Genomic DNA, 112,003 nt, shown 5'->3' on the forward strand with positions numbered 1-112,003 from the left:
TTATTGAAACAAGGAAGAGAAACAAAGCTCTGGGCATTACTCAACAAGAACAGAGACTGAGCTATGGTTTTTCACTAGAAACACAGCAATGGTTAGTGGTATCTTTGTCTACTGCACACATCAGACAGAGAGCCAAACTCTTCCAGCTCCTTTTACGCAGAAGACTTGATGAGCTGGGAGAGGACAGCAGCAGGACTGTCCACACAATCAGAGAGAGAGAGAGAGAGAGAGAGAGAAAAAAAAAACACACACAGCGGTCCAAGGTCCTGAGATCCTGTCCACAAACAGGATTGGTGACAAAGGAAATCCCTGGCAAATTCCAACATGCCCTGCAAAACAGGCCCAACATTGTGCTGAGAAAGCGGACGCAGCTCTTGCTTTTGTATAAATTCAACATGAAGCAACATAATGAACTTATTCTCCCATTTCTAGCTGAGTATAGAACTCTGGTTCAATGTTACAAAATAAGAAATTGTGAAGCAAAAGTACACACTAAATATCTGCAAAACGTTCAACAGTTAAGAACTCTTCAATTTCATTTAATAAATGCTTGTGTCAAACACAAATGCAGGTCTTCTTAGAGATCTTAAAATTAAATCCCTTTTTAGCAAAATGTTAATGTTACTTATAATTTAGAGTCTTACTGGAAACTATGTCAATGTTCTCAACATTGCTACCTAGCAATGGTCTAAAAAAATACTAAATATGAACAAAACTATACCAAAAGAGACCTTTGATATGTCAGTAGAAAGAGAGAAGAAAACCCAATTTACATCCCGTGGAAGAGACACAGACAAATCTGTGTTTTGGATTGTGTCTCGTTATGTTTGCATATGAAGGAAACCAGCTCAGACAAATATCTACAACAGTAAAAACGGCCTAAATATCTAGATTAAAGGAAATACATAACCTAGTTTAACTCTATATTCAGAATTTTTAAAGGAAATCATTTCATTGTCTAAATACATTGTTGCCTTTCACTACATTACAGTGCAAAGCAGTGTTCCAGCTGAATCAAAATGCCATTATTTCCTCACATTCAACTATTGGTTTCAGACAGCTCATGGAAACAAATATCTCTGACTCATAAGGCAACTGGGCAAATATATCATTCAGAAGCTGCACTCAGACCGAACATGACGTGAAGTAGAAAGATATTCATTCAGGAGAAATCAATGCTGTGCAAGTTCACTCAAACAAGCTCAGTTCAGTTCACATGAGTTAGAACTGAATGAAATTACATCCATATTTCACTACATAGTTAAAAAAAAAAAAAAAAAAAAACGATACAGGCCGCATCATCATTTGCCAGTTAGAGTTCAAATTATGTTATGCAGCTTGTGCAGACTTGGCGTTCCTAGGTTACGTCTGTTTAATTCTCACTTGCTCCATTTGCTCATTTTGATTTGACACAATTTCAAGTGTAGCTCATTTTTCACATATTTTCATGCTTTAGTTGACAGGCTGATCATAGCACAGCCTCTTTCATAGCAGGCATTCAACTTTCATAAAATCTGCATTTTGGTTCTATCTCCCCCCCCCCCAAAAAAATTTTTTTTTCCATTTGTGAAAAAGTGTTTGTCACCTTCTAGACGTCTTGTTTTTACTTTTTTTTTTCTCAAGTAAATCTTTCAGATCGTCTAATGTTTATATCAAACAAACATAGCCCAAATTCAAAATGCGGTTTTTATAGGATTATATTTAAGGAGGAAAAGGTATTCAAGCCAACTTGGCCCTAGGTGAAGATATTATTGCCCCATTTTATATCAGAAGTTAATGTAATCAAATTGGAACATGTTTTAGAAAACTAACCTGTTGTATTAGCAACTGCCAGGTCTACAGTTTCATAACATTACTTGAATTTCACATACCTGACAGCCTTATGTTGACTAAAGGATCTCAAATTGCAGCACATCATCCCAATGTTTATAAAAAAATAAGCTTAAGAACAGATCAGGTTGGTGACAGCTTTCCCTCTGGAAATACATTGGGACTCCAGTTATGCACCATGAGAGCCATAATCTATAAGCGGAGAAGACACGGAACAGTACTGAACCTTCCCAGGAGAGGGCGACCTACCAAAATTCCCCTGTGGTAACCAATCCAGAAGATCACAAGCCACACTTGCCTCTCTTCAGGTTATTTTTGGGGAAATATTCTTTGTTGGATGTATCTGGTGTAAATCCAGTAATATTTTCATGAAACATGATGATTGTAGTGTGGTGATCTGCAGTGATGTGTTGGTTATGAGAAAAAAGGTTTATTTTCCCTACTATTTTATTTGGTGAAGCTGCATTTGAACTGTGGTAGTGTGTCTTCAAGAAGCAGGAAAGGAGGGGCATGCAAGATATACCAGAGCAGGTGAGAGTAAGCGGTGAGAAAGAGAGAGGAAAAAAATGAGAGAAGATGGCAAAAATAAAAAAGAAAAAAAAACAGAACAAAAATAGTATGCATTTTAGTTAATTTAAAGGTGAAAGAAAGTGTCCGATGTTAAAATCTCTCATTAAACAAGTTCAACAAACAACCCGCACAAATAAAAATTTTTTTTTTTACTTTAACACTAAAATTTAACACTTGTACCATTAAGTTTATACATGTTTTGTATTAGTAAAACTTATGCTACATTATTTTTAGTAATAAATTAATTTAAACAATATCAAATTTTACAGAGTCAAAAGAGCTCACGCTCCCACCGCTTATCTTTCTGCTTCAGGAGAACCTGATGATCTCACACTAACTGAGTGCAGAGCAGGGGCTTATAATGGCGGCTGCAGCAGCAGCACAGGTGAGAGTCATCATCAATCAGCAGCCAGCAGGAGCGGGAAGAGCAGAGGCACAGGTGAGATCAATGAGCTAATCAGCAGGTAAGGAAGAGGCTGTGAGCAGTAGATGCAGGAAACCGGGAAGTTATGACAAAAAAAATCCATGGTAAGGTAAGTATAAGGTAATTTTATTTATGTAGCACATTTTCAGCAGCAAGACAATTCAAAGTGCCATGATTACATTTACTAAAGGAAACAAACCTTTTCAAACCCACCTGGTCCTTTTTAAAATCATTAATTAACTTTAAATGATCACACTTTTTAGAAAGATTACTTTAAGTAGATTCAACAAATCACTTCAATATAACTTGTTTCACAACAGGCTAATTATTACATAGTAAAACATCAAACCCAATGTTAAAGAACTCGTACAAGAACTTATAGGAAACAAAGTCAGTGACGTCTATCCATCCGCAAAGGGTTATAAATTGATTTCTAAGTACTCTGGTTAACCATAAAGAGCCATTGTATGCAAATGGAGATAACATGAGGGTGAGAGTGAGAGTGGTCTACCAAACTTTTTCAAGCTGCTCCAATTGGTGACTAATCCAGAAAGTCACAAAAGACCACAGAACAGGACCTAATGCACTCCTGGCCTTGACTCTGTTAAGTGTCCATAGTCTAAACATTACAGAGATTGGACAAAGTTGGACTGTATGGAAGATTTCCAAGGGAAAAACCTTAAAATACAGAGATGGCAAAAGCTGAACTTTCTTCAAAGTGTGGGTCCTGTTAGATCCCCCTGTAACACCAGGAAGCACATTTCTGCTGGAAGCAAACGACATTTATATTTGAATCAGTAGTACTGTGTCTATATGTGGATGGAAATAAAGATGCAAAAAAAAAAGGAAACCAACAGCTAATAAAACTGAGAGTGAGAACTGCAGAAGAAGCAACAACTGTCAGCTGAACAAGCTAATATTAAGGATGTTCCTCTTTATTAGTAAGTCAGTCTCATGTAACTACAAATTGAGTACAATTCAATGTTGACCCAATACCGTATGAATGCTAAATATATATATATATATTTTTTCCATCAGGACTTTTTATTTTTAAGAAAATCATCTCTCTTATAGTAAGTCCAGTTATCACTGAGATCATCACTGTAAAGACTGAGACATAACTTTTACTTCTGCTTTCTCAGGGTTAAGAAGCCACAGTTTACCATTTTAGCTTCAAACCACAGTGTGTAAAACTAGAATAACCTCCACAGCTAAGCGTACCAGAGTGCTATCTCAGTCACTCTAAAATTTACATGGCTTCTTATCTATTCAAGCTGCCACTGAGTTGCCCTGGTCTTGCAACGAGATGCGTACGGCGTCCTTTGCATCATTTTTGCCCTTGCTCAAGCATTTCAACTGACCAATAATGGATGCCAGTGTTGAGAGAATAAGAAGGATGTTAACATCTTCTAAAAGTAGCATCTACCAGTACAAAAGATGTTGGTAGAACTCTCTTTGATACAACCTCTTTGTAAGATACAGCAAAGTAAATGTAAACACAGAAATAATTTTACTTCCTTGTACACGTGTGGCCCTCTCGAGGCAAATTGGATATGTTATTTTATGGAGGAATATATATAAACAATGTCGACTGTAAGGATTGATTTCACAAGCTTTATCTTGTGAAAAAAAACATTGGAAATGCATTTTTACTTCTGAATTTGTTATTTTATCTGTACTTTTTTTCTTTAGAATTCATCAATCAATGATTGAGACTGTTAAGTGATTGGTTTCTTTTCCTCTCATCCCTTTAACTCTGGTTCCCACAGGTAGGTTATCTGGTTTATCCACGGGTTTTCCACAATGGCAGACAGGGAAGTTAGCAGACATGTTGTTCCAAACAACCTTTTGTAAATAAAATGTAAGTAAGTAAGCAGATGACAAAACAATGTCTGGGAAAGATAACATCTCTTCAGTGAAAAACCTAGTCATAACTGCCCACTTTAGCCCACTACTCTTCCAACCACCAGTCATTACCTTTGATGGGTTTGAGTCCAGCTGATGGTCAGACGTTTTGTGGTGTTTTCTGGAACATTTTCTCAGCTGATTTTCCTACAAGTGTCCTCCTGAGAAAAAGGAGCGATAGGACTGCTCCAAAAAAAACAAGTTCTAAATGTATGGATAGTATAAAGAGTGTCATAAGTGAATATTGATTTAAAAATGTGTTCGTTGTCATAACCACCACTAAAGTCAAATCTTGGTAAGCTCTTTCAATTGACTAATCATACAAGAGCACAAATCATTTCTGCACACACCAAGCTTTGTTGAGAACTGTAGCAACAGATTTTTTTATTGCAAATAAATATCAGACACAACTTGATTATTAAAATGATATTTATTTATAACTCTGGAGGTAATTCACCTTTTGCATTCAGATTCTCCATCACACACATAATAATAGGGGTGGGCTTATAATTTATACAGGGGGTGGGAAAAACCCATTACAGTTTGGTTTTAGCAAACATTGCAACAACCTCAAACGCTCTCCATTCTCAGCCCCTCAAACATCCCCCAGCTGCACCACACTGACACACAGCTGTACTTTCTCTCCCAGCCTACTGAGAGCAAACTTTTTTTCTTTTTTTTTTTTTTTAGAGCTTCACACATCATAGTGTTAAAACACTAATGGAAATACACTGACTGCAAAGCCTCCGTCTGGTTAGCCAGTAGTCTAAAGTGTCAAACCGTCCTGTGAGGGGAAGTGGAAAGCAATGGTCATTGTTGTGGGCAAAAAGTCATCATATTGCCAGACCGCTGATGAGTTGGGTTTTAAATTTGAGATGAATTTGGTGCTATTTTTTTTTTTATGTAAAAAAAATTGCCCATTAGGGCACACTTTTTAGTTTTCAATGAATTGAGTTTTTCCTCGCTCTTATGTCCCATGAGTGTGAGAGCTTACAGAAATCAAACACCAACAAACAACATTAGGTGACACAAAAGCAATTGTAGCTTTGTGCATCTATAATTTGCCCTGATATAAAACTCATGATTAGAGAACTGCAACCATTACACTGTGACTGTCCTTAGGTTGAATCCATGATCATTTCACAGTTAAAAGTATCAATTTTCAAGGTTTTCATTGGCAACAAAACTTGTTAAGTCAAATGTGCTGCGATAGATGATACAATTTTACCAAAATGTGGCACGCTGCAAAGCCGATGGGTAGTTAAACTTAAACAGCAGGGAAGAAAATGGGATACCATTATTGTTTCAATAGTGGGATTAGTTTGATTAATTTTCCAGCTTCTTTTTTAAAGTAGTTTGTTTTTGCTGCCAGTTCTTTCCATCCAGATAGGCCATGCTGGTCTTTGTCCATATATTGCTGGGGTTAGCACAGAGTTTCTTCCCTTTTGTAGTGGTAAATCTTTTAAAAGTAAAAGACAAAATACTTGTTTAAATAAAGTGCAATGATAAAAGTATGCCAAACTATAATCAGTAATTTCTTAACTTACACCACTGAAGGTACAGAACATAATGATGGATCATTTTGCTCATGGTAACTCCTCAGCAACGTTCGATGAACCTTAGTTTTGATGTTTTTCAGACAGCATTTAGAGATGCCTCCTGGAAAATTGAAATAGAGTAATTGTATATCAAACAAAATTAAAACCTGAGTTATTTTTATTTAAGATGGAAATGTTGATCTTACCTTGAGCTGAAAAAGTTGGCAGCATCAAAGTTACCAGTAAGAACAGGATGGTGAGACTCATCATGGAGAGAAAAGATGCTCAAGGACGGTCCTTTACTTGCGCACTGTTTAAGATGACCGATTCGGCTTAATCGTATCCATATGGTGTGCAATTGAAATTCTTTGCACCACAAATATATTGTTGGAAAGAGGAAGCATGAAGCCACCTCTCGTCAACACTTTACAGCCAGATCCTCCTCCCACCGCTTTTCGTTTCCCCCCCAAATAATTTAACACTAATGACAAATACCGTCGAGATATTTACAATACTTTTTGAGAGGTATATACACTTTTGATACATTTTTTTCATGGTTTTGCGAGAGACTTTAATGTATTGTCAGTGTAGGTAGATGTTCAAACCTCTGAGGTTAAGACCTCAAAGCTTTGTTAGACAACAGCACATATCCATCCATCCATTATATAAAGATTTGGATTAAAGGAAAATTAGAACGGTTCAGACCAAACACCAATGGAGAATCTGTGGTTTTGCACTCTGTCAGATTGATCTGTTTGGCGGAAAGAATAGGCACATAATAAACACTTGAGGTTTTTATTAGTAAAAAAACCCTTAAAACTATAAATCTTTTTTCTGCTGGAACATGCTTTCCAAATATCCTCATGAGATTTTACTATAATGTAGATGCATGATGTGGAGAAAACAGTTTGCAACATTGTTGTAGATTATTGCTCTTCACATTCGTCCAAGATTGAGTCCAAAAAGCTAATAATGGGACCAAAAAAGTGATGAAGCACTTACTAAACATAGATTTACAATCAAACATTCATGCATTTTTATTTCACTGCTACTTAAACAAAAATGATATTAGCATGACTTAGCAGTGTCTTACAGCTTTACAAGAAAATGAGATTTATTCCAGGCCATCACCTGATGCACCACTTATCGTAAACATTCTCATGGCCATTTGGTCGTCGCCTACGCAGTTTTTCTTTCGCTTCCTTCTCATAGCTCCTCTTCCATTAGCGAAAGTCCTTGATCCTCCAAATATGGTTCAACATTGATCTTGTCCTCTAGCAACAACTTATTGTCGCATCCCAGCATATGCAGAGAGAGGGAAAAAAAGTTTTTAATAGAGAAAGAATGATTGGTGCTTGTTTTCAGGCTGCAATTTGTTTATAGATGAGTGGATGTTCAAGATTACATTTCCAATTTGTTTTTTGGGTGTTTTTGATAGAACAAGGTGCAAACATACAGTTTGTGCAAATATAAAAAAGTGTACTGAGACAGTATGCCGGGGCTAGTTTTACTTAAAATGCTTTTAGTTTTTTTTAAGTGCTTGTTTTACAAGATATGCTGATGAACAAAAAGTCCTTGTAATTTACTTAACAGTCACAAGCAGACAGACTTTTTTTTATATAAATGCATATAAAAGTGTGTATTGCTACCCACAGTGGGACTTTGTAAGGCTAATCCTAAATCAAACCCCTAATTTTCCAAAGCCTTAAACCCAATAAGTTGGTCTACAGCATTATGACTGGACTTTGCTCCCCAATGGCCTTCAAAAATGTTGTTTACTTAAGTTTCTAAACAGAATGGGTAAGTGAGTACGCACCGCAGTTGTTGTTCTGTTCCAGTGAATTTCGCATGGTTTGTGGTTGCATTCATTTGTGAAAGTGAGAAAGTGTCAACTATTCTCAGTGTTCAGTTTTCTTTTAAACTGATGCTATGACTTATTAATATGTTACTTTAAGCAACAATGAAAAAAATAAGCAAATTAAAATAACTTATGAGATCAAGACAAGAAAAAGTCATAATACATCTCAAAATAGCATTGCCTGGTCAACAGCAGTTTTGTTACATGACAGCCACAAACTTTTATCATGTAGTGGAATTTTATTTGATGGTGGTTCTGCCTGTTAAAAAATGAAACAATATGTATATGTATGCGTGGTGTGTTATACACTTTGATTCTGGTGAAATAAAATCCAGTGTAAGAAATTTGCTTTCAATGTCACATAATTAGAAAGTAGTGTCCACCTGACTGAAATATAATTTTATGGGAGAGTGGCAAGAAGAAACCACTCTTCTTGCCACGGGACTGCTGGCAAACAGCAGTCCCATCTGCTGTTTGCCACCAGCCATGAAAGGAACACGGCAAGATGTGCAGGAAGGTTCCCTGAGTGCGGTGGAAAACACTGCTCATCACCGCAAACACGGCACCTGCCTCTTGGGGGCAGTATGGTACCCTTCGTGTCATACTGTGAGGGTGCTTTCTTCAGCAAGGACAGGGAAGCTGGTCAAAATTGATAGGGAGATGGCTTGAGGGAAATAAAAAAAATATGTGGCATATAGTGGATTTATTTAGATATAAGCATATTTAAAGTTTAAAATTTGGGATTTTATTCAATACTTGGAATCTGAGGGTCACTGAGGATCTTCATCCAACCTGACAGAATCCAGACTATTTTGCAAAGAATGGGATTTGATTGAAAAACATGACATTTTTGGACTAAGTCCAAAAACATGTCAATTGGTCTCTAAATTCCCATTAGGAGTGAGTGTTTGTCCTGTTTGTGTTGCCAGGCAACTAGCTAGCAACCTGTGCAGGGTTTAACCAACATAAGGTCGTCTAAAAAGACAACCTCAAGATGGCATCTTAATCGTGTGACTGACTTTACTGAATCAAAAATGGATCTGGCATCACGTCGTATCAATGAATTAGGAACGCTGTGTTTGTGTCACCATCAGCTATTTGACTACTGTGCATGTTTGTGTGGGTTTATGGTGAGATGGTTAGAAACCATGTGCCTAAATGCAGCAAAGGGCATGTAGCTTCAACCGCCAAAAAAACAGCTGTGACTCATAATCTTTCTTTAGCATCATAGACCACTTACATTGCATTTCTATGTTTTACAGTGCTTCCAATGCATACAACACAGGCAACACTCAATTAAGAGGGGCTTTTTGTATTTCTGTTACTTCTGTCGCCCCCCCATCATTATGCATTCCTGTAAGGCCAGCTGTGTTATAACTGCCTCTGATTATTACTGAAAAAAGTCACATGTGAGGGTTTATGCTGGGTTCCAGCTTATTTCCTTTCCAGCTTGTTTTCTAGAGAAATAGGTCTAATAATCCCACCTCCTTCACACAAATAGATGTCAAACATGACAGTTCCAGTAATGTAATGGATCAGTGACAATGACCCAAATGCCACTTTAGTAATGGTAACTTTTTAAAATGTATTAAATGGGTGCAATGCATGTCCTAAATTAACTCCATATTTTCAACAGTGTTCTCCTCCTCTTAAAGGCATAAAGATCTAAGAAATTCAATGACATTAAATTACTTTTAAACCAAACTTTTACTTTGATGAACAGTTGTGTTTTTTTAAAATTGCTCACCTTAGCTAAGTGTCATTATATCAAATATCTTCTGCAGTTCTGGCTTCCAGCACTTTATTTTCTACTTCAGTGAAAGCAGTTCATCCACCACCATTAAGATCTGATGGTTATCAGAAAATCTCTTCCCTGACTCAAAAATCTGAGCTAGTGCTGCTGCTCTTATCTCACATTGGTGTAATTATTAAACATGTTGTGGTGAGTAACAATAAAGACGAGAAAAGATGAAGAGTGGGTGCTGAGATTGAGTAGGCACCGGTTTTATTCAGATTTGAATCTTAACATCACAAAGAAAGTTATACTTTTTGATATAACAAGCTTGAATCAGTTAGAAAAATAATATTTATTTACATTTTTACATTAGTTATAAAAATATTAAATAAACTCAAACAAAAGTCACAACAGATTTTTAATTTTTATAAAGCTGAGGTACGTTCTAAAGTCTAAATTTGATTAAACTCAAACAGCTTAAGATGACAGATTGAGGGCTTGTGTCTCAATTAGAAGCATCAGTGTCAGTGACGTTCCTTTCTTCCATTTTTTAAGGATAACTGTTTTTGCGCAAATGCTTTTCCGTCCAGAAAGGCCATGCTGGTTTTTGTCCACGCATTGAAGGGGCTGGCACAGATTCTTTTACTCATGACTGTTGTGAATCTGTTTGGGGGAAAAAACAGAGACCATATAAGAATCAAAAGACATAAAGATTTATGTAGTAGAAATAATAATGAATATCACTGAAAAAAAAAAAACATACGTAAAATAATTCAAGTCAGGAGTAGATTTTTCTGACTTACACAATTGCTTGTAGTCTGCATGATGATTTATCTTCTTGGTAGTAGCTCGTCAGCAATTCTCGATGAATTTTTGTGCCGGTGAATTTCAGACAGCAGTGTGAGATTCCACCTTAATAAAGGCAAAACAGGCAAGAGTAAACTACGATGGCCACACAGCATTAAAAATACACAGAAATCGGGTTGAAAGCAATGAAACTTGCTTGAAGTCTGCATTTTGCTTACCTTGGGCTGAGGCTGTCGGCACCATCGCGGCTACCAATACAAGCAAGATGAGGGGGATACTCGTCATGGTGCTCTCTCCAGCAAAGACTGATGTGATGTGAAGTCTGTGCCTGGAGCCGTTTTAAAGACCACCAACTTTTTTTGCATTCATTTAAACCTCTTGCAGTGCACGGTTTCCGCACCCACAGACACACACACACAGTTGGAAAGTACAAGTAATGCTTCCTCCCACAAAGCTCACCGGCGCCGTCCTCGCCCCTCCACTCTCCTCACCAGTGGTCTGGAGGTGTCGAAACGTTTTCCACCGTTGTACATCTTTCTTTATTCTATTTTTAAGTCAAGTTACTTTATGAAAATGACACCTATAATAGAGATGTATATAAATAATGCAATTTAAGCTAACATCTTACAGCAGTTGCCAAATATTTACAGTAATTACTAAGCATGTAAGGTAACATTTCACAGTAACGGCTTATTTTTCATTTTAATCATTGTCTTTTGTTGTAAAATTTCCAAGTCTTCTAGAAATCTTGTTGTGTTGCTATCGTGACTGTAAGTTGATATTGGTCGATCTCAAAAGAAAGCACTCTGGAAATCTGTTTTAAAATAAAGTCTGGGAAAGCTTATAGATGGCCACACTCAAAATCAAACAGAAAAGAAAATGTTCATTGACTTTGTACACTACTCTACTGAGTTTTTCACTTTCTAACATGGAAGTTTCCTGTTCGGTTTTGAGGTAACTGTTCGCTTTGTGCTACTGCTGCTGCTGCTCTACTCACTTCTGCAACCACACATGATGCAGACACATCAAACTTGCCTTCCCTTTTTGATCTCATGGCATTTACAAGCACATGGGGCGTTTAAAAGCCGTGCTCAGTTAATCTGTTCCACCGAAACCCACATGGTTTTGGTCATCGATCCATTTGTGCGTGCAGTTATGACATCATGAACTTTTGAACTCACGAACGATAAGCATTTGACCACTTTGTTCGATACACCAATCGCTGGTGAAAACAAATAGAAAATCTATCAATGTCATGGCAGCAATTTAATGGATATTGGAATCGAGATGTAGTGAAGACGGCTTGCTAAAGTCCAAACGGAGGATCGGCGTGGGGAAGAAAAGGCATGTAGGGCCCTTGAATGTGAATGATTGCTGGTTCCACACAGGCTAATCTTAGTATTTATAAAAAAAAACATCTAAACTTGCTGAAGTTTTCACACTCAACTATCTGTAAACTTTGGGTTTAAGGAGAATAGTCTGAGAAGGAATGGTTTTTCAGTGCCTTGTAGAAGCCAAAGGAGAATGGGCATACTGGTTTGAAGTTGGGATAAAGCAGCAGAGAACACACCACACACTTCTGTCAGCTCAGAACAGGAAATTGAGGCCACAGTTCACAAAGGCTTACCAAAGTTGAATGACAGATTGGCAAAACGTTTTGTGGTTTCATGAGTCTTGGTTTCATCTGCTAAATTTAAATGGTTTGCTCACAATTCCATGTTGAACGCAACATAAAATCACAAATCCGTCTTGCCCACTTCAGCTGCGAGTCAGATAATTTGATTTGTAGCATCTTTCAATTAATTTGTAGGTAACCATGTGTTAATAGTTGTGAAACTGATCTGCCCATTTCTTGAACATTATAAAAATTCAATGACCACCTGGCACAGACAGAAAATCACCCACAGAAAACAGCTTGGTTCATGATCGCCATTACAAAATCTTTGAAGGGGGGGATTATTGTGTAAAGTGTTTTGAGTTTTATATATTATATAAATCGCATTTATATAATGTGATTCGCTCATCAAAAACATACCAGGAGCATTGCTTGGATTCTGAGGAATCATTGAATCTCCGTCATTGAATTCGTCGTTTGGGAGAGCTCTCGCCAAACGTTTAGCACCGTGACAGTTTTAGTAGAAAACACCAACAGTACTCGAGTCAAAGCGCTCCCTACCTACTCTTAAACAGTTTAGAGCCTATGTAGCTTTTTTAATCATACTACAAATCTGTAGCGTATTCTGCACGCCTCAATATAGAATGGATATTTACGTTTTTAAGAGTCATAATTCAGCTGGTTTGTCTCTGTTCACCTCTCAGTCACATCATGACATGGGATGAAACGCTAATCCACAGTTGCCGAACATTTTACACTGTGACCTCGTAGTATAATCTCAAGAAAAGACAGTAGCTGCCCTTCAGTCTGGTGTCGCAAGAAGATCATTTGTCGTCTTGTGTCTAATTTGAGAATTATATTGATCAACAGAATCCAATGTCGCTCTGAATGTATTTGAACAGCCAGGAGGGAGTTGGAAATGCAGGAGCTCTGCCAAACGATATTTCACATTGTTGTTGAAATGACCCATGTTCACTCCCAAAGTGGTGTTAAACAAAACACCACTTTGATTCAAGCAGCTCTGCAGATATGCTGGATTGTTTTGAATAATCTGAATAACAAAATGCTCCATGTAAGTAGTTTAATGATTTTTGGATTATCCTGGGATCATGACATGAAAGTGCCTTCAGCCTGTGACCATTGGGTCAGCGTCAGGATTCTTTCTGCAATTATCTACTTTATTTTAATCCTCGGGAATCGGAATGTAGTCGAGGACTAAAATCCCAGCCCAGAAAGCGAAAGTAAATCTAACCAATTACAGAGGTATTCTTACAAACAAATTACTTATTTGTCTAAATAATACCTACATTATTTAGACAAAAAAGAATCTGTAATTTTTTTAGCTTCAGATTGCTCGACGCGTAGATAATGGTTGGCTGCAATTGCACATGACACATAGCCACAGAGAATATATGAGACAATTGTATCTTTTACTCCTGCACAGGCAAAAATAAAATAAAAAATAAAGTTCTGCTTAAAGTCTAAGATGACATTAAGTCTGCAAAGCTTCTGTTGGAGTTATCTCTTCGTCTGTGAAAACGTCTGCTGCTGTCATTTCCTGGCTTTTAAATAACATTGCAAGTGGGAATCTTTGTACGGGTCCATTACATTTAATTGATTCTGTCCTTTCCCACCTCAGTGACAGTTTATTATTAATGCATGACTTAGTAATAACAACAGGCGCTCTCTTTTCCTGCCACAAACTGCTGAGGTCTGCAGTGCAATTATTCACTTTAAGATTGCCTCATACTGGAGTAAATTTTTATCCCATTTGGCAGAAAGTCGGATCCCATAAAGATAATGATAAGAAAGAAGTCATTAGTCGACAGCAATCTGCTTGAAATTGTAAATTTGGCAATCATGAAATGGCCTTTCTTTTTGTTTCACTTGGTTTAGGAATTTTTTTAAAACAACTGTATTTCATATCAATAGTAAATATGAGGGAGCAGTATATATTTTTTTCTAAATGTATTTTTATTTTGGTAAACATCACTTCATTTAAGTCATTTCTCCTTTCCACGAGGCCTTCAAGAACCTCATATCCGCTACAATACACAGTTATTCAATAATTCCTCTTTCATAACTGCTGGGCATTGCATCCAAATGAAAGCATAATCTCGTGTCATGTGCTCTTTCTTCACTTCTCTTTTTTTTAACATTAGTTTCTGTTCATAATGTGGCTTTGTTAAAAAAAATTTATTTCCTAATACAAACGGTTTAGTAATATGAGTAATCTTCTCCAAGTGCATTTTGCTGCAAGTCAAAATTAATTTATGGAGAACTTAAAGAGGCAACAGAGGAATCTGGTTAGCCATAAGCGTCCTTTCTGGGATGTAAAGGGGTAACTTTTCAGTAAGACAAAGATGTGCCAGCAGCACAACATTTAAAAACAAACATATTTTCAGTCCTTTTCAGGTCATATCTAAGTTTTTCACAGATAAGTTGTGACAAATTCAACGAGGGCCCAGAAGAGAATGACACCCCAGCTTATTTTGTCCAATCAGCCTTAGAGATCCTATTCAATCAGTCAAATAAACCTTGACTGAAGCCGTGACTGGGAAGGTCGATCTGGACATTGTTGATGTAGCACTGAAAGCCAATGACCACCATGCGATGGACAGGCGACCTGTCCAGGGTGACAGCATCTCTCGGCTGTTGACCAATAGAGATGGGCACCAGCACCCCTGGTGACCCCAATAGCAATAACCATGTAAAGATGATGGATGGATGGTTGCAAATAAAGTTATAAAATGTTGTTACTCCCTGAGAAGGTTTTTCTCAAAGCCTGTAACTTTGGTGGAAAAACTGAGGTTTTCGTAGATAACAAAAAGAGAAAACAACTCAATAAAATGTTTATTTCTACAATCACAGTTACACCATTAATACAGTATTCTAGAATAAAATTTCTGACCCTAGAATCTTATATTAAATAGAATCCATCTGGTGGTCAATCCATAGGTCAGCTTTGGATTTACAGCGTGGGCCGTGTCTGGCCTAGGAGAATATTGTAAAACACGTCAATTAGCCACCCCTCCATTCAGAAACTGAAAAAATAACAGAAATTGTAATATGCTAAAAATAAACTTTTCCTTTTTTTGTGAAAAGATTCCGGAACCTTCCCAGCGGCCACCAAGAAATCGACAGACAAGATTAAATAAGGTTGAGTGACTGGAAGTGGAAGTGGGGAAATTTTCTGTTGTCACATCTTTTTTTAAGCAAATTTTAAATGAATCTCCTTTCATTACAAAGAGTCTCCACATTATAAAAAAAAAAAAGAATCAGCAGGTAAATTACTACCTGGTACATCTTCTATTTTCACAAGAGTGAGTGTTGTTTAAAGTTGAGATGAAACCTCTGTGTTAAGTAGTCTCCTATAATTCATTACACAAAACCCATAAATATATTTCACAATGATCAGGATTGAATTCCAGACCAGACAAAAGCAAGTTGCTCATTGCATATTCCTCTGTTAAAACAGATCTTTTCAAAACAAAGATTACACAAAAAAACATTTGAGGTTAAAAAAAAGGAAAGATAGATGGATGGCTGTATTAGAAACCAAAGTCTTGTCTTGTTCAATTTCAGAGACCCGAGAAAGCTGACTAATGGATGAGGCAGGAACAAATGACCAAATATGGACGGATGATGCTCGGAAAGCCGTGGTTTGTGGTCAGAGGTCTTCCTTCCCCCTTTTTTTTCCTCTTATGATGACCATGACTTTCAGCGACAGAATAGAGAAGTAATACAGTGACCAAAATGTGATGTTTCCCATAAAGTATTGATGAAATAAGAAATGATGAACATTTTGAAAGATATGATAGAGCTGATGGAAAAGACCACACGGGTACAGGCCTGCCTGTTGTCCTGGCGAGATTGTTGAAAATCAAAGATATGAGCTCATTAATAGTGTGAAAAAATTTTTTCCAAGCACTGTTAGAGGAAATCACTCAATCAGGTTTATTTGTATATTGTGCACAATACAGAGAGCTTGCAAGATAATCAATAATGAAGACGTCCCTAAGTCATAAGCTTCTCCATTGATTAATAAAAACGGTAGAAATTATTTTTGACATTGTTTTCATTAAAATGTACCTAAAACTCTGACTTTTTTTTTTTCTTGCTGACTCCTTTCTCAGTATGTCACCTTTTCAGAAAGATATTTCCCTCATGTCTAACGAAAACCTAACTTCTTTATTGAAGGAAGAAATTTAATGCAAAATCTGTCAGAGGTATGCGTAATGTTGGAATTGTCTATCTGTATATCAGTACCTGTATTTTAAATAGTTTAGAAGTTCAACAAGGTAAAAGCACACACGACAGTGTCAAACGGGGTCAACTTCATTACCAAACAATAAGAAAGGGAAATGGATGTCTCCAGGAGAATCCGGCGCATCACTTCCTTCTGCCCGGACGCGCCCTTGTGATGCTCACTGTTCATCCGTTCAGTTTGGTTCCATTTCCCCATTTCGTGCAATAAAACCCAGAGGCTGGTCGTTAGGATTCAACAACAAACCTCAGGTCCGCATTTCAGTGACTGCAAAGAATCTCCAGGAGCCCCTCACGCAGCGACCATGCAGATGTGCATCAGAGGACTGACTTGTCTGGCCTTTCTGGCTGGAGTGATACTGGTAGCATCTGCTTCGGGTAAGTTTTCCGTCCAAAAAAATATTCCTTCTATGTCTAAACAATATGCATAACGTAAATGCCACGCTCTTTAAAAATAAATGTAAATGGCAATTTATGACTTTTCTTTTTTTCTCATTTTGTTATATGAAACAGAAATCAAGATTTCAAAGTGCTGCACTCAGGTCAGTGACCAGAGCATCACTGCTCCCATCATTGGCTACAGGATCCAGAGGAAGAACCTGCCCTGTGTCCGTGCAGTCATGTAAGAAATCGTTTCTGTTCCATTCACTTTAGTCAGTTTTATTCATACAACGAAAAATCTCCGAAAAATGTCGCATCAAGACAATTGACAGAAAATAACCATCCAATCAAAACGCACAAAAAGAAGGTCACATTCAATCTAATCACATAGTCAGGGTTGAAAGACATTCCAGTTCGATTCCAGTTATAAAACACAGCAGTCGATTTCAGTTCACTATTAAAAATAAGAATTTCATAGGTTCTATTCAAAATCTTTGTTTCATTCAAGATGTTATGCAGGACAAATTTGATGTATTTTAACTGAATGATATTTTCCTAATAGATTTGAGACATCAGAAGGAGAAGTCTGCAGCCACTGGAAACAGGACTGGGTGTTTGAGAAGATCAAGGAGCTCGAGTGAGTAGACCCTCATTCTCTCTGTCAGTTTTTCCATAAAGAAGTTTTTGCAAATGACTTTATTGAGAGGCGGTGTGCTGTGCTGTCTGGTATTTTAACAATGGTCTGTTGATTGTGTGCCTCACAGGCAGATTCGCAGAGCAAAAAAGACAACTCCTGCCACCATCACCACCACCAGCAGCAGCAGCACCATGAGCACCACTACGTCCTAGAAGCCTATATAGTCCAACTTCATTAATTTAAGATAACTAAAAATTCCAGGGTGTATTTTTGTTTTATATTTAATATTTATTACCAGCTGTATTTATTCTTCAGTTTCATCACTGCTGCTTGTATCACTAAATCCATCCGTTATGTGCAATGCAGAGTAAAACACATGAGGCACTGTTTAGTTCACAAGAAGAAATAAAAGAAACACTTGTCATCCGTCCAAGTATGTCGACTGTCAAGTTCTGTTGTTTTTCTGCATTTTTCTCAAGCTGATCCGAGTCATTAGTAAAACATTGACAGAGGTACCAACATTTTCAAGCTCCAGCTAATAGGGACAAAGAAAGTGTGTCATTCGACCATGATGGGTGTGTGTTGAACTTTAAAAGTCAAGAGACTGCTGCTGCAAGACACTAAACCTGTCTGTATTTACAGTCAGATCAATAAGTTAATGATTTAAAACAACGGAAAGTGTGACAAACCGTGCTGGATACTGAACTAAGTTTGTCTTGCCATCATGCACTGAAAAGAGGAACATAACGGAGATTTTAAAACAAGATATATTGATTGGTCACAGTTAAAAGAACTGCAGCAAAGAGCTCCATCTAGAGGTCACAAAGTCTCCATAAAATTCAAGAGACGCTGTCGACATACCGACCAGCTGTTTGGGAGGGATGCCAGAAAAACAAAAACAAAAAAATTTTTCTTTACAACATGTTTAAGTCAAATGAGACTAAGAAGAAGTTCCATCTCCATTTGGCTCAAGTCAATGGGTAAATAAGTGGAAAGATATGTCATGTCCACAATTAACTCAGCTGTGGGCCTGTTTCTGTTTAAAGTCTCATAAAGAGAATAAAAAGAGAAAATTATTCAAAGACATTTTTACACTTCTTCATCACTGATGACAGCAATGTACAGATTGTCCCTCTGATCTTATTATATTATATTATATTATATTATATTATATTATATTATATTATATTATATTGCCCGAGCTTCATTTACTTCACAGTCATCTTCTCTCTGAATACCATGGTAACTTGCATAAAACTTTAGAGTTTGTGTATTTTACTTTGTTGGCTCTAGTAAAAGCAATCAGGCTGTTAGTAAACTTTATTCACACACTTAGTGTTTCAGGGTTTGACTGGTTAGCAGTTACTGGGTTATAGCATCCCTGTGTCATTTGAGATGTTGTAGCTTATGATGTAGTTTCCATGCTTTTTTTTTTTTTTTGCATGGTAAACTGAATGAAAAGTTCAAATATCCAGTCTTCATTACTATCATATCTTCACTATATTTGTACATGTGCATGGTTTATTGTGTGATGTGTTTCATCATTTAAAATAGTTTAAATATGAAATTCTGACAACAGTATCAAAGTAAATTTTCCCTTAAGCATGGATTTCTTTTTCATTCCTAATTTCCAAATGATTGTAACTACTAAGGCAGTCAAAGAAAAAGAAAAATTATAATCTTGTGGGATGTTTTGGCAGCAGCATATTGTGTGAAAGAATTAGTCTGCCATCTAGTGGCTACTCAACACAGACTACCAGAAGAGCTCTGCTGTGTCACCTTGTCAGTCTGGGACACCAACCCCCTTTGGGTGTTGAGCTGAAATAGAAACTACCTTCTTCTCAGTCCTGTCATGCATTTGCAGCAGCTCAGAGGTCAGACACTGAGGAGTTTGCAGACACCTTCAGCAGACATGCTGGCAGCTTTCTTTTTTGGGTAACCCAGACAGTCATGATGCCTTTAAAATATTAACCATCTGGAGCAGCAGCAGTTTCTGTATTTCAGATGACACAGCCACCTGTCACTAATGCTGTTTATCCTTTTGAAAAAGAAGAATGACTTTGTACGCAAATTACTACATTAATATTATTATTGTTGTTTAAAATATTTTTTTATGTTATTTTAGCTTCACATTCATGTAACAGGTAATATTCTGTAAATATAGTAGAACTATTAAAAATAAATTCCCCTCCATGTCAGTTAAAACCAAAGTAAAAAAAAAAATCTAAACTAATAACTCCATGAATTGTATTGCGAGTAATAAATTGAAATGACACAAGAAATAATGAAATTATAAATTATAATAACACATAAAGAGGATGAGGCAAAAAAAAAAAAACATGAAAAGGCAACGATGCCCCCTCTGTCTGTAGGGAACTGGGGTTACTGGGTCTTTGTGGGGAGTCTCTGATGTCTGCTGAGTCCTTCATCATCCACTAGGTGGCGCCAAGAGGCTGCTCCTACCTGGAGAGCGTGCATCTGGATTCAGCAGCACAGGCGCGGAACTATGGGGGATCCCCAACCGGGCCAACGAGTTTCAATTCATTTTAATGTCTGAGTACATCCGGAGGAAGTAGGCCCTCTCCTATTGAGTAAGGTGTATGTAGACTAATATAGAAATGGTACCCCAGCAAATATAATATTTTCTATATATAGTAGGCTGGCCCAGTCACCGTTTCACTCATGGTTTTTCCGATATTTTATCGTCTACCCCGCCCCCTCTTGACGTTCCCGTGAAAGGTACGTATAGGGTCCGGTCATTAGCCCAATGATGACTTGTTCTGCTACTGATTCAGCACACCTGTGATCAACCTACTTTGTCAGTAGATGAGGAGCAGGGCTGTCAGGGCTGAGTGTTTGTCTACGAGTACCATAACGACGACCCGACTTCCCACCCACAGGACAAGGTACCACACATCTCACAATTCATCTTCGTTCCAAAAATAAACTGTCTTTATCCGATTTCATAGTCTCCTGTATGTGGGTCAAAAGATGTGAACCCAACATGACACTGTCTCACCGCTCTGGGAGTCTGTCTGTGTTTTAACACCAACCTGCTACCTTATCAGTAGGAACGATCAGCTTGTTTCAGAGCAATCAGAGCATAGCAAAAGAACCGTCATACAAACGAACTATCACCCAACAGGAGCTGACTCATTTCTAAACTTAGATGTTACAGTGAAGACCACAGCGTTGATCATAGTCTGGCAGTGCAAAGGTCATTCGTACATTGTGATCCAGCCACAACCAGGAGTTACAGACATCTGGTGTCTGTAACTGCAGTCAAACTCCAGTCAAAGCAGGCAAAAGCATAATCAGAAGAAAATGTCCAAGAGTGTAAGAAATACCTGGAATAAACATATATAGGGTATTTAAGGAATCCACTTAACCACAAGGCAATGACACTGCACAAGACTCCACTTCAGAAGAAAAAGAAACATGTTGAAACTTTGCGTGAATTTGGCTGAAGACTTCTTGAACAAGTCAAAGAAAAGGTGACAGGATGCAGCGTAACGAGATGAGATGGAAATAGAAATGGTTGGCTATGACTGCAAGCGTCATGTCTGAAGGAGGAATGCTACTGGATACCTCTTCAAAAACACAACACAAAAAAAATGGAAGAGTAGTGGTGGGAATATCATGGTGAGGGCTTGTTTTACAGCCTGTTAGGAACTGAAGGATTTCAAGAATTTCTCAAGAGTTTTCAGCAAAACATTGAACTGAAAAACAGTCATGGACACTTTCACTTAGTTAAATAGAAGTACAGCTGCTAGAAAAATGGCCCAGTCAGTTCCCAAATTTGAATCTAATCGGCTTCACATCAGTATCTGAAAATTTTTCAAACTTCATGGAAGAGGATTTCAGAACTTTTGAAAGTCAAAACAGAGTTTTGAGACAGAATGGGCTGAATTCACAGCAATGCAGCTTACTAATTTCTCCATTGTCACCACAAAAAGTTTTACTAAATAATATACACATTTCATTAAGGGTGTTGAAATAATTATTGTCTGTGGCTGTTCAGTTTGTTAACATATAACCTAACTTATAGAAAACTTGTTTAAATTTCTTTGTATATTTGGATTTCTTGGGTTGTTACTGACATTTCTTGTGGATTTTATGTAATTATTTAAAGAAACTATTTGCTAAAGAAACAATTTACTGAGGAAAATCTTGACTTCTTTATTACCCATTTTCCTTGGTGCACTCATTTTTCCGTTGTTTACATAATTATGTGTTTCAAACACTGAGAAAATAAAGCGAAATAAATCTATAAATTGACTTTTTTTCAAAGTCAAAGTTAGCGAGGATCAGCCAAACAGTGTTGAACATGAACAAATATATTCAACTTGTTATAAAGGCTAATTGTTGAAAAGGCAAAACCAAAGAAATCAGTAAAAGCTGCTAAATTAAATTATAGTAGTTTGATACAAGAAGAAATTATTTTTTTAGAATTTAAACACTGATTTAAAAAAACTCACAACAGCAATAAACTTTTTATAAATCTTTTATTTCTGTTTCATTATTAGCATGCTTACTTAAGCATTTATGTATTACAAGAATCAAAAAGCATAAAGAAAAACAAAGATATATAGTAATATTTTCTAATTTAAGAAAGAAATTGATCTTTTAGCTGTTCATTTCTTTTTTTTTTTTTGCTTTATCAGTATAACTCTAAAATAAATGAACATTATTAAGCCAGCACCAGTAAAAAGCAAATGCACTCACATCCAATAAAATAGAATATGGGTTACAACAACACTCATTTGTTTGTTTTGAAAATAAAAACCCTTAAGCAGTTATTAAACATACTTTTCATTAAGCCCATATTTTTCCAATAAACCTACTTATAGTTGCTCTGATGTAATATTTTTATAAATTTATTTTCATGAGCTGTTAGTCAAAATAAATAAATATCAGAAATGAAGTCTTGTAAGCCTCAGAGTGTGTAATTAATTTAATAAAACGTAAATTGGGTTACTGGGATAAATAAGTGTTATTTCTTAATATTCTAACTTATTGAACATGGACGTATGAAAATCAACACTAAAAGAAGTTATATTCTCAGAAAGACATGATTGCAGAAGAATAAAATCTCTAAACTTTATTGCTCTAGACAACTACATAAAAACATTTTTTTTTTCTTGTTTTAAATCAGTAAATGATTTATAACTTGTGAAGAATTATAAACCGTTGAGAAATCCACTTTGCACTGCGAATGGAGGAGTTTGCAGGCATCACATTTTTTTACCGTCGGTGTTCCGGGACATCGTCTTCAGTTTTGAGCTGATTAAAAAAAAAAAAAAAAAGGGTTTAAATCAAACTGTTCCTAAAATCAAACCCTTCATTTAAACAGCATGTTTCTGCTTCACAATGAGAGTCTGGATCTAAACTCAAATGAGATACTACTGTAAAAAAAAAGTCAGGATCTTCTACCTCAGTGAGCTGAGAGCTTCCTTCACCCAGTCATCATTTGGACTTGTACAGATTTCCTGGTTATTTGTGGTGTAAAAACTGTGATAAAAAGAAATATAATAAGACACATAAACAGCCTCTGAATTTATTAAACACGAGTAACTTGGAGTAACAAGATAAAAGCTATTTCCTAAGGAAAACATGGATTTTGTGGGGGGGGATTATTTATTCTGAGAAAATACAGCTGTAGCAACTCATTCTGGAGAATAAAAAAAATCCATTTGGAACATGATTTATTTCTTACATTATTTATTTGGTATTGCTTTGCTCTGGAGAACAACTGCCTTTTGCAGTAAGAACATCAATTATTTTCTCATCCAAGCAATGGACTAAATTTGTACGGTGTGGTTATAAAATATATTTGAAGATCAAAGTAACGTTCAGTAACTTTGAACCAAATATTTGCATTATTAGAGCAGCTCAGAATTGGAACATATTATGTTGTGTTTTGTTTATTCATTTGTTTAACACGCATTTATATTTAAGATAAAACATATAGCAGCACTTATTTATTCACCAAGACAGAGTGGTAAGTGAAATTTAACTTTTATGTGAGAAATATGAAAAAAATACATATATTTAATTTTCTTTGGGGGGAAAAGTCGTATCAAATTCTTATAACAATGGTAAATTAGCACTGTTACTTGCAAGAAATCGAAAAGATGCAGAAAGTGTAAAGATTCATGGTGTGGGGAATCTTACATGATCGCGTTGATGCGGCAGTGTTCCACATTTACTTGCTCTCTGTAGCCTCTGATATTTTCGGAGGGAACTGGCCTCATACTGTACCTTGTACAGCAGGGTTTGCTGGTTCGAAAACCTACAGACGGAAAAGTCACACACAAAGGATGACTTCCAACATGAGTTGTGCATTTCAGGCCAGCTTGAATAAAATATTCAGTCTTCAATATGTCCAACGTTCTTGATCGAATTGAATAAGTGATAGAATTAAACTCACCGGCAGCTGGGCTCAATATCCCCACTATGATGAAGAGAGGGATGGCGATCATGATGATGCTTCTGGGAGTCATGGTGAGGATCCAGCAGATAACAACCAACCGCTCTACGGTATTTGTCTGAGTTCGGTCAGACGTCTGCCTTTATAGGTCCCACATTGAGGACAGGAAACCCAGCGCTGCATCACGGAAGCCAAAGCTTGAGATCTTTTTGATAACACATTTTATCTGAATACCACAGCAGCAAGACGTGGCATTTGAGCATGCATCTTGCTCTTTCGCTGTTTCTCGTCGCACAATAAGACACAGAACCTTCTTGGGTTCCCTTCTCTAAAAAAAATGATTTCTTGGTTAATTTTGTTCCTTCTAAATTTGCACAATTCTCAGTCGTTTTGGTTGTCGTTTATTAGTGCTGCACTTGCGTTTCTTTTGCCCTTTAAGCTTTCGCACGTAGCAAGTTTTTTTTTTCTTTTAGCCTAATCTGATTCTGAGAAATTTGCTATTAGCCTTTACCACAACTTGACCTAAAAGCTTCAGTAGAAATAGAAATATTTTGTTGTTTGCAGTATCTGTAATCTTGTGTTTGCACGGTGATGAGCAAGCAGGCTATGTTGTGTGAAAATCCCTTCGCTAGTTACGCTGACCTATTTGGTCTGCAAGAAGCTGATGAATCTCCCACCACCTTCGCTGGCCTAGAAACACGAGACTTTCTTAAGATGCGAGCACATCTTGTTCTCGTCAGATATTGTTTACAATATTGTGAAAAGTGTTTTGTTTCCTTTCAGATTTCTTGGACTTTTAAGATTTTTGTCACTCTTAATGTTTCAGGCGGTCAAACTGATTTTGATGTCAGGCAAAGGTGACCTAAGTACATACAAAGAGCCATCCCTAGACCTAGTGGGGGTTATCAAGAGTCTGTGATAGCGATTCTTTTACGTCACCATGAAGGAACCACTGCCCACTCTGCTTTGCAGAATTACATTCACTTCAACCGCACTTTTAAGGAAGTCTGGGTGACGGGGGATTCTGAGTAAGAACAGGGTACTTGCAGCTCCCACAGCTGTCTCACGCAGTTCAGTTCCAGTCTTTGACTAGACCAGCCAAAAGATACCAACGCCTTTTCAGTCATTTAGAGATGGACTAGCCAGATGCGGCCGGCTTATCTTTTCATTGTTTTTTTTAATCTGATAAACTGTGTGATGTACAACTTTTTGCATCAACGGGTGCAAAAACTGAGATGCAATTGCACATTACTCCCTGTTGCTAAATAATTTTTGCTCTCCTGCTGTTTGCCCTTTCCTTTGCAAACACAGATGTTTGCATTGAAGGACCAGCTGGAGAGTAGAACTGCCATCATTTGTTTAAGTCTCACCACTGAGTGTTTCAAGCAGGGATTTAAACACTGCAAATATTAGTGTCTGGAGCTGACTGTAAAGATTAATTTGATGATAACCATCAGGATTAATAGGCCACCTTTAGTTCAGGCAGTCAGAAGCTGTTCCATCATTCCAAATCATGTCATCCCGGTTTGGGTTCGTACACATTTTGGTAGCAGACTGTGTGAACTCAGGCAGCGTGACGGTGCAGCAGTTTGTGCTGCTGCCTCACAAAAGGAAGGTTGGGTTCTGTATAGTTTGCAGATATGTGGGGGATATACTTCAATTTCCTCTCAAGTCCAATACCATCCATTTGAAGTTATTTGGAGCATAACATTTACCATTTGGCCTGAATAGTTGTGGTGCTGGGTGTAATTTATATATATATATATATATATAACTCTAGTTGGATCACCCTATGTCGTGCATTTTGGGTGGGGGGAAATCATATTTTATTTATCACTAAAGAAGGGTTCAGTGAGTGAGCATATGAAACTGGTGGGTTCGGTACCTCAAAAAAGGTTAAGAACCACTGCTTTAGACAATGTAATGCAAGTTATTTTTTGCTCCCTTTCCCCATATGGGGGCAGTATTACTAAAGGCCAAAAAAAAAAAAAAACCAGTAGTGATTTAACAAAAGGTGAATCTGAATGCGCTATAGACAGTTTCACTGTCTGTCACAAAATGAAAGAAATAAGAAACACCTAAATATATCAAGGTAAACAGCTGACATCAGCAATGTGCAAAACATTAACAACATTACAACGTTAACATTACAAGACTACAACCTGGTTTTAAAATCCTGCTTTCTGTTTCACTCGTCTGTGTCTGTGAACCTGTGTGTATCTGTGTGACCTGCTGCACACAAGGATAAAGACAAATGTGATGTGATAAAAGGGGATAATTGTCTTGTTTGACAGACTAATCCTTGTTAATCCCGTATGGAACACAACCTCTTATCTTAGCACCTTTCGCAGAAAGACAACACATTTTCTGGGAGGTAACAGTTTCAGTTTTACTATTGCTTACTTCAGGATTCCAGTGGAAAGTTAATCATGAAATGAAATATAGAGGTAGATTTATTTCATGAGAAAATGTCCTGGTTTTTTAATAGGAGTGACTTGTTTACTTTTTTTTGCGTAAGAGGAAGTTGTTAACTGTCAGTTTTATGTTTTAGATCATTTTATATCAAGTTAATCACAAAAAATAGACACGGATTTTTGCTGCTGAAACCCAATTCAATACGTCAGACATCATAAAAAATGATGCAATGTATATGCTCGTCAACTTGGTATCTCTAAGATGCAGTGAAATAACGCAACATTTCATCAGTGTTACATCTCCCATAACATTTAAGAGGTTATTCATTTTTATTGCACAGCCACAGGCATTTTGCACCTGCAGGAATTTCTTCAGTTCTTCCCTCATCTGCTGCCCCAACATACATTAACTTGTTGAAGAAGAAAAGCTATAATCTTCTGGCAGTGATTCACCAAAAAACAATATTCCAAACAGCAGAGCGCCAACAGGAGTTAGATAATCTTCATAGTGAACTCCCAGTCAGTCTCACCAGCTGCATCTGCTTCACCCTTACATCTTTACACAGCGAGTAAAATTGGTCCATTCCATTATGTTTTACCCCAAATGTCACATAAATTGAGCACTACTTAAAATGACATTTCTCTCCACCAGCAGGCACTTTTACATATTCCAGACGGGTTTTGTAAACAGTTATTCAAGAGCATATGCCCTGTTACACTGCATCAAGTATTTCTTCCTTTTTTACTCTAAAGTAATAAAACAAATACTGTGTGTCTTAACATGAAACTGTGTTAAACAATGTGTAAATGTCCAAGTTTGTGTTTGAGTGGGACAGAGGACAGCATCCCAACCTGTCCATTCAAAGGTCCAAAGAGGCGTCGTTCTCTCCGTCCAGCTAAATTAAAGCTCTGTTACATGGGCAGTTTGGAAAAAGACCACTTGTAATTTTTAATAAATACATGTTTTCAGTTTTGAGTAATCACCGTTTTGTTTTTCTGTTTTGGTTTTGAAATTAAGAAAAACAAAACCCTTTACAAATTAGGCATGAACCACATTTTCATCTATGGGATGCTGATATTTGTGGAAAATAATGTAAAGAAAGCACATTGTGTCCACTATTGAGTAAAGATAATAATAATAAATTTATGTATTTTAGTCTCATTTTGTGTCGTGAAGATTTGTTGGCATTGAAAAACAAACAAACAAACAAACAAAAAAACTTAATTTGGTATTATTTCCATTTAAAAATGGTTATCATTTTAACGAAAACTATTATTTAAAATAACACGTTCTATAAAAAAATATACATTATCCAATTACTTAGTGTCACCTATATCTGTCCTTGTGTTTTTTGTAGTGTTTTCCTTCCTTAAATTTCAACCTTACCTGCTGACTTTTTTTTTTCTTTTTATCAAATGTTGCTGCTCCATCAAAAGTATTGTGGAGCAGGTTTGTGAAAAAAATCCCTTGATAAAGAAAGAAAAGAAAAAAAGAAAGAATTTGATTTCTTTAAGTGGAAACAACACTGCCGAGAGCCGTGAGAGTGCCCTGAAATAGTCGTGCTACAGGCGGTAAAACCACCATGACGCCAAAAACACACTTAAAACGCTTGGCACTGTGGAGGGGAATCGGTTGTGGGTTTATCGCTAAGAGTAACAGCTTTCATTACACATCTTTTTTCTTTTCTTTCTTAATATAAAGGACACTGATTTGGGTTACTTCAATTTTTTTCTCATCAAAAAAAAAAAAAAAAAACTGACTCCAGGTATCTTCCTTAAAATCGTCGCTTCCGCTGAAATTAAAATACATGCATACGCCTCAGTACTAATACAATTATGCGTTGGTTCTTTCAGGAATCATTTACTTGAGGCAGAGGGTGAGGAAGACTTCTCTTTGGTCCCTATTCTCATTTGCAAGCTCACACTGCTGGATGCAGGACAAGAAAAGAGATGTGGGGAGGGGAACGAAAGAGGGTGAGTAAGAGTAAGAAGAGAGGGTGGGGGGGGTCACCATTGAGTTGTCCACCCACACAATGCCCCACTCTGGTCACCTGCGTGGGTGTGGGCCAAGAGAAAAGGCGAGGATGTGCACGTACGCTCGTGCACGTAGGCACAAACCACTGCAGCAAAAACCGGCAGCTTTCTAACCCTAAATGTCAAAACATGGCAAAGCAGCGTAGAATAAAAGCATTTTTAATTAGCCAGAAACTTCCTCGAGCCCACATGAAGGGGTTTTGTCTGTTTCCTTAAAAGCACTTTTACAACAGATGAGAGTTCAGGCAGTTGGCTGTGGCATGATCTTTCTAAAAGATCCTTTTGTTTATCATAATAAGCATTGTTCCCCGCTGCCAGAGCAGCGTGGCACCAAAAGCAATGGCCTCATCTGTGCTTTATTGAGGAATCATGGTAAACTACTTGATATATAATTATGTGAGCCCAGCAGATTCGTCCTCACTGTTTCCTCCTACATGCCATCTGCCCTGTGTGTCCAGACTGTGGGTGACTGAAGTAGCTGAAGGAGTTATTGTGGAAGATTATAAGCAAACTTGTGATGTAACAGCCTCACCAACACGTTTGTTGTTCAAAGCAACACCGCAGCATCCACGGCCTCTGACAGAGTGAGCATCAGATGACGAATAGAGGAGAAGATACCGAGTTAAAAGACCCCCGTGACACCAGGAGGCGCCCAGAGGTGTTTCAGTCTGGCAGCGCTAACTCACGGCAGAGAGGGAGATCTCGGAAGATACACCGAGCCAGAGGAGGTGAGGAGAACAGAGGGGACTGGAGTGGTAGAAAGAGGAGTATTTTTAGGGTGCTATGTTATCTGCGGAGAGGAGGCTGCGCCGTATCACAGTCGGGTCACATTGCTGTGGGGGGAAACAGCACAGGAACTCCGCCGAGGCGGCAGATAAGAAGGAACAGAACAATGATTTTTTTTTTCCTCTCCGAGTCTCTCGTACGTACACTCATACATGTCCACAACGGCGCAGGCACACACAACAAAATATACTCCGCATCCAAAGACAAACGCATTGCAGCTTCGCTCTCAAATCCTCCTGAAGACACTTTAAAAACCCAGATCTGATGCACAGGTTTACATCAGAGAAGAGTCAAAGTCAGGTCAAATCACCTATAGCTGATCTCGACTTGTGAGTTGCTGTTTTGTAAAGTTCTCCTTCTGTTTCTTACCCAAACAAAGCATTGTGTACGCTCTTGATTTCATTTCATTGTTGTCCACTTCATTTCAGGTCGATTTCTTTTCATGGCTAAGCGCTTCCATGAATTATTAGTCAATCAAAATGTATTTACATGACAGTGCTTGTACATACGTATGCAACCAGTCATAAAAAATCATTTCGTACTCATGTAAATGTGGTTGTTTCATACAACAGATAGTTTAAGATATTTATTTTCTATCTACTGTAAGAAACAAGTAAAATATGCCAACAGGAGGTCACTTAGAGTTATTTTAATTTGCTCAAGAGTTATAATCTCATATAACTCATTATAGTAAACTGGCTCAAATGGGGGATCCGATAGAAATTCACTTGAAATAGACTGTAGGGAAAAAAAAGCTGTTTTCAAAAAACAATATAAATTAGACTACATATGATTTAAGAATTTTTATGGGTATATTGAGGGTAAATAAACTAATCTCAATTAAGGGTAATAGGAATTTATTATACTTAAGAGGGCATGTTTATGTGTCTTATTATATAAAACATGATTTTATTTTTTTATTTTATAACATATCCACATTCCTTTACAAAAGTGTTGAGAAAAAATTCTCAATAGTCAAATCAGGTACTAAATTTCCTTGAACGTAAAAAAAAATTATGCAAGCTTATTTAAACGCAATCTGTGATAGACGACGCCATTCCACCCTCAACAACCAACATAACAAATGCATTATTAACGGATGAGAAGAGATTGGGAAGATTTTTGTTTTGCTCCCGCAAAGCATCCGATTCTCTTGAACGCTTCAGCAGAACTAACTACGGTGACACAAATAGCCAAAAAAAAAAGGATAATTCTCCCTTACTGCAACCATGTCACTTCGAACCTACAGCCACGTCCCACCCAGCTGCGATGCCGCCCTACAGGCCCTCACCAGGAGCTGCCTGATGCGGCTGGCTAGTTGGTCCCTCGGCGAAGTTGGTGTTGCTCTCTTGACTAATTGGGCTTTTGTGATAGGGGGGAGAATGAAATGTGAAAACCGTGTTGTGGCGGAGGAGGTGGTGAGGAGTGGCAGATCAAAGCTGAGAGATGTTTCTTTTTTGCCTTCCCAAAGTGCCAGATGCTCCTCCTCAGTTCAGTTTTTTGCCCTTCACGGGACTTAAGTACAATGACTGAAACTGCAAAAGAAACAAAATGGCAAACGGGAGCAATTGGCCAGCAAAGTCTGAGAGCTCCGAAGGGAACCCAAACCATATCTTGACTCCGGGGACTGACAGACAAACCTGACAACGTTGTTGAATTTCTCCACAGCACTGTTTATCCTTCTCGGTCTGCCTCTCCTCCATTGTAGTGCTCCCTAAGATGTAAATGCCAGCAGAACAGATGGATAGAGAGAACATCTCATCACTCTGACACCATGTTTATGCAATCGCACGCAAACACAGCACACAAACACTCCCCGCGTGCACAGACACACACACACACACGCACACACACACACACACAAATACTGTACGCTCCCAAAGCAAGGTGCTGATGGAGATTTCTCCAGTCATCAAAGCTGAGACACGTACAGGCGCACACACGGTCTGAGGAGGGATGTTTTTGATGTAACCTTCCCTCTGCCTCCTCCTTTGTGCATTCTCAACACGGATGCGCGTTCAATCCAATGCACACATGAACTGAGTAATTTGCCAGGCTAGCAGCTGCTACGGAGGGAACTGGGTACCCAACAGAACGCCTCTGACATGCTAATGACGCTTTGTCGACCCGACGAGTTCGACCGCGCAAACTTCCACAGCGCACGTTGAGAAACTCTATTATCTGCGATACATCCAGGAGAATACCAGTCTGGCTGTATGAATATTAAACAGTTTAAGCTCTCTGTTTAGGACTGCAAGCCAAATGAAACCCTTGCTCACTCCAGGAATATCTCATGGAGCCTTTGAGGGATCATCCTTTTCTTTTTTCCAGCACCCCACTCCACGCCACCCCTAACCATCCTCCCACCCAATCAAATCCTCACTGGCAACGTGCTGCTCCTCATCTCTCCTTCCTTGCTTCTATTGTTCTCCTCTCTCAGACGCCCACACACCTACCGTCCCTCGGGCTTTTCTCTTTACACTCTCACTCACACGCACAAATTTACATTTGTCTACTTTGTTTTTTTTAACTTTCGGGGAATTTTTCGCGGTCCTTTTCCACTCACCTCACCTTCAACGAGCGCAAAACGAATTGGTGCAAATGGTAACGCAGTCTATATGTAGAGATTTTTCTTTCAATACAGATGTGTGGGCAGCAGCCATCTGGGGACCCTAAAATGGAACAAAAAGTCAGTGCAAGATGTGTGTTTGTGTGGCACAGGACTAAGGGCCAAACTTAAGGGTCCAAGAAACCACCACCCGCCCCCTCCTGAGAGGTGGGAATCTCAAGGGAGAGTGGGAAAAACATCCCCGAGTATCATCAATCAAAACTTTGGTTGACATAAATGACCAGAAACAAATGGCGCGTTCTCCATCCATGTCATCGTGTCACCATGTCCCACCCACCTGCGCCCGCGGCCCCATAGGCCCTCGTCGGACGCCGCCTGACGCCATTGGCTGTTCGGTCCCCGAGCAAAGTCGCCGTTCCTCTTTTGGCTAATTGGGCTTTTGTGATTGCGCAGTCTATCGTGGCATGGAAGGAGAATGAATCGTGAAAATGGTATTATGGTCGTTGGGGGGAGTAGATTGGCAGATCGAAGCGGGGAGGTGGTTTTTTTTTTGCCGTCCCAAAGTGCCAGATGCTCTTCCTGGGACCATTATGGTGCCTTACAGGGGCCTGAGATGGTTTCAGCGTAGCAACTGTGAAGACAAAAACACAAGATGGAGACCAACAGGGATCGACACACAGAAACTCTCGGCGTGTACACACTTGGGCTCACAAATACACTTGCTTGCTCACACTACTCCCCACAAAATAGGGCAGCAACTATGTAGTGCTGTGCGCTGGTGATTTTCAACAGAGATTATAAAAAAAAAACTAACATTTGTAGACGTTCAGCAAGTCTCTGTTTCGAAGGAGAGTGTAGGAGGCCGCGTCATGTGCCTCGTCTTTGTTTGTCCCCTCATGCTTTTACACACAACTCTTGCCCAGCGTATGTTTGCTTCTATTAAAGAAGTTGTCAAGTGGTGATTTTTTTTCCCAATAAATAAATATGTCTGGGTAATGAAGATACAACCTGACAATGAAGTAATGATTAATTTTTCTTTGTGTGTCTTGTAAATTAAAACATTTTTGAAAGGGACACCACATAAAAATGATCCAGTTTATAAATACTATGTTAGCTTTTGTATTCAAAATTACAGGAGACGATAATCACGCTGATCAACTAATATTAGTATACTCAATAGTGAAGGGATTTAATCACTTCTGATTGACATCAACGACATTTCTAAAGCTTTCCAAATCTCCCTTGAGTTACTATGTGTTCATCTGACCAGCCTGAGCCACAGTTTGACTCTTATGTCCAGCAAGCCATGCTGGTCACTGCTGCAGTTGTTCAAACTTAAGCAAACGGTAATGAGTATAATGTCTTCAGAACTTCAATAGATGATGTTCCTGTTTGTATTTTTCCATTACTTCGAAATGCATATTCACTCAAAAACTGAGTCAGTTTCATTTTCAGCTGGGGTCACACTAAATAGTTTCATGATTTGCCAGCACAAAGGCAATGCACGGACTTTAGCTTACCCCAACAACTTGAAGACTGCATAGAGAAGGTATTTCCTTCTTATCTCCTCCCTTTGGTGTCGACTGGAAGAGTAATGTTATAGGATGCAGTGGAGATGCATGCATGCTGGGGCTAAGTGATGGGATTATTAGTCTGCCTGGTGATCATTTGGCAGAGGAAGCCAAACTGATGTTGTAATGCATCGGTTTTGCAGGAAACGCCATTGAGACTTCATCATCACCAAACCATGGACATTTTTATAAGATTTGTCTGCATCCATCTAGCTCCTGCTACTCCCTCTCTGTACAAAAGTTCTGTACAATAATATATAAAATGCCAAATTCCTTTTATATGCAGATGACACTGCAAAAAATTTGCTTACCTCCAACTCTAATTGAAACCTAGTTACTTGCAGAATTAGTTGTGGTTACTTTGTTGTTTTTTTTTAGGATTTTTTATTTTATTTTAACTTGTTTTCCTCCTACTACTTTGTGAGTCTCACATAAAGAAATGTATTTTGATATCAATAAGATGTTTACCTGGACAACTGAAGAGTAAATTAACAATGAAATTTGACCTTTCCACTTTTCCCTGCCCCAATTGCCATGCGTTGCTCTCCGGTGTACTTGATTCACTTTTCTGCATGCTGTACATAACAAATACCTTTAAGGGTATACCTGTAATTGTAAAAAAAAAAATGTAAATGAACAAACTAAACACTCAAAATTACTAATCAGCTGTTTTAAACCTCATCTCCTTTCATTTGCTCTTTGTTTTTGGGAAGATTGTACTTATTTTAATTAAATAACAAATCACAACGTTACAAAGCAAATAGAAAACCTAAGAATGGCACATTCTACGTATGCCTCTTTTTGAAGACGAATGAAGACAGACAGATTTAAAAAATAATAGCTTAACAGGGGGGGGAATGGTTCTGAAGTGGTAAAGTGAGTTTGTCTAGTTTTACAGAAAAGCTAGCGTAAGAGCTTTAAAGAAATGAGTCAGCTTATTTTATTTCCTTTATTACGCCCATATGGAATTTAAAATATTAGCAGCTGACAGATGTCTCCTTATCCTCATGTCATTACCACACTACCTACAAAGCCCCCGATAAGCTCACAGAGGTCCCCATCCGTCAACAGGTGGCGCTGTAGTCACACTCTGCAGCATCGTGTTGTCTGCTCATGCGGACAAAGAGCCTCCGATAATTCCAGCCATATTCATGCAGCCCAACCAGTTGTGGGGAACTTGTGAAGCATTCATGTTTTTTGAAATTATGCAGCACAGTGCGGTTTTTTTCCCTTTTTTTTTTTGTTTTACAGTGTAGCTCTTGTAACGTTTACCTCCGGCCTCCTTTAGATTACATCTATATTGTTTTAGTCCGACGCTTGGTTGCTTCATGTCCCCTTAGATAAGAGGATATTACAGATGAAGCAGGTGACGCTTGCTGGGGGTTTTTCTATAATTTAAAGTTTTTTTCTTTATTTCATATATGCTATTTCATTACGTTTCATAAATTTCGAAAGCTACCGATCATCTTCTGTCACGCAGACTCCCAATAAACCTAATTTATTTTATCAGCAACTTTCTCCCTAAGATGTGCTTATAAGGCACTAACAAATAATATTTCAGTGACTGACGCTAATATGAGCCTCGGCGCTGTTTTGCATTAACTTCATGTCATTTACCATCAAGGGAAGCTTCTGAGTGGGAGACCGCCCCTGAATCCGCCGCCGCCGTCGCCGCTCCTGCTGCCTGCATCCATCCCCAACTCGCTTTCACACTTGGTTTCATTCACACGGAGTTTTCCCACCGGGATGGAGCCGCTTCAGCCAGCGCGCACAGCCCACGGAGAGCTCGCAGGCTTCCGCACGGCACACATGGCTGGGAATCTGTTGCGGACACTTTTATCATCCGTCTGGATAATAACGCTGGTTTCTTGCGCCAGGACGAGGATCTATCTCCCTAATGAAGGTGAGTGTGCGTGCCGGGGTTACACCGCTGGAAGAGGCGCTGCGTGCGCTCAGGGCGCATCCGAGGACTGCGAGAGAGGAGGGCTGAGCTGCGCGGATCATGAACTGTTAGGGAAAAAGTTAAATGCTTATCACCTTATAATTTTTGTAATGATTTTATGGTTGATTTCCCCATATGAGCTGCATAATTTTGCGAGTGTGCTCTGTAAAGAGCACACCCTTTTGTTAAGGATTGGGGTGACCAAAAAAAAAAAAAAACGGCCATTATAGCTTTTACTGCATGTTATTTTAAAACCTTTGAAGTTAAATTCATATATTCCACGCTTCGATAATCTCTTTGGGTTAAGACAGAACTGCAACTTACAAACTAAAATAAAGTAACACAAACAAATGTACTTTTGTTTTCAAGCGGCAAATGAGCAATGGCCAACTCTATTGTCCATCTATTGAATGACTGATTAATTGAACGAGTGATTGACTGATTGATTTTCATTAATGTGCTTTCCCTTTTTGTCCTTCACAGTGCCCCTTTTTAAATGCATGCCACTCATTTCTGGCCCCGCCTTCAAATGATACAGTTTTTACATATTCATCGCAAAATCTTATGAGAATTACAGTAGTTTTCAAATCGTGGCTGGCGCACAGTGGCTAAAGTAAAGCGTGTTTTATTGCATCAAATTTGCAGAAATCCGGCACATGCTTGAAAACATGAATTTGCACACTAGCAGGCTGTTTAAACGAAGGATTTTTTTTCTCCTTTTATTTCAAGTTGTGCTGCAGCAACATGGGAAATGGTAGTCTAGAGGATTAAAAGTTGTCTCCATCTTATAAAACTTTCTGTATTTTGGCAGCAAGCGTAGACCAGTATCAGCAACAATGTACACCAAGGATATCATGCTGTTTCTGCTCACTTTTTTATGAAATGCCCGAAAATGTAAATAAAGTACATTTAGAGAATGCTACAGCTTAGCATCATGGAGTGCAAACCCTACGCCTGTTTATGGGCACTGCCTGTCAGCTGGCTGAAAGGAGGCCTCTACACTTTTCCCCCAATTGGAAGGAAGACTTAATCTGCTTTTTGGAGAAAAGAAATATCTAATAAAAGCCAAGAGTGTTGATGAAATGGACTAGCCAACGTTTAGTATCATTTGTTCGGGTTAAAAAAAGATATAAATTGGTCAAAGTAAAAATAAAAATAAAAAAGAAAGAAAAGAGAATATCCATAGATGCCCAGTGTTTGGAACTTATTATTCCAAACACTGGAATAATAAGTTCCAGTGTTTGGAACTTAAATATTAGCATGGATTTGTGGGAACAAATCCATGCTAATATACCACTTGTATACATAGTATTATTCTATATATTTTACACTTTTCAACAGGGTTATTGTGTAAACGTGATAAAGTTGATGAAAGTGTAGTATTCATCATGCTATGAGAATCTCAAAGAGGCCCTTGCTTATTTTACAGTTGTCACAAACTCCAGCCAACACACACTGTAGCCAGAAAAGGGTTTTCTAACTTATCCAGCTTAAGTTTCATGGCTTAATAACGTTGTTGTGAAGCATTGTACGCTGTTTGTTCTTAAACTATTTGCATGCATGTGTGTGTGTGTGTGTGTGTATCTGCGATTCCAGTGACCCTGCTGGATACCAGGACAGTGCCAGGAGAACTGAAATGGGCAGCCAATCCTGCTGAGGGAGGGGTGAGTGGGAGACTTTTTCTCTCTCTCTCTCTCTCTCTCTTTACAGATACACTGTTTACAACCTGCTCTCTCCTCTGAAAACACAATCTCTATCTTAAGCACATGCACATTCACACACACTTGTGCACACTTGGTCTGGAAAGCTGTAAATAATCTTCCCACAGATTTTGCAATGTGCTGTTGTTCACCAAGACTAAGTGCTAATATGAGATTGCTGGCGTTTAATTTGGCACAGTCAAAGGCACAAACCAGCTTGATGGTGGGTGTCGATTTTTTTAGGGATTTGTACTACCAAGCAATTGCCAGAATATATCCTAGAAATATCTGTTTTATATTTTAACTTACCAGCTTTTTTTTTTTGTACTTTTTGTTGTCACCGTGATCTAAAACTGTAACATAAAAGTTATTGGTGAACTTGACTTCTATTTCTTCGGGGTTACCGTGCTCTTATTCTATCGCGTGCAGCTTGATTGACAGGGTCCTGCTCTTCACGTACTGAGCTTTAGATTAGAGGCACCCCCCATCATCCCCATCTTTCAGAAACACACACACGCACACACAGATAGAAAAACTCAGCCTCTTTATGGTTGGGACAAAGAGACTCTTCCCTCTGACAGCTGTGATCTCCGTCTGCCTTAAAAGAGGTCACACCAAAAAGGTTTCCATGTCTGCTTTAACACAGCTGGAAGCAGCGTACAGTTAAAACAATAGCAGACTGGTATTTCTGGACAATGAAACTCAGATAAGGAGTATGAGTCACTGCGTCGCGATAAAACTTAGCTGTCAGAAACGATGCTTGCCCAGTGTGTTTTCAGTATTTTAACTGCCCTGGAACTGAAAAATGATGAAAGAATTAAGTTTTATTACAAACTGAAGGTCAGAGTCTGTCACATGTTTGCTGCACTGCGGGTTCTTTTTGCACATCTACTAAAATTTACATCACTAGTAATTTATCAGCGTTTCTGCTGTAACCCTGCACGCGCCACTGATGACATATTGATCAGGTTAAGAAAACTCTTCGCACACTCACCCTATGATACGCGCACGGCAACACACACGCGCACACTCTATCACTCACACAGTTCGCCCTCTCTTTTTCTTTCTCCGGACACGGTAAATTTAGCGTGTATACAGCTCTCACTGGTACGGAGAGAGCAAGATTATTATTCAGTGGCAATAAAAAGCCAATTTGGAGCTGGGAGGCTCAGCGGTCATTTGGAGGGTCACAGTACAAGGCAAATAATCGGCCCTATTGAGATGGATGGCGCGGCGAAGGTTGAGCCCGCCTCGCTTGTATGGAAATGTGCCTGCAGAAAGCCTTGGACTCTCAACAGATCGGAACCGCTGGCCGCTGCAGAATATTGATGCCGGAGTGAATGTTGGATGGCGAAGCTTTAAATCACTGCTGTGAATTAGAGGACGCAGCATTGGAAATGGTTTTGGACCCAGTCTGTAGCCTTCATTGGGACAAAGAGGTCCCGATGAAGTGACCGCTTTCAGTTTATGAGGGCAGATTATGTAAAAAAAAAAAAAAAACCCGCCACCAAACATTGAGTCATTTTCTGAAAAACAATGGCTGTCTAAATGGCTTCCTGACAAAATTACAAAATTAGCTGCAGCTGGCAGCAGGGGTTCTTCTCTGTTGCTCCATACAGTGTAGCCACTGAGAATGATCACACTGAACAAACATCTGCTTATTAAAAGTTTGTCTTGTTAGCCAGCGTGTTAGTGTTTGCATGGGTAAAGTCTAGCAGTTCCCTGCAAAGCAAGGAAGCAGCTAAAAGATGTATGGCATCTCCATTTACTCAGTGAGCTGTAATTATACACAATTTTTTTTTATTCCTAAAAAAATATAAAACTTTCATTTCTCCCCTGGAGTAACAGAATTGCGTGTGTGTGCGTGCGTGTGTGTGTGTGTGTGTGTGTGTGTGTTTGAAGTGGGAGGAAGTGAGCATTATGGATGAGAAGAACATCCCCATCAGGACGTACCAGGTGTGTAATGTTCTGGAGCCCAGTCAGAACAACTGGCTGAGAACAGACTGGATCCCCCGGTCCGGTGCTCAGCGGGTTTACGTCGAAGTCAAGTTTACTTTGAGAGACTGCAACAGCCTTCCAGGAGTCACCGGCACCTGCAAGGTAAAGAACGTTCTGCATGATGTGGAAGCAGAGGGGAGCTGCAGGACTGTAGGCATTTTTAATTAAGATTTAACTCCATTTCTCATGCTAGCTGTCACCACGAGCACAGACTTTCCCTAAAATAACTTTCTTATACATACAAATCCTTAATTTTTTATTTGTTTTAACTTAAACAAAAGCTTGAATGCGTTTTATCTATATAATTTTATGTGCTAGACCAACAAAAGGCAATTCATAGTTGCGAAGTGCATGGAAAGAAAAAGATGTATGATTTTTGAAGATGGAGTATAGGGGACATAAGGAAACCTGGTAGGATGGGATCATAATGTAACTTTTGGGGCTCCATCCAAAATGGCATTTATGGAGGAAATCTAACACCCTGAAAACACCTCGTCCACCGTTAAACAAGAATGTCACAGCCTCACATTGTGGAAAGGGTTTTTTCAGTCAGGACAAGTAAGCTGGTCAAAGTTGATGGAAAGATGAATGGAACAAAAATATCGGAAAATCCTGAGTACATAACTGGTAGAGGCTGAGAAAGATTTGAGACATCACTTTCCAGCTGGGAAACAATATTAACAAGTCCTAATGTGCTAAAATGACCCAGTCAAACCTTTTGGTCACAATGTGGCAAATTTTTAAAATGCATGTATGTGCTACTGCAAGGCATTGCATTATTTGCTGATTAGCTTAGCCCAAACCTGAATTTGACCTATCCTCTTTTGTGCCAAAATAGAACTATATTGGAGTTATTCTCAGCCACTGCTTTTTCCTAAACCCGTTTCTTATCTTGCAGGAAACGTTCAATCTGTACTACCACGAGTCAAACGAAGACAGAGAGAGCTACATCAAGGAGAGCAGCTTCATTAAGGTGGACACGGTGGCAGCAGACGAGAGTTTCACCCAGGTAGCACCAAACAACTGAGTCAGGCTTTCAGTTGTTTATCCACCCACCTCCTCTCACTTTAATTTGCCGCCATGCGGAAAATAAAACCTTCTGGCACTTAGCTGTAATTTTCTGACATGGTTTACAAGCGCTTCGATCTTGGATGTCTGTTTTTCTGTCCTCTAAAAATTGGCAGCGTGCTTTTGCTTGGCCGCTCCTAAAAAAAAAAAAGTCTGCTGATTTAAGTGTTGCAAGCATTAAAGGTTACTTTTACCTGCGAAATCGATGAAAGTTCACTTGAACCTGAGCCAAGTGCCGAAAATGGAAACATCGGCAAACGGTTCAGCTGAAACTCTCACGTTCGGGTTGAACAAGTGAACCGGACTGAGATGCTTTACTGCGCGTTGCATTAAGATTATTCCGTCCTCTTCACTGCCAGGTGGACGTCGGGGACCGCATCATGAAGTTGAACACAGAAATTCGAGATGTAAAGGTCACGACGAGGAAGGGCTTCTACCTGGCCTTTCAGGACGTGGGCGCCTGCATCGCTTTGGTTTCCGTCCGGGTTTTCTACAAAACCTGCCCGCTCACTGTCCGGAACTTGGCGACCTTTCCCGACACGGTCACCGGCGCTGACACGTCTTCCCTGGTCGAGGTCAGGGGGTCGTGCGTCAACCAGTCAGAGGAGCGAGAGGAGCCGAAAATGTACTGCGGAGCAGATGGAGAGTGGTTGGTTCCTATCGGTGGATGTCTCTGCAAACCGGGCTACGAAGAGCAGGGCGGCGCATGTAAAGGTAGGCAACTGCTGCTGGATGCAATGATTGCTTCTAGGTAGCTTCTTTTGACTGAATGCCTGTCAACTATAGGCATTAGATTATTTTTATGCCAGCATTTGGAATTCACACAACAGCGTCAATGACAACTTTTATCACTCAGTCCATTAGGATACAGAAAGGAGATGGAAAAGATTGGGATTTATCAATTAATCACTGCACATTTCAAACGAATTTAAAAAATACATTTAGTAACTGTTGTGACCGTTATAGGTCTTGCTCACACAGTATTGGTGCTGTGTAATCTCATACTTAAAACACCAATATAAAGCCAAAAGTTGCTGTGATTCTTGGGACTTTTCTTAACTCAAAAAATTATAAGGAACAGATTATCTCATTCTTTTTTTAAAAAAAAGACAATAATCGTTACTCATTTGAAAGAGATAAAGTTGTCATTTACAAACAAAATGAACAGTGTGTGTGTGTGATTTTGCATGTTTTGTGATTCAAATGTTCAAAATACTACTTCTGTTACTGTAGATGAACAAAAAGCACGATGCTGAATTAGAATTTCCAAGTTATTGAGTAAAATTAGTGAGTACAGTTGTTCAGTAGCAGGGTTGCACTCCAGCTAGCATTTGTTTTTGTAAGGCTCTAACTGTATGCAGTGATAGGTATATTGCTTAAAATATTGGGCTGAACTTTAGAATCATTTTGTGCTTTAATCTCACCCCCCAGAAATACCACAAAACACAGCGATAAACCGTAAAGACCCCCCCCCTCCCTTCCCCCCCATCACCTGTGATTATATAGGGCTCCTGTGCCAAGTATAAAGTTGTTAAACAGCCATGATAATTTTTTTTCTTTCGTCTGTTTGAAAGCCATAAAATCTGCTTTGCAGCATCTTTGCTTTAAACTAATTAATGCAGTACGTTGACAGAGTTTGCACTGGTGCTTACTTGGCAAAGTCGCGGCGATGAGATCCTTCCGCAGTCGGACTGTGCCCAGTCAAGAAATAATGTGTGACTCGCAGTTCGGTTGCAGAACAAATTCATCAAATGAGTCGGAACTTGTTAGCATGTTCCTCTCAGAGCTCCTCCCCATGTAGCCCGCTGTTAAGCTTTCACTTTGGAAGCTCTTTGGTGTGAGTGTGAGCTTAAGTTTGGACGTTTGACCGTCTGGCCAGCGACATTGGTTCACGTTCTTGTGGAACGGTTTATCTGAAGCGTTTTGACGGTGCAGATGTTTAAACCTGCGCGCTTTTTGTCTCAACGTGAGGCGCGCGGAGACAACAGACAGAGTGGAGACGCCTTTTTTTCTTTTTTCTTTTTTTTTACGACAAGATTTGACTCCCGCTATTCAGTCCCACATATGGAGCAGACATGCAACACGTCATCTCAGACACATACATACGCAGATGGACCGGGACCAACAGAGTGAAAGGGGGAGAACAACTTGCTGATCTACACCCATGGCTTTATTTATGATGCCCATCCTGGCGGGCTAATTGTATAACAAACAGAACCATAACTCAAGAGAGAACAGAGGAGACGCTTGGAGCGGGACGCCACTCTGTGCCAGTTGGCAATAAAAAGAGAGGCGGAAAAAAGTTGCCATTTCATTCTATGCAGTGAGAACAACGCCGCCAGACCTCTCTCTATGTGAGACAAACGCTCTCTGAAACCTCCATCCTGCCTGCCCCCCCGTTTGGAGGAGGAGGGCCGCGGGGTCGTCCTTGAGGTCTGAAATATGTTCCGAGATTTAGGAGATCCCGCTTGACTCCGCTGAACGTCCAGCAGATGTGAAGTGCCATCTATCTATCTGCAGCTCCCTTCTGCGTCTCACCGCCTGTCAGGTTGTTGGCTTGGAGCAGCTGCGTCAGGGGAAATCCATCAAAGTCCGGATGAATTCGCAGCGCTGATCCGGAGAATCTCTTGTCTCAGCAGCCGGAGATAGAGACCTGAACGTTTCTAATTGTTTCCGTTAACAATCTGTGGAAAAACGGCGGAAAGGGGAAGGGGAAGGCAGATTTGGATGGAGGAATAATTAATTGATAGAGAACGGTCTTAGTCTTCTCATGTCACCGAGGTTATGAAGTTCGAGAATATTCTTCCCATAGACATGTTAAGCCACTCAGCTCTACTTTATGAATCATTCAAGCATAAGGTAGCTCAAGAGTTGAACCAGGCTCTTACTCTGGATCGTTTGGCTCTTTTACTACTAGTGATGATAGTATTTTACTCCAATATTGTAAGTGGAAGCTATTAAAACTACCAGCGATCACAGAATTGAACAGACAGAAAATGTTATTTTAGCACAACAAGGGAATTGCCAAAAACCTGTTCGCTGAAAACTTGGCACACGTTAGTTGATCAAATGATGATGATGCATCTCTCTGGTTTTCTGTCACGGTGTCTATTCTCGATTTCTTCTCTGTTTATCAAGGATTTCCCTTCTGCATTATGTTCATAACGTTCATTCACCTTGTTTTAGGTGTGGCACTTTCTCTTTTGTTATCCCCTTTCAATAAAACATTGCATCATAACAAGATATCCCAGTTTTGTTGTTAACAACCAAACGGTAATGTGTTTTTTGCTTTTTGTTTTTTTCACTGCAGAGTATAGAAAACAAAAGCTTTTATACCTTTCTGTCTAATAAATAGGCTGGTAAATGTAAATGTGGTCAAAGAAACAAAACTAAACTAAAACTTACTGACAGAGAAGGCAAAGTCCACACTCAAAAATAAAAAGACAGACCACTAGGAGGACTGGAAGACCTATTAAGACCTGTGGAATAGACAGTCAGAAGGTCTTATCTAATAGATGCAAACTGCAAAAGTAAATTATAGGTTGACGCAAGACCATTTCAAATCACTGTGTATTTAAAGAGGGTGTTATGTAAAATCAATATATAATGTTATTCCCTCATCCCAAACATACCTGGATGGTTATTGTTCTGTTGTGGATGAAGTTCTTGAATCTCTCATGGCAGTCATGTGGTGGATTCAGTTCTCTACCGCAGAAACCCGGCACTCCTCCTCCTCCAGCTTCTCCCCTTCCTGCCACTCTGCTCCTCCAGACTAGTGGCAGCAGCAATTGGCAAACACCTGTTGGAACTACTATTATCAGTGTATTTGTCCCCATTGCCCCCCCAAGTTTATCATACAAAATACTTCTCAGTCCTACACTCTCAGTCCCCACGGTTGTAAATGAGAAGATGAAGGAAGATAATGTCGTGATGAAGAGCTGCAGGGGGGAGTGTCTGAGAGATTACACATTAAGTTGTTTTCCAACCACAAACTTAACCCACATTATGAGCAATCGTCCAGCAGGGAGGTTAGCCCCTCTTCTTGCAGTCTTTTGCAACTAAACCTGGATTTCTTCAAGCATGTTTGGGTTAGGTTCATTTAGCTCCATTAGACGTCCAACTTACACAACTTACACTTTGCTATCTCTGCTGAAGATAATCTTCCCTATACAGCATGATGCTACCACCACCATTCTTGGTGTTTTTTTTTGTTTTGTTTTTTTAGATTAATGTGCAGTGTTAGTTTCTTAGCTAGATTTTTTTTGTTAATTACACAAAGCACCTTTTTTATGGTTACTGTATCCAGTGAGTATGGACTTCTTAAGGCATCCTTTCGACAATAGCTTGATTCTTGTCACGCCTCCATGAGAGCCAGATTTTTGTAGTGCACAACTAATAGTTGTCCTTGACAGATTCTTCCAACTGGGCTGTAAATCTTAGCAGAATCTTGGCTGCGTCTTCTCTGGTTAATGCTCTCCTCTCCCGGCCAGTCCGCTTAGTTAGACTTTCGTGTCTTGCTCGGTCTCCACTTTCAATATTTAAGGGTTATGAAGACTTTCGGAAGGAACTGTTCATGGGAGTGATTTGTTTTTTATCAGCTTCACATTCTCCTTGTGTTGCAATCTGATCTTGTTCTTTCCACGTTCTAGACTGAGCTGTGGGAAATGTTAGCCCATGCGGTGTCTCCGTGTTGGTCAACCACATTTATCCACACCGAGGAAATCACATTCTTAAAAAAAAAAAACTCCCAGGAATAGAGAACACAAAATTGCTTCGACTTAGATTTAGATGATGCAGGTTTGACATTTAAAAGGCTTCAATTGGATAAATATCCCCAAATTCAGTCAGCAGTAGCTCCACACATCTAAGACCAAACTAGAGACACATGTGCCAACTGGAGTGTGAGAGCCCCCCGTTCTTATTCCCAGGGTAAGATGTGAGAAACAGCTTCAGCTTCATCAAAACTGTAAATCAGAGTTAATAAAAGTCTTGTTCAGTAAGTAGACGACTGCCAGCGCTGATCATGTTCCAAAAAATCTCTGCCGCAGGTCCGCAATATTTATTACCACAAGAAAAAAAAAGGGAAAATCACAATCGCTGCCTCCATTATGCTCATGGCAATAAGCAGCCTCCTAAGTGGATGCACCACGTTTGTGTTTTTATAAGGAACACAGCCAGGCCGAGCACAAGGGGCCTCCAGGGAGGAAGAGTTTCGCATGCTGGTAGGCAGATTCTGTTACCTTTGAATGGACACAGGGTGGGTCTTTACTCCTGCTTTCATTCTTCCCATTAAGCTACAGTAATCTTTGTCTAGCTTCAGCTGGATTTGTAAAACATGTATGAAAGCCATAACAGGATACCCACCTAGAAACGGAATATACATATTTACGAAATGTTGGGCTCTGCATTTGATTTAACTCCGGATGCTTTCAGATAAAACAAAAAACAACAAAAAAACAGAACAGACTCTGCAGTAAAACTTTAAAGAAGATGTTAAATCAAAGGTGCTGTCATGCAAGTAATGCTGATTTGTAAGTTTAGCACAAGGCAGCAAATAATTCGTAAGTGGTAAGAAATGTTACGCATTTGTATTTCGCCTCCCTGAGTAAACACTTCATAGAAGCAGTTTCCATTGCCAGCTTTGTATACCTGGTTCCTGTTGAAGAAAAGTATCCTCAATGCATGATACTTCCATTGCTATGTTTTATTGTTGGGATGGGGTGTGTAGGATGATGTGCAGTGTTGGTTTCTGGCAGATAGTTTTTGCATTCTGGCCAAAAAGAAAAAATAAATAAATAAAAATCAGCTTTGATCTAATCTGACCAGAGCTCCTTCTACTTTTGCCATCTACCTTAAACTGCTTCTGACAAGCTTTAGGCATAAAGTTTTATGACTTTTGTTGTTTTCCTTTTCATAGTGTTCCATAAAGACCAGGTTATTGGAGTGCACAACCAATAGTCAACTGTGTAAAGATTCCTAGACAGCAGCTGTGGATCTCGGCAGCTGCTTCAAAGTTACCATGGGGCTAATGGCTGATTTACTAATTCATGCTCCCCTTAAGTCACAACTGCTCTCAATACAGTTTTAACAAACTTCTTCCATTTCAGATTATGGAGTGAACATTCCTTTCTAATTTTTTTTTTTTTTTTACCAAACTCTACTCTAAGCTGTCATAACTTTGTCACTAACATTTCTGGTGTGTCTCTTGGTCTTTCTGCTTACTGATTCTCTACCAAACCTCTGATGCTTTCACACATGTGGACTTCTAAAGTCAGCTGTAGTTATTGGCATGTTTGTGAAGTGGTCTAAATACAAATAGACTCTACATTTCCAGATTTTACCTTGCGAGAAATATTGGAAACCAACGATCATATTTCTTGGCCAAAGGTTCAAGTGGGAGTGAAAATTTAGCAAGTCGCAATTTATATTGACAAAGTGTAATCGCCAGTAACTCCTGCAAGGAATCTTAGCACATCCAAAAACTTGCTGCTATAAAATGAGCCGAAATCCGAGCAGATTCAGACAAAGCGGTGATGTGAAAAGTTCATCTGGAGTGTTGACGCAGGGTAATGAGGATGGAGAGGAGAAGCTCTGGAGAGGAAGAAGGGATTAGATGTTGAATGGGGCAAGAGGGGGTTGAAAGAAGGCCACTGACAGCAGAAGGCATCAATACATGGGCTGCTCCTCCCACAGTGGTGGAGGGGTCCATCACTGGGAGCAAAGGGGACGAACACAGAAAACACAAGAGAGAGGGACCTCCCTCATCTTTTCTATAGCCCTGGTTAAGATCGAGGTCATGACTGAGCCCGATGAAGACGTCAAAAACCCTGAGTGACAGCCGCTTGCACGCACACACACATGCACACAGGAGGTTTAGCTGCGGAGTGCGGGGTCATGACCGAGGCAGATGAAGACGTCAAAAGTTTGACAGCTGTGATCCGTCGGGGATGATCGGAAACGAGGAAGGAGAGACCACAGAGAGAATCTGAAATGTGAACGATTGGGGAGGCGGAATGAAAGAGGAGCCTTCTGCTTTTTGTCTCTGCCGTTCTCCTCCCATCTTTGTCGTCTGACTCTCCTCAACTTGCAGCCCGGGAAGATTGGAATGTTTCTGTGTGTCTGAGCGTTTTTTGTTGTTTTTTTTGCCTCTGTGCTCACTTCCATCCAGAGAGATTTCATGCTTGTGCTTCCCTCCAACGCACCTGCAGTGTCTTGTAAACAGCAGAAAGCAGTTGAGCAGAAAGGCAGCCGCAGTGAAAGAGAGATGATAGAAAGAAGAACCAAGCAGATGATGGAATGAGTGCGTAATCGCTGCATTCAGCCCCTCTAATTATTGCGCGGCGTTTCTGGACTCAGGACATGTTGGATAGCTAACATACAGTGTTTGTGTGTGTGTGTGTGTGTGCGTATAATCGAGTGTGCGCCTGTGCATCGCATCTCTGATTTTCTGCCCAACAAAGCCTTCCCTCGAATGTACTTGCTGTTTGGAGGAATGCCCAGGAATGCCTGGAGAGCAGTGTTGAGGGGCAAACGGAGAAGGAAGTGTGTGTGTCTGTGTGCAAGGGTGTGTTTGTGTACAGCAGGTGACAGTCTGAAGAAAGACGCTGGAGAGCCACGAGTAATTGTCTGAAATGAGCCAAACTCAGGTTGGGGGGGGAGTGGTTTGCAACCCTCCAACCAGAATCAGACTGCATGCATGTGTTTGTGTGCTATTGTCTCCATCTCCCAGGTTGGTCTTAATGTAGAGGAGCTTTGCCAGTTCCACCAAGCTGTCTATAGCTCTCTGGCATCGGCACCGGCTTTTTTTTTTCCCCGTTTCTCTCTGTCTTGGTCTCATTATCCCTCCTTTCTCTTCCTGAACTCTTCTCTGAGATTTTCAGTCAGGAGTAAGGGGGTTTGCTGCCGCTGGTGGTGGGGTAGAGATGTGTGTCTGATAGGGAGGAGGGGATATTGTTGTAGACCGCTTTTCAAATGCTAATGTATTCACCCTTGGATTTGGGTAGGCATACACACACACACACACACTCACCAGTCTTTACACATTTCTCTTTAAACCTCAGAAATTTTAAGCCAGATTTGTGATTTTTCTTTTTGATTTCAATGAGATGGAAAGCAGCCACCCTCATGGCGGGAACTCTAAAGGTTTCAGACAGACGCTCTGAAATCACAGATGTACCGAGCAAAACGTTGAGGCTGATTTGAAATTTAGATGCTGGTTTTCCTTTAACTCTAATGCGTGAAGATGTAAGATTAGCATCCAGAAAATATTTCTAGCTTTTCCTTCTGTTGATTTCCTTTGAATATTTATACTGGAGTAGAGGCGATGTCACCACCACATGTGTGAGGGAGCACTTCTTGCAAAACAGGTTTTTACCACTTTAGAAAGAAGACAAAATGATTGGGGAGTTGACATTGTTCGTGCATTGGTATATCCACTTGAAAACACAACCAATTAAAGCATCTCGCAGTGATGGAAACTTGAGAAACTTAAAAAATGTGTTTGCAAAACAACAGTTCTTTTTTTTTTTAAAATAGGGCTCCCATAGCGTTAGGGCCCTGGGCTACTGCCCTGGTAAGCTCTTTGTATAGTATGGTCATGCCTAGAACAGCGTTCCCAAATATTTCAGCTTCTTAACCTACAAAAACATAGAGGTAAAAGAGACTTGTGATGTCAAATAAACACTGGAGCCTAAATTTTATTGTATGTCTTTAGAACGATCCCTTCAAACACTTATAGCAAAGTGCGCACTCTCAATAAATGTTTTGCTATTTAGCTTGACTTCTGAAAAGGGGTCTCAGTTCCCCCATCCTTGTCCATTCCTTGTACTGATCCTAGCTATTAGACAGCTATTACATCCAAACCCAACATGGTCTATATGACAAAGAGAGGTGGATACTTCCTGGTCAGCAGCTGAATTTGGCCACTTATTGTTGCTAACTGCATAGCTTATGTGTTTATACTAATCTGAACTCCAGAGTTCCTTAAATCTGACCCCAACTTTTTCTTTCACCAAGTAAAAAGTTGCCAGCTCCTTCGCCGTGTTTGTACACAAGGAAATGATCATCTGCATTTCTACAGGCTTTAATTAAAAGGGGCATGACCCCCGGCAGTCAAAGTGTTTTTCTTTCTTTCGTGGCAGTGGATCGGCCCTTTCATCCATCAATCCATCCCTGCCTCCATCCATCACACAGACAGGTGTCAGGCCAGAGCAGTAAGGGGTACTTCCTCCATCTCCACCCCTCTGCTACGAAGGAACAAGGGATGATGACAGATAACAACGGGTCAAGGAGAATCCCCACACACACACACACGCGCAACCACACATGTGCCGCATACAGTGTGCCGACCAGGCTCTTGCTCGGATTCGCAATGAGCCGCATTTGCATTTTAGGTAGCAGAAGAATGCGTATGCAAATGCCGACAATGCTGATAGTAATCAAAGGGCACCTTCCCCTCCGAGTCCCTCCCTCCTCCTCCTCGTTTTGTCTTTCTCTTCTCACCTTTTTATCTCTCGCTCCACGTCCGTCTTTTTTTTCCCTCCCTTGTGTTGTCTTTTCCACAGCCCTTTCCCCATCCCTTACAATTTCCTAACAGCTGATTTCAGTGTAATTATTGTCCTTTTCTAGCAGGCGGTATAATAACGTGTCCACAGTCAAGACAGTTCCACTCAAATTTTCACCTTGTATTATCGGGACCTGTGTGTTTGTCCCCGTTGCTCCCACTTTATCGTCCGACTCAGGCACTTCCTCGGCCCTCGGTAGCGCAGGGTTAATGTCGGGTTAATGACACCCTCATGAGCTCTTATTCCAGGTCACCAGCACTCGCCCCCTCCTGTCAAAACCAGCGCTAAAGAAGACACAAAGAGCTACAGAAAGCAGAAAGAATAGAGACATGAGAGGGTGCTGACAGAAGTTTATGGCTTCAAATACCTCCCTTTCTTTTCATCCAGGCCGTAAGGACTGGAGAGGACAGAGACAAAAGCAGAGTGTTCCCCTCCTGGCATTCCCGTTGAGTCCTGTAATCAACCTCGAGGTCCTCAACAGTTTAAATGCTTCCCTAAGTCTTTTTTTTCCCCCATTTGATTCACCTTTCGTTCCCGACAATGGACTTATACATACATTGACGGCTGCAAACAAAGGAATGTGTGCAACAGGCGAATTATGACTACACTGCATTTTATCTCTCAGTTGTTTGTATCACCTGATGCGGCAGGATGAAACATTCACAAGATGAAAGTCTCCCGTTATCAGCCGTAAACCTGTATATAAATTTACAGGTTTCGGATGTGTGTTTTACGTGTGGTCTTGTTTCAACTGGTATCGCTGCGGAGCACGTGAAGGATGCCTCAATCGGAGCTTGACGGCTGTACGGAGACGCCTCAAGCAAGTGAGAGTTATCAGAGAGCGGCGCGCCAATGAGTTGGAGGTCGAAGAGGAAGTGAAGAGGGAGAAAATGGGGGAGAATGTGAAACGTGAAAAGGATGGGCAGAAGACTGTGTGAAAGAGCAAATCTGTGGAGCCGAGCGCAGATGGGGCAGGATAGTTTGGTCAGAGTAGATTACAGGGAAGACTTCCTCCCTCTCATTTAGCGATGCGAGCGTCATAAAGCACACTGACACATCTGAGCACACACATCATTCCCGCATTCCTATCCACTCCCACTGGGATGTCTTCGAGCGCCTTGGAAATGTGAAAGGGCTGTAAAACAAAGGATGGAACTGGGGAAGCCGGTGAGACCCAGAAAGAAGGATGAATAGGAACTGATGATGAAAAAGGAGGCGCTGAAAGGAATTTCAGCAGCAACAAGCAAAGGTTTTCCTTGTGAAATTAAACATGCAAATAAAAAATCGCTCGAACCCACCACGCTTTGCAATGTCTTCTGCTTCAGCAGTGGATGTCAAGCGGTATAATTATGCACTCATTTATTGCATTGTGGCTCTGTCAATGCATGAACTCCTCGGTATACGGAGAGAAGATTCCCCTCCCTCCGCCACCCCTCCTCGTCTCTCTGTCACCCTCTCTCTTTCTCTGTTTCTCCTCTTTCATGTATTTAAATGTCAGTTGTGTTTGTGTGGGCCGACGGGACTGTGCAGTTTTGATGTATTCACTTCCACTGTTTCTGTTCTCCACGTGTGAGTGGGAGCCGATCAGTTAATGTTCTTTTAGGTGCTTCTTTCTTCGCTCATCAAAAGTCAAGATAATGGAAGTCAAAGTGCCCCTCCCCCTCGCACTGTATCCTTTTCTTTCCTAAGATCTTCCTCTACAGTTGTTTGTCCTTGAGCCCTAAAACTGCAACGGCTGATTAACGTATTGACCAGGATGTCAAAAATAAGGATCGAGGATTAACTTGCATTTGAACCCAGGTCAGAAAAGGCTGTCTGCATCAGAGTGGATAACAAAAATACCCCCTCCATCCCCCAAAAAACAATTATATCTTTAAAAGTTTTCTTTTCTGTGGTACATTTTGCTTTTTTTCTGAGGCTTATTGTAACTTTACCGTCCCAGATTTTATTTACACTCTTTGAGTAAGAACTTTCAGTAGCTGCCGCATCTAAAAACCTCTTTCGTCCCAAGAAAAAAAAAATAATAATAATTTCGGGAAATGTTCACAAAATGTTCTCTGAATTTGCTAAACACCTGGTTGGAAATGTATTCTGTGGGTAAACCTTTTGTGAGGTGGTGTACACCAACAGACTCAAGAAACTGAAGTAAAAAAAAAAGACAACGTGAGTGTGGATCAAGGATGTTTGTGTCAGAGAGTAAGATGCTCTAAAGATTAAGGACAGGATTGAAGAATCTACACCAGAGAACCTCCGCATGGCATATTGGAGTCCAGATCTAAACCTAAACGAGATCTTACCTAGAATGATTAGAAAAGAATCAGTCGGCACTGGATATGTTTAAACCCCACCCCTCATACTTCACATGCAGCAGTAGTTGTTCGGAAGTAGTTCGGCAGCAGTATGGTAGAAGGACTATGTCAGTCATCGGAGAAGTGTAAGTCGGAGAGAAGAAAAAAAGTATATTAAGAGGGGATTTTTTGCAAGATCAACTCTTCATGTTATAATGTTATTCCCTCATCAAACACACATCTGGATTGCTCCTTAGAATCATTCAAGGATTTTTTTTGTGTGAAAATTCCTTAAATCTCCCACGGCAGCCTGCTCATACAACGCACTGCCCATTTACCCATAGATCCACCTTGGAGTGTTAGTCCCCAGCCGAGCTCCCTGCAACACAGAGCGGCCCTCCCTCCCTCACACCTCCATCTGGCTTGGTGGAAGCAGAAATCAGCAAACATCTTGCGAAACTGCGCGTCTGCTGAGCTAACGACACAAACGGTCCTAAGAATGGTTGTAAACAGGATCGATGAATGGCACGGAGAAGCAATGTTCTCCTTGCCACACGTGGAGACGTGCCGGAAGTGTCAGAAAGGATAGGAGCTTCTTAGAGAGAGGCTATTTCCGAGGCGTCGCATAGGGCTATGATGTGAAGTCAAATTTCTTGTTTTGGCATGTAGACGATTTTCATAACAACTGAAGATAACATAGTTACTTGATTGTAGTATAAAACGATACTATACGGCTGGAAAGTACATAATACTTCCTCTTTAAGGAAGAAACCACAGACTCTCTTTATGTTGGCTCCTACAAACATTCCTTCAGATAGGACCAGCTGCAAAAGCTCATTTACAAGCAACATTATAAATTCAAATCTGAGCTATTGTGGAGGTAAATTGTTACCACTGCAGCTTACGGATCTCTTTGGTGTTCTTTATCAACATGGTTTTAAAGAAGTAATTTGGTGTCTTCTGTCATCTCTCTGCAGCATGTTCTGCTGGTTTCTACAAGTCCAAGTCTTCGGATCCCGGCTGCTCCAAGTGCCCTCCTCACAGCCGCTCGCTTCGGGACGGCGCTCACGTTTGCGATTGCCACACAGGATTCTTTCGTGCAGATTCTGACCCACCCTCCATGGCCTGCACCCGTAAGAGCACAGACACACAAACAGTTAAAATGGAAGCGAAAACACTAATGATGGGTGCGTGCAGTTCTCCCAAATAAAAAGGGAAGAACATGCATTGTTTCCCAAACTCTCTATCTCCTCCCAACAGAAGGCTAAACAAACGTATGTGAATGCCACCCCTGTTTTATAATCCCATTGCTTATGACTAAGGCACCATCTACATCCTGTCTGGTGGTGATAACTACCAGACATTGAGGACTGAATAAATGCACCTACTCTTTCTCTGAGTCTGTGCGAGAGATTTGAGGACGCTGCTCTGTGTGTCTTAAACCTAATTATGCCTATATACAGCACATGGTTTCCTTCGCCTGGGAAAAATGAGCGCACACTTGTACGCGAGTCTCTCTCACACACACACATAACATTAGATGCCAAAAAAGAAAACAACCAAACCATCAAAAGCATCCCGGAGCCATATGGTTTTCAGCGTAATACCAGATGTCTTCATGTTAAGCCAAGGACTGCCCTCTGAAATACCTCTCTGCTTTCTTATTGTTCCTCCTTCCTCATGTGATGTAGATATAAATACAGTCGGTTTTGGTTTTATGTTTATCTCCAGAGCCTCCCTCAGCACCACAGCAGCTCATCTCTGTAGTGAACGAAACATCGGTGGTCTTGGAGTGGGCACCCCCTCGGCGGCTGGGAGGCAGAAGCGACATCAGTTACAGTCTGGAGTGTCTCATATGTCAAACCGGAAGCCATGGTCAGCCTCCACGAAATCACACGGTCTCCCAGCCTGAGGTCCAGCGTAGCAGCCTGGGAATGCAGTCCGACCAAGGGATTGTAGGACCAGAGGTTCAGCTCGGCAGAGGGGTTTTCCAGAGCAGGCCCGGTGAATACCCGTGGCCCGGATCGGAGTCTGCCTCCGGCACCCAACTTTGTCTCCCCTGCGGCTCAGACGTGCTCTTCTCTCCAGACCAGACTGGTCTTCAGACCACCAGGATGGTGGTGAGCAGGCTCCGGGCCCACACACACTACACCTTCGTCGTCTACGCCCGCAACGGGGTCTCCCTGGTGAGCAGCGCAGGGGCATCACAGAGCGCATCGGTCAGCCTCACCACCAACCAAGCAGGTGAGGGGAAGAAGTGCTGCGTGTGATAAACGTGTCAGATTGTTGACTCCAGTAATAACGAGAAATCTGCTTATAAAGAAGTGCTCCATAAGTGGGTCAGCTGAGCACAAACTGCTGTTTGCTGCGCACCCAGAGGGAGGAAAGATCCCATGAGTAATGGTCAAAACTGTGGAAGCATGAAACGAGCAAGATTTGTATACCTTTCAAAAAACAGCGTCTCGGTGGTTTTTTTAATCTTGTTGTGGTAAATATGTTTGAGAAACATAAAAAAACAAAAAAAAAAAACTGTATGCTATAATTATATTTTAAGGCTTAGGTTTATTGTTGACTTTGCTGACTCTAGGCCTACTCCAGGACTTCAACTGATTTTAAAAGTAGTTGTCATTTTTTGTTGCCTGTGTGATTGTTTGGAGCCAACATTAAAATAGAATGATGCTGTTGATTAACTCCACTGACACTGGCATAGATGCGCTTCTTTACTTTTCGATTCATGAGCTGAGTTTAGCATAGCATTTGAGTGCTTTTTTTTACTGATCCTGTTGTCGTTTTTTTTTTTATCTAAGCATTTGTTAGATAGGTGGGTGTCCAACATTTGTAACCGGGTGAGAAAATCGGAGCGCCGGTGTAGGCGTAAGGTTGCTCACTGTTTTAATGGAGCATCTGCAGGTGCATGCCCTGTTTAGTTCCACCAAGAGTTACAATGATGTGACTGAAATAAACATAAATGCATTACTGGTGTGCCGGCAACATTAAGCATTTAGGCCTTCGTTTCCATTAGCAAGTGAACGCTGGTTTATAGCCGTCACATGGCATTGAAAAGGGTAAACGACATAATAAACGCAGATGGCTTTGAAAGGTCCTCTTACACCTCATCTTGTTTTAAAAGTGTTAATTGTATGGAAATTGAAATCAAATTGTGTTCTTCTCCCTAAAATAGAACATTACACTAATTTAAAAAAAAAGGTAAACACATCTTTATTTTTTATAAGTTGGTCAGCTAAGCTAAAACAGAGGCAGAGATTATGAAACCCCTCCAAAACAGACAAACTTTACAAAGATCTAACAATTTGCAGTATTTGCAGTAGTAGTATAAAAAGAAAAAAACATTTCAATGAGGTTTTTTGTAAGAAGTAACAAGTAGTTTCAAGGTTTTTCCCAGAAAACTTGCTAATCCCAGTGATTGAACGCCAGGGCAGTCATTCGACCAGCGGTCTGTCATTTTTTTTAGTTAAAAAATGTTTAAAGCTGACAGGAAATTTGAAAATATCACTTGATAATTATGTAATTAGATTGGAAGATTAATACCTGAACACCAACTATAAAGTCTTAAAAAATGCAAACATTTAAAAAAAGACTTAAAGCTTGTTTTTCTACCTTCTCTGGAGCTGCTCATATGTGGAAAAAATGAAGCACATCCCAAAAACATTGTATGTGCACACAAACGACACTAAAGTGTAAAATTTCTATGGGGTGTGCTTTATTTTTCATCGCACCTGTATAAAAGTCAAGCTAACGCATAGTTAGCTCGTTAAACGAGCACGCGTGGCGTTGCAGCTGACAGCGGAACGCCTTTAGCATTCATATCAACCGCACACTGGATTTGGATTTTCACTTTTTACCTCCTCTGCCTCCACTGGAAACTGTTGTTCCTAGTATCCCCATTATATCGTTCATAGTTATTACTTTGTCCTCCCACACCAAACAACTGAATTAATTACGGGGGGGTGCTCTTGAGATGGTGTCAAAAGTATTCAGGAAATCACTGACTTCAATACAAATGAAAACAAAAAAAAAGTTGACGAGGGGGGAGAAAAACGCAAAACATGACGGTCAGGAAATAACTGAACAACAGCGCTGGTGCAAGCAGAGCTGGAGCTTTTCTTACCCTCAGCACGGATCCAAAGAAGCGTTAGAAAAATCACCCGCATTTTATGAAGTGTTTCATTTTACTTGTGAAGGAGTCAGCTTATGTGTGGCGTCTCCCTTGCACGTGCTCTTTATTAGTTTTTAGTGGAAGCCTTCCCCCCCCCCTTTTTTTTATTCGCTTTGTTTTTGCGTGCTGCTACATCTGAAGCGTCGTTGCTTCAAGTCTTTATGGTGGCATTTAGATACCAGCACACCTGCTTAGTTCCAGGTGCCTTGGGGAAATAAGTTGCTGTGTCTGCACAGCACGAGAGTGTGCCTGGGATGTGTCAAGTCCAACCTGCTCTGCCATATGGTCCGATATGATGCGAACAGGCACAAAATAAAAAAAAAAAAAAAAAAAAAGGACGGATGCGGATAAAAATGATGGAGAAACGGAGAGTCGTGAGAGTAAAACGAGGCAGGTGTCGAGGGAATAGAAAGTAATGAGGTGCACTGGCTCCAAGAGACTTTGATTAAAAAGCTCAGTGAATGCGCTATTAGCCGCATCCAGAACAGTGAAAGTATCATTTTACAATTTCAGTAGACACGCTTCAGAGAGAGAGAGAGAAAACGCTGAGCCACTGTTTAATCTCTACTCATCTTTCGCTACCTCTCAGCTCCCTCTCCAGTTTCATCCATCCAACTCACCGACGTAACAAGGCACAGCTTGTCGTTGGCATGGCAACAGCCCGACCGACCAAATGGGGTCATCCTGGAGTACGAGGTCAAGTTCTACGAAAAGGTGAGCGGCCCCCATAGGTTAACGCGGCCCGGACAGCTGCGTGAATGTCAACACGTTGGGACGCGGTTTACTGTTTCACTCCTGGTGTGGATGGACTTTGCTGTCAGAAAGAGACAGTTTTTTTTTTTTGTTTTCTTTTGTCTCGTCTAATCAGGATCAGAGGGAGAGGTCGTACCGCATAATGAGGACCTTCCTCCGGAGTGTGGATGTGGCGGGCCTCAACCCGCTCACTGTGTACGTGTTTCATGTTCGCGCTCGCACAGCCGCGGGATACGGCGAGTACAGCGCTCCGTTTGACTTCTCCACCAATTCAGGTGCTACCCCAGGCATGCTCTGTAGCTTAGGACGAAAAAAGTTTAACCGGTAGTATTAATTAAAAAAAAAAATAAATGTTCATCTCTTTCTGTTAGATCCCTTTCCATTGATCGGAGAAGGCGTGAACTCTGCCTTCCTGCTGCTGTCTGTCAGTGGGGTGGGAGTCTTACTGTTCATATCGGCGGCTGTCTTCATCATAAGTCGCAGGTATAGAAACACACAAGGTCACACTTCAGTCAAAACAGTCGTCTTTGTGCTTTTTGTGTTACTTGGAGTGGTTACGGCTAGTGTCCTAGTATTTTATGTTATTCAGGGAGACATTCTAGAAGAGTAACAGAGGAGTCCTAATTACGAAGCAACTTTTCATTATCTAAAAGCTCTTTATTTTTGCAAGAGATCATTGTTAGCAGGGTTTAATGCACCGTCTGGAAAGGTCTGGAAAAAACATGGATTTGATTGATATGTTGCTAAACTACAACTCTTTCCTTTTTCCTTTCCTTTCCTCCTTTCCTCCTTCCTTCCTTCTTCGCTTTCTAAATCTGCCCGTTGTTGTTCCAACTGTTGTTTCTGTTAATGTCCTGGCTCATAAAGCTGCCCTCCTCCTATTACCCCGGAAGAAAAAAAAATAATGTTTCTACTCTTTAACAATCAATAAATGTAACCTTCTTTTAGGATTAGACTGTTGGAACAGCTAATCACTGCAGATTACCAAGAGAATACACCCAACAGGATCAATGCACGCAATTACATGCTGAAACACAGACAATATTCCACTGAGAAAGCAAACAAGGGTATGACACAAAGGCAACGAGGTGCAGCAGCAGAAACTGTTCACGCTGGTCGGAAACGTTTTAATTTAAGTTGGCAAAGATAAAGGAAGTTTACATTTATTTAGAACGCCCTGCATTAAGCAGGACTATCACATAAAAATTAAATTAGTATTGATTTCTGTTAGCATCTCTGACATCAACGTGTTTTAGTTTTTTTTTGGGGGGGGGGGTTTATATCCAGTACGCAGCAACACACACACACAAGTCTCCGGATTCTCCTTCAACAGTGAGATTAAATAACTTGTGTTACCTGCAGCTTTTTTTAAAAGGGGGATTAGAGTGGAGACAGTGATTATCCCTTTGTCCCAGGCTTGTTGTTAATGTGTTCAGCTGCGCGGTCTACGTGTTAGCCGGCGCGCGCGCGCAAACGCGCTCCAGTGTCCACAATCAAAGTCACTCACACACACACACACACACACACACTCACACCTGTTCAGAGAGAAAAGGAGGTTTTGACAGTTTCTTTGTTTAATAGAACACACCTTTTTATCTGCCGCTACCTGAGGCGTCGGCCCTCCTCTCTCTGTGCCTGAAAATGCTTTCATCTGGTGCTTCCCTGCAGGCCGTCGCTCTCTCCTTCTCATTGTTGTCGCCTTCTGTTTGCTGCAAATCCTTAGAAGAAAAACCCAACTTCAGAGCAGCTCTGAGAAATGACGAGAAAATATTAAAAACAAATGTAGGACATGTACGCTTTTTGTCAAGTGAAACGGGGGTCCTATCTGTCCCCTGCAAAACTCATACGAGACTCTTGGGAAGTAACCAAACTTTTAGCGTTTGTTGCTGGTCTTTGTGTGAAGAATGTGTTGTGTTTGACTCCTCAGGAGGAGCAAGTACAGCAAAACCAAGCAGGACGCGGAAGAGGAGAAACATCTGAACCCAGGTACTGAACACACACAAGAAGCCAATACAGTGCTTTGCAAAAATATCCATCCATCCATCCATTTTCTTTCACCCTTGTCCCTCAGTGGGGTCAGGAGGGTTGCTGGTGCCCATCTCCAGCTAACGTTCCGGGCGAGAGGCAGGATACACCCTGGACAGGTCGCCAGTCTGTTGCAGGGCAACACAGAGACACACAGGACAAACAACCATGCACACACACACTCACACCTAGGGACAATTTAGAGAGGCCAATTAATCTGACAGTCATATTTTTGGACTGTGGGAGGAAGCCGGAGTACCCGGAGAAAGCCCACGCATGCACCGGGAGAAAATGCAAACTCCATGCAGAAAGACCGGGGCCGGGAATCAAACCCAGAACCTTCTTGCTGCAAGGCAGCAGCTCTACCAACTGTGCCACTGTACAGCCCCGCAAAAATATCCATGCTTCTTTAATGTTTTCTTTATGGGTGTCTTTTACAACCACATACCTATTCCTCTGGGCAATGTCTCGTCGAGCTTTGCATTTCTGTAGAGTGAATGTTTCCTCCATTGTTTCTTTTAAGCCGGCTCACATTGAACGGAGAGTATCTGGGAACATCAATTTTCAAGTCTTGACACCAATTCCAAATTGGATTTAGGTCAGGGCTTTGACTAGATTATTTCCTTTAACCTGAGCATTTCTGTTGTAGCTCAGACTGTAATCTATAATTGGTTTGTTGTCCTGATGGATTGTAAAACTCATTAAAATCATTTGGAACCTCAACCAGTTCCTACAATCTGCCTATGTCTATCTCCATATGTTTTTAGCTCTGACCTAAAGGCTGATTCTGCCACCACAAAGTTTCATGATGCGATAGTGTGTTTTCCCCTCATATAGCAATTTTTGACCACATTGTTCAATTTTCAAATTTTTTTTAGGAGTTTCACAGCTTTTATTAAGTTTTTAATTTTGGTAAAAACAAATTCTAAATCATTGTACCCACTTACCTGCGTATTTATGGAGTACTTTCTTTTTATCTACCACGTCAAATCAGAACGAAATGCACTAAAGCGTGCGGTTGTAGCAGGAGAGAATTTTACAAAGTTTCAGAGATAATCCTTCTCTTTATTATCGCTCAGATTCTATTTGTTGTGCACACTTTCCTAAGCACTCTTACATAACATGCAGTTACACAACTCGTTTTTCTCGCCCTCCTCTTCATTCATCCATCTCCTCCCTCGTTTCCTCGTCCACTCCCGCCTCCCTTCCATGGTAGGAGTCAAAATCTATGTGGACCCGTTTACTTACGAGGACCCGGATCAAGCCATCCACGAGTTTGCCAAGGAAATAGATGTTAGCAGTATTCATATCGAGAGGGTTATTGGCATAGGTAAGTCTCGCTTTGGCGCGCAAGCACACACACAAACCCACACACACATGCTGGTTTGGCACCGACATTGTTGTTTTGCTGTGCACGTGTAGGAGAGTTTGGGGAGGTGTGCAGCGGTCGGCTGCGTTCGCAGGGGAAGAGGGAGATCTACGTGGCCATCAAGAGCCTGAAGGCAGGATACTCGGACAAACAGAGGAGGGACTTCCTGTCCGAGGCGTCCATCATGGGTCAGTTTGACCACCCGAACATCATCAGGCTGGAGGGTGTCGTCACCAGGTGTAAGTGGTGCTGTTGTTCTGGTTTCGTATTAAAGTGTGGAGCACGGCTTAACTGGAATATTTCAAACTTTTCCCCCTCACTAGGCAAGCCTCTGATGATAATCACGGAATATATGGAAAACGGATCTCTGGATGCCTTTTTACGTGTACGTTGATCTGTTTTCTTCTATAAAACGAATATAAACGTCGTTTTAATTGGTTGATGAAATGTCTTCATCCGCTGTGAGTTAATCAGACGCCATTTTTTTCCTGTGATTATTAATGGTTCAGAAACACGACGGCCAGTTCACAGTGATCCAGCTGGTTGGGATGCTGCGCGGCATCGCCTCGGGTATGAAGTACCTGTCAGACATGAGCTACGTTCACAGAGACCTGGCGGCTCGAAACATCCTGGTCAACAGCAACCTGGTGTGCAAGGTGTCCGACTTCGGCCTGAGCCGAGTTCTGGAGGACGACCCCGAGGCCGCCTACACTACGAGGGTAAGACCTGCGAAGGCAAAACTGGATGGAACATGAAGAAAACGTACGGCGCCTTGCAAAAGTATTCACAGCCCCTGAAGTTTTCCATTTTTCTACGTTACAATCACAAACAGCAGATATCCTGCTTTTGTGATTTCAATGAGATAAACCAACAAAAAGTGGTGCAGATAGAAATTATTGCATAGTTTTCAGACATTTTCACCTCTGAAACTGTGTCATCTGTATTGACTAAAGAGGTTTACGTATTATGATGCCATTTTTCATCGTAGGATTGCTCTATTCAGGGTGATGTGAAAGTGAAATAAAGCAAATGCTTGCACTGGATTTTTATTTATTTTTTTATTATTGCTTTAAGACTATTTCTAATTAAAAATGATGGAGGCAGCGTATTCTTTTCCCTCATTTTTGCAATTATGCACAAATCCCTGGTCTATCACTATAGGTCTGCAACCTTTAGAGTCCAAAGAGACATTTTTATCCTTTGTAGAGATTTTAAAAAATTTGTCACAGAAGTTACAAAACCTATTGAAAGAAAAACATCCTGTCATTTCTTGTGTATATCTACTGTATTTTCTACAGTCATTTTGAAAGAATCAACATTTAAGTTTTATTATTAGGTTTTAAGACATGCCATATTTCTTATCGTATGCAGCTGCTTTTTTGCAAATGTGAAATTCTCCTTTTGCAGAACATTTTTGTTTTCTATTCATTTTAACAAATGCAAAATCTGCATGTTATTGTTACATCTACTTTTAAATAGTTTTTTTTTTTTGTGTGTTTTTTTTTATCATTTTAACCATAGTTCTGAAGAGTCATTGTGAAAGGTCCAAAGGTCCACTTAGGTTGCAGACCCCTGGTCTATTACATAAAATCACACAAAAAAAAATACAATCAAGTTTGTGGTTTTTGGCTTAAATGATAAAATGTAAAAAAAAAAAAAAAAGGTTTTAAGAGGAAGGAATACTTTTGAAGGGCTCTTTTGAAATTGATAATAAACCAGTTTTATATCCTCCATTGTTTATTGAGTAAATATTTACTGGCTGTTTTATCACATTTTTACTCACAAAAATCGCACGTACTTGAATGCTGCCAAAGCTGTCTGACTAACTGAAACACCTACTTTGGCAAAAAGTTTGCCAAATGCACGGACATCTGTGCAAGAGCAAAAATGATTTTGTTTGAAAAGCCCTTTTTCTCCTCTAGTGAGATGAAATGAACAAGTGAGTCATACCGAATAAATTAGACAACAAAAGGTATTCCATCATCCAGTGAATCAATTATGCTGCTATTTTAGGAGGCAACTGGGTCCTATCTGTCCCCTGGAGGGAAGATCCCCATCAGATGGACGGCTCCAGAGGCAATCAGCTACAGGAAGTTCACCACGGCCAGTGACGTGTGGAGTTATGGGATAGTCATGTGGGAGGTGGTTTCATATGGAGAGAGGCCGTACTGGGACATGAACAACCAGGATGTGAGTAAACAAAGTGGCTTTCCGTGAAGCACTGACTTACGTTTGCCATGTCTCAGCTTCACTTTTATCCTCACATAAAGGTTTATATGACGTGTTTTGATAGCACACGGGGACGCGACCTCGTGCAAAAGAAACAATTAACCCATATTTGAGGTTAGAGGAATGTACAAACATAGTGCTGGTTTCGGAAAACAGCTCATCAGTTCCCGCTTTTCAGCAACAGTTAATTGCTCCTTCGTTGGGCACTTGAGGATTAATGTTGAAATGAACAATTTTCTAAACATGATTTAAGTCCTGTGACTTTGTATGGCAGTCCAATTAAACTTTTACCTCTCCTCGCTCACCAAAAGGGATTTAGCCCGAGCCAATTTAAATAGCAAAATAAATTAAGCAGATGCTGCTTTTTTAGCGTATTGGAGGGCCAAATAACTTGCACCCTATCCACTGCATTCCAGCCGCCGTCTTTGAACGCAGCACTTACTTAGAAATTACTTTCAAATTGTCTCCAAACACTGCTGAGGCCAAGTTTGGATTGCTTTCGTGCACCAATCTAATTATTCTTAGGATATTTGTTAAAGCTGTAAAGTGTTTTTTACATTGTTTATTTTCATTCTGCAGCCAACAAGCTGCAACTAAATTTAAATTTAGATGTGATATAGTCCAGTATTTATTTATTTTTATTCTTCTTAGTGTCACGTTTTCAGCTTAGAAAAGAGAAAGTCAGTCTGGTTGGTGAAGAAAGATCTTAAGTGGTTTTATATAAATCATATTCACACTTTTTAGTCTGCTGTTGTCTTTTGGGATTATTTTTTATTCCCTTCACACTTGTCTTAAGTGAGTCTGCGGCAGAGGTACTCATTATATCGACTTGTCATGCCTCATCAGCCTCCGATCTGAGAACTTGAGCACACTGTCTGAAATCACACCCTGGGAAGCCACAGAGGAGTTTGTTTGGCTCATTGTTCACCACTAAAGCAGATATAATGATGAGTGCCTTTATGGGGAAAAGCCCTGAGGCTTGCACCACAGTATACTTTTTTTTAACTAGTAGATGGAACCAAATCACCTTTTTTAAATAAAAAAAATAAAAAAAACTTTTAAAAAAGCAATTCATTTAGCTTTTGTCTTAATAGTTTTGCGTTTTGTTTTAATTTGGATTCTCATTGAATTTACTTGTATTACTTTTTATTTTATTTTATCTTTGTATTTTATTTGATCGTTTCTTTATTTTCAGTATTTATGTTATGTATTTTATTCTATTTAAAGTTTTTTTTTAATTTCATTTTGTTACTTGATGTCATAACAAACATCAGTAAAGGATTTTCTGGGTGTGGTGTCGTCACGACTGTGTGTGCTGCAGGATTATGACCTGGTAGGTCAACAATAGTTACAAGATACATAAATATCACTAAATTTGAAATCTGAGAATATTATGTGTATGTGCTTTAATGATAATGATTTTTATCCCAGAATGTGTAGCCTGGGCTACTCACTTTAATCTGCAGTATTTTGTGACATTTCTGTCAAGTATTCAGGTGGCAGTTAAAGGTCAAAGCAACTGGTAATTTGTGCAATTAGTTTATCATTCAAAGCAAAGACGAACATATTGAACATGCTGATCGTCGGCATGTTTTGATTGCCATTTGGCAGGTCTCTGCATAACATTTAGCCCGAAGCGCAGCTGCGTCAAACCGCTGCTGGCACCTCTTCCGAAAGCACGCGCGTTTGGTTCAGTCATTTTACAGACGGCTTAAGTTTTGAAAACGATCGGACAGACGCAACGGTTCCAAGGTCATCCTTGACCCCTGCTCTTTTATGAAGGTGATTAAAGCGATAGAAGAAGGATACAGGCTGCCTGCCCCCATGGACTGCCCTGTGGTTCTCCACCAACTCATGCTGGACTGTTGGGAGAGAGAGCGAGGAGACAGGCCCTCCTTCAGCCAGATCCTCAACATGTTGGATAAACTTATACGCAACCCTGGCACCCTGCGGCGCACAGGAGGGGACAGGTACGTAGCGCATGTCAATGCACACAGATAAAAACAAGCTCATGCGCCAAGGCAAATACTTGCATAGCTACGCATGAACTCCCATATGCAATTTATCACTATTGCAAGTAACGGTCTCCCGCAAAATGAGAATGACTCTATTTTCCTGCAGACCTCCGGGGACCATGCTGGAGTCCAGAGTGGGATCAGAGGTGTGTGTGTCTGTCGTACCAGAGGTGTGTGTGCCACAGTGGTCGATGTACGATTGGCTGCAGTCCATTGGGTTGGAGAGATACAGAGACGTCCTCGCAGCTGCAGGATACTCCAGCCTTGAAAGCCTCCTGGCTCTCACACACCAGTGAGTGCAGCTTATTTTAAATGTGCTTTTTCTGCATTACACAGCGATATGGTGTTGATGCTGATTCTGCTACATAACCACAAAACGACCTGGTGCAGCTTATAGGAAGCAGGCTCCTGCAAAAAGCATTTCTTCGACTTGAACCATGAGCACATTGTGTCATGCTACAAGCATAACAAGCATAACTTTTTGGGTTTAATGTGGCAGATCAACAAAAAGCGTTGATTATTTGCAAAGTGGAAGCAAAATATACATTTTTAGTTATTGCAAGTGTGTATATTCAGTGTCATTGTACTTCTGAAAGCTCTGCCTTTCAGAAATTCCAACAGATTTCCTGATTCTGCCGAAGAAAAGCATCACCACAGCATGATGCTGTCGCCACCGTGTGTCACGCTGGTGGCAGCGTCATGCTACATCACACGGTGTTTTGCGTTTTGGACAGAAAGTTCGATTTGTTCAACTGGAGCATCTTTTTGCTTGAGGCAAATTACACACCAGACATCTGAACCATATGTGTGTTTGTTTCCCCGCAGGGAGACGGACAGACTCGGAATAATCACACCGTCGCATCAGGACATACTAATTGCGAGTGTGCAGCAGGAAATGTTGTCCCAAATGCAACACATGCAACACTCTATGGTCCCGGTCTGAACTGGTGAGCAGTTACAAACCAGTTGTTTTTTTTTTGAGAAGAATTTGATTTACCTCATCTGTGCACTTTAGAGGAACTGTTCACCAATGGAAGTACAAGAAGTGAAGGCAAATAAGAGGAAAACTATAATGAGGAGCACTTTTGTGAACTTCCATCCTGTGGAGCTTTCTACAAAACCCCGATCTGGATGTGGGCACAGACAGCACTGAGCTCCAGAGAGCTTAGACTGATGCCTCATCCTGTTTTTCTAGCTCTGATTTCGCCTCTTTTCTTTTCTTTTTCTTTTTTTTTATTTTCTTGTCCGTTTGGTGAAGGCTGACATGTGCATAAGCAGAATGGCTTCCAGGTTGTTTTATTTTTTTGCGCTTCACTTGAATTAAATGTATTTCTTTTTGTATGTTTGTTTGTTTTATCTGATAAATGTGTGCGTGCGTGTGCGTGTGTGTGTGCGTGTGTGTGTGTGTGTGTACACTGTGTAGCATGAAACCATTCAACATGAACTCTCCTTGTTAAGATGTGTCGGCTGTCTTCATGTAATCTTAATATGCAAAGTTTAAGAGATAGCGGGAGGACTCAGACAGAATGTATCACTTTGAGCTCTTACTGATTTCACACCAGAGGATTGTTCTAATCAAAGCCTGATTTGATTGTTTTTCTTAATCTTTCTTTTTTTTTTTTTCAGATTGAACAAACTATTGCTTTTGTTGATTTAGACAGTTAGCTTAGAATGTCATTCGTCTGTGTCTATATATACATACACACACTCTTTGATGCTGAGGATTAGCTACTTGAAGCATTTTGTTTATTTATGGTCCTTTTTTTATCAAGTTTGTACAATGTAAAATAGAAACGCTGAGGAGATGTAATGAGTGCCATATTGCGTTGCAATAAATGCCAAACTCATTGGTGTACGTCATGCTCGATTGTCTTTGAACAGCGGTGCAGAACAAAAAAAAAACAAAACAAAAAAAAACCTTTACATAAATTTATCTTTTATCACAAAAGCCGACCCTCAACCTGAAAAGTTTCAGAATGATTCACGTTATTGGTTCAAGTACATTTAGTTTGTGGAGGGGAAAAAAACCACGTAGAGAAATAAGTGTTTACCAAAAATCCTGGTGGAACAATCGGTGGCACTCCAGGGTTGATGCTTTTAATGACTTTAATCATTTTTGGCGATTGGACGGCCCTTTGATCTTTTCCTCTGGCAATCAGCATGAGGGAGCTTTAACCATTCCTCTTTGCAAATTCTCTGAAGATCATCCAGAATCGTGGATCTTTTCTCATTCTGTCCTTTCTTTAGATCACTTCCATATTTTCGGTATAGTTCGTGCTTGGCAACTGAGCTAGTAAGGCTCAGCTCCCAAGGTCGACATTAAGTGCGAACTTTGTATTTAATACATTTTAAAAAGCCTTTTCAACAATTTTCAGTCTGAACTGTTTATCTTTGTTAGGAGTATCAGTGATTGTGCCACCAGTGATTTTGCAGAGTAAAAAGAAGGATTTTTTTTTTTCCCACTCCATAAATAAACTCAAAATAAAAGATGTATTTATAAATATATATACATATGTGTGAGAGTGCGCTACGGCCATAAAAGATCCGTTTATTTTAAGGCTTTTTACACATTGTCACTTTGTGCCAAGAAATGTGGCAGGCGCTATGCATTGTTTATGTAGTAATTTGAGGTGCTTTCCGTTTTTAATCTTGGCAATATAAGTGTCCTCTGTGAAAGCCGACACTGAGTAAGAGGTTCCTGCAATGAGGAAAACAACCCTGGAAAGGACACCCTGCTGAAGTGCCGCTGGTGTAATGACACTCGGAGTTGGGTTGGTGTTTTGAGGAGGAGAGAACAAACACAAAGAGAAAAGAGAGAAAAAGGAAAAAAAGAGGAGGCAAAAATGAAAAAGGCGAGAAAAAAGACGGGCTTGAATGGAAAGGGGGTAAAAAACAAAAACGAGAGAGTGAGATGTCATCTGTGAGCATCACATTTTTTGTCAGCTAAATCGGGCTGAGTCTGCAGTGCAAACCTGTCGAATCAGCAAACATCTGTCTCCCACCGCCAACCACACACAGATATATTCACAGCATACATATGAATGTATCTTACGCATGCACACGCACACACACACACACACACACACACACACAGAGACTCCAGGGAGTTGATTGGAGGAAGCCTTTGATATTTAAAGAGCGAGAGGATATGATCTGGTTTCTGGCAACATTGTCAATGTTTTTTCAGCCTAATGAGAGTTGCTAGCTTCCACACACAAGCGAATGCACACGCATACCCTCACACACTCTCAGACCCCTGCCTCCCTCTTACATCCAAATAACACCGCTGCAAACGAAATGCTGATGGTGGTTAATGAGGCAGAAGCCTCTGAGTAAGAGACACAGGAAGAGAGATGGAAGGATGGAGCCTCGCCTCAAGGCAATGAAACAGAAAGCTTCTTGTCACTTAATGAGATACTGACACCACATTATGCAGGTAGCTGAAAGTGGCGATACGACACACTGAACCCTGGTTGAAAATATGCACACTGGCACCTTTACAGACAGGAAGTAGCTAGTAGCTGTAAGTTTAGAGCAAGTTATCCCCGTCGGCTGCTTCTAACTTCTCTCAAGTTTTGTCCAAGCTAGAATCACAAGGACATGGATGCTAGCTTGGACAAAACTAGCATCCATGCTAGTTAGGTCATTAGCATTAGCCCATTTTAATTTTAGAATTTTAAAAAGAGGAAATTACAAAGAAGATGGAATAAAGTCGACCTACACAAATGCATCGAGTGGAGGCTGAAGCCATTTTCACTCATGAGAGCAGTTCAGTCAGATTTTAGCTACTTTAAGCCCGTCTAGTTTTCATACTCGCTTGGTTAATACTAATCGGAACAAACTGACTGTGATGTAGTGGATGAGAGGGGATGGAGGAAGAAATGCTGGTAGCCACTCCTGGGGTTCCATTAATGGCTGAAGTTGGAAGTTAAGTTGACATAAACCCAACCTACTATTTTCCAAGTTCCTTGTTTGAAAAATAATTAGAACTTCTAATTGAGCCGTTCAGTGATCAGGCTAATGACTGGTACTCTTTTTACAAGCTAATGTCCTTTCTGCAGCAGGTTAGGGTTGCAATTCAGCTCTGAGAGAAGAGCCCCCCATAATAAGACACAAAAAGGATGTTGAAAACAAACAGCAGAAGTTAACTAGAAATTTAAAGCTACCACAATACTGCTTAGATTTTAATGCAGAAATGTAGGCCCAATCAAATGTCTGTACAGTATTGATGGATATACTTTATTAATCCCAGGGGGAAATTCACATTTCAGTAAAACCTGTTCACTAAACAATTAGCTGTGACTGATTCTGTACGAGTTACAGAATCAGTGAAAGGTGGCACAGACAGTCAGTGTGAGTTTAGGCTGCTGAGGTGTTAAGTGTAATGGAAGGGGTGCAAAAGTTGCCTTGGATCTGTTTGTGTGTGAACTGCTCAACAACTCAGAAGCCAGCAGTCTAGATCACAAATTGTGAAAGCCACAATGTAACAATTCTGTGTTAAAACTTATTTTTATTGTTCGCAGGTCACCCTCAAATTTTAGAAAATAGAATATTTGGGTTTTTGTTAGCTTTAAGTCACAGTCCTTAGAATAATAATATATGGCAAATCTGTACACAAGAAAATTTTCTACAAAAGTAATTTGCTTTAGAGACCAAATGATATAGCTGCCAATTTAGTGTAACCAAATAGTTTTTTTTTTTTTTGACAAAAGCTTGTCTGAAGGAGTTCCACATTGTCATAAAAAGTATTAATTGTTGAGGTGAAAGGACAGACAAGCCACACTGACTGATGGTAGAGTGAGCAGTAGTCAATTTAACCCTAAAAGCCACTCTCGTCATATTGAGAAAGGCCAGATCAAATTGAACCTTTCTGTCTTCGTCTCTCAGTGGGAGGCGATTGTGGGGGTTTTGTTCCCAGATTAGGGCGGGTATGGAACCGGTTAATCCTGCCAGGGTTTCCATGTGGGAGTGGCAGCAGGGTGTCTTTACTGTGCGGCCAGCCGTAATCTAAAGGCTGCGAGATTAGGCTTTATACCGGAGCACGTTCACTCGCGCACAGACAGAGGCGCGCTGCACAAAGTCGAGGTTTGTTTCAGGATTAAAAGCATCACCTCAATGACTGATATAAGTGCCACAGGCATTCCCACGGTAAGCGTGATGAGGATGTCTGTTTGATAGCTGTAAGTGCTGAGTTTGTGTGCATGCGTTTGTGTGCCTGTAGGTATTTTCAGCTGCTCCTGATGAGACATGGAAGTGGAAAAGAAGCACAGGCCAATGACGAGAGACAAATCTGTTCACATTTTTTGAAACAGATGTGCCCACAGTTATGTATGCATTAAGTTACATTTAATTGGTCATAGCTCCAGAAGAATATTTCCCTTCATTTTTTTTTGTTTATTTGAAATTTCAGGGTTTGCTTTTGTCTTTGCACACAAAAAACCCCCCAAAACAAAACATGCAAATAATGTGGCTGCTTAAACAGATTTGGGTTCCTGCAACCAAATAATATTTGGACCTCAAACACACTCAGAATCACACACACGCAAACGCACACACACCACTTCAGTGCCACTAGAGAAGCAGCTGCCCAAGCTGGCAGGCCATGCTCCCCTCATTATGCTGGCCACTCACTCGTGTCCTGGCTCTGTTTCCTCTCCTGCTGCCTCTGCTGCGTCTGCTGGACAGGTAGCATCTGACTCACATTAGGCTGCTATTCATGGCTTTTATGGAGGCCATTATCAAATACTTACACAGAAAACATCCAATGAGGGACTCTTTTAGCTATGGAACATGTCATATTGTACATTAAAAGTATGACATTATTGTAATTGTCCTTTTTGGATGAGACTTTCTTTTTTGTTAAAGGCTCCAGATTGTATAAAGACTTTTACTGGTCTTTGACCCGAGGTGTCTTTGACTTGCTGCATACAAATAGTTTTCAAACTTCACCAACAGTGTTTCAGAGTCTTGGGGTTCCAGTTCTTTCACTCTGTTTCTTCCAGTAGTTTTGCATTTCATCTCCAGCATCGCCCATCTTACTTATAATGGTTTAAAAGCTGAATGCTTTACAATTATGCTGCATGTTTTGTTTCAACAGTGACTCAATTTTGTTTTGTTTTTTTAATTCAAGCTTTACTTAACAGGAAGGTCCCGTTGAGATTAAAAACCTCTTTCTCACAAGAGTATCCCGGGCCAAGATGCAGTAAAAGTGAAAGGGTTTACAAATGATGGCTCAGGGTCAACAAGGCTGTTTTTTTTTATCCTTCAGCACAATATTCACAAACACTTTACATCTCACAATTTGCAACAAAATTTCAACGATTTAAGTGAAAATCTTATAGATACGGAGAAGATGGATCTGAAACACAAAAGCCTTATAAATATTGCATTGAAGCATGTCTTTAGTTGTTGTACATTGACATTGATTATTCCATGTGTTGTTAAAAGTACAATAATGATTCACAATCTTTCATGAGGAGACAAAAGCCCATGTAGGACATCCAGGCACTGCCTTACTGATCCTTCTGTTTTGCTCTAAACACAAATCAGCCTCTAAAGAAACAGGCTGATAAAACACCTCTGGGTAGAGTACAGCTCTGGGTTTAGACAAGTTACTGCCCTATAGAAGTCTGATGAGAGTAACATTTAAAGTTACGTTTAAATGTGCAAATAATTTTTAAAAATGCCATGCTAATTTGGGGCTTTTAATGGTGCATTTGAACAGTTATTTTTCAAGGTAGAGAGACAATTTTATATATTTTTTTTTTCAACAAGAATTGGGTGCAGAAAGCGTTTTATAGCTGTTTTTTTTCTGATCCAGACAACGTCAAAATTACTTTACTCATTTGTATCCAAGTTTAGCTATTGATCTACGGTGAAGAATTGAGAGAATTGACAGTTCATAGGTTTGAAAACCTTACCTTGACTCCAAAAGACACAATTCTTTTAATTGCCCAGGGCGTTACCTCAACTGGTCTCCGTTGGGTTTCCTGTCAGCTCCATCAGATTTGACTTCAGAGGATGAGTTTCAACTTTATCGAACAGCGACGTTGACCTTTTAGGGGAGTCGTTCATTAACTAAATGGTAGCGTTACACCCAATGTATACATTTTTAATATAGTCTATAGATGGCACAAAAGGAGACAGAAATGCACTTAGTGGTGTTTAGCCTGAAATTCAACCCTCAATCTGCTTAAGTACACATTTCAGAGTGCGTTTGTCAATGCGGTTGCATTTCAGGGTCTGTGTAATTCCTATCTTCGGCGCGTCTCTGCAGACCTTTGATTTGAAAAGCACCCGAGTGGCTGCATTTGTCTTCCAGTCCACCGTCAACTTAGTGATAGCTTCCTGATTGAGAGAGACAGAGCAAAAACGATGGAGGAAGGTAAAGAGGCAGCACCACTCTGTCAAGGAAAGTTTCGTCCTTCATCAGCCCTACATCTCAGTTTCCTTCTATCCTCCATCTAATTAAAGAAGGATGGATGATCAATAGGGGAGAAGCAGTGGAAGGGGATTAGGATTAGAAATCGATGACTTTGTTTTCTTCGGTCGGCCAAAGATAAACACTGCCTTAAGACACTGACAACGCAATGGAGAGTCTTTTACAGCTTTTCATGCTTCAGAGAGGGCATGACATCCCCTCTGTGTGGACAAGATACACATCTGGCTGCTGCTTCTCACGCTGAGTTAAAAAGAGATGTTTCGATCCCTCCATGGTACTAGGAAAAAAAAAAAAATCAAAAACGGGGGATGGGCTCTGATCAAGTTTAGAAGGCATTCACGCTGAGATCTTTCACCAAGACATCAAGTATTGATGTTCCGTGGGCTTTATTTTCTGCATCATGGATAAGATGCATTTAAAGCAAGCGAAAGTGCGTCGCAAAAGCGTTTGTGTGCGATCCAGGTTGTGCAGCTCAGATCAGAGACTGACTGCCGGTTCGCATCAAATCGCCTGTTCAAGACTCCCTGAGAATAGCTTGAGATGACTGAGATGAAGAGGTGGCGCAACGAGCTGCAAAGGCTGAAAAGGAAAAAGTGATGCTCCTAAAAACCTGAGTGGGCTGGAAGGAGTGAGGCAAGGCATTCTGGGTAGGTGAGGCTTCACCTCCCACACAGGGTTTCAAAAACATACCCCCTGCTTTGATCTGTCTCTGCATTTTCTCTCTCTCTCTCTCCCTCTCTCTCCATCAACTTCACTTTCCTTCCTTTTCACATGCAGAAACACACACGGTGCACACACACACACGCACACACACACCCTGTTTGTTGTGGCTTTCGCCCCTCTCCTCTTTGAAGGAACAAAGGCATTTGTCTATGCTCCCTAGAGATGAAAGCCCAGCTTTGAGATGACCCATTCACCTTTGGTACAGGTGCTGCCACTCCAATTTATTTATTTCTTTGTAAAATTAGAAGGTTTGTTATTAGATTTATTTGCCACTAAGGTTTCGGTGAAGACATCACGATAATCAGAAACCTATTCTTCCCATTCAGAGTCACAGGTGTCTGATGTGTGGATGGGAGCACGCAGCAGAGCGGAGGAGCAAACGGACAGCTGACAAAGAAAGGCGTTTATCCTGTCTTCAGTTCAACAGACATGCATGAAATTGGGTTGTGGAGATAAACAGAGCATCCTGAAGTGAAGGCAACATAAAGGTCCGATACCGCTGCTGCTGCTGCGCCTGTTTTTCACAACCCTGTTTTTTATTTTTCTCTCTCTCTCTCTTTCTCTGTGGGTTTGATCTCTTTGTACTGAATGACCGGTAAACAGCTGCTTCTGTTTTTTCTTTTATGTGAAGAAGAAGATACAAGTTTCACGTAATACAACATTTCCACAAACATCAACAAAAAGTGAATATCGCATTTGTTCAAGGGACAGTAACGTGAGTTAACGTGTTAAGAGGTTATTGGGCCGTTTCTAAGATTGGTGCTGCTTAAAAGTGGTAGAATTGTACTTTTACATCTATCTATCTCTAAGTTATACTAAATGAAGACACCAAGAAAACCTGAAGTGTCCTTCTACAGAATGTATTCTTCTTCCTCTTCCCGTGATCTAGCGAGAATGTGGCTTTGTCGCAATGAATTTGGGTTGTTATGGCATCTTGAAAACAGTCTGTTTATCATCGGGAAGCAGCATTTTGGATTGTCCAAACACATTACTGTTGAAAAATTGAGAATAACACTCTTTTTTAAAAATATTTTTTTAATCAAATTGTAGATAATCAGGGTTATTTGTGGTGTCATCTGACTGAACAGTTTTGCAACATAACCTGTGCTCAGGATCCAGTTGTACAAGTGGAACAGGAAGCCCTGGCAAACAGATACTCGAGAAAGCTGATTGAACAGACATAGGAAGGAGAAAAAGGATTATGTGTTTCTAAGGATACGTGCATGTGTGTGTGTGTGTGTGTGTGTGTGTGTGTGTGTGTGTGTGTGTGTGTGTGTGTGTGTGTGTGTGTGTGCGTGTGTGTGTAGGTGTGTACAAGAAAAATGTCATTCCAGGCCAGTTGGTCAGGTGGCTGCTGATCCTTGTCCATCACTCATTTCATCATGGTCAGACATGGCTGACTTGTCACCATGGGTGACTCTCACAACTCCAGCTTCTACATTAAGCATCCTCAGCGTAACAGATGTGCACCTGGAAACATCTGGCATTCTAAAAGTATGTGCTCATTTAGATGTATTTTATAAAAGTCATTTTTAAAAGTAACATAATATGAATTGAAACTGCATTCTTGAATATGCAGAAACTTTAAAATGATGTATACAACTTGGACTACTTTTGGCATTATAACCACAGACCTCAATGTAATTTGGCAGGACGTTATGTCGGAAAACAGAAAAAAAAAAAAAACCTACAGTTTTCTAAATTCTTTACAAAATCCTTCTCATGCTAAAACTAACAGTATTTTGTTGTCCATTTGTAATCATCTCCCCGTTTTTTTCTCTATAAAATTTGATTAATTAGCAGATGGATCCATCTGTGAAACATTCAATCTCAGTCCAGCTGTTGTGTAAAGGCTTCTTAGGTTTGTTAGAAAACAATAGTGAAGAAACAGCATCATGAAGATCACAGAGAAGAGCAGACAGCTTGAGAAAAAAGTCGTGAAGAGATTTACTGATGAGATTACAGAGTAATACTTTGAAGAGTCTTATTCAGTCCAGCAGCCGAAGAGGAACAACTGCAGTCCTATCAAGAGACCAACCATTCACCCAAACCAGTTAGGTAAAGACATTCAAATCTGGAGCAGTAGCCAAGTGATCCATGGTTATTCTGGGGGAGCTGCAGAATAACCAGATTCCTTCACCTTCAGGTGAAGGAATCTGTTGACAGAACAATTTATATTCATACATACAACAAATTTGTTCATTTACAGAGGCTAGATTGTTAAACTGCTGAAAGAGAGCAACAATAACAACTCCGTGCAGTTTGCTGAAAGCCACACGGGAGTACACAGAAAGCATGTCAAAGAAGTCGCTCAGACGGCACTTTGTCCTAAATGCAAAATGCCATGTAGCATATCTTATTTTTGGAATATTTTGAAACTGTGTCATTTTTTTTCTTCCATGTCACACTTGTACACTACTTTGCATTAATATATCACAACAAATGTGAAAAAGTGTAACTGGTACGAACTCTATAAGACTCAAAGAGTCCGCTTATGAGAAAGCATTATTGAATCTTTTTTCTATCCATCATCTGCAGGCACTACAGCTTTAAAATATAAAAGCCATACCCACTGAAGCAATAAAGATTTCATATCTTTTTTTTTTTGTGCATTAACATGTCAGTGCTATAAGGAGGACTAATGAATGTTGCTTTAAATATGAGCCTCGCTTTTATGGTCCATCAAGAACACAATAAAGAGAAACGCGGCCTACACGTGTCTTGTAATTCACCGTACGAGACTGAGAAATTAAATTTTAAAATGTAACAAAGAGAGGTCAATTTTAGATAACACGAAGCAGTGTGTTGATGTATAATAATCAAGATAAAGCAGCGCAGAGTCCTTTTCAGGCGCTGTAGTGCCATCTGGTGGACGGATCTTTCTAAACTCAAATGGGTGGGGGGAAGTGAACGGATTAGAAATGACCAACAATATTTAGACAACATCATTTTATTTTATTTTATTTTTTTCACAGTGATAATCTACAAACACTGTTGCCCACAAACAGGCAAGTCAACATCAGCAGTTTCAAATGACACAGTACAAAAAGAAACTCAAGACAGGGATTCGGTTCCCTGTTGTTCCAGCAGGTCACAGTTCAAGGAAGATGTATTGCCAAATAAATTGTCGGGAAAACCGAAGAGTTTTCATTTCTGCATATGTTATGAAGTATCATGCTCCATTAAACAGTTGGTCAACTCCATTTTATTTTTCTCAGACAGCTAAAGCATGAAAAACAGGTGATTAAAATACAGGCAAAACTCAGTAAATTGGAATGCAAATACACTTTATGTCAGTAACTCCATTCAAAAAGGGAAACTCATATTTCTGTATAAACGTGCAGACTAATATGGGCTAGTTCTACTTTGAATTTGATGATTGTGAAAGCTAGCTTTGGCTGATCCTGTGGTCTGAAAAAACGCCTCTGCTAAAATCCTGACTGAGACCAGTCAGGACCAGTCTCCCTCTTACAGACCAGATTCATTGATCTTTGGCTGAATGCTCTCTCTAAATTAGCATTTAGCATGTGCATGCAAATGCCAGGTTATTTGTCTGTTGTGTTTTTTGTGTTGCTCTGTCATGGAGAGGCAACCTATCAATATGACAGATAACCAGGCCATCAGGGCTGCAGGAAGCACCCCACCTCTCATCTAATGACCAGCTGAGGTGGAGACTAGCACCCTAGCCCTAGCCTTGTGTGAACAAGTGTGTATGACTATGAAAATCTGAAATTGTGTTTCTCAACACCTTTTCCTTCCACTCAACTTTCCGTACTTAACATACTTGGATGCAGACTTTTTATTAAACAATGACACATTGTAGTGTATCCCGCTTGTAGGTGTCAATAATGGACGACTGTGTGAGCCGTCTTCTCCATGACTGTGTAGGTCATTACATGAATTATTTCTACTATGAAGTATCTTTATCGGTTTTAAGTAGAATTCAGCTTTTCTAAAAAAAAAAATAAAAAAAAACGTTTTGGTTTTCATTAGCTTTTATAAAGTTAATAAGAATAAGCATTTAAAATAAATTATTCTGAGTGCACTAAATCTATTTATGATTTTCACTTTTCAAGCCGAGTTACTGAAATAAGTTGACTTTACACTTTTTTAAAATGTATTTATTGAGATGCTGCTGACTTGTCACAACACCTTTTGACGATTTGACAAAAAGAGAACACAGGGGGGAAAAATCAACATGTGCATCTCTCAATCAAACACTGTAGACATGCAAACACATGCACACATAACATGTACACACTTACATGCATGTGCTCAAGCACATGAAAACTAATGATTTCCAAAAGATATTTTATTATCTTACCGTTTTATCTCTTCTCCTATAGTATTTTTTACCCTGCTAATATTTGGTATTTACTTACCAATATATATATATATATATTTTGTCCATATTTGAATTATTAAGCCATATTTTTTTATGATTTTATCAGTAAAAATAAGCTTATGAGTTAGTTGATAAGGCATTTTGAACAAAACCACTTGCCTCCAGATCGTTTTTTTTTTTTCACACACCACTGGAGGACCACTGTATGCAAAGGGTTTACACTGTGTCTTGAGTGTGTGTGTGTGCTAAGACCAATCATAGACATAGTTAAAGTGCTAAAATCAAATTATACAGGGCTGACTCCCCTCTAGTTAAAACGAATGCACAACGAAGTCCAGGCTAATTACAAGTGAGTCAATAGGAGGAATCGATAACACATATTGCATAGGCAGAGCTGGGGAAAGGAATGTTTGATTCACCTTGCTTTGGCTGCTCCCTCTGCAGCCAAGCCGCTACTTATACACAGACTTTTGGCTTTTAAAAGAATAATAATAACAATGGTGGGGTTTGCACTGAAATTAAATTTAAATTAATCGACACAATATTTATGTCGTGGGAGTTAAATCGACGTTTGAATCTTGACATGAGCTTTATCACAATTACCAAAAATTGTTCACAGTGCTACTGAGCTGATTGTACGTGTAAGATTTATACGTTTCTCCACTTCTGTATGAGCAAATTGTCCTGATTGCAACTACTTCATAGTCTTCCACTATATTAGCAGTAAATCTCTCTGTACATTTGTTCGAATGCATAATGCAAAGCTGCATTCTTTCAGCTGAATGCCAGGTAATAAGATTTACTCATAAGCAAAGCAGACTCTTACATGCAGCTTCAGCAGCCAGCAGTAAATCATCATTGTCCTGCTGCCTGTACCATTAAACCCTCCCAGCTTTTGTGTGAGGAGAAAGCCTCCGGCTCCACCCACTGCCGCTGCCTCCGACTGAAATTACTGGAGGAGAAATAGAGATGATTAATATCAGATACGGGAGAGAGAAAGTCAATGCATAAATCAATTCATTCGGTATTTTTAGAGTTTACCATAAATCATGGCCGCAGTGTTGACTTACTGTTTCACTGTCCACATCTGAGTCTCTTCTGGACTCAGAGCTGCAGTGGAAAGGAGAGAAAACACAGCCCTGGTCCTCCTGAGTCTGGGGTTATATAAAATAACCAGCAGGGGGCAGCAGAAAAAGAAAAACAAATAGGTGGGTTATTGGTGGGGAAGAACGAATTTGAAGACACATTTTATCTACACGTAATGGAATAAAGTTGCATCGTGCATGTTGGTAAGGTAGAGTCAAATTTTTGTTTTTTCTTGCTTTACTTCATATGTCAACTCAAATTAGTTTCAGTTACTTTACGAATAGTAAGTTGTACTAAAGGATCAGTTCAGGATTTTTGAAGTCAGGTTCTGATAAAACGGCCTGTATTTGTCTACTGCCTTATCAAGCTCAGAGGACCCCAGAGCGCTTCACACTATATTCAGTCATCGACCCATTTACACACACATTCACACATATCTTCATTTAGAATAATCCAGAAGCGGGAGGCCAGTCTGACAGGGGCAACACTCAAAGTGACCTTCTGTTGACCTAAAATAACTCCAATATCAAAAATGTTACACTGGATGAAGGAAGTGCTGTATTATAAACCTTACTAATATTTGTCAAATTTCATTAGGGGAATATTTAGGTAGAAGTCAACCTCAATGTATTTGCAATCTGCTAAGAAAAAAAAGTGGAAGGGATTTCTGGTCAAAATATAAAACTAAGGCAATGTAAAAAATCAAGAGCATTTTTTTGTTTTTAAACTGGTTTACTTTACTGGTCATCAGAATTGCTTTTCCGTTCAAAGTACATTCATTTTCTATCTAAATGATCAAGTTATGTGTAGGACAGCACACACAAAGATAGTTAAAAGATTCATACGGTAATAAACATAAACTTCTTGAGACTGGACTTGTTTTAAGAAGGTAAAGATCCGATTTGGTCTTGAACCGGCTAATAAAAATGTGCACAAAATGAAAACAATAAATGCATTATTTACTGGAAATAACTCACTTTCAACAGAATCTGACTCAAAAATTCCCAAACTAACTTCTTAAACGTAACTTGATTTTTTCTAAATATTTGATACGACTAATTCCATGGACTATGAGGAAATACAAAGTGCAACTTTATCAATTGGACAATTCTCAAAACCAGAAGAAAGCGAATCAAACAAAAACATTAAGGGGTCACTAAGAGCGGAGTCAAACTACAATTGACTAACTACACATTCACTGGATATTTGTTACATGAATATACATTTTACTGCTGATGTAGGAAACGAAGAGGCAGCCGTTTTCACATGCATTTCATTTTTCTTCAGCCGTCAGCAAACAATCCATGAAAACTGGTTTTTGTTTTGGCCATATTGTAGCAGCAATGCATTCAATAATCCCATTGACGTATCTAGCAGCAATCCCACGTCTCCCAGTCTCTCAGGCTACTATGGCTACCTAGCTAGCGACTTACATTGTAACTTGAACTAGAGTTAAGTTTACGACGGCCAAGAACTGGAGAATACACCCAGTATCTTCCATCCGCATACTGATGATTGGACACACAGATGAGCACACGAGGGATGTGAAATGGGTTACACCAGATTATACAGGGGGAAAAAAAAGAAGAAGAAAATGCAGAATGAATGTGGCAAACAATCAAATCAAAACCAGATGTAGTGAAAAGAACTGAACGAATAAAAGCAGAACGATGGATAGACTTCATGCTGTGCAGGTTGTTTTTTTTGGTGACATCAGTTAAAAGCAGGTCCTTTTTCAGGCATCAGGCTTTAGAAATAAAGCAGGAAGAGCAGCTCCCATAGCGTGCACACAGAGACCTTCTCACCATCACAACTCTACCACGCTATCCTGACTGGACCACTGCAGAGGATCCAGTAGATCATACAGAAACAGAAAGCAAGTTATCCTCACTGCTTGGTCTCAACTCACTCGTATATGATTGTGACCTTTCAGCTAATTTCGGTTAACTTTACTTCCCGATCCGTTCTCTGCCTATATGTGACATGAACACAGAAACATTTGGGGTAGGAACTTACAAAGTAAATGTCAGAGACCTGCACCTCCGCTTCCAAGGAGCTGTGGCTGCTGGACACTGAAAGCTGCTTTTGCGAAGTTCGCGGTCCTTCCTGAGGCAACTGGGGGCTCGAAGGGGCTGAGGAGGGAGGCGTAGAGGGAAAATGCTGAGAGGAGCTAGCGGACGCCGGGTGGATGGGGGTGAACGCCGAGGCAGGAGCGAGGGTGGAGGCGTTCGGAGACAAACCGGTGAGCTGAACAGATTTTGCTTTTGAGCCAGAGACCGGAGAGGAGAGAGTCAGAGACCGGGCGGCTCCTGGAGAGGTGAGCGGCTCGGTGGACGGACGAATGGACGAAGAAAGCGTAGAGGATGACTGGGCAGCACATTGAGCAGAGGAGGATGACGCAAAGGAAGGAGGAAGAGTAGCGGAGGAAAATGCAGAGGATGGACATGCAGAGCTGGGGGCGGACGGAGCTGCTGTGCAAGTTTGATGACTGAGCGATTGTTGGCTGGAAGACGGGATCTCTGCCCTCTGCGTCAGCTCCGTACTCTGCGGGATCTTGCTGTTTGAGAAAACGCAAAACGAAACAGATGAAGCACAACAAACACAACTGAGTGAGATACTCTGTGATAGCACTTTTGCTGAGGTTCGTACCTCAGCTCCACTTCCACGGTTATAGTGTCCTGACGTTCGCCGTGAACCTCAACCAGCTCTTTTTGTGATCTTTTTTTTTTTTTTTGACACAAGAAAACACAAAGTACGATTGAACATTTACGGTGAGTGGGTCTCGTATAATAATACAACTGCTGGCATGCACGGACAATATCTCTGACCTGACTATGTTTGGTGAATGCATTTGTCTTCTGGGGCGCGGGTGTTCTGGAGTGTCAAACGGGGTGGTCGGTAAAGAGTTGTTAGATGACAGCGTGGTTGCAATAGATGCTGTCGTTGCGTCTTCAAATGACGGAGGAGTGCAGGGCGGCTCTTTACCTGAATGTAGCAAAAGTACAATGTTAATAGCGTCTGAGTGAGACAAAAGAAGCTATTTATTCACATTTCTGTTTGTTTTTTTATTCCGACCATTAAAGTTACACATGCAGCTGCACACTTCTGATTGGAAACGAAATGTCAGCCTGCTTAATTCAATCAAAATCTTGTTTTAAGTGGGCCAACTGTGCTCCAACAGAACATTTAGTACAGTGGTTTCTAGTTTGACAGCCTCAACTACTTTTAGTGACTGTGACCAAAAAGCTCAATCTTTGTCTCATCTGACCATAAAAGTTTTCTGCAGAAGCCATTTGGCTTAAATCGAGCTTCAGGGTGTCGATTCACGACCAAAGTCTTTATTCTTGACCAGCACCGTCTTATTCCATGCTGATGTTAAAATGGGTTCACAGTGGACAATAACATCCAAACATCTGATTTCCTTTCATCTGGATATATCGACTTGATTCAAATGGGTAAAACTTGTATGCAACCGGGTGTTCCGACAGAACAATAATCCCAACATAAATTGCAGAGAAACTTCTGACTGGAACTTCATTTTCTGTGTCCCCAGTTTCTTCAGCTTCTATTACTACATTGCCTTTGCTTCCTCTCTAATTACGTCTTTAGATACTCTCTTTACATCGGCTAACCAAAAAAAAAAAAAAAGTAAGCCATTGAGGATGAAAGTAAGAGACATAATGTGTTGAGGCAGTTAAATGGCAGTAAAAGAAAAAGGCATTAACAACATTTTAGTGTTATTACTATAACTGTTTCCAGCATAGCCCACCGTTCTCTTCCAGAATAGAGAAGCTGCGGGCTCCTCTGAGGTTCTCTAAGTTCTCCAGGTTTTCGTCAGTCAGCGAGGGACACTGTCCGGCCGATCCGCCTCCGGCACTGTACTTGGACCCCGAGAGGGCCCCTCGACCTTTCTTAGACGGAGATGGTCGTAATGCTGGAAGGAAAAATGTGATTTACCTTGAAACCTCCTACAGAACGTTAGATGTTCATACCAGTAAGCAGAATGAAAAATACATGTTGCGAAATGTTCAACTCACAGCAGCTTTTCCTGAAGACAACTGTGCTGCAGAACCTGAAGAACCTCTCCGCATAGAAACTGGGTCTGTGGACCGACACCGTGTCCTGCGATTCAACGGAAGATGGCAGTGTTCAATAATTAAGTCTTGCTCTCCAACAACAATGACTAAGGAAAAACTTAGCATAGTTAATTAGCTTGCAGACAGCTTAATGTGGATCGGTGTACTTAAATAAAGAAAATTAAAAGCAGCCGCATGAAAGCAACTTACTCCATCGTGGATGAGAGACTTCCAGGAGTGTTCCAGTTTTTTAATCAGCCTGTCAGACAAAACAATTAAATTTAATGACAGACTTCATTGATGTGTATTTTAAAATGTATTTAAAAGAATGGCTCATCATTTGTTCCCTAGTATCTTCTTACAACATCGCATTGCTATTTAAAGTGAATTGCAAACCTATACCAGTCATATCATTTTGTCACATATCAACTGGAATGATACACAGCTGCTGGTTGGGATTTTTATTTTTTTTTTTAGCAAATAAAATCCTATAAATGTGTCATGCATTTGTATGTTACAGAACCTCCTGCTGCTGCGGTTACAGCTGCAAAGTCTTTGGGGTTTGTCTCTACTAGCTTTGCACATGTAGAGCCTCAATTCTTTTGCTAATTCTTCTTTGCAAAATAACTCAGTCAGACTTCTGGTCTTTCATCAATTTCTCAACATGATGAAAATCTGGACTTTGACTATGCCTTGATCCAGGTTGTTAGATCGTAACTTTGGATAAAATTTTCAACTCTATCTCACCAGGGTGCCTTGTTACAAAGGGGTGCAGAAACCTTGTGGTTTGTGGCAAACTGCAAATGTTAATTCTTATGGTTTTCTTTCTACAATCTTTTAAGCGTTTTGTCCTGCCACACATAAAGACCTACTAGGTGTCCAGTCAACAGGTTCTTTCAACCTCCTGCTGCTTCATTTCTGACCTGTCTGCTGTGTTCCTAGCTCTTAATAATGCTCTTTATTTTCATACATTTTCTCTAAAACCACCCAAGGTTGCACTGAATTTTATTTAGGCTATCAGAGTTAATCATAACTTTTTTCTTCTTTTTTTTTTTTACTTTCTTCCATTTTTTTAATATGTCATGTCTCAGTTACCGCCCCTGTTAGTCTCCTTTCTTGAGCATCGTGGTAATTAAAATGCAACAAATAAGCTCATTTTCTACCTGTAGGACTGCAGAATGTCAATAATCCCAACGAACAGCAGGAGGCGCTCTCCTTTACTCCCCATTGCTGGGATTCCTCCCATACTAGATAAGAAAAATAATTTGCCATTAGGTTTAAATGCTGTCGGACGCTGACGGTCAGTATTGTGAAATAGGGACATACGTGTCATCATGTTCCAGTGTGTCCCTGCATGTGGACCCGCCCTGTATGGACTCCATGGCGGTGGAATAGAGAGCCCTCTGTCCTGCAGGCTTCTTCTCATCGCCGCCTCCTGCTGGTGAGCCCTGGGACTGATTTTCTTTCTCTGCTAGGGTTTGGTTGTGAACGCCAAGCAGCAAACTGTAATCCATGATCTTAAAACTTTCCAGAACCTACAAAGAAACAAAGTGCGTTTTGAAACGTTCTCTTACGACATAATGAAAATGTTTCAAGGGGATTTAAACAAAATGTTCTTTGTTGCTAAACCTGCTCTTATTTTTTTTTTACTTTATCTATTAACCCATAAAGCATTCCCCCTCTTTGCAATCTTTCTCACCAGGCAGTCCCGTTGCAGTGTTTTGACCAAAGCGCTGTACATTTCCTGATCCAAAGTGAGGCCCTCGGGAACGTCACTCAGAAAATCCAGATCTTTGAACGTGGGCTTGGACTTCTCCCTTTCCTTCTTGGATGCTTGCCTCTTGTACGTCGAGCCCTTGAGGTCAAACTTGAGGTGCATGCGAACCGAGCGTGGCAATATATTGTTCATCACAATTATTCGAATGTTCTTGCCGCCACACTGGACACAGTAAAGGCCAAAAAACTTGGGCAGCAAAGTGCGGGGGTTCTGGTTCAAGTTCTGGTCGACGGGTTGAAGGACAAAGGCAGAGGAAAAGGAAAAAGGAAACAAAGCATATTAGTGGTAAATGGGCTTATGTTCCATTGGGGCTTGCGCCTGCCAGACAGCGTGACTTCATCGGACCACGGCACAAGCCTGTGTGCGCACTTAACTCCTCGCCGAGAACTGAGCAGGCCTGTGAGCTTTGACCCATCCCAAAGTCACCTGCTGATGTCACAGCTGACAGAGAGCCAGCATCAGCGGTGGATAAAGAGGATAAACATGACTGGAAGATTCTGTTGCACCGCTCCTCTTGAGTAAGAGGCCATGCACACAAACAGCTCACTATCCCTACTGCTCTCAGAGATTTAGTGGATTTAATTATGTGCTTTGAAAACTACTTCCCTTCTTACAGATTTCTTCTGGTTTTGCTTGCTTGTCACACTTGGATGACAAATATCAATGTCAGAGAAAGATGACCAGAGTGAAGGCAAAATGCAGTTGGTCAATTTATAATTCATTTATTAAGAGGATAAAGTGTGCAAACCAGTCTGGTTCTTTATGAAAGGGTAGCTGCCCACCAAATGTACCATTTTCATGGTAAGTTTTCCAGGTACTGCGGCCCCTGACTATCACTACCATGCTCAACTGGAGCCGTCATGTTTTTTTTTTTTCTGAAATGCTGTGTTAGTTTTACTGCGGATGTAATAGGACGCACACCTTCCGAAAAATTCACCTTTTGTCTCTCAATGAAATATTTTTTTCTTTCCTAGAAGTCTTGGGGATCATCAAAATATGTTTTGCCAAATGATTAGCCATCAAAAAATGTGGCTAATCAGTTAATTTATAAATAAACTGGGAAGGGGAGGTTATATAGTTATTTTTCCCCTTAATAAACTAATTAATAGTGTTAAAACTGATTTTTGCATTTACTCAGATATATCTTTCTCATATTAATTTATTTATTTTTGATAATGTGAAACATACAAATTAAATATTGGAAGGTCTACTAAGAATACATCTTTTTCCAAAATCCCATCTTCTTACCATGTAATATCCAGGGAGCAATTTCTGCAGAAACTCTGCCTCCTTGTGCAGGACGGTTTTGATGATAAACTCGTCATCGCTGGTCACATAGAAAATGGAGCCGCTCGCTCCCGGATTGCTCAACTCAATCAGCGGCTCGTTACACAGCGAGTACTAGATGGAGAGACGGAGGACAAACAGATTAAAATTTGACCTGCCAAGTTTGCCACTTAGACTCAACGTCTGAAAGTAATAATACAGACACAGACTAATATTTGGTTGTTACATATATATATATATATATATATATATATATATATATATATATATATATATATATATATATATATATATATATATATATATATATATATATATATATATATATATATATATATATATATATATATATCTGATGAAAAACCACCTGTATTTACTCTGAATTTCTTAGTATACATGGACTGTTTGGTAACAAGAATGCGACTTGAGCTCAGGGTAATGTTACATGTAGTTTGCCAAATTAATTCAAACATGAGACAATACTCCTGCTCAATGGGCACAGTAACAACAAGGAGACAAACAAATTACAGTATGTGGACCATCTGCTGTCACAACTTGGAATTTAAAAAGGAAAGCTTTTCTCTTCTAATCCCTATTTGGCACCGACCAGCTGCTTAAACGTGTTGCTGTCACTGTGGGGCCACAGGTGTGCCGTGACATGCATGATCCTCATAGGCTTGTGCAATAACACAGCTCTGAAGGTTTTCAAGGCAAGTTTGCATGCAAATGTGGATAGTGAAAGGTAAACCACCTGCTACAAAAAATATATTAGAATTTTTAACCTTGTTTTTTTATTATTATTTTTTTCAGCTTAATATGTTTGTGCTACTAATGAGTAGGGTTTTTTTTTGGCCATTTACCTTAAGAGAACGACAAATATAGTGCAAGTGTATTCCGTCAATACATAGTCTTGGAATTTGTCCCCTTCAGAATTTTTCTTTCTGCAGCCTGAACTGTTTTTCCCAACAGATGCTCCCACCTGAGCTGTGCATCTTAGCAGCTCCTCCAGAGCAGTCATTGATGTCATGGCTGCTTCTCTTGTTAAAGCTCTCTTTGCTCAGCCTGTCAGTTTAGAAGCATAACCTTGGTAGGTATACAGCTACTTGTCACACTATTTCAATCTGCAGATATTTGATTGCAGGTGTTCACAGCTTTGAATGTTGTTTTAAAATCTAGTCTAATTATCCAAGCTGGTTTTGGTGTTGCTGTTTGTTCACTAACATTCTCTAACAAACCTCTAAGGCCTTCACAGAACAAATGGATTTGTGCTGAAATTAAATTAGGCCATTTACATAATTTGGACGTATTTAAGTAGAGAGGCTGGAATAAAAGTGCACCCTTTTTAGATTTTCATTTATAAAAAAATAAAAAAAAGTCAAAATCCTTCATAAAACCCTGATCAATTATGTTGAACGTTTAGATTGTTCCATTTAAAAAAATGTAAAAAGGAATATGAATAATTCCCGAATGGACTGTAAAACTGCTTCACATCACTTTGTACAGCAAATACATGCAAGCCAGAGTATAACATGGATTATGGATGGAAAAGACCTCACCAGGTAGTCATCTGGCCGGATCCCAAACAGCTCCCTGAAGTAGCGGAAGGCCACGGGGGCGTAGGTTTTGAACCTGAAGTCTGGGTAGTGATGGGCTGGAGTGAGGTTGCTGCCTTCACTGTAAGGGACGGTCAGGACCAGTAAATTTAATATTGATGACAATTACAAATAAGCACCGATAAATGTGACCCCAATCTTCACCCACCTGGGGAAGAAGATGCTTTCCACCACGTAGAAATCCTGCATGAGGACATCTCTCTCAGGCTTGGAGCTGAGGTTGCCAACGGTATATCCGATCCCCAACTGGATTGCCCCTTTCAAGGCAGAAGAGGTGGTCTGAAGATGGAAAGCGGAGAGCGAAGGTGAAAAGTAGCTAAGAAAAGAAGCGAGAGGGCCAAGGCGGCTTTAAACAAACAAAGTAAAAGTTCACTTTTTTATATGTAGTCTCTCCGTGGGCATCTACTCTCCTGTGGCCGATCTTCTTCTCACGACTTGGTTCTGTTCCAAACAGGGAAGGCATCTAAACCCAGACACAGAGCAAGCAAAACCACTGTGATTGTGACAAAAGGTAGCATAAACGACTTCTAATGCCCCAAAAGGTTGAGTTGAATTATGAAAGAATGTAAAACAGAAGCTAGAATAAGCCCTAAGGACAGATGAGACGGTCAGGTGTATCATGTGAAGTGGCCTCTCACCTCTGTTATTTGAACCTTCTGGGTTGAATCTGTAGACACAGGAGAAAGAAGGATCAAGAGGTGCCTACATCAATGCATTATTAAATATTATTTGTTATTTATCGAGGTATAGCAGCTCCAAATTCAAGCTTGTGGTGTTGGTGAAAGTCATCCAAGCGAATTAAATAAGCACAAAGCAGAACAAGAGGCTTCCCAGGCTGGACAAACATTTAACACCACAAGGGATATTCACTGAAAGATACATACAACAAAAACTCTTAATGATACCTTAACTTCAAAAAGGGCTAACTTAACATCTTTTGTTACCCTTGCTCCAGGTGAATCGGTGATTTAACTCACCAGAAGAAGAGTTTACCACCTACAAGTTGCAAGTTTTTTGAAGATCCAGGCAAAAAAATAGAGAGAGAGGAAAAACTAGAGAAAAATTAAGCCGAAAGAAAAATCTCTTCTCAGCCTCGACGTCTTCTGTTTTCTAATTCTGGATCAGTAAGATTTGTAGATTTGTGCAGGCAAGGTAAAAACTCTATTGGATTGACTTCCTGCCTAATCTGAGAGCAGTCATTGGCTGGCTGCTGCAGATCACATCAGCAACCAATCACAACCAAGGATTAAAAAAAGTCTTTCCACCCGTTAAGAGAGACCAATCTAGATGCTGTCTGTGTGTATGTGGGACCATTAGACAGGAAGAGGAAGTTAATCAGAAAGACAGCGCATTGTACATCAAAGTACTGTATGTTCTATGTACTATTTTTTATGGTGTGCGAGGTTCTGAGGAGGAGGAGATGAAAGTTGCTAATGGAGCTGAGTTGATGAATCTTTAAGCCATTAGAAATGAACACAGAAGAGACTGTAGCAGATGGTGCTGCCACTACTGGAGGCAATGTGCAATAAATGATACGATGAAAAAAAATAACTTCTTTGTTTGGGTTAGCGAGTGCAAATGCATTTATTATATCATTACACAAATCAAATGTTGGCAAAATAAATTTTTAACTGAGATGCACCTTATTTATGTGGTCTGAATCAGATCAAGGAATCTGTCAATGGGACAACTATATGCCTGAACAGGCACAAATTTGGTCTTGAAGGAACTGCGGCAACACGTATCAATGAAAGATGGTAACAATAAATCCCATTTTAAATTGCCATAAGCCATGTAAGGAACACAGCAAACGCTAGAGGCAGGTAGGCTGGGCAGATAAGAAGATAGATGCAGATAAATAGAGGAGAATCCTCGAAGTAACCTTGTAAGTGCGGCAAGCTCTCACTAGCCTAGCCCCATCCAAGCTCTTTCGGACGCGACACGTTTCTTCTAGAAAAAAAGAGGTCTTGAATCCAATAGTCATTCTTCAGTCTTTACTGAATCCAAAAGGAAATAAAAATAACAAACAGATTCAAAAACAAATAGAAAGTGACGGTCAAAAGACTGTGTTCCTCTAAGGGTGCCAGACTTCTACAAAGAGCATGCTCTAATCTTTCACAAACTAATTAGACAAAACAACCAATCAAAAGGCACCACGAAACAGGCTCAAGCACAATACAACCACGGATGCCCATCTCTTTCAAACAGCAGAGCAAAACATCAAACTCACGCCAAAACAAAACATCATTCTGTACCACGCTTCAAAAAATGTACATATGGCTCCTACAAACCTGTTTGAGGCTCCAAAAGACTCAGGCGAATGTTTACTTTCCAGTGGCGGTAAAATGGTTTAGAGAAAATAATATTCGAGTGAGAGAATAGTCTAAAATCCAAACCTTCAAAAGGTTTGTTAGTGGTGATCAAACAATGTCATTGTTGGTTGTATCCTGGCTTTGGGAGATTACTAAAAAAGTGTGATACTGTGACCTCAAATCTATTTTTATGATTTTCTTTGGAAATATCCTACATTTGAAAAAATAAAATAAAATAAAATAATGAAATACTCTCATTAACATTGTCTCATATGCACTGCTTCTAGAGCTTTTCACAAAATGAAAAAAAAAAAAAAACATTTTGTGGAAACAATTTGGACCAGGAAAGTATCTGCTAAATCTCACAGTGATCCAACATGTGTGTTTATGCATTCGGCAGACACTTTTAAACAAAGTGACTTACAGCTGAATAACTCACAATAAAGACAAAATCACAGCTAACAATAACTTAACCTGACTATTACCTGACTATTAAAAAGTAGTAGTCAGGTTCTACCAGAGACATTAGAGGTGGCAGTGTAGAAAAGTAGTGCAGAGATAGAGGGGAGTGTATGGTAAGTGCCAGGATACGGATATTCTCTGAAAAACTGGTCTTCAGTAGTTCCTTGAACAAAACTCAGTTCTTCAGGATCGTCTCAAACCTAGCCTAGCATATTACCATGAACTCTTAGACCCCATGTATCCTGTTGTGGCAACAGAAGATATAGCATAGGATTAACAACAACTGTTAAGATGAACAGATTTGTTGGCAAAACGTAAAAAAAAAAATCATTAAAATGACTAAATAATTCAAATTTCAAAGGATAACTCCAACTAATATACTGACTTTGTGTACACAATTAGAAATCAAAGCTGGACAAGTTGCATAAAACTATTTGAGAATCTAAAATCAATGTGGTTATTTTAAATCCAATGAGGTGACTCGTAGTCAGTCATTTGATTGATTTGCGTGGTTTTTTGCAGCCTCCTTTCAGCGGCCGTGCTGCAAAGCGCCTCTTTTCTTTTTTTTTTTCCCCCACCAGAGTGCCCACACCTGTAACCTGCAGATTAATGTTGGAACAGTGAGCGTAGGACATGCACACAAACATTCTCGGTGGGATTAGGGTCAGAGCAGAATAAATGTGTCAGTGAGCAGCAAGCAACAAGCACAACAACATCACTGTCACGTTCCAGCTGAGCATGATGGCCCGCCAGTTGTACTCTCAGTTTCAAAGTTTATGCACTAAAACAAAAAGCAAATAGAGACATCTCAAATTGATGACAGAGTAATAACATATTTTGGGAGCTCTCGAGTGTGTCTTGGGGGCCTATATATATATATATATATATATATATATATATATATATATATATATATATATATATATATGTGTGTGTGTGTGTGTGTGTGTGTGTGTGTCATAGTTAAGAGGATTAAATCTGCCTCTTATCAGCTGAGAAAATGGCGGGTCTGTAGCTATGACAGTAATGTAACACTGAACATAAGTAGACTTTGATTCCCTTGTTCTCTGGAGGTGACTATAACGTGTTTTATCAACTGAACAAGCATGTAGCATCATGTGCATAGATGAAACAATAAATGTATGCCCGTACATTCATATCTGCAAGAAACTGAAGTATGATTTATGTTAGAATCTTAAATCAATAAAGGCATCCTTCAGATTGACATGAGATAAGAATTGCAGTGATAGCAGCATAACATGTTGCGTGTCATTGAAAGATACAGCTTCTGTTTCTAATGGAGTTTATCGATGTTTTCATCGGCAGAATGGCTCCATATTCAAATATCTACGTTTGCTTCCTCACAACAGCCGTGTGTACACACACAGGACACGGCGTGCATGGAGCTACTGACAACTGCTGCTGCAGAGAATTATACATAGCTATCAAGTCAAGCCATTTATTTGATCAAATAATGCTTTTTTAAAGTGTTGTACTTTTTTAAGCTGCTTATTTCACATCTACAAATTAAAAAAAAAAAAAAGGACTCTACTAAAAATGCTCCTGTGAGATTTTGACATCGCATTGAACACATTTAGGCTACGACACCTACCGGTGTCCCCAAAGTCAAGCTCCAGACTGGATCCGGCGGCCGCTTCCTCTGTGGGGCTTCCATCACTCCCGATTCCCGCAGTTGCTGGGTCCATGTCCCGCACGGCTCCTTGTGACGATGCGCAACCCTCGTCTGCCTCAGACGGAATGAGATGCAGCGATACTCGCCGCTAAACGGCCGGGCATCTCATCTTACTCTGCGTTTCCCGGTTCAGCTGCAGACGACGGCCATCACTCTCCGGTCAATGTGTTTTTGTCGCTGGATGTTTTTTTTTTTTTTTTTTTGCGGCGACGCTGTCATCCTCAAGAGCCAGCGGTGCTGATCATCTCCTCCGCTGCTGTGCGTCATCCTCTTCACGCAGCGGCTGCATCGGGCTGAACTAAATGTGCAGTCGACTGCACGTTTTTCATTATGCATTCGGAGGCAATACAATAAAAAGTAAGGTTTGTGCAGTGACGTTGCATCCGAGGCGAACAGAGGCCTAAAAATGTTTTGAGCCTCTGACTATAAGTGTAGCCCATTTGTCAGTGAACAATTATCTGACAAGTATTAAATGCCTCTAAACGGATCATGCTCCAAATCTTCAGATTGGCATCGATTTGGAACTCCAGCAAACCACGGTCCGCGTTATTATTTAGAGATGGAGCAAACAGAAATCTTCCCAAGAGATGTCAGCAGCCAACGGAAATTTCTCCCAGCTCACCAGGACTTGAAACAAAAAACATTTAGACAAATTTTTAAATATTTCAACTTGACCAGAAATGACTACAATGCAAAAACTACATTTTAAATGGTAAAACTGTTTCCAAATTAATTTCATTTCAAGAAAAATTCGTTGGCTATATTTTGTCACTTCAGTTGGAACTTTTTCCTAATCAGTTTACAGCGTCTTTCATCCCCAAAACCACTTTTGTTTTGGTTTATGCAAATCTTGATTTTAGATCAAGTTTCAGTCAACACTGAACAGAAAGCAAAGTAGCATTATTTTCAAAACTTTGTGCTGCAGTTTGAGTTTTTTTCAGTAGCAGAAACCTGTTTGCAAGGTGATCTATTATGTTAACCTCCCTTACATTTGAAGCCCCCCATAATATAGGAAAGTTAAAAAAAAAAAAAAAAACATCTTCAGACAAAATAAATAATAAAATGCAATTAGAAATCCCTCCAAAAACTATGGATCATGTTTAGAAGCAGAATCCAGAGAACAGCTATATGGGAAGCATGGTTTGGTCAGTGGAAATTCTGAATGCCAGAAGTCCATTTCTCAAATGAAATATTTGGAAAAACCTATAAATGGGCAAAAAAAAAAAAAATCTAACATGTTATCAAATATTATTTGAGACACTTTTGATTTTAAGGATTGGCATTGTACAAAAAACCTGTCAGATGCAATCGTCTAATTTCTGCTGCAAGACAAAATTCACATATAGGTAAATAAATCAACATAACACCAAAAGAATGTTCAAGACAGCATTTTATTTTCTTCATTTTATTCCATAAGTTACCAGTGTACGTTACAACAATAAGCTTTTTGACAAGTGCAAGGTAAACTAGCTCTGCATAAAGCCTAGTTATTTGTGGCATTTGTTCTTACGAAACAAAAGGTAAGCAAACTCATTACCAAACAAATAAACTCTTATGGTATTTGGACTGAAAAGAAAAAAAAAAAAGGAATGGCTGTTTATAGTGAAATAAATGATGCAAACCCTCTATATTGGCTAACAACTGTCCTCTCAAGTGGTCTTTACAAGGTTTGCAGTGAGCGGTTTCTGGAAATAAGTTGCACGCTGGGGGTCATCAGGCCCTGCCCACCCCGAGGTTGGGTTTACAGACAGGTCCGTCACTGGTCCAGACACACACGCACAAATACCCTGAAGTTCACGTGAGAGGTCAGGCAATAGAGGAACGCAAAGCGGTGCTACATGTATGTGGGCAGGTCCTTTTCCACCACCTGCAAAAAGAAACGCATTTGAGTTTCAAAGAAGCGTGTTTGTTGCTTCTAAGCTTTCATCAAGACAAAGGTTTTGAGGGTCGAGACTTGACAAAGTGTAAGACCATGGGCTCTAGCGTCATGATGCCGTGTACAGAAATATGTAAACGCAGCTGCAATGGATTACCTCTGGATCGTCAGTTGGACCGTATCTCTTCACCACCTCCCCGTCCTTGTTTATCAGGAACTGCAGAGCAAAAAATAAATAAAATTTAAAAAAGTCAAAGTTAACACGCTTGGTTGAAGACTGTCGTCGTGAACAAAAAAGATATTTCCAATTTACCTTTGTGAAGTTCCACTTGATGCTACTGTTGGTAGAAGAAATGCATAAGAATTACAACCAAACCTTTATAGTTATGCATAGGAGTGTTTTTAAATAATAGTATTTTAAAAGTATAGCTTTAGGACGACTGCTAAAATGTCAGTTTACTTTTGCATTTTAAGAAAGCTTTTAAAAGCAGAGGTAAAAGTAGGAGGGCCCTGCAAAAACTTTCACATTTCAAATTTCAGGGGAAAGCAGATGGCAGAGATAATGTGCTAGCTGTAATGGTTCATTAGTTCAGAAAGAGGGGTAACGCAAAGTGGTCATGTGAAACTTTTAATACCTTGTATTCTGATAAACGAAAACTGAATTCATTCATACAGCACACATTTAACCTTTTGTGTTTCACATCATTAAGACCTTCTGTTACTTGCACACACAAGATTTATAATAGCTACAACTCGTCAAAGGTCGTTTAACTCTGGTTCGCGTAATTCAATCGTCTGTTACAAGAGCGATTTAGCAGAGATGCATTGCCTTGAGGATTGGGTTAAAGGAAAAAAATGACAATCACAAGTAAAGTAGTGGCTTGAACCTGCTTTAGACTGTGACCACAAAGAAAAAATAAATAAAAAAAAAAGCAGAAAACTGACTTACTTTCCAAGCAATCCCTTTCCTTTGGGCTGTGCCTTCATCCATTTCCACAGAGGGTGAGCATTGTCACCGTTTACCTCTATTTTACTAAAGAGATCAAACTCTGCGTTGTAACCTTTAGCAAACTCCTTAATCTCGGCTTCTGTCCCCGGTTCCTAAGTTGCAAAGAAAAAAAAAAAAAAAAAAATATATATATATAGCATAAAACTATCTAGAAAAATGTCACCAACATCAGTTTTATGATGCGTTCGTTACCTGTCCTCCAAACTGGTTACATGGGAAGCCCAGGATGCGTAAACCTTGCTCAGCGTACGTAGCGTGCATTTTCGCAAGCTGAGTGTAGTTTACCTTCGTCTTTCCTCACTTAGAGGCCACATTTACAATGATGCAAACGTGGCCCCTGGCAGAAAAAAAAAAGAAAAGGCAAAAGTGTTGGAACAAATACTTCACTGCAGGTATAACTGGACATTGCTGGCTGCTTCAAACCCAAGTAGTTTCTGAATAAAGTAAAGAGTTATTTTTTTTCCCCCTTAACTACATGGAAAAAAAAGCAGTTTGAAAAAAGTCGTCACAACTAAAACAAAGACATTCATTGGTAGGAGAATCACGATATGATAACCCTAAAAACACATCATCAAATAGCTCCACAATCAGCTTAAACCAAGATAATATGAACTGCTGTTATTAAAGAACAGGCAAGCAACAACTATTCATGTTGCTTTTGATTTTTAGCTTGTATGTTTTAGTCATACATGGACATGAGCAAAGTTAGAGAATAAATACTGGCTAAATGTATTAGATGTTGAAATAAATATGCTCATTATGCATGAAATTATCCGTCTACTCATGTTCACAATCTTTACAGAGTAAAACAACAAGCCGATATTAGCGGGTTAATCAGTTACGGTATCTGCAAGTGTGGTGAGCATTTAGTTACTTAATCGATGTTGCCTGCAGGTTGGAGAGTTTAGCTCCAACTATCAATAACAGTGAAGGGTGGGTTCCATGCAGTGACTGTCTTATTTGAGTAACAAATTATCTCAGGACAGACAGATTTCTCTTCCGTGTAAATGAAGGAAACCGAAGGAGTCACATTTTAACTAGTTAAGCTAAACAAGGTGAGACTGTGGAGCGGGGTCATGCTGCTCTGTGCACTTTTTAAAAAATGGGTCATAAGAAGGTAGGATAATGTGAAATGAAATGTTAAAACTTTGATATACATTTAAAGTTTAATATAACCTAAAAACAACTCTCAAGTTTCACTTTGGAATAAAGGGAAGCATTTTTAAGCAATATAAAATTGCTTACAAATTTTAAGTATGATAAAGTATGCATACAAAGACTATAATTTGTTACTAATTTATTCCCCTTTAGTGTTATCAACATGGTATATTGGTAAACATTTTGCCAAAAAAAAGTTTTAGTTTACCTGAGGACAAGTTTTCCCCAAAATCCACCAAAAAGTGGATTTGTACATATGTACTTTAAAAAAATGGTCTTAAATCAATTTGCATGTCCAAATAGACTGCATACTGCCCAAGTTGCATCAGAATTTGGAACTTAAAAGGTACAGCCGAGCTTCCAAGTGCAGTAAATATATTTTACTTGTATTTTTCCAGAGACACCTCATTCCCGTCGATGTCTGTGGCAGAGAACTCGTAGATCGACTTGGCGGTTTTCCAATTATCCACCTGAGCACACTGAAATATGAAGAGATATTGCACATGTGAGATGACATGATTATGCAATAACCGAATAGAAGGGTTGGATCTTACTCCTGCCCTTTAGCATGAACTAAAGGGCAGGAGTAAGATTAAGTAAGAAGATGAATCATATTTTCTCGCGAGTTCACCAGTTCTCATTTTGTGCGCACTATGGCCCATTTGTGTCACCATCCGCACGCCCCATCCCTCAAATGTGTCCGAGCAAGACATCTCCGAGAAAAAGGGGGCGAAGAAAAGCGATTTAACCGAAAATCTCCAGTGGCTCGTAATCTTATTGAATAACAAAGAGGAAAATAACAGGATTAGGCATAAACGGAAGAGCTTTGTTTTTATACACCACGGATTAAAGCAGGTACAACGGAATATTTGAGCCCTCTACAAATCAACGAAACATAGTCGCGCTGAAACCTTAAATGAAATGGCTCACTGGAAAACGTACTTCATACTGGAGAAACGTCCAAAATATTCCAACTCAGAACTTGCAATACGCCCAATTTATAACAGAGCGTGCTTTGTCGTTGCTGCAGCTTCAAGCTAACGATAACAAACGTAACAACATCGGACTCATTTGAATGGTGCACCGCACCAAAAAGCAGAAAAGCCCTGAATGTGACCTACATGTGGTCAAACATTCAGGCGGCTAAAGATTATAGTGTCACTTCGTACCGAAAGTAAAAGACTCAGGATAAGTACTTTATACAGAATTGTATACTTACCATAGCTCTGACTAGACCTCTGCTCCCCACTACACCTAGCAAAACTGTCGGTCTCAGCCACATAATGGCCACTCTTATCACATGACGTCCTAGTCTCCTCCCATTAATAATTCTCTTAGCTCCGCCCACGTTATTACGGCAAACACTGGCTCTAACCAACATATTTCAAAAATGGCTTTTTTTTTAAATCAGGATTTTGCAAATTAAATATGTTCATAGTATATTGCAATCATTCCTTTCATACAGTCTAGACTCCCTGAAAAGGTGAAATTACATTTCAAAGAAATACTTTTGATTGTTTTGAGTGTGATGACATTTGACTTTTAATGCTGCTTCACATTGATCATAAGCTTTAGTAATGGAACCCTTATCAGAAGTGCACTGTGTTTGTTAGTAAACACACTTAAGACAAGTGTGTAAGATAATGGGAGGGAAAGCTAATATTCCCTAAGTTAGTGGTTCCCAAAGATTTTCTTCTGGGCCCCCCTATGGGGGAATTCAAATTGCTCCTGTTATGTCGTATTAATCCCCACATTGAAGTAAAATTACCAAGTTATTGAGAACCTCAGCATAATATTTCAATTTAGATTTGAATCATAAGTTGTCTCCGAGACAAGACCAATATAATGAACCTTAAACGAATCTGCACCTGTTTCATTATTTCCCATTGAAATCATACACCCACTCAGATTTATTTTACCGATCCTGTAACCTTAAAGTGACCAATTTCAAATGAAAAGAAATCCTCATCCATCCATTTTCTAACACCCTTGTCCCTTAGTGGGGTCAGGAGGGTTGCTGGTGCCCATCTCCAGCTAACGTTCCAGGTGAGAGGTGGGGTACACCTGGACAGGTTGCCAGTCTGTCGCAGGGCAACACAGAGGGACAGGACACACACACACACACCCCTAGAGACAATTTGGAGAGGCCCATTAACCTGACAGTCATGTTTTTGGACTGTGGGAGGAAACCGGAGTACCTGGAGAAAACCCACACATACACGAGGAGAACATGCAAACTCCATGCAGAAAGACCGGGGCCGGGAATCGAACCCAGAACCTTCTCGCTGCAAGGCAACAGCTCTACCAAGTGCGCCACTGTGCAGTCCATAAAAAGAAATCCTGTCTTGAGGATATACTAAAAGAAAAAACCTGAATAGGCCATGATAAAATTCAAGTCCGCTAAAGACCACAATTTCTCAATTAATGTTAAATCCCTCATTTATGTGATATTCATGACCAATCCAGACCTGTCATAATAATTAATAACATTTGCAGTGTGCTCCAAATAAATCTGTCCCATTTCTTATCCCCATTTTTAAAAGATATCCTGAGAAATAAGAAAAAAATGCCTAATTTTAATGTCCAATTTTCATTATACCAAGTAAATTTGAAGCCGTTATCAACTAAGCAAAATTTCTATTGGACAGGTAAAATTGTTTTCAATTTTCAAAAAAAAAACAATTCATAAATTAAGGATGGAAAACAGAGGACATAATGGGTTGTTGCACAACCAAGTAACTACTTCTACACAAGAACGTTGTACAACTACAAACCAAACAATAATAGCAAAAACATTTCACAAACTCTCTTGTCGTTGTAGTTTGACGAGGTGAGGTTTGTTCTGTTAGTTCCAAAGAAAAATGACAGACGTAGACATATAGAAATAGAGGACTTCTTGTTTCAACACGTAAACAAGCTGGACTACATTAAGTGGAATATGACAACATGAATACTCCTCCTGTTCAACAACGTGCGAGTAGTCATTGCATAAACTGCAGTGAATGTTGAAATGAAGAAGAAGCTTGGGAAATGTTCCCTCGCAGCTTCCACAGAAAAAGAAAACTCTAAATAGCAGGTTCAGTCATGTTCTCCACAGCTAAAACCTGAAACCGGAAAACGCCCGGGAGTGGATGTGCCAAAGAAGTACGCCAAGGTCAAACCGTGCAATCAGCCCACACCCACAAAAAATAAATAAATAAAAAAATATTTTAACGTTACATGTTTGGCTAAACAGACCAGATACAGCTCATGTTCAAATTCAGAATAACAAAAAAATTAAGAAAAACAGCTGAGACTTGGCCATAGAGAATAGCTTCATGTTTTCTAACCAAACATAGCATATCAACACAAACTCTGCACAATAGCCGTCAAAGTCAGCGGTAGAGGAGGAGTGATGGTTTGGACTTGCCTGTTTTGTTTTGATGACAATGTTCTCAAGCATATCATGACATCTACAACAGAGTGACTGTAAAGTAGGATCTGAATTAAAATCAGCTCAGCAATAACACTCAGAGGAAATTATGCTTGTTATACTAACTTCAGTTAAGCATATTGCATTTTTATGAACATATCACAAACATTTAGATATAAAGGGGAATATGGAAACCAAAGGAAATATCCAATGATGACAAAAACAGACAAGTATTTGTATGAAATACAAATATATATACTGGTCTTTAAGATATGCATCATTGTGAAGCAGAAGGAAATGATCTGTGCGTGGCTTTCAACTCTCTTTTAAACCAACATCTGAAAACCGTATGAATTTAATTTTCATCAATTCTAAATCAAATTCAATGCAACCTATTATACTGAGAAGTCATCTTATTACTAAAGAGAGTCTAACTCGTTAGTAATTACAAGTACACATCAAGTATATGAAATGGCGTAATTAATTTTAATTTACCGTCATGAAAATTTTATGCGGCTGAAAAATATTTATCATGAAATGTGCAGTTACCATCCTCCTCCAAAAGAGGGCATGATAGCACTGCTTTAAAGAAGAAGGTGGTGAACGCGTTTAAATTAATTATGTTTATAGCAAAAGTAAAGCTAGAAGAAAAAGAGTTTGGAAATTCAAAAATGAGATTTTAAGACTGCAGTGACATTTTGAAGATACAAAACCAATCGTTCTCCCTGAAGCGTCAGCATAAATAAAACAATTTCAAGTCTTACAGTTTGAGTGAATTCCAAATTTGTACACAGAGTTCTTTTCTCAGTTTTTTGTTGTTGCTGTTGTCGTATTGATTCAGGCAGTGACTTACTCCTTTTTCCCTTGCTAAAAAAATACCGGCTACACCAGTTTGACATCAACCAAGTGCTGCAATTAAATCTGGCATTAAAACAGGCACTTTGCCTTTGTTTAATTAGATCTATTCCCAAATGAGACTGGATAATGTAATAGGGGCAAAATGCACACAAAGAAATCAGCTGTAAATGTAAACATTTATTGGATGAAACACAGACAGGTCCTTTCAAAAGTATTCACAAGTCAATCAATCAATCAAATTTTATTTGTATAGCACATTTCAGCAGCAAGGCATTTCAAAGTGCTTTACATAATTAAAATAAAAACAGAAATAAACAGTGAGAAAGAGAGAAATTTAAAAAATAAATAAAAATAAAAAAAAACAAACTCCCGTTGTCCTTTGCGGAATTTAACTAACTATAGAGGACTCCGCCGTCCTTTGCGGAATTTAACTAACTATAGAGGACTCCGCCGTCCTTTGCGGAATTTAACTATGTCATAGAGGACTCCGCCGTCCTTTAGCAGGGGACGCCGCCGTCCCACACAGAATTTAACTAACTTAGAGTTAGGGGAGTCTGCCCTCCCGCGGACCTTAACTGCTTTTATTGTACCTGCCTTTGCGGAATTTAACTAACTATAGAGGACTCCGCCGTCCTTTGCGGAATTTAACTATTTCATAGAGGACTCCGCCGTCCTTTAGCAGGGGACGCCGCCGTCCCACACAGAATTTAACTAACTTAGAGTTAGGGGAGTCTGCCCTCCCGCGGACTTTAACTGCTTTTATTGTACCTGACAGTGCCTAGGATTCTCAGGGTTTAACTTCCTTTGCGGAATTTAACTAACAATAGAGGACTCCGCCGTCCTTTGCGGAATTTAACTATTTCATAGAGGACTCCGCCGTCCTTTAGCAGGGGACGCCGCCGTCCCACACAGAATTTAACTAACTTAGAGTTAGGGGAGTCTGCCCTCCCGCGGAGGGCAGACTCCCCTAAGAGACAAGTATTTATCTCTGACCAGTCTGCTGTGTTACTCAGGGTTCACAATCCAAACCTCCGAGGCCTTCACAAAACACATGGACTCATTTAGCGGTATCAGAGTAAAAGGGGCTGAATACAAATTGACACATTTAAGATGTTGCTTTGTAAAAAGAATAAACATTTGAAAACACTTTGCCTTTACCTCATAGTTACGCGCTTATTTATGTTTATTGAACCCATCGAAAGTATATTAATTATCGCTGTTGTGTCATAATAAGATGTGAACAAGTTTAATGACTGCTTTTGTCAGGCACTGTCTGATCTATTAATAGACATTTCAATAATCTCTACTTCATATACTAGCTACAGAGTAATTTAAATTTGTTTTGAATGTACCGTACCTGCTTTTATAGGTAAAAAACAAAAATCATTTTAAAAAATCATATGCAGACAAAACTGATAAAGAGATACATGAGATAGTTACAAGGAATGTACATGGAGGATCCCATGGTATGCATATTACCGTGCACGCAGAGTGCATGTGGGTGATCATGACTTCTTAGGAAGAAATTTTTAATTAGGGTGTAACAAACAGACTCCCCCACAGGTTTCTACCTGAACATTTAGTCTGAAGACTGATTAAAAGCTTCAGACGTAGCCAATTAAAACACAGATCAAAGGAGTTCCTCTGCAAAAAGACATCAGTACAATCATCGCAGAAGTGAGTACGAGCAGAGGTACAGGGGTCAGACGCTGCAATTAGCTGCTGGTCTGACCGCACAGTAACAAAAATATAGCTTCTTTTTTTTTTATTTCTGTTTGGCGCATACTTTTATGCACTTAACAGTATTGGGGTTTTATTAACTCGTGTGTTTAACGACGCTGCTCTTTCAATTATATCTATAATTGTGAAAAATGTGAAAGTGCATCTCCACATGCATTAAACACATAGTTCAAACAGTCTATAAAAACATTGGCATCAACATACAGACTTTTTAAAACTGTCTAAAGGCAGTTTTAATAATCTTAAATTATTTGATCAAATATATTAGCTAGAAAAATATTTCCCTCACTATTCTGGTTTTTAGTGAGAACAAATAATATTAACTTAGTGAAAAATGTTTAGGCCACCTTTTGAAAAAAAAAAAAAACGGCCTTTTGTACGCTGGTTTCAACTGCATGCATGCATGCAGGTTTAATTAAAGCACCGTGAATAATGATGTCACAAGGTGACATTTCACAGTGGCACATGAAACAGGCATCCCAATAGCTGTCCAACAGGCATCTGATCGCTAAAGGGCCTGATGAAGAAAGGGGTTCATCTGTTCGGTTGTTTACTTTACCACAGCTCAGGCTGCAATGTAATGAACTGCTCACATCTGAGGCAGAATCGGCAGGCAGCCAGCAATTGTTATAGGTCAAATGTTCAGTTCAATCCCACTGCTGGCATCTGTGCTCGAGGCGTACATCTGAGCAAATAAAAATTATACTGAAGATAAGCAATTAGTGCTCGGCTTAAACACATTTTTAAAGCAAAAGAAAAATTACCCCGTGTTTCACTCTGTATATTAGCAAAAAAAAAAGGTATCAACAAAAACAACAACATCACAGGGGACGCATTTTGAGGTAGACCAGAACGATCAGTGTTACTTTTTCTTCTGTTTTTTTCCTCAAAATTAAGTTGGCTCTCTCTCTACAGAACCAGTCAACCAAGCACTAATGATGGGAACTCATAAACTCAGATAATGAATAGAAAACAACAGAAAACGCAACAAAACAAACAAGTTTCAAATTAAAAGGGGAAAAAGAAAAAAAACAGTTGCTTAGGAACAACCTCAGCTAAACCTGACTACGACGCCCCCCCACCTTCCACCCCACCTCACAACACACACACAGACACCCCCACACACACGCACACACACACACACGTTTAGAGCTATGAGCACCATAGGAGACTAGATCAGATGCTTCAAGAAAAGTTAGGGTTATTTCTCGCTGTTCCTAAGCAACAAGTTTGCTGTTTTCTAAGCCTTCGCTATATCTCAGATGGCTCCGCTGGAGATTTTAATAGTCAGGGACAGAAATTAGGCTAACCGCAAAACTTTAGCAATTTTTCAGAAGTCTGCTTTTTGTTGGAGGAAGGACAACAAAAGACCTGCTATCACCTTAATAGCATTATAGGAAACTAAAAAAAAAGAACTACAGGTTGTAAAAAAACAGTCTCCTTTTCTACACCAGGACAAATGGTTTAATCAGTCAATCTTCTGCTGGGTTGTGTAAAAGCATGTGATGAGAAATGCTGAGCCCGATAATTTAAAATTAAATATTCAGCTGTTTACTAGACAAGAAGAAAAAGCAAGATAACGTCTATGAATTTGTTACACATTTTAGCCACAACAGCTGCAGGGATGACACTTAAAGATGTGCAACAGGAGGAGCTGACATATGCTTCCTGTGACTTTACAGGCATGTGATGATTTTGCAGTTACTATCCAAGTATACATATTAGGGTGACAGAGAAAAAAAATAAAATCTAATTAGGATCATGTCGTAAGGAACCGCTGATCTGAACACCTACGGTGGCAAAGTTTTACCGTTTTGGAATACGTAACAAAGGCAACGTAATGAAAACAGATGGCAACCTATATTTGCATTGGCAGAGCATCTTTTATATTTAACCCTCACACTCTGAGGGGCTGGTTGGCAAGGCAACAGATGCTACGGTCTGTTTTCCATGTCTGCATCTCAATAGTCCAGATCAGCCTCCTTATCCCTCCATCTTCCTTGAGGGGACACGAGTAAGACCGGGCAGGTATTGCATGTGTTGAAAAGGTTTGGGGTTACTCTGACAGGCAATTTGCTGCCAGTTCACTTTATCCTTCATCAATGGCTCTCAAATCCATGCCACTGATCTTTATCTGCAGGTTTAGCAGCAGCAACCGCATCAGCTTTAAGTGATTATTTAAGTTTGAAATTGGCCGAGTACTATGGGCTTAGTTAGAAAACTTTGTCCAACTTATTGATGTCAGAAGTCTCTTCTCATTGAACATTGCACATTCAGAGAGTATCGGTCGGGTAAACCGAAGATCCAGATTTCCTATGTTGGTGGAGTGCAAATCCACACCTCACTTTTCAAATATTTATTTGCAAACAAGCTAAGAAGCATTTCCTATACTCAACGCAGGTCAGAAGTTTGTATGAGCTGTTTTGCAATTCTGGTGAAGTAATAGTATTATGATATGAAACTTCTGTGTGGTTTTTTAAATACATAAAAATATATATTCCATTTAATATGAATTTATTTTAGGGTTTTTGTCTGATCCGAAGGTTTTGTTCAGAAAACAAAATGCATACAGACATGTGAAGAAAAAAAAAAAAAGGACAATTATTTAAATCATCTTCAAAACTAATTTAGAAAATAGCTTGCTTAAAGTTGAGCCTGGTGGTAGCACATGAAAATAATGTGAAACACATCAAATTAGTTTAGTAATGGATAAAACAGACCAACATTAAGCCTCTGAAATGGATCCCAATACCTAATAAGAATGAAATAATTTCCAATTCTGATAAAAAAAAAAAATGAATAGTGGTCAATTATCCAACCAGAATTTTGAATAGAAGATTGTTGATAGCTGCAAAAAGGATGTGATAAAAGGAGCAACTTGTCAGTAGAAATTAAAAAAATAAATAAATACTGCTGAGGAGTTCAAAACCCATGAAAGTCCCTAATTGGATTGGCATTCATGACTAATTATATATGTAAACTTCTGATCTTTATGAAATGAAACATTGCACTGATGTTGAAATACTATTTTGCTATTTGATATTTTGTTTTAGATAAGCTATCCTAAACATTTGGCACTGCATTTGTGGCCTGAGATATTTGGATGTAGATCAAGTCCCCGCGTGATGCCTCTCCTAACTGACAGAAACTGAATACTGACCAAAGTATCAAACACAAACAGGCAAAATTATTTGCTCAGACTTTTTCCCCGAGTTGTATTAGAACTCGACTTATCACAAAGAAGCTAATTTTTAATCAGTCATGCACATGTGCAAACAAACAACAAAACAAAGAAGAAATAACAAGTTTACTAGGTTGGAAAATACATTTTTCCAGAAGAACACTGTCATGCAAAACTACAGTGACATTTTCCAAACAAGCAAACTGGCATCAAAATACATAATATGGTAATAATATGAAAGACAGCAAAGGAAAAAAAAGCTTTAAAAACAGAGGATTTTTGCAAACAAAAATTTGTAATGCAGTTAATTGTAATAGTTATTTTTTTAATACAAACGTTATATTAGAAAGTTAGTCTTAATTAATGCCCCGTTTGTCTTCCACTTGACAAGCACACACTTTCCTTTGTGTTCATATACCACACAAAATCAAATCATTATAGTAATGTGACAAAATGCAGAAAAGCTCCACGGTATAAAGCGCGTTACTTAAAATGAACTCTATAAAAATTTGACCAAAGAGTTCCCCCCAGCCCCCAACATAATAGGTTTCTCCTCTCAATTGTACTGTCTCGACACAATTGCTGGCAATTCAAAGCTTCAATCTCCTTCGTGTGAAGGAAAAAAAAAATCTGTCTTTGATTCCTAATACCTTTCTGCAAAGCTGACAGCAGGCTTGACACTAATTTTGGATCCCACCTGATTTGCAGATCCCTGTGCAGCCCCCCTCATCCCCCCCCCTCCTTGGGCTCACAGAATGACACCAGCACGTCTGGAGCAAACCAGCAGCAGAACAGATGTTTCGCCGCAGCTTGTTAAAGGAAATTGACTTCGAGGAGCCGGTGGCTGCATCTGTTCGCTGAAAGTTAATGATGAATATAGTTACTCGGGGAAAGGTTTTGTAGTCTGCTGTGTTGTATTAAGAAGAAAAAGAAAAAAAAAAGCATAAAAAAAAAACCTAATTAAAAGGGGGGGGGGGGGGAACAGAATGAGTCATTTAAGATAACACGAAACTGCCACAGTTGGAGTTTTTCTTGTTAAGTTTATGTTATTTTAGATTGTTAAAAAGAACCACGTGTTGCCCATCAATCACGGCGCCGAGCCTCTGGAGGAACTTTCTAAAGGGGGGAATAAATGATAAGCAACAGCTCGGCGTTCACCTGCTGCCACGCAGCAAGGCGGACCTGGTGCTTTTTAAATGGGCTAGTGCTCTTTTATGTCCATTTGTTATGTAGTCATTTCTCCCGCAGTTTGATTCCCGTTTTTACGCCGTTGTTTGCATTCATCTTTCCCTGTGTCACTCAATCTGCCTTCCGACAGTTTCTGCTCCAAGTTCCCAGCCTGCTGTGTTTCCAAACGTTCCCTCAAGCGAATTAGCTGATTGTTTTCAGCGTATAATAGCGTCTCCTCGGCTGCACAGAAGCTGCGCATTGGAGGTTGCAAAATGCACGCTCAGAGAGACTCGGCTGCTGTGTTTTTCTTAAATCTGAATAAATGTGATGGAAATATGTTTCAGATTCTGAAACGGCATCAGTACATTCTCACGGTTGTTGGTTCGAAATGAGGCTGCGCTCAATGCATTACAAGACAACACATCAGCGTTACAGTGTTTGCAACCAAGCAAGACTCTTCTGCTCGCCCTAATTAGCATACAAACTGAAAACTGATGAAAGAAAGTGGCAAAGTATTAGGAGGAGAGCAGTATGTGTAAATCACTCCTCGACTCAACCTCCTCGGTTTTACATAAAAGCACTAAATTGGTAAATACAAACACAAAAGATTCCTACAGCCCACATTTTAGCCTCCTGTGGTTTAGAGTCATGCTCTTGGTTCACAACGGTTTTCTTCAGTGCGTGGCGTGATTAACACAGAAAAAAGCAAGTATAAGAAGAGTGAAGTTACAAACAAGTACACCAGTTTTACTTAAAGAAGTAGAGCAGGTTTTGTGATGATATTTTGCCAGATATATAGGTACCATATGACGAATATAGTTACTCTGGGAAAGGTTTTGCAGTGTACCATAGAAGTACACCGCATAAAAACCCACATTACATGTGATTTCTAATTGTCATAATTGATTGACGGAGCTGGAAACAGGGGAATCCTGGAAGAAAACATGTCAGAGGCTGGAAAACACTTTGAGACTGGGGTGGAGATTCACTTTCCAGCAGGACACTGTTCCGACTTACAGTCAGGGGTATGATTAAATAGTGTTGATAAAGTACGAGCAAATGTGCAAATGCGGGCTACACCTGTCAGATATTTTATTATTGAAAAACATAAACATCATTTTCACTCCACTTGCTGGTCTGTCGCGTAAGATTGCTACAAAATGTATCTTGTAACACGACGAAGCATGGAAGAAAAACCTAGACGAAAAACCGTAACACATACGGCCACCTTCATCAAAATTACAACACTTCTCCTTTTTGAGCGCCTAAAACGATGACATGAGAAAAAAGGTTTTGTTAAACACCTGTTTCCCCTGTTCTCCCTGGTCATGTATGAAGACACTCGTGTTTTGTGTGTTGGGTGGGTTGAAATAAACGAAGGAGTGCTGCAGAGGATGCGAGAGCCACATTGCCACGGACATCAGCGATTACACTCTCCTGCGGTTTTGAAGCACAACCAGCAGATGAGGCATACATTTTATCTCACCATAAAATATAATTTGAAATTGAGGGAATAATTATTTTGAGATAAACAGAGGCAATAAAACAAGCTCTGCGACGGACTGCCAGGCGTGGAAAAGCCTGCACCTTGTTAATCGGACGAGCTGGGATTTTACGCCGCTCTTCCCTTCTCTGTAAAACGTCCGCAGCTCACATTAAACGAAGGATGGCATGGTCTTTGACAAGTGGAGTTGTCTGATTGGGCAGGGCAGACATGGCAGCTGCAGTGGTGGGAAATGCTGTCTTTGAAGGTTTTTTTTTATTTTTCCTTCTTCTGTTTCACATCAGTAAGCTGTATATAGGCATGGCATTTCCTTGTTGCTTTAGCAACAGAGAAAGAAAGAAAGGGTCTTCTACCTTTCTTCTCAGAAATACATATCCCTATAAATTCTCCCTCTTTCACTCCAGTTAAAGGGACGTGTGAAAAGCCAATTTAACGAAACGCAGTGCATGTACGCCTCGGCATACGTGTTGGTTAACTATTGAGGGAGGCGTGTGGATGACTGTCACCAATTAAAAACATGCTTGAATAGCTGATTAATCAACGTGTGCAAAGAAATGCTATATCTGAACACTTCAATTGTGCTTTTTTTTTATTAAAGTGGGTGCTTTCAAGCTTTAAAAAAAAAGAGTCAGTGTACCATTAAGAAATGTGAAAAAAGTACTCAATGTGTATGTTTTCCCATTGGCAGAGTAGCACTTCAGACATAGTCCTCTCGATTCATAACAGTCACAACGACGGCATCCAAGTTCTTTGGCGCCTGCATTGCGGTTTGCCTGAGACTGAGAAGTCTCCAACTGTACTCCGTAGGAGTGTGACCAATAAAAATAGACCAGGCTTTGTGCTAAGTGTGGCCTGTTATTGTCTCACCACTTTTAAGTGGGACCTCCTCCACTCCAAACACCCTCACCGCTCAGCTGCCAGTGTGAACATCTTCATGACAAAAAAAACGAACGCAGACAGGAGGTTAAAATGCTCACATGGTAACAGAGGGCCATTTTACACCATGACTTGCACATAACAGTTTAAGGGAAAAAGAGTATTATAGATGTCTTCTCTTTGAACTTTTTTGGTCACATTTTAAATCATTCAACAAATGTTAATATAATATTGGTGAATCTAAAATGCCACTTTTCACATGACCTTATAATATTTTAAAGAAAAAGACTATTCATGTCAACCTGGATCTCAACATTGTCAGCATGGTGCTCTTTATATTTAAATTGCTGAGTTAATTTAATCCTAGAATGCAGCATAATATATGGCTTCCAAATAAATATTTTCTGTACAGATGACTGATTTTAGTTAGGCAGTTTTTGAGCAATTTCAGTAGATGGAACGTTAATAGGCATTTCATGACGTCCCTATTTGTAGGTTAAATCACTCACTAACATCTCAGAAGTTCTTTTGTAAGCTTTTCCTAAATTAAAATATTGTTGACTTTGGTTCTCATCAGATATTAAAATTTCTCTTGTAATAGTGTTTTGAGATCTTTTAGCCAACTTCAGGAGGACAATCATTTTTTTCACAGCACCAAGTCTGTTGGAAAAGACAAGAGCGTTAAAAATAATCTTACAAGCAAATATGGACAGTTTTATTGAGGCATGCGCGCGTTTTTCTTATTACTAATTCCCTTTTAGTCTTTCACTTCTTCAAGGGTGTCACAAAACATGGCACATGTCACATTTCTCAAAGTTACATCACACACACTGTGCCGAGATGTGTTCTTCATGTTTATACAAGGCCTGTCAGTAAAGATGATCCAAAAGATGTCGGCTCATCTACATCAAATGAAAGTGGACGTGATGTTCAGCAGGTTTCCGAGTCTGCTAAAGTCTGTCATGATTTTCTTTTAAGTTCTGTCCAGGCTCTCAAAGACAGGGGATCGAGTGACTGAAACCCTCTGGTTTGCACCAATCAGGCTCCGACTGGCTGATGTTGAATTACTGATCTGCTGATTGTGATTTGTGTGTTTTTTTCATGTGGCTTGTCCTGCTTATTTTTGGTTTTGGTTGACTGTAATGTTATTCATAATGTCTATAGAAACTTTTTGGTTTAAAATTGGTCTCAATAATGTGAAACAGCCTTTGCCAGACACTGAAAGTAATCCAACACAGGTTCCTTTATAGAAACAGTGGCTTTGAATCCAACAAAAACTGAAGGGGTAACAAAAATTATCCCCACTTACATTATGCGTCTTAATTTTTACAGAAAATTGGAATAGTGACCAATAAAATAAATTGAAGTAATAAAGAAATGTTATAATGGTGATACACATGAAAATGACTCTAAGATGTTTGCAATTTTTTGAATCTCGTGAACAAGATTGGATTAGCACTCTGTCCATGTTGTACCCTGTTTCCTGACCAAGGTCAGTCGCCCATAACATGATCAAGAATAATCACCCACCTTTAACTTGTGAAGAAGGGCAGTGAATCATCCTTCTACTAAACTTATAAAAAGCATTGTTCAGACTGCCCCAAGCCATCAAATGTGATACAATTACAAGAATCATAAAGGAGGTGTGAGTCATTTAATTGTTTTTTTTTTCTATGGCACTTCACTCCACCGCTTCCTTTTTTCCACCTCTGGTCACCAAGGTGTAATTGAGAGGCTTTTTTTCTGCAGCAGACTGTAAATTAAAAATAGGCAGCTTTCATTCATATTTTTTTTTTCTGTACCTGCTGGGTATGACTCAGGATTGTGGGGGGCCGGAGGGGGGGACTAGACATAATTAGAATGGCAGCTTGAGTTCTCCATGAAAGGACTCCCAATTGCTCCCAATTGATTACAAGGCCGACAGTGAAAAACGCCCAACAAAGGTCAATTCAAAATCTCCAAATAGCCTAGAGTGGCTGTTTTGAACTCAGTTAAGTCCTAGTATTTGGATAAAGCCCAAACATGGAAAAACACCCAAACAAGATAAAAACACCTAGGCCCCTTGACACAACCAATGCATTGTCATTGGCATTGACAATGCATTGTCAATGCCATCTAATAAACTTTAGACATCATCTAATAAACTGAAAAATACAAAAAAATAAAAAAACGGTAACACTTTATTTGAAGGGGTGGGCATAAGATTGACATGACACTGTCATAAACATGACATAACACTTGTCATGAACATAAAGAAGTCTTTATGAATGTTTATGACCGTTGTCATGAAGTGTCATTCGGTAAATAATGACACTTTTAATGCAAAGTTGCATTGAAAGTCAATTAAAGGTGCCAACTTTGCATGATTTTGTAAATAATGACAATTTAATGCAAAGTTGACATTTTTAATGGACTTTCAATGGAACTTTTAGAGCAACTTTGCATTAAAAGTGTCATTAGAATGACACTTCATGACAACTGTCATAAACATTCATAAAGACTTCTTTATGTTCAGTCTTATGCACACCCCTTCAAATAAAGTGTTACCAATAAAATTTTCTGTATCTTCATCCATCCATCCATCCATCGTCCTCCTCTTTCCTGAGGTTGGATTCTTGGGGTCACATGTCTCGGAAGGAAACCCAGACTTCCATTTCTCCATCAATCATCTCTTGCTCATTCTGGAAGATCTAAATCTACTTACAGACCACAAGGGCTCTGAGTTCTGACAACAAAAACTCCAAAGGGAGGAATCCAGAAACCATCCTGATCAAATGCCACCTCGAATTAGTCATTTTGATGCTGAGTCGCAGACGTTTTGTACACCTGAATCACAGAGTTCTTCTACTATCTCTTATGCTGATTCCCAGCACCCTGTGGGAAATAGCTATGGCAGCCTTTTGCGTCCTGGATCTTGTGTTTTTCGGTCTTTATCCACATCTCAAGACCATTGGTGAGGGTTAATGCATAAATGAATTGGTAAGCTAAGATTTGCATTTGGTAAAGCTCTTTCTTCATGAAAAGCATCATGCTGTACATCCAGTTCCATGTTACCAAACCACATAAACAAGACAATAAGACATTTGAACTTGTATGTTAGATCCTTATCCTCCTCATCCAGAGGGAGAAGTCTGCCTTTTCCTTGTGATTGGAGCTGATCTGCGTTCTGGCCGTTTCACACCCTCACAATTTACCTTTTGTGTTTTGTGGATTGAACAGCTAAACCTCTGTAACCAATTTGGCTTTTCAAAAGGGATAAAATGTCTCCAGAATGAAAAGATCAGAACGGACATGCTGTGTAATTTCAAGATGTGCGTTATTGACATCTGTTGAACGTGGAACTAATCAAGCGCCTCTTGTCCCTGAACCTATAAGCGTCTGTCATGATTCATTCATCGATTTATTTGTATTGGTGATAAACCCAGGCTGCCGTGTGTTTATCGCCACGCACCATTTGGTCCTTCCTTCTTTTCTCTCCTCCTGTTTTGAGGGACACTTTTCGTTTCCAGCATATTGTGTAAGGATTCATCATGCTGTTGTTGTCACAGACTTAGCTGTCACACACTCGTCAAATGCCAAGCTGTCACAAAGGATAGAGAGAAAACTCGCATGCACACGCACACGCACACACACACACACACACACACACACACACGCACACACACACCCACACACACACACAGGCACACGCATGTGAATGTAGGGGGAGGAGATCTGAAGTGGCCAAGTTACTGAAGATTTCATGCTGTCATTTAAGCACAACTTCTTTAAGGACATATGCTTTCGATCAAGTAGAAATCTTTTTTGACATTTATTAAATGCACTAGACAACAGCAGAGTAGCAGTGGAGACCCAGAGGGGTGGCTGTTTCTTTCTTTTATTTTTTTTTTTGGCAAAGTAAAAAACA

General features: G+C 39.8%; 6 protein-coding genes across 15 annotated transcripts; 2 read left to right on the top strand and 4 right to left on the bottom strand.

Moving 5' to 3' along the window:
- Positions 1–5,140: 5,140 nt before the first annotated feature.
- Positions 5,141–11,050, bottom strand: LOC108167084 (C-C motif chemokine 4-like). Its single transcript, XM_081598656.1, has 3 exons — positions 10,886–11,050; positions 6,277–6,388; positions 5,141–6,188 (listed from the first exon to the last, which is right to left on the bottom strand). Exons 1-3 carry the CDS (start codon positions 10,950–10,952, stop codon positions 6,056–6,058), a joined length of 312 nt encoding a protein of 103 aa, XP_081454782.1. The 5' UTR covers positions 10,953–11,050; the 3' UTR covers positions 5,141–6,055.
- A 5,714-nt stretch (positions 11,051–16,764) lies between these two features.
- Positions 16,765–17,999, top strand: LOC145548112 (uncharacterized). Its single transcript, XM_081598767.1, has 4 exons — positions 16,765–16,926; positions 17,062–17,170; positions 17,492–17,566; positions 17,694–17,999. Exons 1-4 carry the CDS (start codon positions 16,854–16,856, stop codon positions 17,776–17,778), a joined length of 342 nt encoding a protein of 113 aa, XP_081454893.1. The 5' UTR covers positions 16,765–16,853; the 3' UTR covers positions 17,779–17,999.
- A 4,055-nt stretch (positions 18,000–22,054) lies between these two features.
- Positions 22,055–25,150, bottom strand: LOC103479265 (C-C motif chemokine 20). Its single transcript, XM_008433615.3, has 4 exons — positions 23,997–25,150; positions 23,741–23,858; positions 23,000–23,077; positions 22,055–22,849 (listed from the first exon to the last, which is right to left on the bottom strand). Exons 1-4 carry the CDS (start codon positions 24,067–24,069, stop codon positions 22,801–22,803), a joined length of 318 nt encoding a protein of 105 aa, XP_008431837.1. The 5' UTR covers positions 24,070–25,150; the 3' UTR covers positions 22,055–22,800.
- A 3,957-nt stretch (positions 25,151–29,107) lies between these two features.
- On the top strand, positions 29,108–66,352 carry LOC103479267 (ephrin type-A receptor 4-A-like). 3 transcript variants are annotated; one of them, XM_017310144.2, is made up of 19 exons: positions 29,108–29,172; positions 34,995–35,273; positions 36,909–36,976; positions 38,915–39,112; positions 39,909–40,019; positions 40,438–40,792; positions 52,907–53,062; positions 53,661–54,173; positions 56,696–56,820; positions 56,975–57,134; positions 57,231–57,342; positions 58,787–58,845; positions 60,101–60,214; positions 60,307–60,638; positions 60,763–60,972; positions 62,267–62,443; positions 64,265–64,452; positions 64,604–64,789; positions 65,323–66,352. In XM_017310144.2, exons 2-19 carry the CDS (start codon positions 35,117–35,119, stop codon positions 65,438–65,440), a joined length of 3,339 nt encoding a protein of 1,112 aa, XP_017165633.2. In that variant the 5' UTR covers positions 29,108–29,172; positions 34,995–35,116; the 3' UTR covers positions 65,441–66,352. The 3 variants fall into 3 exon arrangements, with proteins under 3 accessions (XP_017165633.2, XP_008431840.2, XP_081454894.1); XM_008433618.3 differs by lacking the exon at positions 29,108–29,172 and adding an exon at positions 34,520–34,736; XM_081598768.1 differs by lacking the exon at positions 29,108–29,172 and having other exon boundaries at positions 34,521–35,273; positions 60,307–60,492; positions 60,577–60,638.
- A 9,243-nt stretch (positions 66,353–75,595) lies between these two features.
- On the bottom strand, positions 75,596–92,325 carry LOC103479280 (phosphatidylinositol 4-phosphate 5-kinase type-1 alpha-like). 8 transcript variants are annotated; one of them, XM_081598770.1, is made up of 18 exons: positions 91,232–92,324; positions 87,484–87,512; positions 87,219–87,308; positions 86,994–87,124; positions 86,789–86,906; positions 85,194–85,346; positions 83,868–84,167; positions 83,495–83,703; positions 83,332–83,415; positions 82,379–82,427; positions 82,130–82,214; positions 81,862–82,026; positions 80,921–81,077; positions 80,742–80,810; positions 80,127–80,649; positions 79,526–79,600; positions 78,077–78,160; positions 75,596–77,958 (listed from the first exon to the last, which is right to left on the bottom strand). In XM_081598770.1, the coding sequence occupies exons 1-18, from the start codon at positions 91,323–91,325 to the stop codon at positions 77,956–77,958; spliced, it is 2,418 nt and encodes an 805-aa protein (XP_081454896.1). In that variant the 5' UTR covers positions 91,326–92,324; the 3' UTR covers positions 75,596–77,955. The 8 variants fall into 8 exon arrangements, with proteins under 8 accessions (XP_081454896.1, XP_081454895.1, XP_081454901.1 ...); XM_081598769.1 differs by having other exon boundaries at positions 80,109–80,649; XM_081598775.1 differs by lacking the exon at positions 91,232–92,324 and adding an exon at positions 89,137–90,474 and having other exon boundaries at positions 80,109–80,649.
- Positions 92,326–92,684: 359 nt separating this feature from the next.
- Positions 92,685–96,716, bottom strand: LOC103479268 (phospholipid hydroperoxide glutathione peroxidase-like). Its single transcript, XM_008433620.3, has 7 exons — positions 96,575–96,716; positions 95,740–95,834; positions 94,390–94,534; positions 94,138–94,289; positions 93,502–93,526; positions 93,346–93,405; positions 92,685–93,179 (listed from the first exon to the last, which is right to left on the bottom strand). Exons 1-7 carry the CDS (start codon positions 96,635–96,637, stop codon positions 93,147–93,149), a joined length of 573 nt encoding a protein of 190 aa, XP_008431842.2. The 5' UTR covers positions 96,638–96,716; the 3' UTR covers positions 92,685–93,146.
- Between the last annotated feature and the right edge of the window lie 15,287 nt (positions 96,717–112,003).

This window comes from Poecilia reticulata, chromosome 17 (genome assembly GCF_904066995.2).
Source record: "Poecilia reticulata chromosome 17, P_reticulata-male-v2, whole genome shotgun sequence".
Taxonomy (NCBI): Eukaryota; Metazoa; Chordata; class Actinopteri; order Cyprinodontiformes; family Poeciliidae; genus Poecilia; species Poecilia reticulata.

Excerpts from the sequence above, each read along its gene's own strand:
- LOC145548112 (XM_081598767.1), top strand. The coding sequence starts at position 16,854 with ATGCAGATGTGCATCAGAGGACTGACTTGTCTGGCCTTTCTGGCTGGA. Across the intron at positions 16,927-17,061 it reads ACTGGTAGCATCTGCTTCGG|AAATCAAGATTTCAAAGTGC; the intron begins GTAAGTTTTCCG and ends TATATGAAACAG. Across the intron at positions 17,567-17,693 it reads GAGAAGATCAAGGAGCTCGA|GCAGATTCGCAGAGCAAAAA; the intron begins GTGAGTAGACCC and ends TGTGCCTCACAG.
- LOC108167084 (XM_081598656.1), bottom strand. The coding sequence starts at position 10,952 with ATGACGAGTATCCCCCTCATCTTGCTTGTATTGGTAGCCGCGATGGTG. Across the intron at positions 6,389-10,885 it reads GCCGACAGCCTCAGCCCAAG|GAGGCATCTCTAAATGCTGT; the intron begins GTAAGCAAAATG and ends TCAATTTTCCAG. Across the intron at positions 6,189-6,276 it reads TGTTCTGTACCTTCAGTGGT|ATTTACCACTACAAAAGGGA; the intron begins GTAAGTTAAGAA and ends TACTTTTAAAAG.
- LOC103479265 (XM_008433615.3), bottom strand. The coding sequence starts at position 24,069 with ATGACTCCCAGAAGCATCATCATGATCGCCATCCCTCTCTTCATCATA. Across the intron at positions 23,859-23,996 it reads GATATTGAGCCCAGCTGCCG|GTTTTCGAACCAGCAAACCC; the intron begins GTGAGTTTAATT and ends TTCCGTCTGTAG. Across the intron at positions 22,850-22,999 it reads GAAGCTCTCAGCTCACTGAG|CTCAAAACTGAAGACGATGT; the intron begins GTAGAAGATCCT and ends TTTTTTAATCAG.
- LOC103479267 (XM_017310144.2), top strand. The coding sequence starts at position 35,117 with ATGGAGCCGCTTCAGCCAGCGCGCACAGCCCACGGAGAGCTCGCAGGC. Across the intron at positions 53,063-53,660 it reads ACCCTCCATGGCCTGCACCC|AGCCTCCCTCAGCACCACAG; the intron begins GTAAGAGCACAG and ends GTTTATCTCCAG. Across the intron at positions 58,846-60,100 it reads GGAGAAACATCTGAACCCAG|GAGTCAAAATCTATGTGGAC; the intron begins GTACTGAACACA and ends CTTCCATGGTAG.
- LOC103479280 (XM_081598769.1), bottom strand. The coding sequence starts at position 91,325 with ATGGACCCAGCAACTGCGGGAATCGGGAGTGATGGAAGCCCCACAGAG. Across the intron at positions 87,309-87,483 it reads AGAAGGTTCAAATAACAGAG|ATGCCTTCCCTGTTTGGAAC; the intron begins GTGAGAGGCCAC and ends GTCTGGGTTTAG. Across the intron at positions 80,811-80,920 it reads CATTCACCAAACATAGTCAG|ATCACAAAAAGAGCTGGTTG; the intron begins GTCAGAGATATT and ends AAAAAAAAAAAG.